Source organism: Emydura macquarii, unplaced genomic scaffold (assembly GCF_026122565.2).
Source record: "Emydura macquarii macquarii isolate MOO-44397 ecotype Brisbane River unplaced genomic scaffold, CSIRO-AGI_Emac_v2 contig_705, whole genome shotgun sequence".
NCBI lineage: Eukaryota > Metazoa > Chordata > Testudines > Chelidae > Emydura > Emydura macquarii.
Window position 1 is genome coordinate 17,240,243 of NW_027130842.1, and position 144,179 is coordinate 17,384,421.

A 144,179-nucleotide genomic window follows, 5' to 3' on the forward strand; every position below is an offset into this window, starting at 1 on the left:
CAATGAGATCTTTGCTATTGACTTTAATGGAAGTAGGAGTGGTTCTTAAGAGCTTGAGGTCACCACAAAGATGAATTGTTTTGCATAAAGAGAAAACAGAGAGGGGAACTTTTCATGAGAAATGATGCTCTTTCTAAAGTCATTCTCTGAAGTCTCTAAGGAAGAAGTTACAGAGAAAGAAACTCAGGTGAAGTAAGTTGTGAGGACCAGTGGTTATTCACTCTGAATTGTGATGGAAATGAAGTATAAGGGCCCAGTTCTGTAAATCCTTACTCAGACAAACCCAACAGGACTACTCACAGGTGTAAGGATTACTGATGTGATCCAAGGGGTGCAGGTTCCAGCTCTCCAATAGCAGAGAAACTGTTAAATATGTGCAACATGGCATTTTAACCAGGGGGTATTACTGATTACTGGTGCATTGCTAACACATTTCCCACAGAAGAAAAATTAGTAGTGACTAGTGAGTCTCACCTTCATTTGGGACCTACTGAGAGTCCAATAACCCAAGGTTAAATATATTTACCTCTAGGTAAATATAAACAAACCATACAGCTAATAAAGTCAGACTGCTAGGGCCAGATTGAGCTATAGAGCTCAGACTTGAGGAAGGGACAGTGTGTAGCTGTGCCACTGCAGAAGGAAATGTGGTGACACAGCTCCTCCCATTCTTCCCTTTGTGCCTGAGGAGAAGTAAGTTACAACACATATTTACAGGATGCAGCTCGCTTTCCTCTGCACCCCTGAGCAATGCACTAGGTGGAGAACTTTGGCTCTTCCCATTCCCCACCTACTTCCTTGGGGAAGCAGAGCATCTGAAGCACAGGGCTTACACAGTACACCAGGCTCAGGTCCAAGAGCCAGGAGAATGGAGGAGGCTTTGCTCCCTCTGCTCTCCTCAACAGTTGTGTCGTAAGACAGAGACGCAGGTTAGCCCTTAGTGATCTGGAAGAGAAAGTGGACACAGAGCTGGTGATGGCTGAGGATGCCAGCTATTTTGGTGATTTAAAACCTGTAGAAGACACAGAAACCTCACATTGATTTGAGCATAGATACAGTCTAACACGATGTAGATAACATAATACTCATTGGCAACAACAGAAGCCTCTTCTTGTATACATGCTGATGAGCTCTGAATTTTCAGTATCCCCAAGGAAAAAGTCTTAGGAGTCATTATGGAATAGTCCCTGAAGAATACTCTTCAGCATGCAGCAGAAGTTATAGCAAATAGTAATCCGATTCACAGGTAGCCTAAAAAGATAGAAAATAATACAGATCCTGATTCTGAAAAGACTTATGCACTACCCAGCTGTTGGTACCACCAGTGAATGTCATGGGACTACTCCCAGAGTGTAAAATTGAGTATGGGTAAGTCTTTACAGAATCGGGGCCATGGAGAGGATTATAATGACATTAACCTGGACAGTGTTCTGCCTTCATCAAGATAACTGTACTATTGTCATTACTTCATCTGAAAGGTGATCTGTAAAAACGATTAAGGAAACAAGGCATTCTAAAAATTATTCTAAAATGAATAAAATTTGGTAGAGTCTGTTTCTTAAATGTTCCTTTTGTTGTTGATGGTGGTGGTGGCAACCAGTCACATCATCTAGAGAGGGGACAAATCACAGATTGGTGGGGGAGGCAGGAATTCTCTGGAGGGTTCAGAGGAACTGGAGACTTTCATCAGCCAGTGATGTTCTGTTCATTCCCTGGGAAGCACCTGGCATTGGCCACTGTTGGAAGACAGGCTATTGGGCTAGGTAGTCCATTGGTCTGATCCGATATGGCTGTTCTTATGTTATGACTGGTGTGGGAAGCTCCAGAGGGTGATAGAGAGTGGAGTCTCTCAAGTCTCAGCGATGTGAATGGAGCTAAAGAGTGTGTATTGACTCTGAATGTATTGAATTAACGATAATGCAAACCGCGGAAGAATAGGGAGGAGGGAAAAATAAATTGCTTGGTGGGGAAGTGACTGACCATTTAAGCCAACACCCAGAGGACATTGTTTTGGGTGAAGAGATTTCTCTGCCTTCCCTCTTTGCAAATAAACCAATGAGTGGGGGGAGGAGGAAAAATCAAAGCAGGTTGCAGGCTCCTTCCCTCCCCCACCGCCCCTGCTTGCAATCTCACTGCGAGCCAGTAGGAGGAGACAGAGGGACAGAGAGAAGGCGCTGGGGACGCGGAGCAGCTGCAGCAGCTGTTCGACATGAAGGGAAGTGGGGAGGCTCGAAGGCACGGGCAGACCAGTGCCATTAGGCGGGGAGGGGAGCTGTGGTGCAGTCGGCGCTCCTCGCACACAGGCGTGTTACGGCACCTCTGCAGCTCCAGGAGACACCCTCCCCCCCCTGCCTCGCACGCTCCCAGCTGCGAGTGAGGGGCGCAGCCGGGACTGATCCCTGCACACCCCGGCTCCATGGCTGCTGCTACCGCCGCCGCCCGGGCTCCGCTGCGGCTGCCCTGGGCAGTTCTTTTGCTCCTCGCTGCGCTGCTCCACTCCGGCTCCCCGGCGGCCCCAGGTACGGTCTCCTTCCCGGGCCACCTTGTTCAAGCTCTCCCTGGCCGAGGGGTCATTGCCGGGCACGTCTCCCCCTGGGGAGGGCGAAGAGGGGGCGCGGGGCTGCCCGGTGCACAGGGCGGTTCAAGAAGCGGGTGGATGTCAGCGGTGGGGTTAGCAAAGCCCAGGCTGGCCCAGGGTGAGAGATCAGGCTGTCCCCACTGACCTGGATGAAGCAGGTGCCAGACGGAGACCCACTCGGCAAAACCCCTCATTCCCGACAGCCACTTTGAATTACTCCAAATCGTGGGGAGAGGGGGCAGCCCGGCAGCTCAGTGATGAGCCGTGAAAACTGGGAGAAGGTACTACTCCCACACAGGTATGTCAGAGGTGTCACCTCTTCATCCTCCTCCCCCCCCCCCATACTAGGAGGAATCCATCCTGCTTTCCGCGGTCAAAATTTGAGGTCGCCTCTAAACTTTTGATTGCCTCCCCCTCAGACATTCTCACCCTCCAGAGCCTGTGTGGTTTAGGTATGTCTTCAGTTTGCTGGAGTGCAAGTCGTGGCAGTATGTGTCGGTACTAGTTGTTTCCAGCTAAGTGGAGGCATTTTTCCAGGCAGTCTTGCCCAGGGGCACATATTTGACGACCATATTTAGTGTGTTTGTTGTGCCCTGGTTATAATTCAAATGACAAGATATTAGGAAAAAAATAAGAAAGTCCTACTTACTTGTGGATTTTTTGTTTTGTTTTCTCTTTGTATTCACTGCAAGATCAAGTACTTGGTTGTGGTTTAAAAAAATGCATCTTGGAATGAGCAGAGTGTGTCCCAGGCTAACTTTTAAAAAATGCCTTAAATCATGTGTATAACATTATAAATGTGGAAAGAATATGAACCTCTCTAATGTATTTCAACCTCCTGTTGCAACCAGAAGCAACTTTGATCTGGTTTTCTTGATGCTGTGAAAGAACATTTGTTTCAACTGCAGAAGCTCAGTGTTCTTATGATTAAAACACCTGTAGTTTTTTTTTGTTATTTTCTCCCTTCCACTGTCCTCTTTATGTTTTTCTGGCATCAGGTTTGCTTGCTGTGGCTGAATGAGCTCTATCACATTTCCCAGGACTCCCCACCCCTCTTCCCAGTCGCCTAATACACCATAAATCACTCCAGATATGTGGAATGTTTTAGCTGGATAGTTCTTTGGAGCCTTAAACCATGGCTTATCTCCACCACATTAACACAGAATTTACAATTGAAACGATGGCCAGATCAGAGACGGCCAAGCTAGCACAAATATATTTGGGAAAATAAATCAAAATTAGCTGAAAAATGTTTTATCTCCATGTCCCATGGAAGCTGTCATGGGATTGATGATATGTTCAATCTGCTCTTTGGAAAACATTTGCTGTCTCCAGTAGCAGAACTCTTCATTAGGTACTGAAGGTAACTTCAGTGATGGAGCTGCATTCAGCTGGTGGCAAAGACAATCAAGGCAATTAAGTGCTCCAGCTGACAGGCCAGTCATGAACAAAATTAATACAGTGTGTTAGATCTCTTTTCCTCCTGTTGCACTTAATGTCTGTGCCTTGTAGTTATCGGATGCTAACTTATCCATCATGCTTTGCAGTGATTTAAGGGTATACTTATCCGTTCCAAAGGGAGTTGACTTTCAGCCATCTGCATCCCCTTCTTGAATATAGGGGCCTGATTTTTCTCTCACTTTCACCAATGCAAAGAGATGAAAGCTCAACTGAAGTCAAGGGCCCAGATGGTCTGGTCTGGCTGAGCTGTGCTCATGGTAGGACTGGGAAGGCAAAGGTGTCTTTGTGCTATGTTCGCAGTTCCTCAGTCCAGGGAGAACTGGAAGTGGGTTTAGCCCCAAGCCCACTTTACAGCAGTTTCAGAGCTCCTCTGAGTTGCATGCAGCTGCCTATGGTACTAATAGACTGTTCTGAGCCTGAGATCACTGGGGGGAAGCAATGCTTGTGCTATGCTCCATTTCCTCTGGCCTACAGGGACCTTTTCTCCAGCCTGCATGTCATCTCTATGCCACCCAGAAATTCCCCCTATTCAGGGGAAATCCTCAATAGGTCAGCAGTTCTTTGGCACCTCCAGGACAGGGCCTGGAGTCTGACCCAATAGATGAATATTGCTCTAATTCTGGGGTGAGTAAAAAACCAGGCACCTGCAGCCTGCTCTCTACTCAGAGAGGTGTCTTTGCCTGAATAAGGACTGCTAAATTGAGCTTCTGTTTGGTAAATCAGAATTATTTTCATTTGGTTGTGATCCTCTTTCCGAAATGTTGTTCAGGATGAAAGCTCTGTGATTCTCATGAACACTGCTGGTGGAAACCATCGTGCTTTTCTCTTTCTTAAACATCAGGATCCACTTACTTCCTGCACTTCAGCTTGTCCCCATTGCCATGAAGCTGTCATTACTTTGTTCCCCATTTGCACCTGTGTCTGCTAACGTGATCAGTTTTAAATTAGACAGGTCATGGCCACTGCACAGACCATGACATCATTTAATATTTGTTTCACATGTGACTTCTTGTAAGGGGACATCTGACACTTAAATCTGTTTCCTAGAGAGCAGTAGCATGTTACGTGGGTTGGTTATTAATTTCTCCCCTATGAACAACTTAGATATTTGATTGGACTTCTTCATATCAGGAAGCTCAGTCCTGCACTCCTCTCACCAGTGTTGCAAGAGGGAATTAACTGCTGTTCTTTTTCTCTGACAGCCGTTAGAGGGCACTAACAACATCATGGCACATCTTGTCAACCTTCACATTGTACAGTTAGCTATAGTAGCTACTGTGCTTTCTCTTCCCATGGGGAACCTACAGAGTTTTTTACAACAGTGGAAAGCATTAGCAATGATGAGGAGCTGCTAGACAGGGCATTTAGTGCTTTCCAGTGTGATTTAAATGTTATTAATTTTGGACAATGTTTCCTTTCTTTATTCACAAGGTGATCTTTTTTAGGACACAAAAGCTTAAAAAACAAACAAACAAAAAAAAAGAACACTAGTCCTTTTTGAAGAGAGGTATTAACTCTGGAGGTGTGAGGAATTAAAATACTGAATATACCAATACAATTTTGAAGATGGGTTCATTTATTTTTTTCTGCTTATTTAGAGCCCCCAGCTTGTTGTTTGCCTTTTGTCACCCAAACTTTGGTTATATCCTAGACACCTCTGCAGTTACTGATGGGCATTTTGACATCACTTGCACAGGGTAAGAGATGATAGACTGGTCCTCCAGAGAAGTGAGATCTAGATGCTAAGCCCCTAACTTATGAAGAATCCAATTTAATTCTCTTATACTAAATTAATTTAGAAAACTGTCATAATAAACATGTATTTGCTGCACAGTAGTTAAATGTTCAGTGACACTGGCTCAAAACCCATTCTCTATCCAGTACTGACAACCCCAAGTGTCCAAAAATCATGAGTCAGGTCCCCAGAATTACATAATTGACTTAGAAATAATGAGATTTTAAAAATGTTGGGTTCTTTTGATTTACCTTCTGATTTACGAGCCTTAAGTTTCATTTTTTCAAGCTGTTCTCTGCAACCAGGTAGTCTAAGGATTTACTTTTTTAAAAATAATTGAAAACTGGGATTTTCCTGCAATCGCTTGACTCCCGGAGCTGAGGCTTTAAGAAAAACATCAAATATGGAAAGATTTGCAATGGAATCACAGGATTGGAAACCTGTAGATCAGACTAATTCCACCTACAATATGTTATGTTTTGTATTTCACTTCTCATTTCTTTTACCCCAGTTCAGCAAGTTACTTAAGCATCTGAGTTGTCCCACTGAAGTCAATGGACTACTCAGTTTCTTAAAAGTAGCCATGTGATCAAATATCTTGTTGAACTGGGGCCTGAATGGCTAGAAAGTCCGCATGCAGTCACAATCTCTGATTGTAGGAGAGAACTCGATATTGCTGTTCATCATACACTTGAAGTCATGAAACTCTGTTTGGGACACCATAGTTGATTGCTGTGGGAATAATAATGATGTCAGATATAGAGAGGATTAGGACTTTAAGTGAAGATTAAGTAGCAGAAACCGAAACTCTTCATAAATAAAAAATGTGGCTAATATGTTCAAATTTAGGGGCCTAAATTAGGCCCCCGAATTCATATTTAGGCACCTAACTAAAAGTGGCCTGATTTTCAGAAGTGTAGCCAAATGAATCAAGGTGAGCTACATGTTCACATCACCCTTGAAAATTAGGCCACTTTTATTTATGTGGCTCAACATGGATTTAGATGCCTAAATTTGAAAATGTTGGTTTATATTTTAATGCAAATAGCTCAGATCCTAAATATCTTTGAGGAGTTAGACCAATATCCCAAAGTAACAATGAACTGCTGGGAAAAAACCTCAAAATGAAAATATATGGCAGATAAGAATTATTATATAAACAAACTGCTTTTCTTTAAAAAAAGGTTATTTAATTATTACAGAGCCAAGAATATACTTAAACCATGTTGTAAGGAAATAAGTCTAAACTTCTCCCCACACTGATCAGCGGGGAAAAAACGCCCAGAGGAAATTCCATATAAAACCAAGTATATGTTATTAGAATGTAATTTGGAGAAGTCTATATTTTAAATCACTCCTTTTCATCTTGAAACTTGATCATCAAAGCCCAGCTCTTTATAAAACAAGGTATATTACCCTTTGAGGACTGTGGAGCTTGTTCATATTTTATTGTTCCAGTACAGCTGTTCTACCATTATTCAGTCTTCGAGTCTCTTGGTCATCCCACAATAATTGTTGTTCCTATAGTCCAACAGTCCTTTTTGGATGTTGTGTTCTTCTGGAATTAAATAGATTGTTTTTCAAAGATTTCTTGGCGGGGTCAGTGGTTCTTAACATATATGTCTGCTGTTGCAAGGAAAGGAAGCCAAGCCTGCAAACATTAATTGAGTGTAATGGTCCTGAGCGGAGTCCTGTTGACTTCAATGAGATTACTCATGGTAATAGGCACTACACTCAGTTGTAAATTTTTACAGGCTCAGGGCCATAGATTTTAAACTTAAATAATTCTGATAATCAACACCCATAAAACCAAAGCTGAGTAGGCATTTCTAGTTTACATATAAATAAGAGCAAGAGAGAGAGAGAGACACACACACACACACAAGGTAGATGACGTCATATTTTTTTATTGGACCAACTTCTGTTGGCGAACAAGACAAACTTTTGAACTTACACAGGGGTCTTCATGTCTGGGAAAGGTACAAATAAAAAAGAGGAGCACATGCCCTATCCCAAATGTTAAAAATTTACCTAACGCCAGGGTTTAAAGCCTGAAGCCACTATAGAAATACAATGATCACTAAGCATGTTATATCGATATGCATGGGATATCTTGGGGTTGACAGGGAAAGGCAGAGAACCCTTTCCTTTGTTACGGGAAGTTCTCTCCTTGAGGCACAGAAAGCCTGATCTGTCATTGCCATATGGCCCCTTTTATGCAAGCTAGGCTGTCAGGCGTAAGGGTGTCCCTAGAGGAATAGCAACAGTATAGGAGTCCATGTCAGTCAGCTTTGTGCTGTCCCCAAAAGAGCCCCTGGTGCAGGGGTATTTCTGAGGGAAGAAGGAGTCGGACTGAGCCAAAGAAAGGAGGTATATGTCGGGGACGGAGCTTGGCAGACCTGTACCCTAGTGATTCTGCACTCTTGCTCATACAGGTCACTGAAGCAGTAGCCCACTTCACTTCAGGGTTTTCTTAGCTTGCACTAGGGTCCATGCCAACCCTCAGCAATCTCTGAGGAGGGGAAGCACAAGCTATTTCCCCTCTGTCCCAGAGGGGAAAGAGAAAAGGATAGGGGATGGGGGAGTGGGATGGGGCAGGGGACAGTGGGGAGAGGAAGGAGATAAGGGATGGCGCAGGGGAGAGAGAAGGGGACGACTGAGAGTGCAGCCACCTGGGGGAGAGCTGCCTCCTTGCTTCTGGGTGTCCAGAGAAATGGGGGGAGGGGCATGTGCCACCCTACTAACCATAGATGTGTCACTTTGGGGGGGTTGAGCCTCCTCGAGGCTGCAGTACGTCCTCAGTTACTGCAGCAGGCAGAGCCCGCCTGCCCATCTCCCACTGGCCATGTTTAGACCCGGACCTCACAGCCAGAGCAGGAGGCTACCCTGTAAGTCCTGTATCTTGGCGGAAAGCTGGTGCGGGATGGAAATTTGTCCTGTGGGCAGCTTCCCAGTTAGGGTCCCCTATAGTTTCGTGGGTGGGATCACCCCTGCTGCTGACTGTCTGGGAACAGGCACTGAGGGACATGTGCCCAACTGGGCAGCCACAGCAGGCAGGGTGGCATATATATTGTGTAGATGCAATCTACATAACACACAGAGAGCTACATATGTAGCCCACAATAGGTTGAGAACCATTGCTTTAAACTCACAAGGCCAAATCCTAAAGTTCTTACTCAGGCACGACTGTCATTGATGTCAATGACAGACTTATCTGACTGAGGACTTCAGAATTTGGCCTATACAATTATCCAAGAGGCCTTTACTTTACTGTCCCAAGGTGTCCAGGCCTGTCCACCAGAGAATAAAGGTTTACTCCATGTTGTACATGTTGCCTACCAGTCAACTTCATCCACAATAACTCAGTGCTTTGAAGAACAGGTCGGCTAGTGCATTTTGCAACTACAAGTATCACAAGATGGGAGTTTAAATAATAACAGATTTAAAAAAATCCACCACAACTGGTATTAATTGACTCCCTTCTTCTTTGTCATGTTGACCAAGGCCTGAATTGGCATATAAACTAAAATAATACCTTGTACATCTAGATGTGGTTCCTACATCTCGCCCCTCGAAAGGGTTGAGGTACATTAGTAAGGCAGTGGGGGGAGGAGCTTGTAGTTTCAGATACCTTTACAGTACCTGTTGTGTGGGGAAATCGAGAACCTCATATGCCATGGCTGTTGATATGGTACAGCTCATGAGCACTGTAAAAATCACTCCTTCCCACCCCTATTCCCCCAAGATAGCATTAGTTACACTGAGACAAAAGTCCATCCCATTTCCCTTTTTCAGCAGATCAGTGACATGTGGAGAGGATCCCTGCCCTGACTGTTTTCTGAAATTACCCCAAGCTGACCAGTATAAACCAGCTGGCTGTTTTCAGTGGGCACATTGCAAAAGGAACTATTCAGTCTCTTAAAACTGCAACAACCTAACGGGCAAATGAATGCAGCAAATCGTAAATCCATTTGTAGCAATTCTGCTCTGTTGCATCACAGTGTGCAGAAAGTGGCCATGTGGACTAAGGCCAGGTTCTGATGCCATCACTCATGCTAAATAGTATCTTGTTTCACAAGTAGCTCCATTAGAATAAATAATGGTATCAGAATCTGACCCTATCTGACCAATTTGCACTGAATGCTTACTTAGTAAAAAGTAGAGGGGGGAAACAATCTCATAGCTGGGACCCTACTTCTGTATGATGTCATGGTATCAGAAGGTACCCTTCCAGGGGAGGGAACCCCAGTTACTAGGAAGAGAAAGGTGGTAATAATGGGGAATTCACATTTTAGAAATATAAGTAGTTGGGTTTGTGATGACCGGGAGAATCGCATGGTCAACTGCCAGCCAGATGTGAAGGTTGTGAATCTCACGAGGCATCTAGACAGACTTATATGCCATCCGGGGGAGGAGTCGGTGGTCAAGGTAAATGTAGGTACCAATGACATAGGGAAAGGGAGTAGAGAGGTCCCAGAGACCAAATTTAGGCTGCTAAGTAAGAAATTAAAGCTCAGGACCTCCATGGTAACATTCAGCCCCCTAATCTGAAGCAAATACTCACCACCAACCATACACCCTACAAGAAGGCCAATCCAGGAACCTATCCCTGCAACAAACCCCGTTGCCAGCTCTGCCCAAACATTGATTCTAGTGACACCATCACTGGTCCTAACCACATCAGCCACACCATAAGGGGCTCATTCACCTGCATATCTACTGATGTAATATATGCCATCATGTGCCAGCAATGCCCCTCTGCCATGTACGTTGGCCAAACTGGACTGTCACTACGCAAAAGAATAAATGGACACAAATCAGACAAAAAATAATAACATCCATAAACAAGTCGGAGAACACTTCAGTCTCCCAGGACTCTCTGTCACTGACTTGAAAGTTGCTATACTACTACAAAAAAACTTAAAAAACAGACTTCAGAGACAAACTGCTGAGCTTGAAATCATCTGCAAACTTGACACAATCAAACTCGGTCTGAATCGGGACTTGGTTCTTTCATTACAAGAAGTAATTGCCACTGATCACACATTCTCACCTCCTAATCAGTGGTTGTGAATAGGCCTCAACTACTCTTACTTAATGGATTTTGCTTTAATCCACCTTCCCCATTGTTGTTACTTCCCTTGGATATGTATATATATGCCTCCTATGTGATTTCTATTCCTTACACAGTTCCATGCTCTGAATTTCCCTACACCTCCAACTGCCAGAAGCACTGTATGACGGGATGGATCACTTGAAATCACCTTATTCTCTTCATTCCCTCTGGAATTGGCCACTGTCAGAAGACAGGATATCGGGCTAGATAAACCACTGGTTTTACTCAGTATGGGTGTTCTGTGTTCCCTTGCATCATGTCTGGAAGCCATGACAACTTCAGTTGCATATCTGTGGGATTTTTACTGGTGAATTCTTTGCGGACAGCACATAAGAGTAGACACTGAGAAGCTGTGGGAATCAAAAGCAGAGAACTCTCAGGACTAGCAGGAGACACTGTCTTTCACGATCAGTGTTGAACTCTCTTTGCTGTAACCCTTCCCGTTCAGTTTTTGATCCCCTTCTCCTCATAATTTCATCATCTGTTTGACATCTCTTCTCTCTAAAGTTAATGCACGAATAAAGCAAGTGCTAATGTCTGTGACAGCAATAACCCCATGGGTTGGCTTCATTTGACTGAGACTTTAACATAGTTTTAAGTGTGCTTTATTTTATTTAATGTACATATTTGACTGGTATCAAAAGTCCTCTTGTGGTTAGGGCTCTGGACTAGGACTCAGGAGATCTGCTTCAATCCCTGGCTCTGGAGTGATATTGGGCAAACTACTTAATCTCTCTGTATTTCAGCTCCCCTATTTTTAAAATGGAACGAGTAACATTTCCCTCCCCATTGGAGGGTTGTGAGGATTAATGCAGTGATGTATGTGAGGCAGTTGGTACAATGACAAGCACCTTAGAAAAGCCTATAATGAATGTACTGAGCTACTTACTGTGGGCCTGGGACTCTTTCCATTTGGCTTCTATGGATTTTGGATGAGACCCTGCTTTTGAGGAGGTCAACCAGAGTAGTGTTTTAAGAACTCATTTCTCTGTTGCAAAATGAATGTGAGGAATGTTCAAAGATTCCCACAAGAACTATGCAATTATTATATGTTGTTTTAAAACTTGATGCATTAAACTTTTAAATAGCTTGCATATTGTATCATAAACAGTAGGCTATTGTCTAATTCTGCTTTAGATTTGGCATTTTAATATTCTGATCCTTTACCCTGTTATATGAAATTCCTCCACTTTCTTTTGATAAAATGTCCCTAAAAGGCAATTGGGCGAAAGAGTGGAAAACAAATCTTAGTTCCCTTTATGGAACTGGATGTTGTATTAGTTCCAAAATAGTAAGTGATAGAATTGGGCTTTAAAGGGATGCTCCCAAGTCATTTAGGGTCACACTGTTTACTTTGGGCGAGATCCACAAAGGGAACTTAGATGCAGCATTGCAACACCTGACTTTAGACATCCTGCTGCTGATTGGAATCGACAGCCCTGAGTTAGGTGCCCAGCCTCCCTATACAGTGCATGGGGAGAGCTGATCGCCTAAGAATGGGGATCCACAGACACCAGCGTGCTGGAGCAGGGAGCTGCCCAAGCTAGCCAGTAGGAAATGCTAAGCTGAGTGGTGTTGCCTGAGCCCAGCACTCAGAGGGGGTAAGGCACCTCCTTCCACTCTGGATCCACAGCTGTGAAGCCTCTCCTGGAGTTAGGTGCCTAAGCCAAGTAAGCCCTTTTTCAAGAAAAATAGCGGTGGTTGTGCCCCCTTTGTGCCCTGTATCCCAGTGGTTAGAGCCCTCACTCAGTACAGAGGTTCAAATCCCCACTCTGGCTGATACGGAGTAAGGTCTCCTACTTCCCATCTGAGTGCCCTAACCACTGGGTTATGGGTTATGGTGGAGTCAGTCTTTTTCTTCTGTTGAAGCTGTTCTACTTTGTATTAAATACTTAATATTCATTAGAGCAGGGACTCCCTGATACCTTGGGAGTGCCCTACCCACTAGGTTATAGAGGGACACTTCCCCCTACAGCAGTTGTGTTTTGTGCAGCGTCTGTTCTGATAGGCAGCGTCTGAAAATGCTTGCTGGATTGGGGTAGGTGAGAGAATGCCTAGTTTGTGAATCCTATCAGGGCTCAGTCAAGAGCAACTTGGCAGTGTGAGGACTTAAGTGTTGGTGCAAATGCCTGCCAGCAGAAACATAGGCAGCATGGGGACTTCACAGGTGAAAACTTCAGTGCCTAGGGAATTTAAGCATCTACAATGTTAGGCAGCAGCTGAGTGGGGTTTTGAGGATCTACACTTTAGACTTAGGCACCTAAAGTGGCAGTAAGCCATCTAGATCCCCTTGTATTTTTTAACAAGTGGGTTTTACATAAACTAATCGTTTTAATTTCTACTTTTTCTTTTTTTCCAAATATAATTAAGTTCACTAAGCAGAGTTTGTCATAACCCACAGTTTTCTCATACTTGAAACTTTCCAAAACAAAGTTATGTGCTTGAAAGATCACTTCTGTGATGCTAAGTAGCATCTGATAAGGCTTTTATAAGCAGATAATAAAGGCCTTCTCTCTTTGAGACATCATAATACACCTTTGTCCCTGCTTGACCCAAAGCTGTCAGCTTACTTTCATTGGAGAAGAATGGTCTTGGAGTCTATGTACTAAACTGCAACTCAGGAAACAGGAGTTCAAATCCTTACTCTTCCATAGACTACATGTATAGCTTGGGGAAAATCACTAAGGTCATGATTCGGTAAACACAGAAATCAGTGGGGACTACTCATGGTAGTAAAGTTAAGCGTATGCCTGAACAGATCAAGCCTGCAAAATTCTGTGCCTTAGTTTTGGTGTCTGTCATATAGGAATAGTAAAATTTCCCTATCACGCAGAGGCGTTGTGAGGATAAATTAATGGTAGAGAGTAGTTCAAAATGCTATGGTGATAGAGCTCAGAAGTACATAGATAAATCTGGAGGGTGTCAATATATAAAGTAGTAACTCACCCCTCCCATTTTCCATTTACTCCAATCAGGCGTGAATTTCAAAGCCTAATTCAGACCATTTAAGTGTAAACATCATTAAGCTCAAGTCATTTGTTTACTATTTATTTAACTTATTTATTTTATTATCTATATAATTAATTATTTATTTTTATTTTATTTATTACATAGCCCAAAGGTGCATCTACCAGTTTAGAGCCCCATTATGCTGGGTGCTGTAGATGAATATAAAAAACCCACACACCCCTTTTTTTAGGACACTAAATGAAAAACACTAAATTAATATAGCTAAAATAACAAAACGCTAGGAAATGTAAAATGTATGGTTCAAACAGCAATATTAATATGGCTGCATTGCATATATATTGGATTTTTATATTCTGTTTTTTCTGATTAAATATGTAGCTTAATGTATTGCTGCTTATGTTTTAAAATGTTCAGCATAAAATATATAGGATATGCTGTTGTCAGAACCTTAACTTTTTCATTTCCGATATTTTGTGATTTTTTTTAAACTATGCAACCTTATTGCTGAATTAACTGAGACCTTGATTCTGCAAAGACTTAAGCATGTGCTTATTTTGAAGTCAGTGGGACCACTCACAATGCATAAAGAATGTAAGTCTTTGCAGGATTGGGGCCATAGGTTTGTTGGTTTTACATTTAGGCTACGTTTACACTGACGGCGGCAAAATCGCCGCCACCAGATCGATCTTTCAGGATTGATTGAGCGGTCAGTGAGACCCGCTCAATCGATCAGGAAGTCGACTGAATACGTCCACCCCCTCAAGTAGCATAGCGCTGAGTTGACGGGAACGCTGTTCCTGTCGGCTCAGCGCAGTTTGAACAGCGCGCAGAAGGGAAGTTGAGCAGTCGATGTCAGTTACACAAACTACTCTGCTTAGTTTGCGTAACTCTCATCGACTGCCGCCGAACCGCGCAGTCAGTGTGAACCAGCCCTTAGTTTGATACATTCAAGTACTTTTGAAACCACAGTAATTCACCTCTACTGCCACTAGATGTCTCAAATAATACATCGTTCTATCCCTCTAGAACTTCTGACATACCAGCTGCTCTAACAGGAGTAACTTACCCAAATATCAAACATCAAAGAAGCAGCATAGCCCAACAAGTGCTACTCACAGAGTTTGAAGTGACTCGCTAGATATAATAGCACTCCCGGACCACAACGGCTGTTGAAGCAAATAAAAGGAGCACACACATCACAAAAGTAAAATGATCACAGATTGTCTAGGTATACTTATTTCTGCCCCAGGGGAGGGGATGGATTTGATGACATCGTGAGGCCTCTTCCAGTCCTACACTTCTATGATTTCTTTGAACTGAGCATTTTACTTGTGTTTTGAAACACATTTCATGAGCAGGTCTGGGAACACATAATCGATGGGAATCTAATACAAACTCTAATATGAACAGAAATGGATTTCAGATCACTTATTATAAAAAGTTCAGTGAAAAGGGATTGTTTAGCTATTTAAACATTTCCCTGCAGAACTGGAAAACTCTAAACATGCCAGCATGGAACCAGAAAGAGCATGAATGGTTGGGGGGGCGGGGGATCAGGTTTTTAACGTTTTCATTTCTAGTAATCGAACCATTTCCAAAGTCTAAACTAATTAGTAGTTCACCTAAAAGAATTCTTTTAACATGATGGGCTCCAAGTTCCTCATGCGAGTGGATGGAAGCAAAATCTGTGTCTGTGTGTGAGAGGAATGGAAGGGGGAATAGCTGCCTATATCCTTGCCATTCCCAACTCAGTCATGGTAGGAGATCCAGATCGATAGGAGGCAGAGCAAGGGTGGGACTGTGTGCAGGAAGAGAAACTGAGCAAATGAAACAAATCCAAGAGTCAGCAGTAAACTGCTTGGGTTCACCTCCATGCCATGGATTCCTCTGCCCCGAGGGAGGTTCTCTTGAAGGAGTCATACTGCCCAGTGGCCAGAGAGAGCAGAGGGGAAGAGCAGGCAGCAATACAGAAGCAAGAACCTTTACATGGATGCCCCTTACCTCTGGTAGGTCTGCATGGATCTTACAGAATCCTTGTTTTCAGAGGGTGGAACCCATGGCTTCTTCCACAACTCCAGGGAAACTCTGTAAGATAAAACTTATGTATGTGGAAACTCAGAGAAAAGCTGTCTCAGAGGAGAATGGGGCTCTCTGTTTTTATCCTGCAATGTCCATTTAAGCTTTAACACATCAAAAAATAGCTGAATTATTTTTGACTAAAGAAAAGTATGACTAATTTTTGTATCTTGATAGCTTTAGAAAAGCGATCTCAGTTTTGAGAGATGTCATAGGACTTCCTGAAACATTATCATTCTTTGCAATAGAATGACGTCAGATTAATTTGGGGCCTTCTTGTCCCCTTCTGTGGAAAATGCCATGGAAACCGGGAAGACCCTAGATTTGAGCTTGCAATGTGCTGTGGTGCTGAAAGGACCAATGCATCTTTGGGGCTAGCTCTTCTCCATCCTGGGGTTTTCACCCCTGATGTATTTATTGAAAGCAATCCTATCCCCTCTCAGCCTTCATTTTGCTAAGCTAAACAAGACAAACTCCTTTAGTGTCCTCTTGGAATATAGTCTCTCTCTGGATTTTAACTGGTGACCTAAAGGTCTGTTTAAATTGTAAGTTCTTTGTGTCAGGAACTCTCTCTTATTGTGTTTATACAATGGCTAGCACAATGCTGTCCCCAGTCTTAATTGGGGCCTATAGGAGCTATTGTAATACAGATAATCATATAAATCCATATATCCCATTACTAGTCCCCTGAGCCATTCATCCCCCAGAAAGAGAGCTTTAGTTTTCATTTTTTGTTTTGAGGTTGGCTTTTTCATTTTGCAATTCCTGGCATTCTATCTTGTGTTCTCTTTGTGCCTGTGTCTGATCCAACCCTGGTCAGAATGCTTAGTCAGCAATTCTACAGCTCCTTTATACTTGGTAAATTAAACCAAAATGCATTTTCCTTTCTGTACGCCAGAACAATTGTGAATCCTCAGCTGGATAATGAACTGAGATTTCCTTTCTGTTTGGTGGCAGAACAAGAACAGTTATTAATTGTAAGATTTACTGGGACTTGTCTCCCTTCGCAATTTTTTTTCTTTCCTCGCCCCTTTTCATTTGAAGTCATCTATCCCAATATCACTCTTAGCTTGTTTCATCTTCTGTATATTGTAAGCTTCTTAGAACTTCTAGAACTACTTTTATTTATCCATAAAGATCCATAAATTTGTGGTGTTCTATAAGAAAACAATAATTTGTATCATCATCATAATAGCAAAGAATATAGATATAAATAGGATATAAAATAATAAGAAAAAAATAATAATTTGTGAGCCCTTAAAGCAAATATTAAGTCTATATTCTGCCACACTTATCATGCTGATTAGCATCTTACTTTAGGAGCGTGTTCATTGAAACTAATGGGTCTACTTACAGAGTAAGGAACTAAATTGCATGAATAAGGGTGGCAGAATCTGGCTCTGAATAACCATGTTTTCTCTTATCCAGTTAACTGCACACAGCTGTTTGGTAAATCCTCAAATGAATTAAGCTTCTTTATTATTGACCTGACCTGAATAATTTAGAGGTTTTCCTTACCTTTTCTACATGATGAGGGTTGCTGATATCAGTTACTAAGTGAAACGCTTCTCTGTTCAGAGAGGGCCCGATTCTCCGTTGCTGTGCACCTTGTGTAGCAAAGGGAGTGCAAAACGCTGCCGTTGTGAATTGGTACCCATTTTGCACCAATGTATGTGACCGGGGGATATGCAGTCATTTACACTGATGTAGGGCAATAAATGCAGGGCAGTAGAAAATCAGGCTGAGTGAACAGTCATTTCAACATGCACCAAGCTGTATGTACAAATAACTGCAAGCTAAATGCCAGTGTTTTTTAACTGCACAGTGAGCACAAATGAATGTGAATGCTGCAGCCTGTGGGGCACAGAGGTGCTATCTAAACTATGGCTGAATGGTTGCTAGTAATAACTGTGTTAAACAAAGTTCTAGCCCTTTTCCCCTCCATAGAAGTTGGTGGCATTGAAAGATGGTAGGCAAAAAAGATGTGAAGGGATTCATGGAACACAGTTAGAACAGCAAGTAAAAGTGACAGAGTATCTGATCTGAGACTGCATGCTCTTCAGAGCAGGGGCCGTGTCTTCCTTTGTGTTTGGGAAGTGCCTAGCACATCAGGGCACTAACACAAACCCAATAATTAAATGTATACAAAAAAATCCCACTAACAGACCATGTCTAGTTTGCCTCCCTGATCCGTGTGGACAGTGATTGGTTTTCTGAGGACCATGGTAGGCAAATCATGCGGTAGATTACTTCATTAGATACAGTGGTCATACTAGAAAGTCATTATTTGCCATCATTTAGCATAGAGGGGTACTGCAGCACATTCCTGTTCATAAAATAGAAAAGAACTGATTATCATTGGCAAATGTTAACCTATTAATGGTTAGTGTCAGAGTCTGAGTAAGACCAGTACCAGTGACCAGGACATGAGAGGTCTGGCCTGGTGGTTATCATGGTGTTCAGGAACCAAAGGCCAATGGGCAGATCCAGAGTCGTCAGGAGCTGGGTGTTAGAGCTGAAAGTCAGAGCCGGACTCAGACAGGAAATGCCCCTGAGGCACTGCAAAATCAGGCTTCTCAGGGTGGACACTATGTAAGGTCTTCACAAGTTCTGGAGCATGGTGTTTTCAGTGAGTTCCCAGGAACATTCCTCAGAGCTTGAATTATTAGCACACAGTGTATTAGTCTATGCTTTCAGCTATAGAGGTCCATGCATCAATTCCCCAGTATATCAGCCCAAATGATGGCTTTGCATTACTGGTCTTTGGATCAGTTCCTCAGTGTGTTAGCCCATTTGATGGCTTAGCATTAGTGCTAATACAGGTCTTTAGGTTACAGTAATCTTGGATGTTACTTGTACAAATAATAGGCAAAAATGTACAGAAGGAGGTGTGATTTTTTTTTTAAGTTGACAGTGATGTTTTATATCACATTACAAATTAGTTTATCAAATTCCGGGCAGGTTGGATAGCCTATAGATATGTTGATGTAGAAATCTATTATTTCACCCTGACTCGCATCTAGATAAAGTGGCATTTTTAGACAATAAAGACTTGGGTAGCTATTCAAAGTGTAACTTCCGACAGATGAGCTTATGCAAAGTCGTGATTCAGATAGCTGCAGAGGCATGCAAGGATGCACATGCGGTATGTCCACTTCACTTTTAATGAAGAAATGGCTTTGAAACTAGCTGCAGAGCTTTTCTTTTTTATGGGTGGGAAAATTATTTCTGATCATTGTCCATTACTGATCTACTTTGGGATCTGACCACGTTTAAAGTTATTGGGACCAGTGATAATAGTGTTTGGAATACCTCCTTGAGTTTGGTTTCATAGAATGTCTTAGTTCTGTTATTAACTTTTTGGAACCTTAAAACTGTGCGTACATGGCTTCCCTTCCTATAGAACTAATATATAGAGACATGTTACAACAGACAACATAAAATAAAACAGTTTAAAAGAAGGATGGTTTTATAACAGGATTTGAATTATGAACAGTAACAGCATTACAGATATAAAGGAAAATAACATTCAATGCTTTCCATTTGCATTTTGTCTTTGTTATTTTAAGATGTAATTAAGACACTCCAGTGAATAAACTTCATCTTTGACAGGTGCTGATAAGAGAAGGGAAATGAATATTGAACTGACATATCCAATATTTTTGTTCTTAGCAAGCTTGGATTTTTGGGACATCACAATCTTTTCTGATCTATGAGAGGTCCTCAGTATGGAAGGAAAACAGGGATATTTGATTTTCTTTCTTGAGTTCATAATAAAGCTTGAATTCATGCTTTCTGACTTTCTGGGTCTGAGAAGTTTTTGGCAGTTTCTATGGAAAGTTAAACGTGCACATCAAGTAGAGATGAAATGGAAAGACATAAACATATGAATCTTTGTTGGATTAAAAAAATCTTTGCTACATTACAGGGTAAAGTAGTCACGTTAGCATATTTTTGTACACCAAAACTCCAGATCTAAACATTTGAAAGTTCAGGGACATTAACTTTGTAAGTATTCGTAGCTGTATATTTAGCTGAAGAAAAACTAGATCAGAACGTCCCTAATAGTGAGGATATTTGGATCCAGACCTATGCTTAGCTTCAAAAGTTTCTCACATTCTTTCAGCTGTTACTTTTATAACGACCATTCTCTTAACCTGTTACTAGTGTGCTTTCTAACTCATTAGCTTACTAACTAGCTTGAATTATTTGCTAACTAGTTAGCAAGATAGAACTGATGTAAACCATTCAGAGGAATTTGGTGGTTGCTGAAGTCCTACAGCTGAGTTCTTTATTAGAGCCCTGACACTTCTTAGTTACTCTCCTGACCCAATGCACAACACCAGCATCCAGAGGAATGAACTCGTTTTAACCTGTGAAACTCTGCTGCAAGAAATCAAGAGGCCAAGAGTTTGGCAAGATTTGAAAAAGGCCTAGCCGTATATATGGCCATTAAAAACATCCATAGGTACATGAAGTAGCATAAAAATAGGTATATAAATCTTCATGCTTTAGGGCATAACCTAACCACTAATTGACAAGGGTTAGAAAGAAACTTGGTACAAGTAGAGAGCTGTGCTGAGTACCCTGAACTTCCAGAAACTTACTCAGCGTGTCCCATCAGATTAATTATATATAAAGTTTTGAACATACAGAGCCTCATTCTCTAGGGTTGCACAGTTTTATTCTCTTAATGCTTCACTGATTTTAATAGTTACAACAGTGTGAAACCAATGTGATGGAGCAGATAATTAGGCCCATACACTACAATCCAGAAGTTCAGCATAACGATGGTGCTTCTGTTTAGTTAGGCTTATAAAGAACGCTGCAGTCTTAATAGCTTTTATTATTATTATTATTATTTTATTAATTTTATGTCTTACCATAATGTCTAGAAGCCCTAGTCATGGCCCTGGAGCTCATTGCGCTAGGCGCTGTACAAACAGAACAAAAAGTCAGTCCCTTCTCCAAAAAGCTTACAATCTAAGTAAAAGAAAAGAGACAATAAATGGATACAGACAAAACACTGGGAGGAAGGTCATAGGCTGCTGTCCATATACACTGTGGTCTAAATTCTTCCCTGACTTATGGCCCACACACAGATCACTGCTAACGAAGAAGCTAGCTTGGGCAACCATCGCTGGCAGCATGACTCCCGTACAAGCTGTGTTGTCAAAATGTGGGGGGGAAGGGAGGGTGGTGGAGTAGTCAGATGACAATCTGGAAGCACGTTTCCTATATTTTGAATTAGATTGCCAACGGATAATCCTGCAAGATCTGTGCTGAGGGAGGGGGGATCCATGGATTTAGCGGGCTACACCCCCAGCCTTTTTTTGTGGTGAGCAGGGGTTAAAGTTAGGTTAAACTCGGCCCCTGTGACTGAAGAATGCAAAGGTAACTCGGCAAACTGGCAGTAGCGAAGGCTCTGCTACCAGGGGTGAGGATAATTTGTATGGGGGAAAATAGGGGCCTTAATTTTCAACCGTCCCAGATTTTTAGAAAAAGGGGTAGGTGGATGGGTGTGTGAGAGAGAGATTATAAAGGAACTTCTCCCTTTGTGATGGGATCACAAAGGACAACATATTCAAAATGAGGTCAAACTGTACATTTTCCTTATTTCATATTTTAAGAGTGAGGGCATGAGTTTTCAACAGAAAGGAACAGTAATAGCAGAAGGTGTCATGTTCCTGGCCTTGAAATCATATTTTTTGTCATGCTGCATCTTATCGTGTGCATTTACACCTACAGTACCTAGCCTTCTTTCCCACAGAAATACGTTGGTATGCTTTAGCACAAATATACTAGCTGTCAGCATGTGCTTTTGTATATTTTACTAGGGGTTAAAAAGCCTCATGTGGCATGTTTTCTACTGCAGTGTTTTTATGTATTCTTTCACTTCTCATTATATTGGACAAAATTGCCATTTGTGGTTCTCATGCATAGTACTTTTGTCACCATTTCTTCCACAGCAAGGAGAATGAGAGGTGTAGGGCTACTAACAGCTATCCCTGGATCCTACACAATCTTATAAATGTTAGGAGGCTCAGCACTGTGCTTGGGGCTGTACGGAGCAAAGAGGAAGAGAGAACTCAGCCTTCCAGGCGCTTACAATGTAAGGGCTCAATCCTGCTCCTTTTAAATCAATGGATGTTTGCCCATTGATTTCAATGGGAGGTGGATCAAGCCCTAAGTAGACAAACATTATAATTATATACAAGAGGGCCCAATTCTTGGGTCCACTTCATGTATGACAGAGAAAACTTCAATGGATCCTGCCCCATCAGCAGCCCTTCTGATTCTAGGGAGAATCTGCTCTCCTTGCACCTTGGCAATACCTGGCTGCCATTATCAGCTGGATAGAAGTTGCACTAATTTACCCCTGGGGTAGATTGTCCCCAGCCAGGCCCAGGAGAAGGGGAATGCAAAGGTGGCTTAAAACCACCAGTGCCACTTTCTTCCCATTACAAGTCTTTCACTGGGCACGGGTCAGACAGACATGAGAATCAGGCCCAATGTAGTTACAGTACATCCTTCGTGTTGAACCAGGTGCACGTCCAGCATTTGAACAGCAAATGGGGTATTTACATGCCACAAATGGCAGCATCATGAAGCCGCAGCATCTCTGTGCTTGCACTAAAGTGATCGACTTGCTCATTAGGGAGTTTCTTTTCGCTGATGACTGTGCATACCATTGAAGACATGCAGCATCTAACAGACTGCTTTTTCTAGATCAGCAAAGCAATGTGAACTGTCTATCAGCCTCAAGAAAACTGGACTGCTTTACCAGCCTGCTCCAGAAAAATGTATTCTGTCCCTGAAATTGCAATTGATAACATACTACTTAACACAATAGAAAAAATTTACTATCTTGGCAGCACTTGGTCTAATAATGCCATGGTTGATGATGAAATCACACAGCGTATTTCTAAAGCCTATGGTTAATTTTGCCTATGGCTAATTTTGTCGCTGCCCGTGGAATGAGAGAGGCATTCAACTTCATACCAAGGTTAGAGGCTATCATGCAATTGTTGTTAAGCACTCTTCCTCTATGGCTGTGAAACACTACAGCAGGCATTTGAAGCAACTAGAGCAGTGGCTCTCAACCTTTCCAGACTACTGTACCCCTTTCAGGAGTCTGATTTGTCTTGCGTATCCCCTAAGTTTCACTTCACTTAAAAACTACTTGCTTACAAAACCAGACATAAAAATACAAAAGTGGCACAGCACACTATTATTGAAAAGTTGCTTACTTTTTCATTTTTATCATATACCTATAAAATAAATCAATTGAAATATAAGTATTGTATTTACATTTCAGGGTATAGTACATAGAGTGGTATAAACAAATCCTTGTCTGTATGAAATTTTAGTTTGTACTGATTTCTCTAGTGCTTTTTATGTAACCTGTTGTCAAACTAGGCAAATATTTAGATGAGTTGATGTACCCCCTGGAAGACCTCTGTGTACCACCAAGGGTACACTTAGCCTTGGTTGAGAACCACTGTACTAGAGCATTTTCACATGTGCTCTCTGTATCTCATCTGTAACATCAAGTGGTTGGACTGGATACCAAACATCCAAGTCCTGGACAGGTGCTGCATGACTAGCATTGTATCCCTAATCATACGTGCGCAGCTTCATTGGACTGGTCATCTTGTATGGATGGATGATACGTAACTCCCCAAAGCCATATTTTATGGACAGTTGAAAATGGAAGCACATACACTGCGACAAAAGCGATATAAGGACACTCTCACAGTTCACCTAAAACTGGCCAAGTTGAACACCTGGGAACACCTGGGAAGCTGCTACTGCTGATAGATCAGGATGGCAGCAGATGGCAGCAGACTGTTGGTCTGTGGTTAAAGCCATCAGGAATAGCAAAACAGAAAAAGCCAAAGAGAGGAGTGTGTGAAGAAAGCAGGCTGTGGTAAAAACATACGGCTACGTCTGTCCAATGTGCACATGCATCTGCAGATTCCTTATTGACTCACATTCACACAAGAGGATGCACTGAAACAAACTGACTCTCATATTTTGACTATGACAGGAGACTTAAGCATTCTTCTTAGTGTTGAATCAGGTGTACTACCAGCCCTTAAACCAGTATAACACCTAAACTTGTTTTTTGGGATTGATTGTATTTTGATACTGATAGTTAATATTACGCCCATGAAAACTCTGTGGGCCAAATTGTCCACTGTCTATCCCCCTGTGCAATCTGATTGAATTGAATGGGTTATTGGTTGGTCAGCCAGCAGTCTGTAAGTCAGCTGTTTAGTTTGTTCAAGCCAACAATTTTGTTCACTATCTTTTTTTTTTTTTTTTAATAAATGTTTAGGGAATTTTTGTATGGGCACTTAAACTTTAATGAGCAAGGCTGCTACATTTATAAATTACTTTCTTGTTTGTCTTCTGGTGAGCAATAAGGTGCAGGCAAAGAAAATAGATGAGAAATCAGAAATTGCAGTACTCCTTTAGGACTGTTGATAGTATTAGCTTGACTTCATTCATTTGAATAGGTCACTTTGAGATTATAATCTAAAAAGTCTGTCCAAGCTTTTCTTCCTGGGTGGGGATAGGTTAATGTTCTATCACCTTCAAATGTGAAAAAACGTCAGGGTATCATCTGCCACACAAATCGTCTACAACTACAATGTTGAGATGTTGCAACTACATCTCTCCCACTTAAGTTTTCAATAATTTACCCTCAATTTATTATTGACTGTAAGCTTCTTCTCTTCACCTTCAGCACACTCCATAACTCCTCTTTTGTTCTCATCCCATCCTAACTCTTCTCCCTCTGCTCTACCCAAACATCATTTATTTTATCTGAGCACATTCCCTTCATTATATTGTATTCTAATATTACTGCACAAGCCTAGAACAGCATCTACTAAACATATACAAAGCCCCCTCACTTTTCTTCAGAAATACTCTTAAAAAAACACTTGTTCTTTGGCATATTCCAACTACAATTGACCATTTCACCATTAAAATGTAATTGTTTTTCTGTATTGTTCTGCTTGTGTTCTTAGAAATAATGGTTTTGGGGCAAGGAACCTGTTACTTGTTCAGCTCAGGGCCCCGAGGACATACAGTCAGCTGTTGAGGAGACAGGGTAGGAAGTAGTCCAGATTGCTATGCAAGATAGGGTCAGTGTGTTTGTGGTTGGATCCCCACTGACCCAGTGGCGGAGCACCCTGCCACTGACCGGTCTTTGGCTGGGACCCAGTGGAGTGGGTAGGGCCCAGGTCTCTCTACCCCAACTGCTGCCCACCTGAGGTGGCTGCCCAACCCCCTAGCCATTGGGCCACACAGCCCTGTGGGAAAGATCAGCCACATGGACGCTGGCAACTGGGCTGCACAGCCTTGAGGGAAAGGGCAGCCATATTGACTCTGGCCATTAGGCCATACGATCCTGAAAGAGAAAGAACAGCCATATTGACTTTGTCCACTAAGCTGCACCCTTGAGGCTTAGGAGGTTGGGAAACACCGCTGCAGGGCTATAGTGATCCCTACCCATCCCAAATGGGAGACGGGCATGCTTGCCCCATGACAGGTACCTAACTCTCTTATGCTCTTTTGAAAATCCCAACCTACGGGATTAATTTTATAAAAGGCCCTTGGGAGGAAGGACACTATAGAAGTGCAAAGATTTTCTTTTGTCTCTTTGGAGGAAAGATATGGAGGGAAACGACCTAACAGACAGGGAGGGATCCAGAAAGGAGACTTTGAGAGAAGGCTAAGTAGGTGTCAAAGGGTCTCAGACAAAGAACAAGAGCGCTCTGGGGACCAGATGAGCTGAGAACAGACAGTGAGAGGTCTCTGGGGCAGAAGTGTCAGAGTCCTTTAAGGTGGCATGGGAAAAAATAAGAGACAGAATCCTAGGGCGATGGCAGCAGAAATGAGAGAATTGCCCTGAAGCAAAACAGCCAAAGCAATAGAACATTAATTAGAGAGCCAGTTGTATGGGATCCATCTAGGCAGGGGAAGGCTTGGATGAGGGCTTTCATATAGATTACAAAATATAGTTGCAATACCATTCTTTTAAGTAGTTAGCTTTTAAAAATTATTTTCAAACTTTAGTCTTACAAAATTTTTCCAATTCATTGTTTAGACATTAGGTTTGGGAGTGAAGAATAATTAAAGTGTGCATATCGCACACACTACATTTTTTCACTACCTTTTACTACGTTTTTTTCTAGCTAAAGTATATTTCTGTGTGGAAATGTTCTAAAGGACTTGCCTAAGTTTTTGTAGTATATGCTCATCTTTCTCTCCCTTGGAAAACAGTCGACAGACTATGGATTGTATCTGAGATCATGTTTCATCTGTGGTTTAACTGTTGGTAAATCAAATGACCTACTGAAATTCATGGAGACTAGAAACAGTTGCTTGATGTAACCCATGTGTTTCAGAGCTGCGGTATTGGTACTTTTCGCTGGTTACAATAGAATGAGCCATCCAGTGTACAGAGCTTAAAGCCCACCAGGGAAATTTAGCTGGAATTAAAGGGTGTTTTTTTGTATGCTAATTGGACTTGAAGGGGCAATGCTGGTTATTAAGCCTGACTGTCTTCTTATCTCACACCAGAACGTATGTGGGTTTGAAAGTAAACCATTTGTACTGTGCAGATGGTTGTGTCATGTAGTTAGGCAGACTACTGTAGAGAGCAGTTCCAGAGCCCACTGAAGAAAATGGCAGGCCTTCCAATGGGCCTTGGATCAGGCTCTGAATCAAAAGATTGAAAATATATGTTGTGATGGACATTTTGAATGCTTTCGAGATAAAGCGAATGCAGAAGATACCCCGTCTCTCAATGGGTGATCATAAATGTATTGAAAATACATACTTGAGCAATTCTGTAATATACAGCGAAAAAGCATTTTGAGTATTTATGCTGCATATTCTGTAAGTCCAGGACACTTAGCAGACTGCTTTTCAGAAGATAAAAAAGCGTACACAAGTGTAACAATGGAAGATGAGAAGCCAAGCTTCCTTTTCTCTAATTATAAAGGTGCATTTTCCTAATTTAGGAGGTGAATGGATTAAGGCTGATGGCTTTGCCATTATAGATCCAGGACCATTTAATGGAACCATTACAGGTATTTTTCTCACCTGGTTCATGTATCCAACAAAGCACAAGCTGCCAAGTACTTTGTGCTTCCATCACACGTGTTCCCTGACAATGATTTCATTTATATACCATAGTCAAACTAACCCCCTGTGCAACATATATATTTTTGTCATTTGATCTGTGTCTTTTGCAGCTGCTGTGCTTTATAGAAAACTGTGATGCTCACAGTTATGGTGCATGCTAATCAGTCACTTTTACTGTGTGCTTCATAATAGACTTGTCTTCGTCTACATCTTTGTTATTACCCTGGTGGTGGTGCTGATGTATTATACTCAAATATTGTGTCCAGATGGCTTTACTGATGTAATTAAAGCCTACTATTTTCTTGTAGCTACAGATAAGACACACAAATACAGTCCACAAAGCAATAGCTTTAAAAGGCAAGCATGATCTAATGAAGACTACTAGAATAGTAGGCTGTGTAACATAATGTACAAAACAAACGTCTTCCATCTCTGCTACATATTTGATTCCATATGAGCGTGCTTAGTTGTTTTAATGTCGGCATCTGCTGCAATGCTCATGTCAGCCAGCAGTGTAATTTTGTTGATGATGAGAAAAATGCTTGGTGGTTTCTTTTTTTTCTGTATTGTCTTGTCGTGCCCTCAGACTGCTTCCCACCACATCTGTGCACATGCGATTGCCCAGTCGCTGCACTCCACTGGGTCTTTGAAAGAACATTTGTGCTCAAGCAGTGACATCTTAGGAGATCCTTCATATTTTGAGGCTCTTTGCTGAAGTTACAAGTATTAGGGCCATTGATGTAGCCCCACTTGATCATCACATCTCTAGACCAGCCAACTGCAGTGCAGAGTGCATGACTGGTCTGCACCCAATGATAAGTGCTCAGTTGGTGGGAACTGAAGCAGGACCTTTTTCAAAACACCACACTATGTAGCTATTTTTCATCTGAGGCTCTCAAACTACTGCAGAAGCATTAATAAATTAGTAAAACCTCACGATTTCTCTGAGATAGGTAAGTATTATTGTACACATTTTACAAATGGGTAATAATAGCATGTCTCCCAGCATTCTAAGTGGTTAAAGTGGAACAGAGTGCCATTCAGGTTTGGCCTAGCTGCCCCTCCATATATGGAGACAGAGCAGTGGATTGGCCAAATTTAATTGGCATTGTGACCTAGCACACAGGGTCTCAATGCCACTCAGGTTTGGCTCATCTGCTTCTCCGTAGATTGAGATGGAGGGGCAGCTGGGCCAAACCTGAGTGGTGCTGTGAATCATGCACCAGTTTGCAGCACCACGCAATTTGGGGGCCTTCTCAAACAGGGGCCCAGGCCAAACTGCCCTTGACCCCCAAAACCCCATGTCCTGGTTGAAGGCAGACATTCCCATAAAACCTGGAACTGTTGGGAGGTACATAACAGATATAATAATGTTAAGGACCAAATCCTCTTCCCTCTTCTGCAGATCCCCATGGCCTAAAATGCAACAGAATACATGAATGATTTGCCCCAAATCCCACCTAGATCAGGTGCTTAGGTATTACAGTGACAAATCGTGGCAGGTCCAGAATGAGAACACGGCAGCCATGACTTGTAGGCCCCTCTCTGTAAACTACACATGCTCCCTCCCATTCATGTACTTGTTTATACCTTCAAATAAACTCAGTGTGTGGTCTATAAAGTTTGAGGACATCCAGATAAACACACTCACTGTGTTTATTTAAAAATGCAGTCAAGCATCAGGACCAATGGTTGTGACAGAGAATACATCAGTACTGTCAGGTACCAGTGCATTTCCCGGAGGCACCAATTTGTTTCTGGGCTTGTTAGATCACTCATCCAAATCACTTTGTTGTTGCATAGGGCCTGATTCTGCCTCCCTGACTCACACCAAGTAGTACCTTACTCCTTAAGTAGCTCCACTGATTTCATTTGAATGTTCATGAATAAAGGTAATTTTAAAAAAATGTGTTCCTTTTGGATAGTTCCTCTCTCGCTCTTTCATATAAATATAAAAAAATTAAGGTGAAGTATAAAGTGTTATATGGGATTATAAAACTCTAAGGTGAAGTAAGGTTGTAGGAACATATCTTTTTTTCAATGTGTACTATTTTTCAAGAATGGTAGAGTTTAAAACAAACAATAGAAATGGAGGAAATTCAGGGTTAAACTTGCACTGAGTTAGCCAACACAGCTTTAAATCTGCCCCAGAAAAGCAGTGGTGACTATATCATGTTTTCAGATTGCGTTACAAAGAAAAGTCTAATGCTGTTTTTACAGTTCATCCTAAAGAAATCTGTGTTCAGTTGGCTGATTGGCTAAGTGAGCAACGTCCTTTAAGAAAGTGATGGGGAAATTACTAACTTGATTTATGAACTCACTGTCCAACTCCTTTTCAGGAACATCTGGACTGGGAGACTTCTAGGAATTGTTTCTATTGGTAAATACTAATGTAACAAAATTGTCTACATTTGTAATTTAGAATGTCTGAAGAGGAGGAAAGTAATCCATTTCTACTCCTGTTTTGACGCATGATTTAGCTATGTTTCTTATGGATTTAATAACTTAAGACACTTTAGGACAATATGCTATTTTAGTAATTTACTAACTTAACTGATCCTGAAAAGAGGGAGCATTTCCTATTAAACGTCTAATTCTTGAGAAAGGAGGAGAACACAGGCCTGCTTTGAATTTGAATGCGGCTTTCTCTATGTGCAGAGTGACACAATGAGTAAAGCTGGTATTTTAGAAATGTGCGTGGAAACGCAATCTGAGAGGGAATGTATTTTGAAGTGAATGTTACAGCTACTCTTCAGGGAGACCTAATCCTCCTGTAGCATTATAACCACTTTACTTGCACTGATGGGGGCGTGGGGTGAAGATCGTCTCCACTGCTGCTCCCCAGGCTCCATGCCAGAGTCCTGTAGAGTGAAGTGGCATTCACACCCCACAAGGCTTATACTGCTCTTCAGTCCCCTGACTGCCTCCATCCTCTGTCCCCTGTGACACCTGTGTGGCTCACTGTGTGAGGGGTTGGGGAGGCAAATGCCATCACCTGTGAGCTTTAGGAAGCTCATCAGGGTTTCTAGCCCCCCCTCCTCCCCCCCCCACACTCAGCCTTAGAAGGCTTGTATGGCCTTGATATGAGCCCTAGGAGGTTCCTGTCCCTTTTATAAGCCTTAGGAGGTTCTAGGGGGAGTTTTGGAATCCACCTCATAAGCCATTGGAGGGGGATGGTCAACAGTCTGCCAGACCCCATCGTCTGAGCCTGAGGAGGTTCATCCGCTTTAGTAAGGCCCTCAGCCCCAAATAAGCCCAAACTGGCTCACTGTCCTCAGCGTAAGTGTATTTTATAATGATTGCTCCGTGCTCACCTTGCCATCACCTTGACAATGGCGATGAAAGGAAATATTAGCCCCCACTCCCAGCGTTTGTAGAGTGTGACAGTACAAAGCACCTGAGTGAGAGCTCACCTTTGGCAGACGAGGCTTCAGGCCCAATTCCTGCAAGCTGGTCCATGAGGAGTTGGACCCTGGCACCCATTGCAGGATGAGGTCTGTTGTTACCATGCACCGACAGAGCTCTTGTCATGTTTTTCTGAGAATGTGCGTGGCAGTAGTTTAGCCACAGGAGAAACCCAAATGGATTTTAAAAAAACCCCAAAATTAATGGATCAAGGCAACAAATACAAAATGGGAGAGCAACCTAGATAAGGAAGGCTCAAGCCAAAGCCCATTGAAATCAGTGGGAGTCTTTCATTGACTTCAGTGGGCTTTGGATCAGGACTTTAGGGAGGTTGTGGAATGTTATTAATCTATCAGTAATTCACTCTAAATTGTGTCTAAGTAATAACGCATGCACTGGCCATATGTCTTCCTTGAGTTTGAAAATGTCCCTGTGCTCCTGTACTTAGCACTCACTGGGCTCTTCAAAGGGAGTTTTGCACCATTTTTTAACATGTCTGTAAATGCTGTCAATTTAAAAAATGTATTCTGCACGCCAGGTAACCTCCTCTAAAGATTTATAATGAATGGTTTCATTATATCATGTTGGCTACTGGTACAATGCCCAAAATTCTTGGCCCCAGCCCGGTGAATTATGGCACACTTTCCATTGTGTTATGTAGACTCCTAAAGAATTATATTCCATACTTTCGCTAGACAAATAGAAGTGCAGGAAAACTACTTCCTTTGATATACTTCCACACAACAGACCAAGGGTTTATAGGGAACTTGCCTCAACGTTCTTAACCGATTGGCCAGGTCACAAGAGATGGACTGATACAGAATCCATATAAGTCTATCAGAAAACTTCCATCAGCTTTAGGTGCAAGATCTGGCCCGGAGTCCATATAAGCAAATCTTAGAACATTGCTCTTTGAAGAGCAAGGAGATGCTCCCTTCCTATTTGGTTTAGGGACAGATCTTGCTCTTATTGAAGTCAAATTGAATTTTGCCATTGATTTAAGTGAGAGCTGGAATAAACCCTTCATTCTTATGGCCAGATTCTGATACTCTTACTCGTGCTCAGTGGTGTCATATACCATGAGCAGTCCCACTGATTATTTGAGAAGTAAGCTAATACTTAACTTAAGTAGGCAGCAGGATCTTGCCCTTAATTGTGGGTGTAAATAGCACATCTTAGTTGCGGTACTTATCTCCTTTATATCAGTCAATGGCACAAAACTTGCGTGAGTGAGAGAAGAATCCGGTCCAGTGGAGGCTTATTCAAGGGATAGTATTGTCAGCAGGGCAATCATAGAAATAAACTACCAGAGTTAGGCACACTCTCTCTATGCAGGTATATGTGTCCGGTGCTGCTGCTGCTGCTGCTGCAGCAGAACATTGAAGATAAAAATAAGCAGGGGCAAGGAGAAATCTCAGAGGCCACATCACCATTGTTTGAACTGGCGCACCTTTGGCAGGAAATAGCTGTGCTCCTGTAAACATGGCCCTGATCCAGCTCTCACTGAAGTCAATGGAAATGCTTCCATTGACTCAATGGGATTTGGATCATGCAGGCCCTAAACTGCAGCTTTTTTTCCATTCCATAACTATTTCACCAAGGTGACATGATGGATTAAGCTTTGGTCTGAAAACAGCTTTTCTTAGTATTTTATTTCCCATATGCTGATGTGGCACCAGGCTCATTACAAAGGCTAAGGATGGCAGAGCAGGTATGCTCAAGGAGAGCTGTGATCCAGTCTGATCCGTTCCCATGGATTGGTGGGTAGTTAAGGCACTTCTTTTTTCTTTCTTTTTCTTGGAACAGCGGTAGCCTCCACCCCCTTTTCTCTTGAATAGCAAATTGATGTCAGACAAATTATTGGAAAGTTTTTATGTGCTTGATTTGGCTGGTTTACTTTCTCCTCTTTCAAATATACTCTGCTTCCTAATCTGTATATTTCACAGTGAATTAAATTTTAAAATGGCATATCAGTATTATACCAGTACTTAAAACAGATGTATGAAATGAATTGACTCTTCAGAACTGTACTGAACCAAGTGAAAAATAATTAACGCTGCAAGGCACATGCTCATGATGAGATACCAGACCGTATTTTTTTTATTAACAATGGTTAGGAACTCACTTAATAGAAAAGACTGGGATATTTTCCCCCACCATTACTGGAGACAGTCAGAGAGAGCTGCTGTCTGAACACAGGAGTCAGGAATCGGGCTCCATGTGTTCTAATCCCCTCATGGTAGTTGCAATTGGCTAGAATGCCCTTGTTGTCATTAGTGGGGAATGTCAGTGAGCAGGTTGCAGAACTTTTTGGTGGGATTCTCCTCAATTCTGGATTTTGCTCCTTCTTGCAGGCTGCCAATGCATGAATTTGGCAGCTTTTGAATTGCAGTGCAAGCTGCACCTGTCCTGTCTAGCTATTAAGCCAGAGGGGAATTAAGTGTGGTTATGGAACAGAGAGGGGCTTGTTAAACCAACAGGGGATTTACTGTTGGAGAGTACTGAGTGAATCAAGCAGTTTGGTATTTATGGCTATTTTATTTAGTCTTTCATATTAGTTATTTTAACTTTTGCACGAGTGCCCTGATCCCATGTGATGGGTATATCATCAATCAATCAACAGATCTTATTTGATAACTGACACTTTCTCTTTCCGTGAAATAAACATCCATATCTGTATAATATAGACTACAATTTATTTGTTTTATTTTACAAGCATAATAGTATTTCAGTTGTCAACAGACATTTACAGTCCTTTTTGATGAGTGTTTTCAATCAGTTTGTTATTGCTACTAAATGACAGCAATTGATCTCTACTGTTTTTTACATTGCACTTATCACATGGCAGTGTACTTAGCAGCACTGATTTAAAACATGTGTAGAAAGAGAGTATTCTGAGAGCTCTATCTGTTTTATGAGGATTACATTCACTTATAGGAATATTTGCCACAAACCTCTTGTTAACTACCTGAAATCTTTGCAGCAGAATCTCCAGTTTTCCAGCTCCCAACTAATTTCACATGGAGGGAAAACAGAGAAACTTTCTTGCTGACTAAGAAAGGAAAAAGCAAACTCTGAATAGCAGTTGTCTCCTGTTGTGGTGTTAAATTAACAACTCCTGATATTTTTGTGGTATCTGACTATGACGGCTTGTTTAAATTAATAATATGTTTTAACTTGTAGGGTGTTTTGTTCCCTACAGCTAGGTTACTCCAGGTCAATCCTTTTTGCTGTGTCTGATCTTTTTATTTTACTAGAAAACTGATGAGCTTCTCTGAAGAATTGGTGGGATTTGGCAAATATGGCATGCCTCCTTGTGTGGCCATTGGAAGATGTTTTAGGCTGCCTTAGACTTTGTGCTCTGGAGGAAGCTCGTTATATAAAGCTTTCTCCCACAGTCCTAATGCAGACAAACTCTGGAGAAATCAACAGGCATTTTGACTGGGAACAGACAAGACCAGGGTCTAAGTCAGGCCTGAATTCTTGGGGCCAAGATACCCTACAAGTTTGTGTATATGTAGATTATGTGGGGTTTCCTTCTAAAAGAGCGCGTGAGGGGAAATAGTCTGTAATGTTACTCTTGACCTAAATTTATTAAATACCTATATTTTGTTATGGGCAGCTTCTTAGAAGATATCCGATGTCTGGATGCATGCAGCTGCACTGCCACATCAGTAGTGCCCAACTGCACGTCCAGAAAATTCTGGAATAGAGGGCAAAAATTTTAGCTGTAGTCAAAAGGCATAAAGGAAAGAAAAAAAGAGGGGGAGAGAGACTCAATCCCCAGCTCTACCAAGCAGCTGTCCCCATTAGTCCCATACTTCTGAAAAAAATTATTGGGCAGGAGTGTGGGTTCATTGTTATGACTCCTTCTGATTAAAGACCTTATCCAGAGCTCACTGAAGTCAATTTGAGTCTTTCCATTGCTTCACTGAAGGTCTGATCCAAAACCCAATGGGAGCCCGGCAGCTGAAACCCCATGCTCCTCTAAAATGTAAGGTTACTTTAATAAATACCTACATATCTTTGGAAGAGCAGTGAACATAGAAAAATTGTAAATGCAATAAAAACTGTGGGTCCTGCAGTTTTCACAATGCTCTGAAATGTTTTCTTTGGCTGTTCCAGGGTCATAGGGGAAGTCATCTGGGAGAGGGAGACACTGACAGCAGGAAGCATTGGTAACCACTCCATTGAAGGGCCCCTCAGAGGTCAGCAGCGCCCATGACAGTGCCCACTTTTGGGTTAATTTCAGGCCAGCCAGGTTGGTGGAATGCATAGATTCAGCACATGCATTCAGCTCCCAGTGAAAACCTTACCTGTGACTTAAAGTTCCTGCCCTTCCTTAGGGCGAATCCAATCTCAAGAAGGGAGGTGGTGTTCACATTTCCTTTGCAACACCTTTGCTGAATCTGGCACCTAGTGTGTATTTCAACCAACATTCAGTTGTCCTTTATTAGTTTTTCTTATTAATCTGCTCTCAGGAGCAGGGTAGACGTTTGCAAGCCCCAATTCATGATGGATGATCCTCAAAATAAGAACATAAGAATGGCCATACTGGGTCAGACCAATAGTCCATCTAGCCTAGTATCCTGTCTTCTGACAGTGGCCAATGCCAGATGCTTCAGAGGGAATTAATAGAAAAGCTAATCAACAAGTGATCCATCCTGTCAGCCATTCCCAGCCTCTGGCAAACAGGAATCCCTGCCTATCCTGGCTAATAGCCATTGATGGACCTATCCTCCATGAACTTATCTAGTTCTTTTTTGAACTCCATTATAGTCTTGGGCTTCACAACATCCTCTGGCAAGGAGTTCCACAGGTTGACTGTGCAGGTTGTGTGTGAAGAAATACTTCCTTTTGTTCGTTTTAAATCGGCTGCCTATTAATTTAATTTGGTGACCCCTGGTTTTTGTGTTATGAGAAGGAGTAAATAACACTTCCTTGTTTACTTTCTGCATACCAGTCATGATTTTATAGACCTATCGTACCCCCCCTTGGTCATCTCTTTTCCAAGCTGAAAAATGACAGTTTTATTAATCTCTCCTCATATGGAAGCTTTTCCATACCACTGATCATTTTAGTTGCCCTGTTCTATTCATTTTCCAATTCCAATATACCTTTTTTTAGATGGGGCAACCAGATCTGTATGCAGTATTCAAGACGTGGGTGTACCATGGATTTATAAAGAGGCAATATGATATTTTCTGTCTTATTATCTATCCCTTTCCTAATGGTTCCCAACACTCTGCTAGCTGTTTTGATTGTCGCTGCACATTGAGTGGATGTTTTCAGGTAACTATCCACAATGACTCCAAGATCTCTTTCTTGAGTGGTATCAACTAACTTAGAACCTATCATTGTATATGTATAGTTGGGATTATGTTTTCCAATGTGCATTACATTGCATTTATCAACATTGAATTTCATCTGCCATTTTATTGCCCAGTCACCCAGTTTTGTGAGATCCCTCTGTAATTCTTTGCAGTCTGCTTTGGTTTTAACTATCTTGAATAGTTTTGTATTATTTGCAAATTTTGCCACCTCACTGTTTACTTCTTTTGCCAGATCATTTATGAATACGTTGAACAGTACTGATCCCAGTACAGACCCCTGGGAGACACCACTAATCTCTCCATTCTGAAAACTGACCTTTTATTCCTACCCTATGTTGCCTATCTTTTAACCAGTTACTGATCGAAGAGAGGACCTTCCCTCTTATCCCATGACATCTTACTTTGCTTAAGAGCCTTTGGTGAGGAACCTTGTCAAAGGCTCTCTGAAAATCTAAGTACACTATATCCAGTGGATCACCCTTGTCCAGATGCTTGTTGACCCACTCAAAGAATTCTAGTAGCTTGGTGAGATATGATTTCCCTTTACAAAAACCATGTTTACTCTTCCCCAATAAACGTATTCATCTATGTGTCTGATAATTCTTTATTATAATTTCAACCAATTTGCCAAATACTGTCAGGATCGCCTCTAGAGCCTCTTTTAAAAATTGGCGTCACATTACCTATCCTCCAGTCATCTATTACAGAAGCTGATTTAAATCCTTCAGAACTTTTGGGTGAATACCCTCTGGTCCTGGTGACTTATTACTGTTTAATTTATCAATTTGTTCCAAAACCTCCTCTAATGCCACCTCAATCAGTTCCTCAGATATGTCAGCTAATAAGAATGGCTCAGGTTTGGGAATCTTCCTCACATCCTCAGTCATGAAGACCAATGCAAAGAATTAATTTTGTTTCTCCGCAATAGCTTTATCTTCCTTGTGTGCTCCTTTAGCATCTCGATCATCCAGTGGTCCAGACTCCCTGCTTTTGATGTACTTATATATATATATTTTTTGCTGTTACTTTTTGAGTCTTTGACTAGCTGTTCTTCAAATTCTTTTTTGGCCTTCCTAATTATATTTTTACATTTTACTTGCCAGAGTTAATGCTCCTTTCTATTGTCCTCAATAGGATTTAACTTCCAATTTTTAAAGGATGCCTTTTTGCCTCTAATTGCTTCTTTTACTTTGTTGTTTAGCCACGGTGGCACTTAGGGCTTAACCAAGAATTGCCTCTCCTCCAGTGGGTTCCAGGACTAGCTGCTTCAAGAAGCAGCCATTTAAGGTGTCAAGAAACTTTATCTCTACATCCCGTCCTGAGGTGACGTACCCAGTCAGTATGGGGATAGATGAAATTCCCCATTGTTGTTGTTTTTTATTTTTATAGCTTCTCTAATCAACCTGGGCATTTCACAGTCACTATCACCATCCTGGTCAGTTGGTTGGCAGTATATCCCTACTGTTATATTCTTATTATTCAAGCATGGAATTACCATCTGTAGAAATTCTATGGCACAGTTTGGTTCATTTAAGATTTCATTTGACTCTCTGCTTTCTTTCACACACAGTGCCACTCTCCCACCCGTATGACCTATTCTGTCCTTCTGATACATTTTGTTACCCTGATATTACTGTGTCCTGTTGATTATCCTCATTCTATCAAGTTTCTGTGATGCCTGTTGTATCAATATCCTCATTAAATACGAGGCACTTAAGTTCACCCATCTTAGTATTTGGAATTCTAGCATTTGTATATAAGCGCTTAAAAATTGTCACTTTTTAGCTGTCTCCTATTATGTGATGTAACGGAATGCGACTTTCATTTGACTGTTTCTCATCAGATCCTACCGATATTTTGTCCTCTTCCATCCTCCCCTAAGAGATGTCTCTGTCCCAACCACATGCTCCTCTACACCTGTCGGCTTTCTCCCAGCCCTTAGTTTAAAAACCGCACTATGACATTTTTATGTGCCAGCAATCTTGTTCCATTTTGGTTTAGGTGGAGCCCATCCTTCCTGAGTAGGCTCCCCCTTTCCCAAAAGGTTCCCTGGTTCCTAATAACTCTAAACCCCTCCTCTGTACACCATCATCTCATTCATGCACTGAGACCCTGCAGTTCTGCCTGTCTAACTGGCGCTGCATGTGGAACTGGAAGCATTTCAGAGAATGCTACCATGGAGGTCCTGGACTTCAGTCTCTTGCCTAGCAGTCTAACTTTGACCTCCAGACCTTTCTCCTGTCCTTCCCTATGTCATACGTATGTCTGTCTAGATGTCTTGAGAGATACGCAACCTTCACATCTGGCAGGCAAGTTACCACATGGTTCTCCCAGTCATCACAAACCCAGCTATCTTTCTTTCTAATGACTGAGTCCCCCTTTACTATTACCTGTCTTTTCCTAATAAGCGGAGTTCCCTCCCCTGGAGAGTTATCCTCAGTGTAAGAGGATACTACCACATGATCTGGAAGGGGAGTCCCAACTATGGGATCATTTCGCTGCACTCCAGTTTGATGTTCTCCTTCCCTGAGACTTTCATTCTCCTCAGTAGTACTGAGGCTGTCATACCGGGGATGGGACCATTCTACTGTGTCCCAGAAAGTCTCATCTATGTACCTCTCTGTCTCCCTTAGCGTTCAGCAACTCTGGTCTCCAAAGCCCGTATGTAGTCTCTGACGGCCAAGAGCTCCTTGCATTGAATGCACACATACGCCACCCACTCCTAGGGCAGGTAATCATACATGTTGCATTAAGTGCAATAAACTGGATAGCCTCCACTCTATTGCTGGACTTCTGACTGCATTCTCTTTTTGCTCTTGCAGCTCTTTCTTTTATTGTTTGTTTTTTATTGGGGGGGGGGAAGGACTTATTGTCTTTAGTTTACATAATGTTAATGAAGTGTATCTACCCCCCACTTTCCCACTCAACTCCCTTGCAAAACTCCCGTTAGCTGCCTCTGATTGATGGGTGCTAAAGGACTTGGGGATCAAAGCCTCATTGAGAAGCTCTCAGCCTGCTTAGCAGGCTGCTAGGATCAGCACATGGTCCCCCAAACAAACATGACCTATTTCAGTCAAGCATCAAGCACACTTCAGACAACAAATTCACCCAAAGGTCATGTAGTCACTCCTCCTTCACCCGGAGAACTCCCTGGCAGAACTCTTCTGTTAGCTGCAGGGGATCTGTTTGGTTGGGTGTCCAAAACTTATTCTAACTTTGTTTTGTCTTTTCCCATCCTTCATTTCCTGCTCTGCTCCTGTTCTCTTTGCTTCTTCCCAACTTCACCACTTTCTCCTTATTCGTAAAATAGGGCAGACAGGCAGTAATGCCTGGAGCTAGAATGAGGGCTATCTTTTAAAACCTGCACAGTCCTATTTTTAAAATCTCTATAAATGCCCTTAATTTAACATGAGAGCAGATACACTTCTTTTTGCCTAAAGCTACATTTGTTTTAAATAGGATACTTTCCATATGGCTGGCTTGGTTTCTCTTGTGCCCTTTGTCCGCTGGAACTCTTTATAGTAATTCCAGCTGGAAAGCTATGCCACTGACTGGTGAAGAAAAAAACTCTCAGTTGCAGATTCCCTTCCTGCCACACTCAGCCAACAAGCTTCTCAAAGGTTCAATTGCATTATTTAGCCAATGTGAGCTCTTAGTTGATTCAGTGAAGAAAAGCCTGAGCAATAACATACATTTATTACAAAAGAAGGGGGAAGAGGGAGATTCAGGGCTTGAGTTTGCTAGATTTATAGTTCTGTATGAAAGGCCTGTGAATTAGCACTGGATAGTGTGCATGCTATCTGTAAATAATTGACCTTTGAAAATGGGTTATATGGTGAAAAAGTGACAGCTCAAAGGAACAAAAAAAAAGTGGTTGCTTGAGCAGGTAGCCTTTTAATGAAGGTGATCGAGAATGTTATTTGAAAAGTGGAAGGAAATCCGATAAATACTTATTTAATATAAAAATTGTTATATTTTTATAAAACACTTAGGACCAGATCCACTGCTATGCGCTGACTGATTTGCATTGTTCCAGCTACTCAAAGCCACTGTAAACCTGGTTTAATTTGCTGGTTAATCTGGATTTATGGCTGCTTTGTGTTGAAAGTCTGCAAAGAAGGCAGAATATAGAGGCGAATCTGGCCACATAAATAAAAATACTTAAAAACTTTATAAAATAATTGAACTAAAAATACTTAATGAAAACAGACTTAAAATGTAATCTGTACGTATATAGCTGAACCATTGAGCTGTCTGTCAGTTTTGCAATATTTAGGTCCAATCAAAAGGTGTTTCAGAATAAAAAGTAAAAGCAATACACAGAACTCTGCAAAGTGTACCATGGCTTGTGCCCAAGCTGTGTCTGATGCAACATGTGCTTTACGAGCACTGAAATCCAAAGCTTTTCAGATGATCTGCTAGGAGAGCTCTGTGAACAGTTCTGCGCAGTCTTTGTTGCACTGGAAAAGGAGTCCCTTACTAGTGGTGATTTAACATTGTGAAATGATTGAGATACCTTGGGGTGCTTGCTTTGGGAAGATGGTTGCTTAATAAAGATTGTCACAGTACTTACATTTTCAGAACTATTGGCATTACCTAATCATGCCTTACCAATAATAGCTGAGTTTTGGATATGTGAATAACTCCTCTGAGGCCCTGATTCAGGGAAGCATTTAAGCATTTGCTTAACTTTAAGCAATACTTAAATCCTATTGGTTCCAATGTGACTTGAACACATGCCTAACTTTAAGCATGTACTTAAATGCAGCCCTGAATAGGGATATTTTCTTGAACTGGTGACAAAATTAACATTCTCAGCCCCTCCAACAGGGGATATTTGGATCTAGAGCAACTAATTCTTTTCACTGTTGTATCAACCCCGAGCTCAGTCGAGTTGCACAGGTATAACTGAGGCCTGGTACACATTGGGGACTTAGTTAGATTTAAATTTCCTTAATTTGAATTAATTACTCACATGTCTACACTGGCACCACTGTTAATTCAAATTAAAGTGCTGTAAAATCGAATTAATAAGACCACCTCTGCAAGTGGTGTAGCACCTAATTTGAATTTATTAGTTCAAATTAGTGTCTGTGTGAACGTAATGGAGCTTAAATCAAATTAATTGCCCTCCAGAATGTATCCCATTATGCCCCGTTTTCACCGCTTTGGCCAGTCACGCTGTGCTGCTCTGTGGTCACACTAGCAGGCAAAGTCCCTTCCCCATAAACCCTGGGAAGATTTGAATTTCCTGTGTTTTCTGCCAGCATGGAGAGAGGTTTGCCACTGTTCTCAGCATAGCTACTGCAAAGCCCAAATGCGTTCCAGCATGGACTCAACCAGAGGTCTTAGACCTCATCGGGCTGTGGGGCGAGGAGTCAGTTCTGGCTCAGCTCAGAGCCAGCAAAAGGAATCTGAACATTTATGAGATGATATCCCAGGGCACGCTGGAGAAGGGACACGAGGGACGCTCAGCAGTGCAGAGTCAAGATCAAGGAGCTGCGCCAGACATATCAGAAAGCCAGGGAAGCTAACAGCTACTTCACAGTCCATGAACAATGAGCAGGAGTCTGTGGACGAGGAGGAGGAGGAACCTGTGGAAAGCAGGGAGCATGAGAGCAAGGTGTCCGTTCTCCCAGAAACTCAGGACTTATTCTTGACCCCAGAGCAGTCCACCAGCACACAGGACAGCACTAATGATCCCAGGGAAGGCACATCTGGTGAGTTTTCTTGTCCTTGTACATTGGGTGTGTGTGTGGGGCGGGGAGGAGTGGAAACGAAGGGGATCTCAGGCGTTTGTGATTGTACTGGGTGGTTACCCAGGGATCAGGTTTTTTATGTGATGAGAAAAGCTACTTTTATCATCAGTTGATATCACATTGAAAACTTAATGTATGTAATGGGCTATCCCTTGAAAACTTTTTCAGTGGATGGCTGACTTTTTCTTCAATCCACGTTAGGATTATTCTCTGCACTCAAGGTAGCCAGTACCATAGCTTCATGTGTTTTAAGCATAGCCTTCCCCAACCCCACCACGCGGTCCGCAGTTCCTCTCTGTAAGGGTTTGGAATGAAAGCAGAGATCCCCCTCCCCCCCTACTCAGTCCCTGTCTGTGTGGGTTTGGGATGCAAGCAGAGATATCCACCCCCCCCCAATGCCCCCTTTCCCCCCACTGTTCCTCTCTGTGTGGGTTTGGGATACAGGCAGATTACCCCCACCCCCCAAGCCGTCCGCTGTCCCTCTCTGTAAGGCGTTTAAATACAAGCACAGGGAGAAAGTCACTTGATACATTTTATCAAGGCATAATTATTGAAATGTATACATATGTATCTTCTTCCTCAATAAACAAGCTGTGACTACATTTAACAAGCCATCATTGTTGAAATTGATACATATGTTTCTTCTTCCTCAATATAGGAACGGTGGCTACAGTTTATCAAGGCATCATTATCTGAAAATGTTACATATGTACGTTGTTCTTTACTGTGCTAGCTGTGGCTATCTTGTTGTTTTTCTTTCGTTCTGTAGACTCCTCGCCAGTGGCCCAACCATTAAGCAGTGCTGCGGACAGATTCTCAGATTAGGAAAAGGGAAAAAACTAAACAGAGATGTCATGTTTTCGGAGCTCATGGACGTCTCGGCAGCCGCAGAACATGGGCCAAATGCAGGAACATGATCGCAGCACCACGCAGGAGATGTTGAGACTACTGCAGGACCAGGCAGACTGGTGCTGGCTTATTGTGGACAGAGTCCTAATGCCGCCCTCCTCCTCCCATTCCTCAAACAGGTCTCGGAGGAGAATGGCCAGGATGCAGCACCTGCTCTCCTCCACCCCGGTGGAGAGGAGCAGAAAGCTGCAGTGGCCACGCTGACAGCTGGCCAGCAAGCTAACACCCTACCCCTGAAGACAGTGAAGGAACCCTCCCTCCCCCCTTCACCCAAGATGTGACTGTTCAAAAATAAATTTTTGCATCTTTCCAAAATGTTTCTTTATTAAATAAAATCATGTTCATGAGGGATTTGTCGGGCACAGATCTGGAAGGGCGGTGGGGGGTCTGGATATCCTCAAAGGAAAACAACATACAGGAACTGAAATCAGGCTTGCATAAAAGGCAAGCAACATACAGGGGGGTGGGGGGATAATCAAAGGCAAACAACATACAGGAACAGAAATCAGTCCTGCATCTCATTGCGGAACCTGGTTTTCAAAGCTTCCCTAATGCAAAGCACTCTGTGGTTAGCTCTCAGCGTATTGCTGGCAGGTGGCTGCTCATAATTGGCGGCCAGTCTTTCTGCCTCCACAGCCCAACCCTGGGGGAACCTTTCCCCCTTAGCTTCACACATATTATGAAGAACACAGCAAGCAGATATCACGGAAGGGAGGTACTTCTCACTCATGTCCAGCCTAGTGAGGAGACTCCTCCATCTACTCTTTAAATGCCCAAAAACACATTCTATAACCATTCTGCAACTGCTTAACCTGTTGTTAAAACACTCCTTGTCACTGTCAAGGTGTCTGGTGTACGGCTTCATTAGCCAAGGGAGCAATGGGTAAACAGGATCCCCCAGGATCACTATGGGCATTTCCACACCCCTGATCTGAATTTTTTGGTCAGGGAAGAAAGTTCCTGCCTGCAGCTTAGAGAACAGCCCCAAGTTACAAAATATACGAGTGTCATGCATCTTCCCAGACCATCCCACATAGATGTTTGTGAAACGACCCATGTGATCCACAAGCCCCTGCAGGCCCATTGAAAAAATACCCCTTGTGGTTTATGTACTCAGGCGCTAGGTGTGCAGGCGCTAAGATGGGGATGTATGTCCCATCAATCCCTCCCCTCCTCCCCCCCCCCCACGCAGTTTGGGAAGCCCATCATGGCAAACCCCTCCACTATGTCCTGCACCTTTCCCAAAGTCACTAGCCTTTGTAGCAGAAGTCTATTTATGGCACTGCATACTTGGTACATGGCTATGCCCACTGTGGATTTACCGACTCCAAATTGATTCCCAACAGAGCGGTAACAGTCGGGGGTTGCCAGCTTCCAGAGAGTGATGGCGACTCTCTTCTCCATTGTCATAGCTTGTCTCAAGAGAGTGTTCACGCACTTCAGGGACGGTGCAAGCTCCTATCACAGTTCTAGGAAAGTTGCCTTTCGCATCCTAAAATTTTGCAGCCACTGATCATCATCCTACAGCTGCATAATGATGTGTTCCCACCAGTCTGCTTTTTTCCCTGCACTAGAACCTGCGTTCCATGAACTGCAGGTGATACGTTGCAGCCTGTAACAATCGGTAATTGTTCTGTTGGATGTCTCCTAGCAGGGTCAGCCTCGGTGGCATAGATGTAGTATCTGCATCGCCTTGCTCTATTTCTCAAGTACTCCAGGATAAGTCGTGATGTATTTGTCATGCTCACAATTATAGTGCAGAGTATACCTTGCTCCATGTCTCTGCAGCAATGGCGATCGCAGGGAGTAAAAAAATGGCGTGAAAATCCTTTTCCTGTTTGTTTTGGGGGGGAAGGGGAGGAAGCAGCGCTGCATCCTGGGATGATGATTCTCGTCCCAATAGCCTCCATGGCTAGTTGCACTGTGGGATAGCTACCCACATTGCACTGCTTTCTAATTTGAATTCAGGCTGGCCAGTGTGAACGCAAGAGACCAGTGCAAACAGCGTAATGTGTAAGTCTGCTGCGATTTCTTTAAATCGGCTGCTGAAAGTCGAATTAAGCTAATTCGAATTAGCGCTGCAATGTAGACATAGCCTGAAAGGAGAATTGTGCCTATGGCCTAGAGTGACAGCAAAATTAAGGAGAGAACTTGCTTTATCAGCAGGATCTATTTTCACCTTCCTCTGTAGCATGGGGCACAGGTCACTTGCTGTTGGATTCTCTGTACCTTGAAGTCTTTAAACCCTGATTTGAGGACTCGAGTAACTCAGTCGTAGGTTAGGGGTCTATTACAGGAGTGGGTGGGTGAGGTTCTGTGTCCTGCATTGTGCAGGAGGTCAGACTAGATGATCATATTGGTCCCTTCTGACCTTAAAGTCTCTGAGTCATACTGTCTAGTTTTCATTGATCGATATTTTTCAAATTCAGTTTTTGCATTACAGTAGCATCGAGGGGTCTCAATCAGCATCCAAATTAGAACTAGGCCCCATGGTGCTGGTGCAATCACCTCAGCTAAACTTTTACACTTTTTTTTCTTCTCCCTTTTTTTAAACTGTGCAGTTTTCTAGGTGGGAGCAAAAGGCTCAAAGCCACAGGAGCAGTATGAGCCAAAGACCAGAGTAGATAATCTAACTATTTTCTGAAACTTTGTGTGGACAATGGCACTTTCTTTAGAGCAAGGTGGTCTCTCAGAAGAAATGTGCTACCTAATGAGTGTGTCGACTCCCTGAATGGTGCTTGCAGAGTTTCAAGTGAAGGGGAATGGGAGGGAACACCGCTCCAGCTCCTCTCTCTGGTTTGGGTAAGCAGCCTCTCTCTGGCTGGTGCAGTGGGAGAAACAGTAGAGCAGCGGTTTTTAAACTTTTTGAGCCGAGCCCCCCTTTTGAGTAACAATTTTTGGCTGCGCCCTCACCTCGCAGATATTTACCAATGGCACAGCCAAGGCTTCCTCAGCAGCTACTTCTACCTTGCAGGCAGGCTGCACCGCTAGGGCAGGGCCAATATCTGCCCCTCTGCCCCCTCCCCCCTCTCAGGTTTTCGGGGGGGGAGGGGGAAGGTGCGTGTGATGGTCTCTGCGGGTGGAGCCAACGCTGGGTGCGGAGGCTGCCGGGAGCGGAAATCGGCATGGCCACAGCAGATGTCGACACTGATGCGCAGGCAAGGTGGCCCGCTGAGGTGAGTCACAGTGGAGATGGTGCTCCCGCCCTGTGGAGACTGGCCTGGGCCCCACCATGCGGGGCTGGCACGAACCATCTGGTGTTGCTGCTAGCCCCACCCCTGAATGTTCCTCCATGCACCCCCTAGAAGGGTGTGCCCCACAGTTTGAAAACCTCTGCAGTAGGGGGAGCTGTCTACTTTAACCGTTGAATACTTGTTCGCATGATGCCGTGTATGTTTAAAATGGAAACTGGCAGAAAAAAGAAGGCAGTGCCATTGGAATGAGTGTATTAGTTGCTCAAGCAATACTTGTATTGATACAATTTCTTAAGAGGGGAGTTGCCTACTTATTAGTGAATGTAAAATACAAATGACTTTTATAAAGTACCAGTGGCGGTGTTGTCTGCACGAGTGATCATATCAAGAAAGTTTGTAATTTTGAACTCTAGAAGTCTAGAGTTCAGGCACATGCAAGAAAGCATGGTTAAGACGCTGTAGGTGACCAGAACTACTAGTGATGTGTACTGGGGAGCATTAACTGCTTTCAGTGTACATAGTATAAAATACAGCACAGAAATATTCTGACATTTATTACTTGCCAGAAAATAACGTACTTATGTGCCTAAAGCTGTAGGGGAGGGAAGGGGGGGAGCGAAGGGAAGAGATGAAACAAGAGATTTGTAAGACATCCAAGACTTCTGGCAAGAATCCTCACAGTATGATATGTTTTCACTTTGGATGTCTTACACCATTTTCTCTGAAGTGCCTGGGAAAAAATGTATTGAGTGTTGTACGCCACTCTTGGAAAACATGTTTTTATTGGGGTTGGATTTATAACAAAATTAAAAAGAGCTATAAACAGATTTTGATGTTGTTTTATGGCTAAATGTGCAGACAGACAACTACTACTAACATATGACAAATGTGTAATAGTAACTGTGGTGGTTTTGTGTATTTGCTTGATTTGTTTTTTGAAGAGAAGGAAGTGCCAAACAAACCTTTGAGAGTGCGTATCCGATCTTCAGACAAATTATCTGCCCGGTGGAAGCTACCCCAGTCCTCAGGCTTCAGGAGTCCACGTAGATCTCAAGGCTACCCCTGGGGTTATGGGGAAAGCAGCCGAAAGATGACTTATGTTCCTCTGCAAAAACATGAGCAAGGCCTTGAGGCTAAGAAACTAGGTGAGCTAAATTTCCATGCTATGGGTCTAGCTTCAGCCAGTGAGCCTGGTTTCTGTTTCTTTTGTTTCATATATAATACGGCATTGTGATGTTCTTCTGTTCAGACATACCTTATAGTGATAGACTCAAGAGGTCAATCTATTTAGCTTAACAAAGGGAAGGTTAACGGATGATTTGATCACAGTCTAGATGTACCTACCTGGTGATAATGGGCTCTTCAATCTATCAGTCAAAGGTATAATGAGATCCAGTGGCTGGAAGTTGAAACTACACAAATTCAGACTGGAAATGTGTATATTTTTAACAGTGAGGGTAAGTGACTATTGGAACAACTTACCAAGGGCAGTGGTGGTATCTCTGTCACTGGCCATTTTTAAATCAAGATTGAATGTTCTTTTTTTTTTTTTTTTTTTTTTTTTTAATGATCTGCTGTAGTTCAAAAGGAATTATTTTTGTGAAGTTTTATGGTTGATGTTCTGCAGGAGGTCAGGCTAGGTGATCACAGTGGCCCATTCTGGCCTGAGAATCCAGGAATCTGGAGAAAAGAGGATCGACCTGTCTACTTGTTTTTCACTGTTGCTCAAGGCCATACGTTAATAGTTTAAATTAAAATGGCAAACATGCTTACGCACACTGTTATAGCCTGTCATCTCACATCGTGCACGTATAAGCAGAAGGTAAAAGATGATGGCCAGGACAAAGAGCAGCAGAACCCAACCCTGCATTAAAGAGAGCACTGTATGCATGTGGCCACCAAGTTGTTCCTGCCTAACACCGCAAGTAAGGGCAAAGAAGGGAATGCATAGTTTTGTGTCTCCTTTGAATTCTGGGGGTCAAACTTACAGTCATGCTTTCTCATTCTTTGCTCACCCCTCTGTGCTCATCAGAGGCACAGAGTGGGCACTCAATGGGGATGAGATGGATTTCCACCCATCGCAGGTGACCATGCTAAGTGCTTAATGTTGCTGTGCCCACATGTGGCCTCCGCTTGTGCCAGCCCTGGAGCACAACCACCCTTGTGCTCCCTGCTGCACTTTGCACTTGGACCTGAGGGATCCAGACGGTTTGAATCAGTGGAGCAGGAGGAGGCTGTTAATCTCAGAGCTATTGTGTTTTATATAAAAGCCAATGAATTATTAAGAAATGCTTATTGACTTTCAACGCAGGGCAAGCGAGCCACATCCTAGCACAGAACTTTTTTAAGCCTCAGGGGATGTGTTTTAGGTCGTGCTTCAGCAAGGTTCTTAAGAATGTGTCTTGTGAGTAACCACACCGAAGTCAGGCTTAAAGTTAGGCGTGGGCTCACGTACCTTGCTGCATCGGGACATTAGTTAGCAGGTGATATTGATCATGGCATTACTATACTGAGCCAATGAGGGAGCAGAGCAGGGCTGGCTGCATGCAAGTGTCCTGAGTCATCCTGCTGGCACAAGCTGTATAGTTCTGAGGGGAGGAGGAGGTACACACTGCACCAAACTTTCCTCCTTACTTCACCAGAAGACTCCAAGATGCTAACACTAAACTAAACTGGCTCTGTATGAGCAGAACTAGTTACAGGGCTGTCTGACTCTAGCTAGCATTCTAGCCATGTGCACGCACACTGACTCCCTGATGCTTCCTCCAAACTCTTCCCTCCTACAACTTGCGCTCCCTCCCTCCAAGTTCCGTGCACGTTGCTTTCAGCACCCTGCCAGATATGTTAGTCACTCCCGCAGCCGCACGCTGGCTTGGAGCTCTGCGGAGCTGCTGCTGGGATGAGGTGTATGCGTGGGAGAAGCTCCCTGTGCTCTCTATCCCCATCACACACCGATATAACTTAGAGTACATATCATCCTACACTGTTCAGGAGCCTAATCCAATACCCATTCAAGTCATTGGGATTCTTTTCATTAACTCAGTGAGCATTGGATCAGGCAGTAAATAATGGTGAAAAATACTATGCAGTGTTTTAAACTGCAGCATTTGGTCTTTCACTGCCTTTATTCTACAATTCAGCTGTGTGTGTGTGTGTGTGTGTGTGTGTGTGTGTGTGTGTGTGTGTGTGTGTGTGTGTGTGTGTGTGTGTGTGTGTGTGTGTGTGTGTGTGTGTGTGTGTGTGTGTGTGTGTGTGTGTGTGTGAGAGAGAGCAAATATTTAGAATTTTTTCAGGAGAAAGTAAGAAAACAAAACCTTCAGATTATGGGATTTATAGATCGTGTACCTGCCTCTAAAATGCCATGCATAGCTATGGTACCTATGTACATGAAAACTTCTAGTGGTAAATGCCAACAATTTCCAAGTTTCTTTTTAAGGAAACTGATTTTTTTCCCTCCTGTAGAGATAGAATTTTCCTAAATAAAAAAATGTAATGACTTCTGCTTGACGATATTGAAACTTTGTTTACCATTGCTGTGGAAAAGATTATAGAAAAGTCTGTGCTTTTTCTCATGTGTAGCATCTGAATCGGTTTATATGGTTTCACTGCAGTCAAGGAATTCCCAAGGGCAGAGTCAACCAGTCTATAGGGCAGCTTTAACCAAGAGAAAGATCTCAGGTATGTTGTTTTCATATTTGCAGTCAAGTCATGAAGCAATGTGTATGAAAAGTGAAATATATGCTGCTTTGTGACAATAGATTGGGACGAGCCATCTCTTACTACGTTTGTACAGTACCTCGCACACTGGGGGTACTTGCTGTGACTGATGTCTCTGGTTGCTCCTGTAATTCAAATCGGTAGAATAGATTTGTGTGTAAAGGACTCAATCCTGCTCTCACTGCAGTCAGTGGCAAAGCTGCTACTGATTATAACAGCAACAGGAGCTGGCCATTGAGACTCAATGCCTACATTTTCAGGCTTGAATGTAAATATCTGTGTTGGTTTCCTGATTTTCAGAGGGGCTAGGCATCCACAGCAAATTTTTGCTCCCCCCTCCCTGGAAATGAGAGAGTGCACATCTGTGTACTGTCGCTGAAGTTAGAAGTCACACGAGTTCATATTAAGCCCTCAACATGGCTCAACATTTTTCTCACCACATCATATTACAGTTAGAACATGCTGGGGGGTTGAAGAACATTTTAGATGTGTTAACTGGGTAATTAAATTAACCATTCCTGAGCTGGGTGCTATATTGTATTAGTATCATGGCTCAGAGCTCTCCTCAGAGAGTCACATCATCAATCAGTCCTGCTAATTTTTTCCCTACAGGTATTTCCATTTTCAAATCACACCTTGTAGAAAAATTACATGGTTTTCATTTGTCCTTCTGTGTCTTGTTTTCAAGATGGTGCTTCCATTAAACAGAGATGGCTGAAAATCCACTTTCTAAGGGAAAGAAAACGTCTTACTTCTTTTGAATAGTGGTGGTTAGGCTCGGAAAAGCTTTGTTGTCCTGGGTGACCAAAAATCTGCTTTTGACAAGTGAAATATAATTACTTATTGCCCACCAGCCAAGCTGCTCTTTTATGCTCAATGTAACACACCAGCTTAGAGTTTCATCCAAAGCCCGTTGAAAGGCAATGGAAGTTTCTCCATGGACTTCAATGTGTTTTGAATCAGGCCCGTAGTGAATGTTCCTCCCTAGGGGCTAGCCTCAGCCACTGTAATACCTTTCTACTTACTCACAGCTCAAGGAGTTTGCCCTCTGCGCAGAAGCAGGCACTTGTACTTTTGGTGTTGAAGGGCCTGGGTCCGGTCCCCATGGACAAGTGGCGTTTGTGTATAGACGTGGCTGTGGTTTCTTACTGACTGACTGGTCCATCATGCTGAGACTGAAGAGTGGTTCTCTGTTTCAGTTTTGTTGTAAATGAAACTGAACAACACAAGAAAACCAGATGTATCCTACGCTGAACTTAAGGGAGGGTGCGCAATGCAAATGAGGGAGGGCCCTGTCCCTGACATGTAGTGCGAAGTACAGCTGCTACTCAATGACATTTACATGAAAACTGAGGCTGATGGCCATTTTTCAGTTCTAACCTCTGGGTGGCTGGTGTTATAAGGGCAGGTCTGAACAAATTGGCCTTCCTGTCCATTAGGGAGGAAAATGTTGGTCAGTTTAATTTAAAAAACAAACTCACGCATTTTGGCTACAAAGATCTACAGAGCGAGGGAGTGTGGTCTAGTGGATAGATCACTGGGCAAGGAGACCTGAGTTCTGTTCCTACTCTGCTACTGCCCTGCTGGGTGACATTGGGCAAATTATTTCGCTTCTATGTGCCTCTGTTTCCCCATCTGTGTAATGGTGGGTGACGATACTGCCCTCCTTTGTAAAACACTTTTTGAGATCTACTAATGAAAAGTGCTATATAAAATCTAGATACTATTATGTTGGAATAATCATATTTTCATTTTGGACAATCAAATTTGAGATCTAACTTTTCCTTGGACAAGATATTTAAAAAAGAAACAAAACAAAACAAAAAAAAAAAAATCACCCCTAACCTGGAAGCAATGAAATGCATCGAGAAAGTATACTATAAAATATGAAGGGGAGGATCTAGTTTTACAGCATTAACTTTTGTATACACACTGATATTAATTAAGGATTAAATCCTGGTCCCAGCTCCCAGCCCAGGTCACTGGGATGCATAGCAGGGATTTCTGTGGGACCTGGGCTGCAGAGGAATGCCATTCCTTCACTCCTTGACTGAAGTGGCAGTAGAGCTGCTCTGTGGTAAATACTTCAACCTCAGGACTGCACTAAGCCCTGTAGCTGGATCATTCTCCCTTTGCAGAATGACTGTGTGTCTACATAGTCAAACATTTACTGGCCCCAGCCCTCCTCAGACCTGAACAATTTCCAAATTTTACGCTTCTGCAGCGCTGAGGGGGCATGGGCCTTGTTCTTCATTTGTTCTGTGCCATTGGGATGTATAGAGAATGATTGTTGTTGTAATAACAATAAGCATAGTGTATCCTGGTCACCAGGTGGTGAGCAGAGCTGATCAGAAATACTTTGATGGAACAGTTTTCTTTTGGAAAATGCAGTTTCACCTAAATCAGAACGTTTTGAGGTCTTACATTGATTTAGCTGAAATTTTATACCCCTCTCTCCTCCCACCTCCCCCCAAAAGTTCCAAGAATGTTAAAATATCTTATTTTGACATTTTTTGCATGAAACATTTTGATTTATCATTTTGAAGTGACTTTTTTTTTCAATTATATTATATATTTAAAAATAAAAAAGTTGAAATTTTGAAAAAAGTTTCATTTTTGTTGAAACCAAACCTTTTTGATTGATCCAAAACAATTTTTGTTTAATTTTTCCTCACAGAACATTTCTAAATTTTCAGGTTTCCCTACAATTCACAATGAAATCAAATTTCAAAATCTTTCATGAAATGGGATTTCTGTTCTCTGCACAGTCCTAGTGGTGGGTTTTCTGGGGGCAAGGAATGTGAGTATTTTAATAATTTGTCTGCCATAAATAACTGGTTAGAATTGGCTAAACGCTTATAGAATTCTGAACAACAGAACAGCACCTTATTCTCGTACAAAGACCTGTAGCAGAGAGGATCATATTGCTGTGGGGTTCTGTCCTGTGTCATCATCTGAGATAGTCATATATCAGTACAATATATTACGTAATGTCATTGTGGCAATTATTATTGTGTTGAGATTTCCAAAGTTCTCATTGCTCACTCACTCTGTTACTTTGTCATTTCAGAGGAGGATGAACTAGAGGAGGCAAAAGACATTAGTGTTCGCGTTATGTCCTCTCAGTCTGTGCTTGTTGCGTGGACAGATCCCATATATGAAAAACAGAAGAAAGTTGTCGCAGCTAGGTACTTACTTTGTGGCGGTGTTTTCCAGATGTATACTAAAGATTTCATTGTTTACAGCTCTGTTTTATATTTGAATAATAAAGTGTAGTTACAGGCATAGCTTGACTCAAGGCAAAATTGGAACATAGGAATTGCCATATTGGATCAGGGGTCTATCTACACCAAAATCCTGTCTCTGACAGTGGTCAGCACCAGATGCTTCAGAGGATGGAGTGAGAACACTGAAGTAGGTAGATGTAGGTAAAATTGTTCCCATATCAACAAGGCCCAAACATAATTTTTGGGCCCAGTACAAACGTTTAACATGGGCCCCCTCCCACACACATACCCATGGAGGTTGCAGCCTGGGGCGGGTCCACCAGGGTCTCTGGGCCCTGGTAAAGTGTACCCTTCTCCCCCCGCCCATGTGGGTGCCCTGCATATCAGGGCTCATACTGTTTGCTAATAGTTAGAGATTGGCTTAAACTCTGAAGGATGGAGTTCAATATCCCTTCCAAAATTTTGGTAGCATTAGCTATTATAACTTGGGGGTATTCTTGTTATCTATACAGGATCTCACTGCACTCTCTTTCCCCTCTACCTTAAATGTAATGGGCAGCTTTAATTTGCCCCACAATGTGTGATGAACTGGAGTTTTTAGTTTATAGGGAAAGCTCCCCCTGGACTGATAATATCTGACAGGGAGATACAATGCATCAAACTAGAAGGATCGTACGCTTCTGTTGGTCAATTTTCAATCCAAGATTTATAGGAGTTTCTTCTCTTAATCAAAGTAGTTGATAGAAAGACAAAATCCCATATCTGAAAACATCTTAAATTTTGGGACAGTTCAGCTCCAAATTTGGGGGCTTAGGCCCTGTTTCAGGATGTAGGAACACTGAAGAAAGATATTCAGCAAGAATATCATGACTGATTGAGTCAAATTTCACAGACAAATCATAAACTCTACCTGAAACCACCAGTCCCTGGCCCTTTCTGGCTGGAGCTCAGCCCTCACTTTCTCCCTCCCTCCCTCTCTCAACCAGCCACCCCCTGCAGTTTCCTGCCACCTTTAAATTGGAGCACCTGATTTCTCTCAGGTGAGGCACATTCTGTAATCAGGGTTGGCTTAGCCCCAGGCTCTCCAGCCCAAGGGCAAGCCACTCTGTTACAAGAAGGGAGCCATACAGATGAAGACAGGTGCCTTTTTAATGTGATTGGACTCAACTAAAGAAAAATAAAAATGTGTGTTTAAAACATGCTAAGGACTGTTTTTATTATCACTCTTATTTGTATCTCAGTAGCTTCTAGCGACCCAGATCAGGATCAAGCACCATTCTGTGCTGTCCATGTGTATCATGAAAAGAAGGCTCCTGTCTCCAAAGGCTTGCTATCTAAGTATATAAGGAGACTAGACAATGGGATATATTAACTTCAGGGTGCATGGTCTGTAGCGATGTAAAGGTCACTTGAATGAGGATTGTGGTGGTGGATGGAGGAACCACAGCCAAAAGATCCTGGGTAAGGAGAGTGCAACCTTGAGAGATGCTGATTTACTCATCCCAAAGGCAATCTCCTTTGGTAGGGCTCCCAATAACCCCAACCTCCAAAGTAAGGCTCTCCTTTCTATAAGAACCCCCTGCTGCAGGGCAGCAGGGCAAACACTACCAGCTCTCCCCTAGAATGAGTTCCTTTCAGGGTGCAACCGGCTTCCATGTCATTCACCTTAACATTAGGGGGAACCTAGATGCTGCAGTGATTGGTACAGTGATACTAAGTTTGTGCTGCCATCTATGCTCCAGAATTCTGCCAGCACAGCTGTATTGGTCAGGTGCGTGAAAAGATGTGATCCCTGACTGACATAGCTGTGCTTGCAGAAATCTGTAGTGTAAATGCAGTTATACCAACAAAACTGCAATTTTATTGGTATAGCTTGTTTCATTCTGGGGTGGTGGAATAAGTTATACTGGTAAAAGAGTAGTTTTGCCAGTGTAAGCTGCATCCACTCTAGGAGCACTTTGCCAGTGTAATATACTGGTAACCCTGTCCTGATAAAGTGCTCATCATGTAGACATAGTCTACAATAGATTGTTTAGCTCATGATGCTCACTCTTCCCCCATTACTAGAATTTTTTTTTTTAGCCAAGCACATTAGTAGGAAAAAACTTGAACTGTGTTTGATTCTAATGACTTTCATTGATTGGGTATGACATTTTGGCTCTCACATTTCCATTCCCAGGCAATATTCTGTCCGTTATCGAGAAAAAGGGGAGTCAGCAAGGTGGGATTACAAACAAGTGTCTAACAGACGGGTGTTAGTGGATAAGCTGATACCAGACACCATGTATGAATTTGCAGTGCGAATTTCAGAGGGAGAAAGGGAAGGCAAATGGAGTGCTTCTGTTTACCAACGAACCCCAGAAGCTGGTATGTATCAAAATTATCTTCCACCTGACATACCTTTTGAAAATTAGATCTGCTGCAGCTGCAGATGGATCAATACTTCATCAATGCTTTTCATATCATGTCTTTGAAATAGTTGCTTAGAAGGTGTTGGAATGCAAACACGGGGCAAAAAGTATATGCCATTGTGTATAACCATTACTTCTTACCTTTAATTTCTATTCTTGTGTATGTCTGAATATTTCACAGCTCCTGCCAGTGCACCTGAAAATTTAGATGTTTGGCTAGTAAAAGGCAAAACAACTTCTGTTACTGCATCTTGGGACCCTCTTGCAGAGAGTGAAGGAAAAGTAAAAGGTACGTCATTACTGCCAGTTAACAGACCGAGAGAGAAATTAAAGACAAACTGACCTGCAGAAATCACATGATAGTGATAAAGTTAAACAGACACTGCTGCTGTATGTAATGTACAACTGTAGGGGGCTAAGGTTCTTCAAGAGGGACTTCCACTCTGTGGCAAGCTCAGTTAAAAGAAACTTCTGTGCAAGTTGTAGCCGACCATACCAGTAATCTTCTCTTATTAACAATTCTTGCATGTGCAGGAGAGTTTTCTCCTTTCCAGCTCAGCTTCAGCTTTTGCCATGCGCTGCATGAAGCCATCATGCTTTGCCTGGGATGTCACAAAGCTGTTGCCATCAAAATGATTGTGATATCACAAATACAATCATATGATTTCACTCCCGTATCAAGCAGGGGGGAGATGAGTTGTCGATGGAGGTAGTACAATGCCATTTTGATGATTTAAAAAAGGAGCATGGATAGGATAATCATCAGAATAGTGGAATTAGGTTTCATGATTTTTTAAAGTTTTCCAAAGTGCGAAAGTTCCCCTTAAAGAATCAAGCATAAAATATTGACATTTGGAAATTTCAAACATAAGCAACAGTTACCAAAGTAGGTCTGTGTCAGTCAGTGGTAATTTATTTGGATACGATTTGAACAACCTTCCAGCATTCTTCCCCTTTTCCCCAAAAAACTCCATTTGCAGGTAATTAGGCTACTTGCACTCACCCATGACTGAAGGAACCACCAGCTTTTCTCTCCATCCCTTTGGAACATTATACAACTGCTTTATCAGAACCGTGGAGTCACCAAGCCAATGGCATAGGGGAAAAGAGACAGCATATATCATATCAGCACAAAAGACCTGCATTGTGTACACTCCAGTGGTGAAATCCTGGCTCTATTAAAATGAACAGGAGTTTTGCCATGCACTTCAGTGAAGCCAAAGTATCACCCTACTGCTTCAAACAAACAAACAAAAAAAACCCTGGGCAGTGATGCATGGATGTGATATGAAATTTTAAAAGCGTGCACTGAGTTTTGAGGAATCGGCACGTTTGTTGAAGTTTTCAAAAATGGCCAGTGATTTGGGTTGACTCTAGTTTTTGAATGCCCAACTTGAGACCCCTTTTAAAGGGGCTTGATTTTCAGAGGCTGAGCTCTTAACTCTTGAAAACAAGGTCCCTTTAAGGTGCCGCAAGTTGGGGATTCAAATATTGAGCCACCTCAAATCACTTTGGAAAACGAAGACCAAAATATTTTCTTTTGAGATGGTGTTCCATAGGAGAGGGCTCCTTTTTTTTTTTTTTTAAATAAACATGATTAAATTATACATATACAGTGGAAATTAAATCATGGATTAGGTCTCTCATGATCATTGTTTACTCCAAATGTTGGCTTTATTTCACACATATTGTAAGCTTATTTTGTTCGTTTTCCAGTCTGATCACATTTCATATCTCAATAATTGAGGAAGTTACCCTCTAGTAGCCAGTGCCAGAAATAACAATAGTTGTAGAACTTTCATGATCAGTACCACTGTTATTCCTGTATATCATGTGTTTCTTATCTCCAATATGGATATTCTTTACTACCAGGAAGGAAGAATACTTCCCATGCCTGCTAATGATTTACAGTCTTTGCACTGATCCGTAAAACTAATTCATGTATGAGAATATAAACGATGCATTTTTAATCTTTGTTTTTATGAATTGTTCCAGGTCTTAGTCATTGCATTTCTTAATGCAACTAACATAGATTAATTGTTAGAGAAAAAGGCATCTTGCATGTTACTACAGGAAAAATGCTACTCTGTGAATCAAGGTCTTATGAGAGTGTAATGGGGAAAACTACAGGTTATATGTTCCCCTTCATGCATACATTATTCCTGTTAGGGTAAAATTCACCCAGGTGCAGATGGCCAATGCTAGGTCTCAGCACCACTTCAGTCTTCTTTTGAGAGGTGCTTTTTTCAGAGGGACTTAAATAGTACCTAGGCCTTGTGCTGGTCCCCTGCACAGGGTGAACTTCTCCCATTACAATTAATGAGTGTTGTGTGTCAATGAGGGGGAAATATATGTTTAATTGTGTTGGACAGAGCACATGTAGGTTAAGGTATCTTTTTTAGATAAGATCTCAAGTTATCAAGCTGAGAATTTAATATACTATCTAGTTGCTCTGTATGGACAAACTATTCTAATTAAGGCCCTTTCCAGAAAAGCATTTAAGCAGGAGCTTAACTTTAAACATGTGTGTAGTCTCACTCACTGCAATGGGAGTACTCCTGTGCTTCAAATTAAGCTGCTGCTTAAATGTTGTGTTAGCAGGGAGTCTAAGGTCCCAGTATTTCCAAGGATCTAGTGATTGGACCTCTGCATCTGGTGGAGTTCCACAAAAGCTAATTGGTAGTGGTAGTGGGGATGCTTCTACAGAATTGGGGCCTTAAAGTATAAAGTGATTATAACTGTGTCAGGACTCTAGAGCAAGTAAAGGATAAAACAATAAACAGCACTAATAAAAGTATTTCACCTGCTTTTAATATTGCATGTCTTAAAGGTTAGTTGGGTACATACAAATGTTTGACACAAAATAGTGTATAATTTCTGCGAGAATAAAAAGCTTTGAACCTCCTGATTAACTATCAGCATATTTACACTCAGTACTACTACTATTTTATTAACATAAATAACTCTGTAACAGTAATACTGAACAGTTATTGGTTGCATCAGACTTTATTGCCAGTAGCTATAAGGCAATTAAAAACCAGTTGGAATGCTAGTGTTTCATTATAGTCAACACGTTTTCTAACTGTTGTTAGATACAATCTGTCAAATTCGTGTTAGAATAAATGCCGAGTGTAGAACTTTTTGAATCTTTGCAAACAAAAAACGTGATAGCAGTGGCCAGACCACCTAATATTTGACTTTGCAACCATTATTTTTTCCATTTGGGATGCATAGCTCCCATCAAAATTATTGTTTGGTATAATGAGCAACAATGGGAATTGTTGCTTAAATATTCTTTAGAAGGATTTATCTCTTGTGTTCTGTATGCTTAATCAGCTAATTTTCTCTATATATAGATATATATTCTAGTCTAATATGTTGAATGAATGTTTATTCAGCTTATTGTATATCATGTCTTTATACTCCAACTGTTGACTTGACGTGCATTGCTAATGTATTAATTTTAGTAATGCACGTTCTAATTCATCCTACCCATACAGTCTGTCCACTGGAAACAGGACTGTTTTCAGTTTCCTCCTTCCAACCGTCTGCCAAATCATTTCAGAATACATTCTTTCATACGCCCCGGCTCTCAAACCATTCGGAGCAAAGTCCATCACCTATCGTGGAGATACTACTTCTGCCATAATAGATGGTCTGCAGCCCGGGGAACGCTATATTTTCAAAATTCGTGCAGCAAACAGGAGGGGACAAGGTCCTCAGTCTAAAGCCTTCAGTGTCGTTATGCCAACAGGTAAGTATCGTGTGCCTATGATTCAGTCTATTCATTCTTGTCACTGACTTGTTTGTGCAACTTTTTTATTGCAGTCATTGGCTTTTTATTCCACTAAACTGTAGAATTCCAGTTTAATAGCACTGTTTCATTTAAAAGATTCTTTAATAGCCAGCTTGTTATAAGCTTTGAAACTTAGATCTGTCATGGCAATACTGATCCAATAGATGCTTGTAATTAATCAGTCATCACCTTTATAGCACATACAGTATAAAGGGAAAGAGAATATTTTAAGTAAACATGTCTCTCTGGCTATTTCATGACCTACTGCATGAATATATTCCTTTTGCTTTACAAAGCTCAACAAAATCTATACTGTATTTTGTTTGCATGTACTCTTCCTGACAATATTCGCAGCGTATAAAAACTAAATTTTAAATGTTAATGCACAAAGTTCTGCAGTCCTTATTCAGGCAAAACTCCAAAATATTTGCTTTTTACTATAAGTACATTGTTATATAGACAAACACAAGATCCGATGACTATTTTTAATGTAGCACTAAAGGCCAGATCCTCAGCTGGTATACATCAGCATAGCTGCATTGAAAACTGAAGCTAGACAAATTCAGACTGAAAATAACGTTTACATTTTTAACGGTGAGCGTAATTAACTACTAGAACAATTTACCCTGGGTCATGGTGGATTCTTCATCACTGACAATTTCTAAATCAGAATTGGATGTTTTTCTAAAAGGTATTCTCTAGGAATTATTTTGGGAGAAGTTCTAGGACCTGTGCTATACAGGAAGTCAGGCTAGATCACAATGGTTCTTTGTGGCTTTAGACTCTATGAATCTATTAATCTGTGAAATCAATAAAGCTATGCTGAAGATCTAGCTCCAATTATTTGTCTAGTACTGCCTACTCTCAACTGATTGTTTTCTTATTGTAAGTTTTCCCCAATTGATAATGTAGTGATATTTCTATTTCCCAGTAGATTAACTGTTACAGAATTAATTATTATTCAGCGTTCCAAAGAATGATCTGGATCTTGCTGACTGATTCATTTTTCTAGGCAGTTTTTATACTGTTTTTACAGATATCGTTGTGAATTTAAAAAAATTTTTTTTTTCTCTTTTGCAGCAAGTAGGGATGATTCAGATGTTCATCAACAAACAAAAATTCAAGATACTATGGAGTCTAAAAAGCCTGGTGATGCTGTGCCTTCATCCCCACCTCGAACCACTTCCGTTTTGTCTAAAAAAATCCAACCATCAGCTTCTTCTAAGCATACTGCTGTTCATTCATCTAGTTCCCCCAGTGGTGGAGATACAAAAAATCCTCTTCCTGAGTTTAAGAATAAACTCTTGACTGGTAGTGGGGTGTTAAATAAATCACAGCTATCTTCTAAAAAGACATCGGAGCAAGAATCAGATCCCCAGTCCACTGAAGTCACAGATGATCATGATTCCTCCAATGAAACTCCAAAACCACTGCCTAAAACCCAAGATCAGAGAAAAAACATTAGGCCCCACTCTGCTAGCAGGCCATTTCACTCTGTCCTTTCTTCGGGTAGAACACCAGTTAGAACACGCACTCTAGTAAGGACAAGACAAACAAGCACAGACAAACATGGCTCATCATCACCTTCCTTAATCCAACGCTCCTCATCCTCTTCCTTTGCATCTTCTCCCATTCCTAAATACACAGATAATGAAACAAAGCGTCAAAGACAAGACAACTCCAATATTCCTTCTTCCCCTAAAATCCCTTTAGATAATCTGCCTGCTGATAATGTACCTCATGATCTTGCAGGAAGTGTGGAGGAAAAGCAAATAATTCTAGATTCTGTGCCATTAAAAAGACAAGGGTCCAGTCAAGTATCTTCTAAAACTCCAGAGCACACTCACCTGGCTTTACCATTGAATCGGCAGTCCGCTGTGTCTCACAAGGAGGTCCAGAGCCATCAGAGTAAGCCACACACCTCTTTAGTGCCAATTAAATTACCTACATCATCAACAGTTACAAACTCTCAAAGTCATTCACGCTATCCCTCCTCTAAATTAGTTCACTCTGGTACCCGTGATAGTTATGACCATTATGATAGCAAAGAGGTAGAAGGTAGAAATGAAAGGTCAAGTTACAGGTCTTCCCATGATGGAGATTCACTTCCATCACTGCAAACAAAACTTCCCTCAGGTTCCAATCCTCAAATTTTGAAGGATCCAAAATTAACCATGGCAGCTGTATCATCAAAGTCTGCTGTTTCTGCTTCTGCTAGTCATACTTTAACTCACTCACGTGTCCCACCTTCTGCTAAACATAGGTCTGATGGAAGGGATGTTGATGATGATAATTATAGTGAGGACACAGAAACAGAAGGGGAAAAGAAAAGACAAGACTCTTCCTCTTCAAGGTTTAATTCTAGGTCATCTTTAGGACAGACTGCATCTGAACGTTTTAATTTGCTCAAGCACAAAGCATTTCATACAACCAATAAATTTCTAAACAGGGTCAGTAATAATCAAGAACCTAAGATACAACCCTCTAAATCCCCTTATTCTGCTGTCTCCTCAAAGGTTCGTCCTCAGAGTAATGCACACCTAACTTCAACTAGTGCCCGTAGGTCAAGTTTCAATATTGATAGAGATGCTAGAGAATTGGAGGGTGAAGATGAGAAACCATTACCTTCAACTATTGCACATGACCACTCACCTTCCTCTTCTAGACAGTCATCTTCAACAGCAGTCTATACCAGAAGAAGAAGTCCTTCGGTAGAGTCTAGTACTCGCCGCAGAGAGCCACTCAAAGAAAAATCACAGCTCTCTGGTTCAGAAGATGAACTTAGCACAGAAATAGAGGAAACTCCCACAAAATCAGGTTCTTTGCTTACAGTCCGTCAATCTTCTTCATTGCCTTCAATATCTGGGAGATCTCCCTCATCTACTAGAACTAACCACCACCCTAGTCCTAGTGTTTCTCACCAGGTAACAAATGGTCAGGATGCAAGGTCAAGAGCCTTATCAGGCTCATCATCTTCCACTGGGTCTTCATCAGTGGCTACGGCAGAAAAGTATTCTCTTGGACAGTCTTCTGCTTCCAAACAACAGCCCGATGATCAGGATGGTAAGGAGGTGAAGGAAACCACTAAATCAAAACAAAGTATGCCTTTGTCTAAAAAAACATTAAATGGGGGCTCTCGTTTCTCATCCCAGAAAGCTCTCCATTCAGAACCAAGCCCTTCTCAAAAGGGACATGCTGGTCAGTCTCAACTTCAATTATCCTTGTTAAATTCTAGAGACTGGCTTCCTTCTCAGATTTCCCCTCAAAGTAACAAAAAATTACAGGAGGATGAGGATGTGGCTGAGGAGCAGGAGGCAGATGACAGAATACATGCCCATTCTGCATTCCCTAAAGATGTCTCTTCTAGGAGAATATCTACCTCTTTATCTCAGGGAAATTCTAGCTCATCTCTTTCACAACACCAGCAGTCAGGTTCTCAAATTAGTAAAGTTGATGAAAAACACAAAAGTAGGCATGACTCTCTAACTCCTTCCAGAGGATCAAGTTCATTTTTGCCAGCAGGCAGGCATATTGGATCCAAGGTAGCCATTTCAAAACCTGCTCACTCAGGCTCTAGCTCCATCAGTGACACAGCAAAGGACAATAGGGATACTTCTTTATTGTCAAAGTCATCCTCCACTTCTTTGAGACAAACTCATCCTTCGGTACCTAATTACCATTCAGGTTCCAGAGTCCCTACTAGAACAGCATCCAAAAGTGAGAAAAAATATGGCCCATTCCAGTCAACACCATCAAAAGTGGAACCTTCTCTAAAAGCTCCTTTCTCCTCTTTATCTAAATCTCACCAGTCAGTTTCAAAGGAAGATGATGATGATGCTACTAATAATGAGCATGATCAGGGAGAAGTGGAGGAGAAACCCACATTATCTTCATCTGCAAGATGGTCATCTTCCTCCAATTCTAGAGACAGTAAAAATATGAATGGCAATGGTGCCAGGGATAAAAGGAAACCAGCGGGTTCTCATCTAATACACAGAGTAAACTCTGCAGAAGAAAAAGATGAGGAGGAAGAGCCTCCCACTTTAAAACAATCTCTTCCTGCCTCTCAAGGCAGGTTGTCTTCTTCTGTAGTCTCAAGAGTTTCTCAGTCCCCTAACAAACCACATATATCTTCTAAGCCAAGGTTGGCCTGGCCACGCTCGTCTGCATCCATATCTGTGCCTTCTCAGATGTATCCCACACACTCTACTCCTCCAACCCTTCCTTCATCTTCGTCCCCTCTCTTCCCCCGTCAACGACTACAAAACTCAAGGCTACGAAACCTTTCCCAACGGCAATTTGTCAGACCTCCGTATAGACAAGGTAATATGTTTACTTTGATGATTTTATTAATTTTACTGTCTTGAATGTTTATCCCCATCAGCTGTTAGATGAAAGCTGCATTGTTTCATCAGGATACAAGTTGAAGTATGTAATTCAATTTATTGTTCATATTTTGGTAGTACCCAGACAGCCTCATTGTGGTCCTCATTGTGCTAAATACTGTACAGACACAGAGGGTGATATGGTGAGAGATCACAGTCCAAAGACTTGATCCTACAATCTGACCTGACCCGTATGCCTCTGTGGTCTCCTATGAAATCAGTGAGGCTCAGGGATTTGCCCAGGGAGATCAGATTACAGAGTCCGGGACTATGTATGGAAACTGGGCAACACTAATTATAGACTAATAGCTTAACTAAGTATGTGTTGAAAGATGATGTGTATGTAGGATATCTCTCTCTCTCATAGATTGCTCTTCAGCAGAAATAATCTTATGTCTATTCCTTGTGTGGGTTACTGACAGGATTTTCCAGGTTTTAACTAAAACCTGCTATTCTGGTCTCTGTTGCTTATCTCCTGCGGTCTTACCTTGCCTGTTTCCCTACAATAAGATGTTTTCTCATGCTGATCCAGAATGTTCTGCTTTCTTTAACTAATTTTTAGAAACAATTTTTGCTGCTTCACTTTAAAGGGAATAGAGTTGATAGGCCATTCAGGATTGTATCCCTGTTTGTTGTTGTTCACTTATCAGCAATTAAACTTGTAAAGCTTGTTTTCTTGAAGGGTGTCTGCTGGTTATTGCCTGCTGAGTGACCAATAATAAGCCAGCAGTTTCATTGCAATACTATTTTGTAACCTACTGCATATAATATTTGAGACCCCAAACTCAATAAGCCATAGTTAGGAATACCTGCTATCGCTCCAGTATATAGGCACTCAAAAGTAGTATTGAACCACATCTGTTCTATTTCTCCATTGCGTTAAGTAGCCTTTTGTACCAGAGGGGAGTGAGACTGAACAGCTCATGATGGTCCCAGTCCATCAACGGGAACCATGCAAAGTAGACTTTTGCTCCTGCCAAGCCCCGTTGACTTTAGTGGGGCTCCACTTGGGTGCAGGAGTCCCTTTGTTTGTATAGTTCTCATTGCAGATTGGATCTTAAATTACACTGGTGTTACACAGTATAGGCATATTTTTTTTGCATGAGAGATTAAGTTTAGGGTCTGGTTTTCAGAGGTGGTGAGTACCTACCACTCCAGTAGACTGAAGTGGTACTTATGGGTGCTCAACACCTCTACAAATTAGTCCCTTGGGTTTTTTGGATCTGCCAGTTACAACCATCTGTGTGGAGCTGGGATACCCCCTCGTCAGCAGGAAGAGAACACACAAGTTGACAGCAAAGGGAGTGCATGATGAGTGAGCATCCTATGTATTTGGTGGGGGCAAGATTCTAAAATCACTCTCCATTCCGAGGTTGAGTGCGTGTAGATGAGGCCATTGCTGTTCTAGCTCTGAGCCGAATTAAATGATACGACGCTGTATGAGATGAAGTTTGTTCTTTCTGTCTAGTGTTTTCTTCTAGAGGTGAGGAGAAATGTTAGTCATTTCCGTCCCCTCCCCTTTTGGGTTCTTTGTAAAAAATTTGTAGGGGGTTGGATTAAAAATTAAAAAAAAATTAAAAAAAAGATTCCACATGGTGATGGATTTTAAAAAAAATACTTATAAAGTTCAAGAAATTTTTAGTGACTAAAGCTGTGTTTGGAAATTCTGCATCTGTTTTTTTTAAAATCCCATAGGGATCAGAGCAAACAGGCCAGACATGTCAGAAAAAAAAACAAATGCTTATACTCTTCAGAACAAATCATTGTGGAGTGCTGCTTTTCAGCTGCGAAGAGATGAAAGTATTGCAGTAGTGCATCCCAAAAGAAATTGAAATGTCTGCTTTTTAAAATAACTGGTCAGATTCTGCTCTCATTTACAGTCTTGTACATCAAAAGTCACTCTCCATGGTAAATCAGGAGACACTCCACTGATGTAAATGAAAGGTAAACCAGGCCCAGACCTTTTGTATGTTGTTTTTAGTTCTTTCCACTTAAACTTGCATAGAAACTTAGGCCTTGTCTACACTAGAGAGTGTTGTCGATGCAAGTTACAGCGATGATCAAAAAGCGTTATAATTACAACGCTTGTGCCTGTCCACACAGCACTTGTGTCGCCGAAGCACATCCACAGTTGGTGCTCTAGCATTGACAGTGAGAGCAGTGCAGTGTGGGCAGCTATCCCACTGTGCAACTTGCCACCTTGTGCCGCTAGGAGTTGTGGGAAGGTGGAGAGGGTCGCAGTGTATCATGGGTGCGGGCTCAATGTCCCATGATGCAATCGGAATTCATGGAATGATGGGACAGAAATCACTGCATTTCGCAGCATTTTTCATTGGCTCCTGTTTCCTGTGCGCCCACCATCTCTATCTGAAAGGATGGATCCTGCACTGCTCTCTGCTGTTGCTGCCAGTGTTCTGAACACATCACAACTGCTTATGCGGTATATCATGAGCTCCCAGTCGAACCAGGAATCCAAAGTGCCTGACTTGCTGTGTGCTATGCAAACAAACAACGCCAGATTATTTTTTGCATCCATGGAGTATCTGCACCTGGTGCACCACCACATTTGGGTGTGAGAAACAAGCACCGAGTGGTGGGTTTCTATCGTTATGCAGGTCTGGGGGGAGGAGCAGCATCAGCTCAAAAAAATCAACAGAGTTCCCCTCTCCTGCATCCTGCAGGCCAGGGCAGGAGAGCAGGGACTGGGTTGAACCCTGCAGGGTCAAGAAGAGGTCCTGGCTCCCTAGTTCCCAGCTCTGCATCGTCCTCCAACTTGTCCTCCTCATCCATGACCTCTTTCTCGGGGTTGAGTCCGGTGTCCATTGTCTCTGGGGACCATGGAGGTATACACAGGGCTCTTGGTGGTGGAGGTGGGGTTGAAGCAAAGAATGGCTTCCATCTCCTTATAAAGCGGCAGGACTTTGGTTCGCACCAGAGTGATGGTTTGACTCCCTAGCCTTTTGGTAACCCTTGCTGCAACTCCTTGATTTTCGCATGGCACTGCAGCGTGTCCCATTCATAGCCCTTCTCCGCCATGCCATGAGAAAGTTGACTGGGGTTTCAAAATTCCTATGGCTGGAGTGGAGCTGGGACTGCACAGCCTCCTCTCCACAAATGCTGATCAGATGTAGGAGCTCCGGTGTGCTCCCAGCAGGAGAAGGTTTGGTGCATGGAACAGCCATGGTCAGCTGGGAAGATGCAATGTGAATTCTCCATGCTGACCAAGCAGGAAGTGGAATTTCAAAAATTTCTGGGAATTTAAAGGTGTCGGGACAGATGGCTGCAGGGCAGCAGAGCTCAAACTGATGGCCAGAGTAGTCAGGATGGGCATTGTGGGACACCTCCTGGAGACCATCTACTGTGACATAACCAAGTGTAGTGTCTTCATTGACGCTTTGTTGCTAAAAGTTTGATGCAAAAAGCTCTATGCTTCTCATTGAGGTGGTTTTATATTGTTGCCAGATCAGGGGAGATGAGTTGGCTGGAGAGTGGGGTGGGGGGATTGTAGTGTATACACCACCACTGGTTTGGTGCAAAAAGCTGACTTTGGTCGACAAAACTCTATAGTGTAGACCAGGCCTAAGGATTTGATCCAGGCTCCTTGAGCCAATAGCTGGCCTCCCATTAACTTCAAGGGGAGCAAGACTGAGTCTACTATGTAGATTTAAAACTAACCCCTGATTTTCTAGTCTGAACCAACTGAAAGCTAAAATTCCAGAATCCAGAACGAAAATACATTTGTAATGTGAAACCCGCTGAGCTGACATATTGCAGTCTATATGGTCCTTTCTCTATCAGGGCCTTCATAATAGGTCAAATTCTGCTCTTGTTTGCAGGCTTAGGGCTGCCATTTATTTCAGAGACATTTTCCCCATTATAGCACTTGCTTTTGGCAGGAATGCTTCAGCTATCAGTCCACTAGCAGGTTAGCAATTGCAAGTGCTGATGGCAAGGCCTTCTCAGGAGTTCTAGAATTTGCTTTCACCAGAAAATCATCAGGAGCCAAGCTAGACCTCTGTTCTAGTATGATGCAAGGTGAGATCCCCTAATGATCGATGCTGGAATCCTTCAGCAGCTAGTTTCATGGCTAGTAATTCCTTTGTTCTGGTCTTTTCAGATAAATTGGTTTGGGTGCTATAGGTTCACTCAAGATATTCACTCTCTAATTTGGAGGCTATGTAATTTCTTGATCCACTGTAAACTATGGAAAAGGCATGCAGATACTATGGTGATAGGTGCCTTATAAATGTCTGTAATAGTTATGATGGTTTGGATTTCAGCTTTAATTGTGAATTTCCTGGTTTTAATAGGTTCTGGGCCTGGTTACTGGTATGCCATGGCTGCTTTGCTGCATTTCAGACACACAAAGCAACCATAGATCCAGTTTAAGCATCCAGTTAGGCCAGGTTTACATCTTCTTTGCATCAACAGAGCAATGCATAGTAGCCAGAGTGAATCTAACCCTTTATATTTAATTTATTGTAAACACAGCTTTATGTACAGGACATACAGCTTCATGTGTAAATAATTAAGCACAGTTTGTAATGACCATTTTATTTGTTCATGTTATAAAGTGTGGTTTGGGTGTGTGCACACACTTGTTAAGAATACTGAATATAATTGTGTTATCTGTTTCAGGTAGTAACGGTAGGCCCAATCTTACAACAAAAACAAATATAAATGGGAAAATACTACCTGGTAATAATGGAAAACCAAGTGGACAGAGAATAATCAATGGTCCTCAAGGAACAAAGTGGGTAGGGTGACCTTCTTTGCAAATTCAAGATGCTTTGACTTCTTAAAATATAATAAAATAAAAAGAAGAAAAAAAGAGGAATGGTACTCTTCACCAAAAAAGGAAATAAAATGAGATCAGACCAATGGTCCATTCTGGCCTTAAAAGTCTATGACTCTCTGAAAAAATATTATTTATTTATTGTTGTGTGATTTAAATTGCTGATTTAAGGCTTAATTGCATTTTCAAAAGCACCTAAGGAATTTAGAGCATAAACCCCATTAACTTCAATTAAGTGCTTTTGGTTAAGTCAATGGCAGTTGTGCTCCTAAGTCGCTTAATGCTTTGGGGAGATTGACCAGCACAATTATTCTGGAATAACCATTCCACAATAGCTACATTATAGCCAGAATAAGAGTATCCACAGAGGCAGTTATTCCAGAATAGCTGTTATAGTGCTCTAAGTTCAGACTCTAGCTTACTGTGAAATAGCTTCCCTATGTAGACAAACCTTTAGGACCAGATTTTTAAAGGGAGTTAGGCACATAAAGATACTGAAAGGGATCTTGTAGGTTTTTCAAAAGCACGTAGGTGTCTAATTTCCATTGATTTTTTCAAAAGGGACTTTTGAAAATTCCACTAGGCATCTATTTCAATGTAAGACCATAAGAGCTGCCATACTGGGTCAGACCATGGTCTATCTTGCTCTATATCCTGTCTCTGACAGTGGCCTGAATTGGAGTGTACAGAACACAGCAATTATGGACTGATCCATTCCAGTCTTCCATTCCCAGCTTCTGGTAGTAGTAGGTTTAGGAACACCCTGAGCATGGGATTGCATCCCTGACCATCTTGGTCCATGGATGGACATATCCTCCATGAATTTATCCAGTTCTTTTTTGAACCCAGTTATTATAGTTTTGGTCTTCACACCATCCCATGAAAATAAGTTACACAAGTTAGTTGTGCATTGTGGAAAAAGAATTTGTTTGTATTAAATCTACTGCCTATTAATTTAATCAGGTGACCCCCGGTTTTTGTATTGTATGAAAGGGTAAATAACACTTCTCTAGTCACTTTTTCCACACCATTCATGATTTTATAGACCTCTGTCATATTCCCCCTTTCCTCACCACATCCCCAGTCGTCTCTTTTCTAAGCTGACCAGCCCTTATCTTTTTAGTCTCTCCTCATATGGAAACTGTTCCATACCTTGATCATCTTTGTTGCTCTACTTTGAACCTTTTCCAGTTCGACTATATCCTTTCTGAGATGGGGTAGCTAGAACTGGACACAGTTTTGAAGATATGGACAGACCATGGATGTATATACAATAGAACCTCAGAGTTATGAACACCTCAGAAATGGAGGTTGTTTGTAACTCTGAAACGTTTGTAACTCTGAACAAAATGTATGGTTATTCTTTCAAAGGTTTACAACTGAACATTGACTTAACACAGCTTTGAAACTTCACTATGCAGGAGAAAAATGCTGCTTTTAACCATCTTAATTTAAATGAAGTGAGCACAGAAACATTTTCCTTGTGAATTTTTTTTTCCAACTTCCCTTTATTTTTTTCGTAGTTTACGTTTAACACAGCATTGTTCTGTATTTGCTTTTTTTGTTTGTTTGGTTCTGCTGCTGACTTCCGGTTACAAATGAAGTGTGTGGTTGACCGGTCAGTTCTGAGGTTCTACTGTAGTGGCATTATGATATTTTCTGTCTTGCTTTCTAACCCTTTCTTAATAGTTTACAACATGCTGTTGGCCATATTTAGGTGCCTAAATACCTTGTAAAATCTTCCATTCAGTGCTTTTGAAAATCCCACCTACTGTGTTGATAACCAGCCTATGTATGGAAGGAATTTTTGTTTCTGAAACCGCCCCCCCCACATTGATTCGTGCCTAACTCCTCAAATAGTCTCATTGAAATCAATGAGGATACTCACAGAGAAAGGTACCAAGCAACCTGAATAACAGCATGAGAATAAATACATTTCATATGGCATTTTAATCTTAGTGTATATTAGAGGAACATATCAAAATGCCTGTTGTGGAAGACGTTTTCAAGATAGTGTGAAAAACATGCACATGGGCATTTCAACTATTTTAAAACTATTTTGAATTGACACTTACCTTCCATAATGTTAGCTTGTTGACATGTGAACCCTTTGGTTTCCTTTTCTAAATGTATGAAATCATTTTTAGAAACAATTAAAATTAAAGGGTGAGTAAAATTTTCAAAAGTGCCTTAGGCCCAGGTTTTTAAAAGTCACTAAGCATTGCTGTGCTCAGCTTTTCAATGACTGATAGGTTTAGAAGCCTAACTCTTACTTTCAAAAGTGCATAGGCATTTAGCAGCCTAAAACCCATTCATTGTCAATGGGATTTTGGCTTTGAGGAGCCTAAAGACCCTTTTGAAAATGAGATTTAGGCTCCTAAATTATTTAGGCATTGAAACACTGAATGAAGCAATGCCTCAAGACCTTTAAAAGCCTGGGCCTGAATCATTAGAAGCCTAAATACCATTTTCCAAAAGAGCTTAAGTACCTTAGGTGTCCTATGGATTTTGGCTCCTAATGAGGGGATTTTCAAAGGCACGGTTAGTAGTTAGGGACTGAACTGCCATTTGTTCCTTTGATGATCTTCCCCTCAGTGATTCAGGCACTTCTGAAAATTTTACTCAAAACTTCTATTTTCCCCTGATATGACTAATATTGTATAATTTAATTTCACATTCTTTCCTGTTAGGTGAGTTTCAGTATGTCTATCACTGCTTTTAGATTGTAGATCTCGACCGAGGGCTAGTGTTAAATGTTGAAGGACGATATCTCCAAGACTCCCAAGGAAACCCCCTCCGAGTGAAACTAGGAGGAGATGGACGCACTATTGTTGGTAAGGACAGACTTTCTTCCAAAGGAAAAAATAAATAGTTTTCATATATGATGTAAAATTCTGGCAAATATGGCAGAAGTGGCATATTGATTTTATTTAGGGTTGGATTGTGGTCCGGCTTAATATGACTGTACAAGGGAATAGGGGAATATCTCTTCACTACAGGAGTGTGAAGGGGAACGTACTGCACGACCACATTATTGCTCCCTGTGTTGCAGCTGGAGCACAGAGGAGGTCGTGGACCCAATAGTGTCTTCCTCCCCCAAGTAGGTGGGCAGGGAGAGCTGGACTCTCAATTTGATCAGAGCTGAGCCAGTATGAGAGTAACCTGAACCCAAAAAAGAGCTTCATTGAGTTACTTCCTATAATTAGGAACAAGAGGTTCCTCCAGGGGTAGGTCAGCTACACACCACCCCTTCCTTATACAGGGCATTGAACAAAGGTTCAATGGAGCCCTTAAAATGTACATGATAGTCATGCCCAGAGACTTCGATGAGGATTGGGGCCCTGTTTTAATAGATGCTGTACAAACACAAAGGTAGGCACAGTCCTTGCCCTGCAGAGCTTACAATTATATCTCCTTCAATCTATAAACAGCTAAAGGTATGAAATATATTGTACAAATAGTGTTGACGTACTCCTCTGTTCAGCCAGAGTGGCCTCACATACAGCTGTTCCTGCTGGGAACAGGATAATTTTGCATGGGTGTTTTTGTATAGGAGCAATTGCTTTATTGTGGGCTGCCACTCACGAGTGTACAGCAAATCAAGGTTGCTTTCCCTGTGGCCACATCCCCTTTTATGTCTTTGTAACTGCATCTATACATGTGCAACAGAATGGTAGTCTGTAACATCCTGGAGCAGGCAGAATTGGATACAAAATGAATGGAAACTGGGCCTGAGGCAGAGAATCAAAAACCCATGACTTGGTACTTGACAACCCATCCCTTCTGCTTCCCTGGTTGGTTGCCATCCACAGCAGCAGAGGATTTAGCCCTCTGTCTTCATGTTGCCAGACAAAATCTGGCCCATTAAATGCATCAATTTGTGATCTAGCCACAAAACTAACTCAGGGATAGACATTTGAAATGACTCCTGACTCTTCTCCTCAAGTGGATATTCAAAGTCAATGTTTGCCATGTCTGTTAAATGTTCAACCTACTTTATGATAGGTCATTTGCTAAAGGGACACTTAGTCTTCCTGTTACTGAGATTTACTGAGGGAAGAAAAATCCCAGATTTCTGCCAGTAATAATTTGTGGATTCTTAAAAATACATCAGTCATAACAGCATCTCTTTTGAACAGAGTTGAGACTAAACAAAGGAACATAGTTGTTTGCAATATTGGATCAGACCCAAGGTCCATCTAGTCCAGTATCCTGTCTCTTACAGCAGCCAGTACCAGACACTTCAGTGGCAGGTTTCAGTAGGCAGATGTGGAGATGTGGGACAATTTGCCCTATCCCCAGTTAGCTTTCATCCTGATCACTGATAGTTAGAGATCACCTTAAGCCCTGAAGCACAATGTTTAATATCCCTTCCAACATTTGTGTTCCCATTAACTATGACAACCTTGGATATTCTTGTTATCCATATAAATGCCCAACCCCTTTTTGCATCTTATTAAGATTTTTGGCCTCAACAACATCATGTAGCAATGAGTTCCACAGTTCAAACCCCTCAAATACACCCCCTATGGCTGTATTGGCTCTTTTTAAAACAAAAAACCTGTTCACTAGGACATCCACTATTTTTAAGCATGTTTCCTTATATATTAAGGTTTCAACTTGTCAATTTGTGTACTTTTAAAAAATATCGTTTTAACTTTTGCTCAGAACTAGAAGCTCCTGAAAAATGTAGTTCTCTTCAGTAGAGCTGGACAAACTTTTTGCAGTGAACAAAAAGTTCATTCAGGGAGTTGAACCCTTATTTTTGTTTGGGAACTATACATGAATAGATTTTGCTTTTTGAAATGTATTTATTATTCCTAATTGATTGATAAAGATTTTTTGCAAATATATTCCATCCTAAGAGTTGCTTTATCTGTCTTTGACTCTTGGTTGTTTAGTATTTGATATTTGCAATGAATGATTGGTCTTTTAAGTCACATGGTATTATGATGGTTCTGAGGACTTTCTACATGAAGGGTGAGCCTTCCACTACAATTAGCTAACCATATTTTCATAGGGAAAACAGGAGGGTGAGTAGAAAATAAACATGCCATGAGGTGAGACATACCTCATGTATGGAAGTACCCAGATCTTTGAAGGGGGTATCCACAGCATCTGTACCAACACGTATTTACAGAAAGACAAGGCATACTTCTTACATGGAGTCCAGTCCTTTGAGATACTGAATGCTTCTGGAGGTGCTGAGCAGCCTCCAATGACTATGAAGTAATTGGAAGTTGAGGGTACCTGGCATCAGTAGGAGGCATTTAACACCTCACAGAATCAGGCCTATTTGCACTTAGGCCCAGATTCTCAAAGGTATTTAGGACCTAACTCCCACTGAAATCAACCTTTGAGGATCTGTCCCTTAAAAACTAATCCTGCATTCCTATGCAGTCGAAATCTTCATTGAAGTCAATTTCAGTTGTGTCTACATGAGAGAGGACTGTGTGAAAGAACCAATACAAAGTATGGAGTATGTGGCTATTTTGCTATATATGTACATAGATATAAATAACTCTTTCCCCTCAATTTATCCACAGCATACTTTGTGGCTTTCTCTTTAAAACTAATAGGAAATGCTAAAAATTAACTGTGGGATGTTCATGAAATCACTGGTGATTACATATGTATCCATCTAAAGAAGCTCTTGGACTCATCTGCAGTACATACAGATGAAACAGTTACAGACAACACCTGCTATCCATAACTTAAGACAGATCTTTTCCCTAAGAGAGTATCCTTTTTAAAATCTTATATCTGGTGTATAACATTAGGGATCCGATCAAATTAGGGATCCTTTTACAATTGTCCATGTATTTTTTCACCTACCTTTGTGAGAATAAAAGTAGGTATAATCTTTGCACATGAGTGAAACTGATATATGAAACCCCTTCTATGTGCTGTTACATGCTGCGGAATCATAGTAATTGAAAGGGCTGCATGCTCAGCGTTTCAACCAGGCAGGGTTCACCTATTTTAAGTCAGGTTTTATTATAGCTCTCTTCACTAGTTCTGATACACCCTTAGGTTTCAGCTCTTCAGAGCCTGGATAGGAGCTGCCCAACTTCAAAAGAAATGCTAACTGAACGGCTAATAAAAATGGATGACACTGCAGTTTGCATGAGGTCCTCCTGAATCACTTCTCTATTTCCCTAGATGTGGACTTTTGGATTCTTATATGGAAATCTGCTCATGCTAAATGCCATGATTAAAAACATAGACAATCAGCAATTAGATATGTTTGTTTTGTTCTTCTCTCTTAGATGCTGGGGGTGCTCCAGTAGTGAGTCCTGATGGATTACCCTTGTTTGGACATGGGCGATTTAGTAAGCCTCTAGCAAGTGCACAAGATAAACCAATAGTAAGCCTTGGAGGGAAACCACTGATTGGTCTTGAAATGATTAAAAAGACTACAACTCCTTCAACAACTATGACTACAATTCCCACAACAACCACAACTATAGCTACCACAACAACAACCACCACCACCACCACTCCTGAACCAACAACTACTGAGCCTCTGACAGAGAAACCACTACCGACGTGTCCCCCAGGCACTGATGCTCAATATGACGAGGAGGGCAAGTTGGTAATAGGGCTTGATGGCCTGCCCGAATGCAACGCGGAAGGTAACAGTAATATAAGCACAAACAGTATGTGTGATGTTTCCTGTGGGTAGCCAGGGCTGTGAGACACTTCTCTGCCACCTGCCCATAGTGTGACAAAGCCTTGTCTGTGCCTGCCATGAGTCAGCTCCTCAACTTCTCTGGGGCAACACAAGCAACTCCCCACTAGGCCTCACAGGCCCAGCTGTGTCTCTGCAGCTTAGCAACAAGCACAAGCCACAAGCCCTCCAAGCATCTCTGTGGAGTGTCCAGCCCTTGGCCCGCTGGACACTGTGTTCACAGATTTGCTGCTTCCAAAGAAACAGTATCCCAGCTTACCTATTCCACCCCAGATCACCAGTCAGCTTAACACTCAGCACTTAAATATGTTTATAGTGAAATCAAGTATACATTTATTTGACATAGCACAGAGGTTTACATTTTAGCAAGTAGAATTACTGGAAAGAAATGGTTGCATGTTATGATTTTATTTTATATGTATTTTACAGCCTAGACTTAATTAACAAGATACTTTCCTGTCTTGTAGAGTATTGTAGAGTATTTACAGCCACACTTGGCTTTGACTCGCCTTTCATGAGAGAAGCACGCTGTTAGCTGGCATCCTCTGTAAAGGATGATGTGTTTCCTGCACCCCAGGATATACCAGAAAAGTTCTTTATTTGCTATTCATAAACAGAAACCCCCCCAACACACACACTGTTTGTTTCATCTTGTAGACTTCCTCTCTTGTAGATTTTGCTATCTTTTATTTAGCCCATGGCTAAATATGCAAATAGGGGTACATTGCGAGGCATACAATACACTGTATGCATATGACCAGACAGGAAGACGGTCGGTTATCTCCTGCCTGAAAGGAACATTTCCAAGATATATCACCTCCTGGTTACCTGTTTTAACACGAAGACCTTAAGAACATAATTTTCAGTATAGATGCATAACTCCTTAAATATTATCCACCTATACATTTTGCAATGACTATGATGATCAGTGGGCTACTGTCTTTTGGTATAGTTCTCACACATCAGCCTTCAATGAACTATTATGCATATATCTGACCCAGGGGATCCCTGTAAAATCCTATGTAACCCTTGTGTCCTCTGCCAGTTGGCACTCCTTTGATCCCTTGCCTGAGTCACAGTATGTGTGGCAGTGCAGCACAATTACAAAAATGTAAAGTGAAAACTTTGTTTTTTTTTAAAAGAGATCTTTTGAGCTTGCCAGTTACAGTTGATTGTGGAAGAGAGAACTCGAGATTTTTGCCATCTGACAATGTCAAGAGGAATGTTTCAGTATTTCACTGCAATCTGAAACAATACATGCTTTAAAAAGAATCTCCAAGACTCGTCACATCACAAACCATTATTGTGAATCTCATAAAAACAAATGTTTGTTATCAACTAGCTATTTGGGGCCTGATCCCATTGCTTCATTGGGCTTGGATCATGGCCTTGATTTAGTTTCATTTAGCTGTCCCTTTTCCAGAGGGCCATGCGGCACTGTATAAATTAATGTAACACTGAACAGTCATTCTTTTGGCCAACATCTTAAGCTTTGGCTTCTGAACAAACAGCTGCATCTGTAGAGGCTGAAACAGCAATGCTATGAGCTTTAAAGTGCTGTCCTCATCAGAAAAGGGACTGTGAAAACAACATTGCAGGGCTGTAATTTTATTCTCTCACAATCATTTCCATATCACATATACTCAGTTTATAAACGAATTATTCTAATGGCCAATCCGGCAAACTCAGGCCCTAATTCATCAAAGTGCTTAAACCCATGACTAACTTTAAGCATGTGAGTACTTTGATTTTCAGTAGAACTCCTTACGTGCTGAAAGTTAGGCACATGTGACATTTCTCTGTTGGATTGGTTGGGATCCCAACCAATCCCAATTTAGGATACAAAAGTCAGGCTGGGTTCTTTCTGGTTCTAGCCTCCTCATGAGCAGCTCTAAATAATATTCTGTGTTTCTGATCTGATTCATCTTTCACTCAAGTAAATGTCAAAAATGCCAATGACCTCAGTAGAAGTATCACTGAGTCCCTAGAACTTTGTTGACAATTTTGCTGATGATGCATGGAGCAGAACATAAACCACCTTGCTTTTCCATAGCTGTATTGCCTGTGCAGTGTCCTACTAGTAGGAATAAAAACTTGTTTTTCTCAGTAAAGTAGGCAGATGTGCTTGAAAGGCATACTGGGGTCAGAACTTTTATATAGTCCCTGTTCCTACTATAACCTCACTTTAATCCAGATGAACCTGTTATCCAGGTTTCCCTAGACTAATTGCCCAATGACATGCACAACCACTTCACTTGCAACTGTTCTGTAGATGACCCCTCTTTAGTTGATTATAAATAATTTGCATATATTCCCTCTTTAGTTAGTCTAACCCTTCATTCACATCTGCCAGTGCTATGGTAGAAAGATGGAGATACTAGCGATGAAAAGTTGTACTGTACCAACAAAGACTGGCATTGCTTACAGTCTCCACGCTTCACATTACTTTTGTACATCTGTCAGTTACCGTCACCTATCCATGAGAAGCAAGTGCTTTATGGAGTCAAGACTATAAAATCTGTGGGTGAGATTTCCAGCTGGTGTAAATGAGTGTAACTCCATTGACTTCTGTCTCTGTGTCAAAGTTCTGAGTGGAGTCTGGGCCCATCTCTGATAATAATGCCTAGCTCTTATATAGACTTTACAGCTATAGATTTTAAAGTGCTTTGCAAAGGAGATCAGTATCCTATGACAATTTTACAGATTGGGAAACCGAGGTACAGAGAGTTGAAATGATTTGGTCAAGGTCATCCAGCAGGTCAGGGGCAGAGCCAGGAATAGAACCCAGGTCTTCTGAGTCCCAGTCTAGAGCTCTGTCCATTAGGAAACACTGCCTCTCATAGCTGTTCTTGCTCACTCTCTTTTGTCATTTTTGAATACAGCGAACGAATATGGATTGTAAACAGAGATAGAAATCATCTTACTGTTTATAGCTGTGTTGCCTCTGCAGTGTTCTAATCATGGTAAAAACTTGTTTTCATCAGTAAAGTAGGAAGATATAACTGGAAGACACACAAGGAGCAGAAATAGATTGTTGAACAAGAAATGTCACTCCTTGGAGCTGGGGAAAGATCAACCTGGCTCTAAATGCTTAAAGTAGAAGGTCATGCAGAACTTTTTTCCCACATTAAATATAAAACAGATACCTAGCTTGTCATTGTATCTCTGTTGCAGCAATACAAGCTAAAGACACTGCCAAATTTAGATCTGAAGTAAACAAGAACAAATTCACCTAAGTCAATTTTGTTGAGCTTGCATACAGCAGGTCTAAATTCAACTCACTCGTCATTTGAATACAGCTACTTTATATTTAAAAAAGTGGACCAGAAAGCGCCTACAGAATTGTCCTACAGCTCCCCCAATCATAGAAGTCTGTAACTGGATTTAGAAACAGGCAATGTAAATGATATCTGGGGAGCCACAATATCAGTTTAGACAGCACAGAAGAGATGGAAAGAAGAGAAACCGGCAGCTGAGGATGAGCTGAGAAATGGACACAAACCTCTCACAAAAACAGCCATGGGCAGAAGATTGGAGTTTCCTCCATCAGCTGTACTGGGTGAGTAATCTCTTTGAGAGATTTTCTTGCTTTGTATAGGCAGAATTGTTATTATTTATATTAGTATTTATTAATTTTGTGTAACTATTTTTGATTATGTATACATGTGTATGTAAAGAGAGAGACAGAGGAATATTAAATATAATCTCTTACACAGTAACATAAGTAGGGCTTTGCTGTGGGTGCCCTTAAATCTTGTCCCTGACTGCATTTATTGTCAGAGCACCTATGTGATGTGCAGCAATCCCTATATTTAGCATGGGGAATTATTGCAGCTATTACTGTCCCACCTGTTCAGGCTTGAGCGTGAGAGAGTTTTGAATTTCAATTGAATTTAGGCATCTAACTTCCTTAGACTGCTTTGGAAATCCCAGCCTTAGCTATGAAATGCGTCTTTAAGAGCACCATGGCAGTGTGGTGAGGATACCTCTGTGAAAAACCTGCAGACACATGCACTTTTGACTGCCTCACCTGCCTTCTACCTACCAGTCCATCTTTCTACCACCCATTCTAACATCCCAAACTGTTGAGCAGCTTCTAAAAAAACACTGGCTGTTTATTTTAAACCAAGACTGAACAAAAAAAGTCTCCTTCTTTCTCCTTATTACACTGACCTATTGATGGGGCCTAAAACATGTGTGTGATATACAAAGTACATGAGTGTCATGTCGTATTTATTATTGGCACTCATTTGGGATGACCAGAATAACTCTTCTGTGGCTTTACCACTAGTGAGTAATGTTGCCTGACCAAATTCATGCTGATAAAACCACTATACTTCACCCATAGCGTCAAGAATTCCCTCCTTATCTTTCTTTTCTGTTAGCCATTTTTAGAAAAGAACTTTTGCGTGGCCATTTTTTCCTTTTCTGTTGTTGCTAGTGTTTCTTCATGGTGTCATTGAAACGCTTTGTTTTACAGTACTGGTAACTATTTTTTACTATAATTATTTTTTACAGCTGTTCCTTATAAGGGACTGAGGTGGGGACAGATATTATCGCTATTGTTTTTAGTATTATTACTGCCAACTCTCTCTTTGGCACTGCTTTCATGATCTTTTTGTTCCCTTTTTGTGATCCAGTTTACTTTCTTTAAGATTTTTCGTGGGCGTATCTCACTTTCATTATGGCAGCAAGTGGTTTTGGTAGAGACCCAAGTTAAGAAAAATCAAGTGAAAGCCATTGACGCTTTTCTTGGTATACTAGTCTTTTTCCTAGAGTTCAGAGTTTAATATGGAAATCCTTTATATCTTCCCTTTGTCTTTTTTCCTTATTCTCCACCTCTGGCAATTCAAGATGAGTCATATTTCTTAGGCAGCCTGGGTGATTTATAGTATTTATCTATGTTTATACAATTCCCAATATCATAGCAGCTGAGCACCTTACAATCTTTTAATATACTTACCTCATAACAACCCTGTGAGGTAGGAATTATCCCTGTTTTACAGATGGGGAACTGAGTCACAGAGAGGCAAAGTAACTTGCCCAAGGTCAAACAGGAGGTCTGTGGCACAGCAGTGCCTTGGGTCTTCCAAGTGGTAGGTTAGTGCTCTAACTACTGGAGAATCCTTCCTCTATAGTATGAAGCTGTGATATAAGGACCTGTTGAAAGACAACAGGGCAGCTTTTTTGAGTCCATTTTAACATACCATTGATTGCATCTTGAAGACACACAAAAATATCTTCATGAAAATATCTAAGGGCCGGATTCCAATTCCCTTCATATTAGGCAGCTTCTTATTCCACAAGCAGACACATTAACTTCAGTGGGAGTGTTCCTAGAGTAAGGCTGCCCTGAATTTCATCAAAGCTTTTAAAATCTGGCCCTAAAAATATTTCAGTGTTATTTTTAGCAAAGGCATTGGCTGATTTTTCTCAAGTATAAAGAACTTTTAAAATATTGACATTTCTTTCTTTTCCAGTGTCCAGTTTGACAGAAGCTCTGGCCCAAGTTTTGTTTTTTTGCGAAAGAGGCATTATATCATCCATGGACCAAACCAAATCTATAGAGGGCCTTATTATGTGTTGCAGAAAAACCATCTGTCCCTCTCTAAAAGTCTAGCATGTCGAGAACTTCTCTGCTGATGCATCAAATTGGAGGAATGAAAGGACAGGACACTTCCTGGATCCTGCAACGTACGCATGACATGGGTTGAGAAATATTAATCCCCACTTAAGAGTTATGAAGATTTCTGTGGGGAATAAATGTTTGCTTCTCTCTCCATAAAATTCCTCAAACCGCAGCTTGGCTGCCTAGTCCAATGTTTGACACATGCAGTAAAACAGCCTGCCCTGTCTGGGTGACCATCCTTTAGATGAAAGCTCCTCCATGGTGCCTATTAAACAACTGCTATATTACCGTTGAAGGAGGATAACCAGTTGCTACTGACAGTGCTACCAGCATGCCCTAAACCTTTGGTGCTGCTCTGTCCTGAATATTTCCAAAGCGAGTTTTTGCACTGTCTCTCTCCTCTTTCTGGGTCTTTAGTAGAACAGTTATTTTTCCAAAGCCTGATATTTTGTCACCATCAGTACTTGGCTTCCGAACAGACTTGGGCTTTAAGTGCCAAAAATGTCACCACATGTTATATTAATTCTTTGGCAAAGTCTGTTAAATATTTGGCAGAATACTTGCTCATCCCAGCACAATTTATCGTCAACATTTCACTAGATTCAGCAGCATTTAACAGTCATACAAGTTTGGCAACCCAAGCATAAATTTGTCAGTGAAACTGCCCAGATGACTCAACTCTGGATGTGCCCATACCCGGAGAAAAGATGGTAATTTTTTTTACATGTTGGCTAACTTGTGGTGAATGTGGTAAAATTCTAGTGAAGACAAGGAAGTGTGTAGTTCTCACGTGTATTACTTCAACCTGCTAACTACTGGGGAGCCTAGGGTGCTACATTCAAAGTCGGAGGAGCTGACTGAGGAGCTACAGTCAACGTAAACATGAAAACACATAAAACAGAAGCTTGTGTGGGGGGAGATTTTTTTGTTTGTTTTGCAACAACTACACCATTTCCATGCCACACCCAGTGCTGAGGAAATACATCTCTGTAAACCAGAGAACTTCAATGAACACAAAAGAAAATACAATTTCTCTGTATTGGACTATTATCTTGAAAACAGGTATTTCAGGTGGGAAGCATGAAGGAGTGAAATCTGCCCATTAACACTTTGAAAGCTGCCTGTATATCTGATACTCAGTAATTTAGCTGGCAGTATTAAAACAGAGCGCATACATTACAACTAGCGATCAATACCAACGGACTACTTTATGAAGAGTCACTGGCTTCCTCAAAAGATGCACTGTATCACATGCTAGCCTGGCAGATGTCAAGTAGACATTCACTGCTTTGTATGATCTTCTTCTGACTGTCAGCTGCAGAAGTTTACCATGAGAATGTGTCAGACTTTTGCTTTGTTAAAGTCTGAGGAGAATGAGCCAATTTCCTGTCTTTTTAAAATTTGTTTTGGCACTAAAATTACTGCTGTATTATACAAGCTAGGTTTTTTTTTTGTGTGTGTGTGAATGTAATAACAAGAAATAGAAAATGAAGGTTTATATGTTCATTCTTAGTTCTCAAATAAAAATAAATGAAACGTGCTAATATGATTCAGATTTTATTTTTAATTCTTTAACACTGGAAATTGAAATTTTGGAAAACGTGTTAATGCCTTAATATAACTAAAATTTCCTGTCTTATCAAGTGCTACAGTAAGAGGTTATCTGTCTTTGTTCTTCACAGAACAATATTAATGTATGAAATGTGTCTAGTAGTTGGATGAATGAATATAATTTAAACTGTTGTGTGCAACTAGATTACATTCAGGATAGTGTGTGTGTGTTTGTGCCTCTGTGCCTGTGTGTTTGTGTGTACACACACACACACAAAATCTTTAATATAGATGCCTGTAGTATAATGTATATAAAATCAGCCTTGCATTATTCTACTTGGAGTGAGGCCTTTTTATTTTGGTTTTAGGGTTTTTTTGGAAAAGCAAATAACTTTCTTTTTTTCATTATCACCAAGCATCCTGGTAAAGAATGGTCAAATAGATTTTGTGCCTCAGCTGTTAAAAATGTTATGGAAAATGTAGCTGAGATCTGTAACTATTTATGGTAATCATTGTGGCCATTATAATTGGTGACCCTGCCTATTAGAATCCAGATAGTTGGAGATTAGGTCCTAAAACCTGCAGAGCAGAAGTGAGAGAAAAATACTTCAGAAGATGGATGCAAGCCCCTCAAAATTCAGATAGGTATCTAAACCTTCTGAGGTCTTCCTCCTGCTCTTATTCATTTACTGTCCTTCCTCCCAACCACATCTTCTTCCCAAAGCCCAGCTCTTCATTTTTATGGCTTCTAACATGGCCTACCTTTAATGGAATCATTCAGAATACTCCTATTTTCTCAGTATTGTTCTGAATGGCTAGTCTAAATCTTGTGCACTCTGTAGCTTTCTTGAGCCGCAAGCACTGCAAAATGCATTTTTCTGACTGCAAGGAAATCCCCAGACTCACAAGATAGCAACTGATCCAAGAGAGAACACAGGACCTGAAGAAATGCTGATGTGACTTTTATAGGGGAGGTTGGAAGTCTATTATACACAAGGATAATCCTCCAAATTGTCTTGCATTCAAAACATTTTCAGTGGAAGTTCACTGTCGTTCTTATTTTATTTGAACTGATTCGCTCATTCTTGCTTAAAAGTCTTAGGTTCTTGCCATGAAACCAACAAAAGGGTCAAATCCTGATCTGGCCATTACAGGGATGCTAAGAAAGGCATCCTTCTCTCCAAGAAGCCTGTGGGTCAGAATTCCTGGAGGATGCACTACTGGGTATTTTGTACGGCAGCTCTGCAAGAAGGAGCATCATACCTCCGGCTTGCTTGTGCTGCCAACCATTCATCTACTCTAGATATTCATCATGCACCCATTATCATGGGATCTGGAAGCACTGCTGCTTTCCTCTAATTTCTATACCGATTAAATAGCTTTCAACTTTTATTTTAAAATTTGTTCAGAGAGTAATTGTGGGGGGCAAAAATCATTTAATCATGCTATCTTTTCTTTCTCCTTCAACAGATGCATTCTCAGGGCTGGATATGGATGTGACAGCAACTCCAGAGGCATATGTGATATATGATGAAGGTACTGGTTGATTAGGAAAGTCCTTTGCAAGTGCTGTGTGTTATTTTTTCCCCTCCTTACACTGTAAAGAATGAATCATGTTGGACGGGAACTTAGTCTGGCTATCACCATGATCATGAGCTGGAGCCATGCTCCTTGGTTTCCAAGCAGCCCCATGGTGTTTGTGAAGAGCAGAGGCTTCCCAGGCAATTACATTCTCACTATATATACTAAGGCTCTTTACAACACTTTGGCTGCGTAATGGAATTTAAAGTTGAAGTCAATCACAGCCAGAGCAGTGGGAAGGAAACTCAGGCCCAGTATTCTCAAATCATGGAAAAGTTTTCAGCAAATGCAACAGTGGGTGTGTCTATACTGCAATCAAAGGTGTGACTGCATCACATGTGAACATCCCCAACCTTGCTGTGATCTAGCTAGCTCCGATAGCAATAGCAGTGAAGCTGCGGCAGGATGACTAGTAGCACCGCCTGTACGGCCCTGCCTGGAAACCTGGGTATGTACTCAAGTGGCTAACTTCTGCTGCCTCGGCTTCTCTGCTATTGTTATTTAAGCCAGCTAGATCAATGGTGGTTCACGTATGTCTGTGCCTGCTGCACTCACACCTTTGACTGCAGTGTGAACATACAGAGTGTTTGAACGAATGTGATCTCCAAAGTAGAGTGTTACATATGGTCTGGTTCAGAGCTGATTCTGAGTTACCCGTTAATGTGCTTGAATGGATTACATCAATGTACATCAGTGGGGGACCAGGGGTAGTGGAGCTCCATGCCACCCTGCCCCTTTTGCCACTGCCTCACCGCCCACACAGTTTCCCCTTACACCAGTGATGGAGCTGGCACAGCAGGCGGCAATGCTGCCTCCTCCAGCTTTATACTAATGGAGATTCCCCTTTGACTTTGTGCCACATAATATTGCATGTAAGCAGCACAATGTCAATGAAACAGACTGGAGAATCAGGCCCAGAAAGAGCTTGAAGTGCTGTTATAAAAATTGTTACTTTTATCTGCCTGATCACAACTCAACTCATGATGGAAAAAAGGCATTTTTTTCAAAGTGACACTTCTAAATGACGCTGCTTCAATCCTCCCCTTATTTTCCCTGTTACGGAATCCAGTCCTAACCAAAAATCAGCAAAGTTATTGAATTAATCTAAAATAGAAAATAAAGCTACCCTGCATGCATTAGGAACTTGCAGTACTGCTAGAGATCTCTGGCTCTCTACAGCATTGCAAATATGTTCTGCATTCTTCCTTTTTATACCTCCTGTGCTATATTTAGAATATAAAATGTGCACACAGTGAATGAGATCAAACACCTTGAAAGATTAATCTGCAGAACTCCCAAGGAAGTCAGACTAAGATATGTAGAAAGAGGAAAAAATGAGGCAGGGGGAAAGATTTTTGTAGAGCTAACCTAGTGCACCATTCATGGCATTTTGAAGTAATAAATCTAAAACTTCAGCTGAAGAGGAAATATCAACTGCCACCACCATTTAATTATCATTATGCTCAAGAAACTTCCTAGTCTAGATTACTAGAAATGCCAATGACTTTCTGCCATCACTGACTTCTGCTGCTCTGCCCTTTATAATTCTCATGCTTTTGCTTCTCCTCCCCATGCATTAACCTAGCTAAGTACAGACCTTCGTTAAACCCAAAGCTTTTTAGCAGTAACTTTGCTGCAGTATTTATGGCCGCAAGCTAATAAAATTTTACTTGGTGAATGCAATCCAAGGATTTTAAACCAAACCAGAAAAACATTGAAGAGAAAAGGAAAAAGAATTTGGGAAAAAGGAGAGTGCAACGTTTGAGAGAATATTTACTAGGAACCAAGCACTAATGTCTTTGGTGAATTGACCAAGACCTAAGATAAAATTCCCCCTGGGGCAAAAAGCCAGCATGAGGCCTAGCCCACCACTTCAATCCCATGTAATTAGAGTTTAAGTGGGACTTTCATGGTAAGGCCTTTTACTGGCCCTCTGCACAGGGGTGACTTTCACCCACAGAGCACAGAGACTTCATTAATTAAAACAGATCACATTCAAAGCAAAACCTGAGCCCGCAGACCATCTCAGGATGTGTATGATGAGAGCAAATGCTCATTTTCCTTTTGTTCTGCAGTGTCAGAATTTCAACTCGGTGTCCCTTAATTAAAACCCAGCTTCAATAGGTGGCAGCGTCACACTTTTTCATTGCCCAGGAGAAACTGATCGATTCATTTGACCAGACCTTCCATTGTGTTAGGGCCGTTTCATTTAATTCCGGTGGTGCAAGCTGCACTAAAGCGCCCATCTTAGCCACAGAAGGATCTCCCCTGTGGACGGAGGCTCTTCAAATGGTGGAAAGCTCCTGTAGTGACTTTCGTGCCACCTTTTCCCTGCAGTTGGTGTAGGGCGAATGGCACAGGGCCAGGATTCTTTTGCTGTCAGTGTCCACTGGGGACCATTGGCAGTCCAAGCCTTTGGGTAGCTCTAACTTTCACCAGGTTACCAGACCGGTGGGAAGTTGCCCCAAGATTGTAAGGGGGTGGTACAAAGGTGGCTTAAAGCCCCCTCTCCTTTCGTCCCCTGCAGTTGAGGATCTTGCCTCAGTTTCCTATTAACTTTAATTTTTTAGTTTTTGATATCTCCCTACTGCTCTTTTGCCAATGTATTATTTACCCCCAAACTGGTGCATATGTTTATTGTATCTGATGTGTGTGCATATCCCCTGTACCATGTCCCAATCTGTGTAATATCATTTTTTTGGAGATTCCATTAGTCAATGAGAAATTTGCTGTTAACTTTAATGGGAGCCAAATTGGGTTCTCTGGATGATTTAAAATATTTATTGTCAATATATACATATTTTTTAAAATGCATATTAATTGCTTGAGAGAACAGACTCACTTCTTCCCTCTTAGTTCCTTCCAAAAAAACTTAGATCCCTTCTTGCTCCATTATTTTTATAGTTAGTAAAGTAAATTGAAAAAATTGGAGGCTTTCCTCACCCTTATTTTAGTGCAAAGACTCTTTGTTATATTTAGTTTGTTCTAAGCCCTGGGAAGAAGAGGAATACATTCTATCCTCTGACTTAAAAATCTATAAGAAATGTGTGTTGTCAGGTGTGCTGGTGAATGTTGCTTTTGTTTTCTCATCATAGTTTGTAATGAGGGAAACTACAAGTTCCCTTTCTAGTTTAAGCCAGTTTAAGATGGAACAAGTTAATATTGTCAACTCTTCTTTGTCTTCTGAAGACTATGAGTTTTTTGAGAGCACTGTTCCGCCAACCACCACCACCATGATCACTACTACTACTACCACAGAAGCAGTGCCTGACAGAGACTATCCAGAGATCAGTGTCGCCGGCTCTGACCCTGTGTCAGAATTTGACTTAGTTGGGAAGAAACGATTTACTGGTAAGTTCAGTGCTTGTTTTTTTATATTTTTGCTGCATTAGGTCACTAGCTCATGTTTGAGCTGTATCAATCACCTGGTGAGGAGACTGTGCACAAATCTGACTAACAAACCACAACTCTTCTTGACGCTGTACAGTGTTTGAGAGATTACCACAAGATAAACACAAATAGCAGCACTTGGAGCTATATCTTGATCTCAGGCCATATCTATGCACACATTTATAGTAGTTTAATTAAACCAGTTTAGCTAAACCAGATTGAAAAAAATCCACACTCCTAAGCGAGATAGTTAAGTCGAACTAAGCCTTGGTGTAGACATTGGTAGGTCAACAGATGAATTCTTCTGTCGACCTAGCTTCACCTCTTGGGGAGGAGAATTAAGTACAGTGATAGGAGAACCCCTCCTGTCACTGTAGTGATTGTCCACAGTGAAGAGCTGCAGCAGTGCAGCTGTGCTGTTGTAGTGGTTTAAGTGTACATGTAGCCTAAGGGTGTCTACTCTGGGATTTGCTCCAGTTATGCTAAATCAGTTTAAATTTATACCTTTAGTAAAACTTGTGCAGGACTTCTTAAAGACAAGCCCTCAGACGGGAAATCAGAGCACAGTTCTTTTCTTTTACTCGAGCAGAATCCCACTGATACCAATGGCATTTTACTCCTATGTATCCCAGAGGATAATTTGTCCCTCTGGGATATTTCATTCTGAATGAATGATATGGGAGAGTAGATAAATGGAACAAAGTCTTAAATTGGAACCCTTTTGATAACTAAGAGTGCTAATACATTTTACATGTTCATAAACCTCTTGCTTTGTTTTGTAATTGTAGAAAGGAACAATAAGAGATGGAGCTGAGCTGAAAAGTTTGGGTCTGCATGCCTGGGCCAGATCTCAGCTATGCAAATCAGCAGAGCTTCATTGACTTCACTGTAGCTACTGTTATTTATACTAGCTGAGGATGAGCTCCTGAGACCTTGTCAAAGTCGTGGCGGTACATTGCAGGACATTTTGAGAGCTAGAGAGCACTGCATTCCAGAAATCCTGCCTTGATATAGTGGATCCTAGGGGACTGTTAAAAGCTGGCAGAACTTGCACGAAGGGTCAGTTCAGTCATCGGGAGCCACCTTTGATTCATGCCATCCCCCTAGCATACCCACAAGCTACGTGGAGGTCTGCTCTGGAGCAGCTGAGGATAGAGCCATTGTTTACCTTTGTTTTGGGAGCAAAATACTTTCCACATAAACCAAAACTTTTTCAACTGAGTCTTCAACTCCTCCCTGTCAAAACCTGACAGGATGTTACCATTCTTTCAGTGATAATGCATCTCATTCTGTTTAGATTAGAAAGGCTTGTGATGGCTACAATTAAATAGATTACAAGCTCTCAGCAGACTCCCTGTGACGCGTGAAATCTAATAAAATAAACTAAGAATATTTTTTGTGAACACTTCAAGGCAGCAGGGGGAAAAAAGGAAAATATCCTTCTCCCAGTGAATTGTGTTATTGTAACTGAATAAACATTTCCAAAGGTGAGCATCAGAACTAAAACTGTTTCTTTAAACATTAAAATGACTGTGGACGTTCTGCCTCTGGCTCCATGTCCCCTCACATTCAGGTGTGACATCACAGGTAAGCCCTACCTTAGTTTCCCCTCACCTGGATATAGACAAGTCCGAAACAGACCACCTGTGCATTAAAGAGTACCTATAAAAAAAAAAAAAGTAGCATAAGCAAGACTTGGTTCAGGTGCCCCCAAGAAATCTGCAGTTTCAGGGTGAGTTCAACTGGTTTCTTTCCCCCTAGCCCCGGGGCATGCTAGACCACACCCCTCCTCTGGATCCAGGGCTTCTAAGCAGCCTCTGCTCCCTTCCCTTGGAGAGCAGCCTCCGATTCATTCTTTCAGGATAGCTGTTCTCTTCACCTTGAGAACAGTCTCTGGTTCCTTCTCTCAGCTTACTCCAGTATCCTTCACCTAAGGAACCATCTCTCTCTCTGGAGCCCTCCCTGTTCCTTCTCCTGGGCTACACTTGTCCCTTCCCTGGGAAGGCTTTCTCTCCCCTCAGAGGCACCTTTCTCCTGGGTGTATTCTCCATGACTCTCTGAGCTCAGGCAGCCCTGTGATAAGGTTGCAAGTACTCTTCTACTGATTGACCATTAAACAGCCACTTGGGGCAATGGCTATTCCCAGGTGAGTTTTCAGAGGTTGTCCTGGGCAGGCTAGGTCCCAATTCCCCTTAAAGGTCCAATTGCCCCATGACAATGACCTTTAATGTAATAAAATGACCATTTAGACATTTATTGAATTAAGTACAGTTCTTGTCACTGTAAAGCATCACTGTAAAAGTTACTAGTTACTAAACTGATACCTGTAAATGTCCATAGTTCAGAGAAGTTGGGTATTAGAGGTTGATTTTCATATTAGCACCCAGTTCTCCATATTAAATAACCATCCTGGGAGAGAAGCATGCTACATTGGTTTCAGTGATACTAAATATCAGTACTTTGTTTCCATGGTCTTTAGCACCTCTCCCTAATGGACCTCACTATTATATAGAGACATGTAACTGTTTGCGCTAGTACTAAGGGGTCCAGTTTCCAAAGCATGGGCTCTGCCATGAGCTAAAAGAACCAAGACTCTGTTACTTAAACCACATTCACTAGAAAAACAAGAACCTTAATTTTGCGTTCTGCGTTCCTTTGGCAAAATTTTAGTGCTGCTTTCAGGACAAGAATCTGGTTGCGAGTATGCAGGAGGAGGAGGAGGATAAAGGGAAGCCATCCATGCAGGAGACAACTAGAACAGGGCTGGCTGCACTTCCAGGGCCAGCTCCTCAGTTGGTGTAAGTTGGTGCATTCCCACTGAAGTCAATGGGGCTAGGCTGATTTATACCAGTTGAGGATCTGGCTCTCCAAATGCAAGGGGGAGGAAGGGGCAGCTTTAGCAGGGGTTCAAGGGTTTAGTTGCAGCCACAGAAATCATGAAACTGAGGGTACAAAAATATGCTGCAAGGAGAAGGGGGAGGAACCACGTCCATGAGAAACTACGCAGCCCCATAGCCTGGAACTGGCATCATAGTGATGCTGCTCCTGGCCACATCGCTGCATGATGATGTCAGAGTTGCACACTGCTACGGAAGCCCAAAAGGCAAAATCTGCCAGAGGGAACAGGAGTGGGTAAATACCCCTGTGTGTCCCGGGCTCCAAACAGCAAGGATATGGGGGCAGGGCGCTAGGCTCATGGCAGGGTCTTTCCATGCTCTGAGCAGCCAGGTCCAGATGCTGATCCACAGTCTCCCAGGTGGGGGTCTCTCTCGCCGCTGTGAGTGCACACAATGAATCAGAAGGCCATATATGCCACTGGGGTGGAAGGGTCTATCTAGGGCAGGCAAGAGGAACTCCAAACCCAAAGTGGGCAGGTTAGGACATAGGAAGGGCTCTGCCTCTACCCCTTGGGCCTTCCCTACCAGGCACCCACACACTTTGCAGGACTTTGGCTCCCAAAGACAGGTGCTAAGCCTTAGTTTTAGAGCAACAATGTTGGGTTAATTAAGCGCTTCCCTCCTGCACCTTTGTAACACAGACTGAAATGCACCAGACACGGTTATTCCCATCTACTGAAATGGTAACACAAGTCTCACTGAATATTTGTCATGCTTATGGTTTCCATGGTGCTATATTTATATGATGTATAATAGCGCTCCAAGAAGTTTCCAGACAGTTTATGGATTTGAAAGCGTCAGTGAAATGGTAGGAAAACATACAAAATGTACAAGTTGGAAGTTCAGGAAATGAATGTCTAATTTTTTATTTTAAAAAATAAAATATAGCCATTTTTGCAAGTGCCCCTGTTTCGACAGGCTGTAAGGAATATAAAAAGAAAATTAATGTTGTACTTTTCTCTACAGGAAATTGTCTTTAGTTGTAGTAATCTGCCTGTCTGTACAGACTGTTGAATAAATGCTGCTTATTGCTCTCTTCCAGCTCCTTATGTGACTTATCTCAATAAAGATCCTGCTGCCCCATGCTCCTTGACAGAGGCATTGGAGCACTTCCAAGTGGAAAGCCTGGATGAAATCATACCCTATAATATAAAAGAGGGAGAGCTGCGTCCCCAGTCAGTCCCCCACAATATCACAGTGGTGGCAGTGGAAGGCTGCCACTCCTTTGTCATTGTGGACTGGGACAAACCTAGACAAGGAGACGTGGTAACAGGTACAGTAACAGAACTTTCCAATGTTGGCTGTCACACTTGGGATTTTGTTGTCCTGTTTGGGTTCGGGGAATCTATGCAGAAGCCAAATGAGAAGGGTTTTTTACCTTAAACTGAGCTAATTATTAGGGATAACTTTTCATAAATGTTACTTCTCCGTTACCATACAGCTCCTTCAAAAGGAAGTATTGATTGCTTTCTAGTCAGTGAGAAAGAGCTTCTATGTCATCTGTCAACACTGTATCAGTGCCACTGATAAGCATATATTAGTCCTGGTCTTTTAAAGAGCTTCACCTTGCCTCTGTTTTTGTGCCTATGGTTTTGAAGTGCAAATACTTATAGGCTTATTTCGTAGCACTTAGCCATCTAACACTCTGATTGACAGAAGCATGCAGGAAATAAGATGGCTTAAGATCTAGAAAATTTCCCTTGCAGTTATTTGCATCAGCAATATGGGAAGCCACATTTCAAAATCAGTCTCTTTATTTTCTAGCACAGCTTTCTTCTAAATCTCTGAAATCAATGTTCACTCTCTCAAGAAAATTAAATGGGTGATGGGGGAATGGAGAATGGAAAATTAGGGAAAATACAGAGCAGTTTCTGTTGTGGTTTGCAGATACAGAATGCCACCATAGCAGTATTAATGATACTGGCCAGAATTAAACTGTTTCTGTATATCAAGAAATATTGTGGAGCTTAGTAGCTTAGTGAAAAGAGAAATTTAAGCTTTTTATATAAATAAAAACAGTAAAAATGAAATGGAGCTGGTTAACTCCTGTGGAACACATAACCCAAACTATGTTGAATTTATTGAAGTTAAATTTTGTTCAAATGCCAATCTGGCATGCTGTGGTTGGCAGTTAAACAAATATATTAAACTAGATCTTTTCCACTGTCTTGAGAGCATATTATAGCAAAAAAAAAATATGTAAAATAAAATACAAATCTCAAACCTTGCTAAAAATATTAGTTAGATATGTAAACAAAAGTATTTGGAGATGATGCAAAACCAAACTTGACAGCAGGTCAGATGATTTGGAGTCAGAAACTGTGTCGTTGTGTTGGTGTTTTTTACATGGTTGCTGCTGTTGCTAAATCTTGACCAACTCTCTTGTTGGCAGCCTCTCCACAGAGGGGCCAAGAAGTGAATGGTCTTAGAAATGACACTACACTACACTAGTCTTACATCACTGATACACAGCAGAGGTGGGAGGCAGGGAAGCTTGCACTGCCACTGCCTGCACTATGCCTGTTCACTGGATAAATAAAGGATTTCATTCTTCAGTGTTACCTGAACACTGTTCACTTAAAAAAATCACCCAGAATATAATTAATGATGTTCATTTCAGAGCAATATGTCACATAAGTTATGTTTGACCATGTCTGATGCATCTTTTTGCCTTTCCCGTGTTTCATGCTGCACTTGCATCTTGGCACCTTTTTCTGATATGAACTATGATCTTCCTTTTCACTCTTCTCACAGCCATGCTTCATATTGTTCATCATTTTTGTAATATAGCTTGTCATAATTTCTTGGTCTAGCACTCTAAGGTTGTTAAAGGCACACTTCAGAGGACCTTTAAAAATCAGGCTTATGCTCCCTGCCCCCTCTTTCTGATGAATAAAGAGGACTTGATAGGTTTCTCTGGCTTACCCAGGAATTTTTGCTGCATATTTTTTAACCAAACTCTTTCGTTTGGGATAGAATGAAAAATGTATTTTTCTTTATGCCTAAGGAAATTTACTCAAAGTGGGGGGGGAGAGAAGAAATTCCAGATGTTCAAAATCTTTGTGCATGTATCCAAAGTACTAGTTGTATTTCTAAATTTGTTATCAAATTAACAAGACCACATAGCCTCTCACTTTTCCTTTTATTTCTGCTTCAGCTGGGAACTGACCGATCTAGTTTAGTAGAGGATTGATTCTCCCCCTCTCCTCCCACTGGATCAAAATTTAGAGAACCCACAGGTGTGCTGGCTTGCAGCCAGAGAGAAAATAATGTAACACAGATGCAGCACAGAATGTAAAGAGGGCTCAAGGTTGATTAATGTAGCCTGAGTCAGCGGAAAGAGAGAGTGGATCTGTCACTTTTAAAGTGAAAAGGTCACTGTCAGAAATGGATGTGCTAAGCGCTTCTTAGACCATCTGCAAGTGTTGCTAGCCTGGAACTTGAGTGAGAGATTGACTGGTACCTATGAACAGCAGATCGACTTTAATGGAAGTTGCTTCCCAGTAGGTACAGCACGATATGTACATATAGCATACTCTCATTTATCTGACCCCTTTCTTGTCCCCCATGTATTTCATGGGATTCAGATAATGTGGAGTTAGCATGATAGAGCAGAGACCACCCAGCCAGGACCGCAAGGAGATGGAGGAGGATGGTATCACTAGCTGAATATTAGTCAGTTTGTGTCACAATTAAAGTGTTATTTAAACATAATGGTCCAGTTCATCCCTGGTATAACTCCACTGACTTCAATGTAGTTACACCAAGGATGAACGTGGCCTAGTGCAGGCTCAGTCTGAAAAGAAACCACCAATTGCCTTGGAAAAGTCAATAATTTAAAATAACACTTTTAAAGAATGCAGATACCCTTTATTTCCTCAGCCCTTTAATGTAAGTTTTGTATTAAGCAACACCGTGGAAAGCCCTGATGTCTTTGACAGGTTTTAAAGCGTCAACAAGCAAAGTAGCTAAGCCTGGGGGTATCACTGATTGAAATGTAGAGCTCTCATTGGCTGATCTGCTCTTATCGCTATCATTTGCAGGTTACTTGGTTTACAGTGCATCTTATGATGACTTTATAAGGAACAAGTGGTCAACCAGGACCGCAGGGGCTACTCATTTACCTATTGAGAACCTGAAGCCAAATACAAGGTAACAATTTGGTCTATTCTTTTTTAATACTGTTGTTAATCTAAAACAATTTTCACTAGTTGTTAGTCATTTTGGTGGTTAGTAGAATTGTGCAAATCTGTCAGCAAATCTAGACCAAACAGAATTATAAAATCAAATTTTACAATTCATGCGTCTGCTTATAAGTACATGTATATAACATGTCCATCATGTTGTCCTGGGTGGATGAGCAATACATATTAACTATATTAATATGTTGATCTATATCAGCATAAAAAGACTTGCCCCAAAAATGAATCTGCAAACTATATACATAATCCAAGCAACCTGTTCAGGAAAAAAGAATAATGAAAGACAGGAGCATTGCTTGCATCATGCTACACATTGGCTCTGTCGACAAATGGGAGAAATTAATTACAAAGTCAAGGGCACGTACGCAAGTTTCAGAACATGCATGTAACATATGGCAGGGTGTGTGTGAATGTATATTGCCTTATTCACTCCTGGCTGTAGTTCAAGGCTTGCAGTAATCTATAAAGTTCTATGAGAAGGATTTTCAAAAACGCCTAAGGGTGCTAGGTGCCCAACTTCCATTGAAATTCATTGGGAGCTGAACATCCAACTCTTTTAGGCATTTTTGAAAATCTCACCCTACATGATTGGGACTTCATTACCTGAGAGACCACCTCTTTGTCTGGGGTGCTTGAGCTAGTAGGCACTAGTTTTAACCATCTGGGGGCTTGTGGCAAGTTGTTCAACTCTAGAATTCACTTTCCCTGTCTGTTCACAGTACAAGGCCCATATGTTTTCTCTAAGGCATGGCTTTCAGTGAGATGATATGAGGCAGCCGTAGCTGCACCAGAGTGAAGGCTGTGTTACAGAGTTCAGTTTAACAAACTTTAAACCTGTATTTTGTAAAGATCTCATTGAAATGGCAAAATCCAAAACATAGACTATAAACATGGTGTTATGCCAGGCATTGCTGCCTGTTGGTTCTGGATACCAGATAAGGAATAAAAACACGCCCACACTGGTTAGGTACACTTATCTTTAATCACGTCTTATGCTCCAAACAACAGAGGGAGACCCTAGGGCTCTGCGAAGCGGCTGCAGGGGAATGTCCAAGACTCCCGGTGAGTTCATGGCGGAGTCCCTGGCATTGCTCTCATTTCAAGCTCTTATACAGCATAACATATTTACTCTAGGGCATAGCGGGGATTGGCTTATTTACAGCAGGTGGCTTGGCTAACAGTCTCACTTTCCCTGGCACAGAACCAGACCCACTATCTCAAACGCATCACAACATCTTCTGCAGCCTACACTACACATGGACTATTTGAACATTTCATGGTGGTTTGAAGAAAAATGAATTGATACAGAGAAAATAATAAGTGTTCAGAATAACCTACTTTGGTGACTTTTCAGTGACTTGTCTCACTTTACTTTGTACCCCTTTTGTAAGAAATCTGAAGCACCCTGGGAGTTGTCCTTTGGCCACATTGTTGCTCCTTGTGTGCTGATTTCTAGAATATCCGTTAGGCCTGGTCTACACTTAAAAATTTGGTTGGCCTAGGTACATCACTCAGTGCTGTGAAAAATGTCATGCCCTGAGTGCCATGGTCAGATCAACCACAGCCTGGTGTAGATGCAGTTAGGTTGACAGAAGAATTATTCCGTTGACCTTCCTACCTACCACCTCTCACGGGTGGATCTACTACTTCCAATGGAAACTCCCCTCCCCATCCCCCCGCAACATTCTGTTGATTTAGAAAGTGCCTACAGTGCTACAGCAGCATAGCTGCAGCACTGTACTGTGCCACTGTAGTGCTTGTAGTGTAGACATAGCCTTGTAAATCAGTAGTGTTGGTCTCTAATGCATTTTATAACATTGTAGCCATAATGGAAAATGTGTTCCAAGGCAATTCCACTGAATTTGGTGACAAATCTGTAATGGCACAAATATCATCATTCTTTTTGGGGCTGGGCAGGCAACAGATGGGGAGAGAAGGAGACAGAATGACTCTCTCATCAAATGCCCTTGTAGCCCAAGGAAAAGTTTTCTGAGCTGTGAAAGAGGAGGCCAGACATTTAATTCTCACCTCTTCTAACTGCTGTTTTAATTCACTCCCCTTATTAATGACTAAGACCATAAATCCCAACCAAGGAGACCATTAATGAAGAGCTGTTGAACATTCTCTATCCCCACCAATTAACTTATTTAAAATATCAGACTTAGTTAAGAGTTTATGCAAGGTCACTGGAGAGCTCTAACCCAACAGCTCCAGATTTTATTGACTGAATCACACTGCCTTTCAGAGTGACAGAAGCAGTTTTGATTGTCTTATTTTTAACCACTCTTAACCACACTCCTCTCCCAGTACTAGGAATAGACTGCAGGATGTCTGACCACCAATATTCTACTGCTGATTAGGAAATAGTGTGTAACCCACTTGGGAAAGTGTGTGTCAAGTCCTACTCCAGGGACTGCTCTACAAAAGGGCTAACATTTATTCCTCTAGCTCAAGTAGGAATCTAAATTAGTAATCTAAAGGTCATAGGGTTCACACCCTGCTTGTAATTAGGGATGTAAATATCATTTAAAAAAGAACCTGTTTAAATTATTAAAATCATATTGTTTAATCATTAACAAGTTCATAATCTACTCCACGTATATATTATCTTTGTCAAGTTTTGTCAAGTTACATTATCAAGTTATATTTTTTATAATTTTGTCAAGTTATATTATCTTTGTCAACAACAAAAACAGACAGCTGCCCCCACCCACCTTACCCCCTCTTGGGAATTCCCCACCATACCCTGCCCCCACCCCTCAGCTTCTGGGTAGCGCCCCCAGCCTGGCTCCACAGGGGACCCCCGTTTTGGACCTGTGGTCCCTGGTGTTCCGCATTGGGGCACTCCACAGCACCTGCACCAGGGCCTTGGCTTCCATGGGCAGCGGCAGCAGCAGCAGCAGCGCGGCCGCCTCTGCCATGGTCTGATGCCGTCACCATGGAGAGCGAGAGCTTGTGCCGCCACGCTCCGCCCGATGGGTCCAGGTGTAGGGCAGTGGCTGTTAGAGCAGGAACCTGTGTGCTCCCGGCCTGACTCTTCCCCCCCAATCTGTTTTAAACTGCTAATTGCAATATATTAATGGTACCACTAATACTTATCGGCTAACCGTTTAATATTTTACATCCCTACTTGTAATCTATTTTGGGGGCATGGTATTGTTATATGTGATTCATGCAGTAAGAAGTCCTCTTTAAAACAGATTTTATACTATGATCATCTATAAATTGAACCACCAAAATATATACATTTCAGTTCCTTGTCACCCACTAGTCAATGTGCATTGTGTATGCCCTGCTGTGCCTCATCCATAGGGAATGTAAATGTGTGACAGCTCTCTAGTTGAGCGCCTGGCACTTTAGCGCAAGCAGGAAAGAGTGATGCTTTTAGTTCTTGAGGACAATAGTTCAATCCCTGGTGTTGGTTAAGATGTTTATACATGTAGGTGCCTTAGTTTGTGATGATTGTAAGTTAAGAGGAACACTTCATATTGGTGCAGCTGCTCCTGGATGGATCCAGTTGCCAGAAGTCCTGGAAAAGTGTCCTGGCAAGTCATTGATGACGCACTCCTTCATGGAGGTTCCCTCCAGCCGCCCACTTACGTCGTCACTGTTTAGCATGGAGTGCTGCTCTTGGTGTACTTACTGTCAGTAATTTGCAAACAAAGCTGAACTGTTACAGACAATATGAATGTCACAGCCTCCCACACTCTTCAGAAGGGTCAGCGAAGTCAGGAGCAGCTTCAGCAGTGTAGTTTTTCAGTCTGATTCCCAGGACAGTGCAGCTCCCTGGGGAGCTATCCACTGACGTACCCCAAACCTGTATTACAAAACTAGGAAATTAGCAAACAAAAACTTCATTTAGCAGCAGTGAAGATTGCAGAAGCACACACCATCCACTCAAAACTTTGAAAGAATATAAGTAAGACATTAATGGGAAAGACTTGTGCATTCCTTTCCACCTTTCTATTGTCTGCAACGCTGTCGATGACCCACACCGTAAGGATTTTACTTCCATCTCCCAACAGACGCCAAAAAGCAATATGTACCCCAGCTTCATAAACCTGAGCTCTAATGCAAAACGTTAGCAGTGATTTCAGCAGTTATAAGACAGCATAACTTCTCAAATGCACGGCATGTGTGACAGCCAGATGTGCTGATCTGTTGATATAATAGATACAGAGATGACCCGTGCCTGCTGATAGTGGGGCGTGGGGGAGGGCAGAGTGAGGGCAGATGCCTTCAGCAATGTTTGTCAACATGCTCAGTACAAGCCGAGCAGCAAATCTGGGGGGACACGACACGTGACTCCGCATGTCTCCCCCCCATGTGTTGCTTCTGCATAGATATAAAAGTCTATGAGGTGACTGTTAAGGTTTTAGAGGGAGGTGAGGCACATGTTATGTCGGTGGCTTTCACAGCTGTCTGCTAGACAGAAGTGGGATGTTGGGGCTAAGGAATCCTGGGCTCTATTCCAAGGCTCTGGTGGACGTGTGCTCTAGGTTAGTGTTTCTCAACCTTTTTGATACCAGGGACTGGCTTCCTATACGGTGTCAGGAAGATCTCAGGGACCAGTGCCGGTCCATGGGCCGGGTATTGAGAAACACTGCTTAGTGGTTACAGACCTTTCTGCCCCTGCCAGCCCAGACCCCTAGTTCCTCAAACCTGTTCTTTTCCCAGTCCCCACCACTATTTGCCCTCAGCTCCCAGTCTCCATTCTCCCCATCTTCAGCTCCATGTTCCAGCCCCTCCCAGTTCTTTGTCCCAGTCCCCCTCTTCCATCCGACTTGGCTCCACATCCCAGACGTAGTCCTCCAACTTCCTCTGGCTCCTCATTTCAGTATGCCTTACCCTGGCCCTTTGTCCCAGTCTCCCCACTCTCCAAGCCTAACTCCTCACCCTTCCACATTCCAGTCAAGCTGCTTCCTCCTCCTTCTCCTCCTTCTGCACACTTCATGGACACCAACAGGGTGATCCCTGAAAGCACAGGAGTGACTGTTTTCCTGCTGTCAGTTCCAATGCCCAGCAACACAGTGGCTCCTGGCTGCCAAAGGCAGCCATTGCAAGCAGAGTTCTGCTGAGCTCCCAGAGCGCTGAGCTGGAGCATGCTCTGTGCAGACGGAATCTTCAGTGAAGTTAGCTGCCAAATTCGAACACGTCTTTATTGAGCAAGTGTGAATGGAGATGTTCAGAAGCTCGTCACGTGGCCAAATTCGGACAGTTTTTCACAAGAATAGTAAAAGTCACACCCTAGACACCAGGGCAAATGCCCTGCCAAATTTCAAGTGCCTGTTCCAGTGCATGGAGGCTGTAGAGGTTCTCAATTAAACAGAGTTATGAATTTTTAACCTGAGGAAAACTGTGCATATTACCATGACCCTCTTCTGAGACATGGCCTCCATTATGCACTTTGCAGAGGAACTTTGTTTTAACAGAAGCATCTTAGCGCCTGTGGATGTGGCAAGGGGGATCTTTTCCATTAAAAAAAAAAAAGGCTGCAGCAGCCAATATCATTTACATACTCCAAATTCACAGACTAAATTGTGTCTGTGGTAGCCTGTGGGCAGGAGAGGATATTCCATGTTGTTACAATCAGGTGGCATAGGGTTATTCCTAGGTCACCCACTCATGTCAAGTGTCCTTAAACCTACAGCCAAATATGGCTAATCTGAAATTTTATAGGCCTCAGCCTGTAGGCCTTGCATTCCAGCCATGCATCACTTGTATATCTCATACACACTCATCGCTCCTAAATACTTGTCAGGCTTATACTTCTATAATTCTACAACTTAAATCTGTTTAGCATACATTGATTATATATCAAATAGCATATGAGTTGACCATAACACTAAAAAAAAAAAAAGATAAATGGACGATAAAATGAACTAATTGGCTACTTTGGATAGAAGTTCCTGTGGGTACGCCAAGTAGTATTGTAGGTTATTATTTTAAATTGACCCTGTTCTGAGATGAGATTTTCAAAGGATGAAATATTTTTTCTTTCTAACACTAAAAATGAATTTCGTGTGGTACTACATTTGCTGGTATCCCTATGTTTTTGATGTCATTAAATGACAACTCCTTGCAGTTTTGGGCACCCAGAGTGTAACCAAAGCATAATCAAGTAAATGAACAGTATATAACTTTATTGGTGATGGGGCATGATTGGGTTAAATTGGATTAGGTTTCTTGGGAAATTCCTCAGCAGTCAAGCAAAGTCAAGAAATGTCTGGACATATGCCTGGACACCACCAAAGGACTGGGAGTTTATTTTTTATTTGTAGTTTCTGAGCTTTATTTGTAGACTTGACAATTAGGACTCCCTTACTGAAGTGTATTAATACGGTAATAAAAGGAAGCTTTAATTCATGTTTTGCCCCACCCGGATTCCCAGCCACACACAAAAATCTTAAATGCTGCTTTCAGCTTGAGCTAACTGGCCCCTCAGGGGATGTGGGTTGAGCCTGAGTACTTTTGATGCTGGAGCTAGTAATGCAGTGGGTATGCAGCAGCTGAATTACAATGACTCATCAACTGCTAATCCAATCACTCTATGTAACTCCAGAAAGTAGAGAAACTCTTGAAGTCTCCAATGTGGATGCAGTATGCTGGTGTGAGGATAACTGAGAAAATGTCAACCATTGTTAAACTTAGACTTTCCCTTCTTGCTTATAAGGACAGAAACATGCTTCATACCATAAGCATGACTAATAGAAGGGAGAACTGGCATCTGATATGCTTTAAATTATCATGGAGGGCTGATGTGAGGCTGAAGAATGGCTTTTTAATCAAGTCATGATTTCTTTCCTTCTCAGCTCCATTCATCGTCCTGTCTGTTTTTAAAAATGTTTATATCCACTCATGCTTGGGGAATGCTTCAAAAACCATGTAATCAGAGATCACATGGGTGATGTACGATAATACAGAGTATTGGTATGCTTGCACTTCCTCCGCCCTCATGAGTTTGCTATTTCTTTGAAGCTTTTGGAGTAGGGATTAGATGAGATTCTCTTTCCTTAGAAATCTAGTCCAGAAGATCCCTTGAAAGCTGTTGTCAGCAGTCATAGGTTATAATCCAAGGATGGAACTTGACTGCAGCAGGAATCTGGCCCCCCTTTTCCATTTCTGTCTGTAAATAGAACCATTTCCCTTGTTAATCAAGAGTAAAACAAGTGCGTTAATTTTGTGTAAGTTCACCACACCCTCCTGTCCTCCACTCAACACACCCCAAAGGAAATCAACATGGTCCAGCTGCATGACCTCTTTTATTATAATGTCACTACATTTTGACCATCTGCACTTTGCTGTGCCATGATATGCATCTGCTCTTCAAAGGCTTTTATATACATTAGGGCATAAATGGAATTCCTCTCAGCAGCCAATCAGGCCAGAAGAGTTAGCTAAACAGTTATGAAATGAAACAGTTCTGAGTTGGAGGGGCAGTGGGTCTGGCTTTGGGTCTGGTAAAGGAGAAACTCCTTCACTTTTTTTAAAGCATTAAGTCTCTTGTCTGCTCCTTGTAAAGGTAGGCCTTAATGTAAACCTACCTAACTGTAGCAAACTGTTCACTATGGTCAGATTGAAAGAATACGAGATCCACTTCTTCAGCAGGGGGCTGGCAGCGGAGGGAGAGATGTAAAACAAGTCAGTTGTCTTTGGTATGTATCCCCAAAAATCTTGTTAACCCTCCCTAAAATCCTTTGGATGATGCAGTGTGTGATAAACACAGAAACTGATTACTTTCAAGGAGAGGGTTAACAATCCATCCCCAAAGGCCAGCTGTCTTTGTTAACGTGTTCAGCCCACACTGGATACTTTCACCATTGTTGTGACCCTCCTAGCCCCTGTAAGGGTGTGACCATGGTGCCTTGCAAGGGGACACATTGAGAATGGTCAGTCAGGGCCAATTGTAAAGAATAGGGCAGACAACCCCCAAAAGTGGTGATTTATTCTATAATTAGATTTACCAAGCCAGTAACAAACCAGTTTCAAGAAGTCAAAATACAGTTAGTTTCCATTAAGTAATCCAGCCTTTGGCTCCCACCCGGACAGGCAAGTCTAAATAGTGAGGATTACTTAAAATCTTATTCACCATACATAAAATTCTCCCAATCCCAGCAGATCAGACACTTTACCCACCAGGTCAATGAATATTTCAGATCTTACCCAATTCTTATGAACTAACCTAAGATTTATTAATAAAGAAAAGAGAGAGCGTTATTGTGGTTAAAAGATAATTATACATACAAATATGAATAAAGTTCTTAGGTCAGTTTGATAGTAGAGATGGCGAGGCTGGCAATTTGTAAAAGTCCTTTTAGAATTTGTTCCATAGGTCTTAGTCCAATATGCAGCCCTGGTAAAGAGTTTGTTCAAATTCTTTCATGAGAATCTTCAGGGTGGATCAAAGTCAATCTGGAGACCTCAGCTTGCTATTTAAGACTTTCCCTTAAAAAGTCTAAGCAGATCTGAGATAAAACAGGATCAGGCCTGACCTTCTTTATAACTGAAGCAAGTTGTGTGCTGACAGGTAATTCCCCCATGTGGGTTTTGATGAAAGTGAGCCAACAGTTTAATCTCTTTTCAGTTGGTCCTTCCTCAGACAATTTATGAAGCCATTCAAGCAGTTCACAGGTAGTTTTACAATGTGGAGTCACACATTTTAAAGAGAAATGAAGACAATAATATTGTTACACCACAAGTCCCTTCTAAATGTTAATATTCCTTTTTGATCTCTGAATTGATAAAATACAGTAATGAAACATTACAGGCAGGAATAGAAGTTTAACATCTACAAACTAATTAGATCCAATTCATAAAATCATAGAAGATTAGGATTGGAAGGGACCTAAGGAGGCCATCTAGTTAACCCTTTGCTCAAAAAGGACCAACTCCAACTAAATCATCCCAGCCAGGGTTTTGCCCAGCTGGGCCTTAAAAACCTCTAAGGATGGAGATTCTACCACCTGCCTAGGTAACCCATTCCAGTGCTTCACCACCCTCCTAGTGAGAAAGAGATTTTCTTAATATCCAACCTACACCTCCCCCACTGCAATTTGAGACCGTTGCTCCTTGTTCTGTCATCTGCCACCATTGAGAACAGCCTAGCTCCATCCTCCCTGGAACCCCCTTTCAGGTAGTTAAAGGCTGCTATCAAATCCCCCCATCACTCTTCTCTTCTGCAGACTAAACAAGCCTAGTTCCCTCAGCCTCTCCTCATAAGTCATGTGCCACAGCCCCCTAATCATTTTCATTGCCCTCCACTGGATTCTCTCCAATTTGGCCTCATCCTGTCTGTAGTGGGGGGCCCAAAACTGGACACAATACTCCAAACGTGGCCTCACCAGTGCCGAATAGAGGGGAATAATCACTTCCCTCGATCTGCTGGCAATGCTCCTCCTTATGAAGCCCAATATGCTGTTAGCCTTCTTGGCAACAAGTGCATATTTTGACTCATATCCAACTTCTTGTTGACTGTTGATTTTAAAGAACAAGTTTAGAGGTGAAGTGTCTCTCAGGGAAGAGGATGGGAGAGAAGGGCACCGAAGGTGAGTATGGGTTTGTCAAGGACTAGAAGAGGATCTGGTCAGCTGGGGAACTGGAAAGCTGAGTAGGATGGGGCGGACCGGGAGCCTAGGATTTAACAAGGTTGTGGGGGAAGAGAGGATCAATAGAGACTGACAATTTCCGCTGAAGATAATTGATTCATAGGTTCCTATGGATTTTCTACCATGCTGATTTCTCTTGGTACCGCTACCACCACTTTGGAATGTAGGGGTAAAATTCTGTTTTCATAATGAGTTAGCCTTTCTTCCTTTGCATTTGGCCTCGGCCAGCAGTGTGAGCATGTGACGCAGAGCTCTTGTAAGATTTCATAAGATAAGGGGCATTTGGCCTGGTGCTTGGATGGGAGATTACTCAGGGAAATAATCCAGGGGTTTGGTGTCATTCTTCCCTCTGAGCAAGCACTGACCCAGTTGGTCATAGATGGCTTTAGTAGGCATTGTGCTTCTGGAGATGCTTGCTTTTGGATAACATGCAAAAATCAAGATCCAAACACTTGTGGTTATTAAAAATGCTGGGTATTTTTGTTGTTGTTGTTGTTGTTGTTGCAAGAGTGGAATCAAGCAAGCAGCAAGGAAAGAAAAAGCTTGACATGAGCATTTCTGATAATCCTGAATTTTTGCATAGTAACTGACTTTAATTGCCTCTTGCTTTCTGCAATATTGTTTCCATAGGGCAGACATTCAGTTTCATTTCAGCAACAGAAACTTAGTATCTGCAAACATCAGGTCTTATAGTCCTGGCAGGAGCATCCCTGTGATTAGTGTCCTGCATAAGTGCCTGTCTGTATTGCCAACATCTGAGTGGAGGATGTGAGTTCTCCACTTCCACTGAATAGATCATGGGACCCAGCCAAAATCTGATGGATCCACATGCCTCAGCAATGACTCTGACCCATAAAGTGCCCCCAGATTTGTGGCAGTGCGGGGTCACTGGCTTGCACTGGAGCTGCACTGTTCCCAAGGGTGGGGACTCCCTGGGGGAAAAAAGCAGCCCGAAAGTGGAGTTGGTCAAACAACAGAAAGTGTGTTTCATGAAAATTTTTGAAACATTTTAGTGTTTTCAAAAATTTTCATGAAAATTTCTTATTAATTTTAAAAAAATGTCTCTTTTTAACTCCTTCTCCCCTTGCCAATGGCAGGATGGATAAAAAGAAAAAAGGGAGAGAAAGTGGGGAGAAAACAAAGAACCATGAAACTGAAAAACAAAAAGGACTGTTGTTTCTTTGGGATTTTTTTTTTCTTTTCCCCTCAACCAAAACATTGTAAAATTTGTTAATGAAATGAAAAAATGCTTAAGCATGTGCTCAATTTTAAGCATCTGAGTAATCCGGTCTCTCTCCAGCAAAGACTTGAGTTTTACTGGGACTTCTCACTTAAAGTGAAGCACCTGCTAAAGTACTTTGCTGAATCAGGGCCTTCATAATGAACTAATAACTCAACATATGTAACTTTTCTCATATTGTTCAAACACTGTTAGTCTAGAAATGGTACCATTTCTAAAGAAACTTAAAAGTTCAGATTTTGATCTCAGATATGCTAGTTTAAATGTAGAGTTAATGCCATTGACCTCATTGGAGTTAGTCTGGATTTATATTGTTGTAATTGAGATCGGAACGTACTTTGTGACGTACTTATTCCATTCCTGTTGGCAAGCACTCCCTTAAAACACACTGTTTGATTTAAACTGGGTATAATTATCCACATTAGTTGAATAAAAATAAATAATCCAGGCTATGTCAGTACACTGTTATGAAAATGTATGTAACAAAGCGCCAGATGCTCAACTGGTATAAATTGATATAGCTCCATTAAACTCACAGGTGCCCAATGGAGCTACACTAGTTTACACTCGCTGCAGTTGTGGCCCTATCTTTGTAGTCTTTATAGCTGAATTGTTACTATGAAATTAATACTTTTTTAATGCTTGCTGTATTCCTTTTTTATTTTAGGTATTATTTTAAAGTCCAAGCAAAGAATCCCCATGGTTATGGGCCTATTAGCTCTTCGGTATCATTTGTCACAGAATCTGGTATGTGTTGTTTATTTCTTTATTTAAAGTTGGGATCTTAATACCAGGTATGATAGGACTAGGGTCAAAGACATGATGATGGTGATGTTGAACTTTCTACTTAAAGGTTTTCAGGTAAATCATTTGTTTTCAAGAAAATCAAGAAAAAATATTTACTCTTTAATGTTACTGAAATGATGGGTAGTTTTAATGAAATTGATGTTAAATTTAGGGGGAATGGGAAGTTAAATTTAAAATAGAAAAGATCAATAGTATTCAGGGGTGTGGCGGCAATAGGAAGTTTAATACATCTTTGATAGATTGTCTGGATACTTAATAAACTAGCTTTCTAATTGTGAACAGCTGAACGGTTGGCAGTACTAGTTTCTGGGGGTGGGGTTTAGGAAACAGTTGTTCCACCAGCCAGGCAAATTTCAGTTTCTCTTTTTTTTTGTTTGATGAAGTCTGCTCCTATTTCTTAGTGCCAATAGAATGTTGGAGGATAATACACTCTATGAAAATAGAATACTAAATGGGCTATTTTTATCCACTTTTATTTCTTCTAGTGAACTGCAGGCTAGTCATACTGTTAACAAAGGGCCAAATTCTGCAACGTTTACTTAAGCAAAATGTCCATTGGCTTCAAGGGTAACCAATTCTGGCCCTACAACAACACTGGTATACGTTGCTTCTGTGTGTGTCCATTTAACCTGATCCTACAGTCTCTGTCTCAGAACCCCTATTAAAATCAATGGAAGGTCTGTTTGTGGAAATAAAACAAACTAAAACTGCAAAATAAAGTAAATGGTCTTCTGAAATGAATTCAGATATTTAAAGGAATATTGCATGGTCAACTATAAATTAAACAGAACTTTTAGCAGTGACTTTAATGGGACAATAAAGAGTTGCACAGCTTTTCATAAGTGCTTAATTAGTGCTTTGCAGAATTGGGCACATATTTTTATTTACAATGTTGACCTCCCATTTGCAACATGGCCAAGATGGCTTTCCAACTGAAGCAAATGCCAAAAAACATTTAACATCCAGTGCTTGCTATGGCAGTTTTTGCCACTGAAAAGACCAGGAGAGACAAAAGTTACTGTCTCAGAATGCTTTTTAAAAGGATTTGAAGTTTTCAGTGGTGAAAATTCAAAAGAATGTTTCAAAGAGCTAATTGTCATCTTGGGATCACACAGTTTAGTGATAGTGTTAGTTCTTACTGAGGAGGAAGGTAACCCACTGTTCTATTTCACGAAATAATGAAAGTTCCCTGGAATTTTGCCAGACTGGATAACCATGTCCCTTGGTTTCAAGCATCTTGCACTGAAGAAAGGCCAGTTCAAGAGACAATATATGAATGCTCAGAGCGTTCACGCAGGAGGTGGAAGACCCAGGATCCAGCCTCCTGCTCCCATGATTCTTTAATTACCCAGAGTGGAACCGTTTCAACAGGAGAGACTGAGAGAGCCCCACTGAGACTATCCCATAGCCTAATGGTTAATCATCATCTGAGAGGTGGCAGATCCCTTCTCCCCCTCAGGCAGAGGAGGGCTTTGAACCAGGGGTCTCCCATATACCACTTGAGTACCCTAATCACTGGGCTAAAAGTTATGAGGGAGGTCTTCTCCTTCTCTGGCTTTTTTGTCTGAGTTCACCTACAGGACCCAGTCTAGTAAGCGTGCTCAGGTTGGGCCCTGCAGGCAAGTTAGACAGCTGAATGCTATCTTCCCCTAATTCATGCATCACTCTGCATCTTAGGTGAGAGAGAGGCATCCAGATGCTTAGAGAGAGGCAGCATTGCACATGCCCAAAGGCAGAAATGTAGATGCCTAGAAACCTTTAATGCAAAAACTTGGGCATCTTAGGGGGTTAACTGCCTACAGGGTTGGGATAGTGAGAGCATGTGCTTCGCAGTGGTGCCAAAACCAGTATTTAGGCACCTAAATCAGGGAGTTAGGCAAAATGACCTGACTAGATAGATGGCTGATGCTGACTGGTCTATGAGGTAGAATATTGAGAAGAAAAATAGAATATACCTTTAAAAGATTGCATAATTAAACTGGTTTCTGATTGGCTGAAGTAAAGAAGAAATCTGTTTTTGAAAGCTAGCAGAAAGGAGCGTTTTTTTTTAACATAATTTTAACAGAAAAACTGTTGCAGTTTAAACATCCATCAGAATAAATGGTATAATCCAAGTGGAGGTGCCAGTAAATGTGAAAAACATTGGTATAACATAAACACCATTTGCTTTGAAAATAGACAGAAAGCCATATCTTCAGCATTCTTGAAACAGCTAGAGACAATTATGTTGTGCAACTGACATTTCTTTCTTGCATGACAGCTAGTACACTTAAACATTAGGAGACACTAATCTTCGATAGAAAACACTAAAGTATTTGGGTTGTTTTTTTTTGTTTCATTCTTACAGATAATCCGCTGCTTATTGTCAGACCACCTGGTAAGTCTCACTGCTGATATTGTCTTGATATTGTCTATAAAATCTGTGAAACAAATATGGGAATTGTAAAAATTAGGTACTATGACACACTACTTATTATTCAGAGTTTGAGGCGGGAGTTTGATATAATTTACTGTGTTAATCCACAACTCCTGATTCATCTCAAAGATCTGTTTTCCAGTCTTATCAGGCATTTGAAGCCAATTACCTTTTAAAGGAAGTGTTGTAAATGAAGTATATTATGTTATGCTAAAATCAAGCATAGAACCTGTTTTATACCTGATACACCGTTTAATGGGAGACTATATCCTTCACTTTCATGAGGCTAAATTGAATTATTTAATCATTCCTTTCCATCTCTAACTACTATGTTGAGTGGAGGCTTGCTGGATAGAGGTGGGTTATTCCAGGGTCTTGGTGAAGGTGCAAGTAATGGTCTCCCAAGACAGACACCAGACACTAGTCCATGGGGGTCTGTGTGGGAACAGCCTATTGGCACTGAGACCAAGTTTGGAGGACATAGGACCCATCAGCTTCTGAGAAGGAAGTCTGAACTGGGATCTGTAATTAGACTTTTCCATACTTGAGAGGGTTAATAAAAAAGGCCACCTCTACATGAACAGCAAGTGAGTTCATTCATGGGTTTACATGTAAATAATAAAGTTAGAGTTTACGAACCAAATCTGGAGTGGAGCTATGGTGACTGGATTTTCCTATAATGTCCTTTGAAAAACACCTATCATGTTTATCAGTGATTACCCCACTTTTGGGGACAGGATCCTGGCAATAAGGTAGCAGAGTGAAGGATAACACAATATAAAATTTCCAAGTGCAAAGCGGCAAAGTGCAAAACTGGATTGTTTTCTGTGAAAGATGTAGCAAGTGGACATGTTTTTTGGAAAGAGAATATGTGGTAAGAACTTGGGATAGAATTGTGTCTTGAATGATAATTCTACAAAAGCAGTCTGGCATTTTAATATGAAGATATTTGGAAGTGTCAAATAATTTTCCAAAGACATTCTGATTATATTCTGGAAACCACATGGCCTACTTCAGTGCAGCTGTTGCAAAGATTCTCTTGAGCATTGTTGATGGTGGCCAGGAAGCTCATGAATAAAAATATTCACATTAACCACATTCTATTCATGATATTTTGTTTTTGAAATGGACATTTTGCTGCTTTATTTGTACTGAGAAATTTATGGCCTCAATCCAGCAAACTCCTATGCATTTGAGTAATTTTGCATATCTAAGTAGTTTCATTAAGGTCAATTCAGTTGAATTCATGTCCATTTCAGTTGTGTTCAATGGGTTACTCACCTATGTAAAAGTTACTCGCATACAGATGTTTGCAAGATTGGGTCCTATGTTTGTGCTTTCTAAAAGGGAGAAAGACACTATTAATAGAAAAGATGAACTGAAGTTTTTAAAAACATAGTTTTCGTTCTTAACTGTTGTCAATAACACAATAAAAAACCAAAGAGGACTCTGGGAAATAGCATGAAAGAAAACTAACAATTTTCACATTGTAAGCATGTATCTATTTTATCTTGCATACATATTGCTACAAAGGCATTCTAGAAGGAAGGTGGATTTCAATTAATTAATATAAAAGGAAACTTTGAGACTAATCAGTTTTTTGTAATATTGATCCCTGTGCAATGTAATTATTATGTGGTAGCTTATAACCACTGCAACATTGTAAAGAAGAAACCAGTTAATTTGAGATTGAGCAAAAGATTTTTTTTATTTTTATTTTTTTGCTGGTGTCAAATCTGTTTTGATTTAACTTGAGCTTTTGTGGTGAAAGTCAAAGTTTCCACCAAGAATGCACAGAGAGAGAGAAATAAACTCTCTAGGTTTCATATCTCATCTTTTTAACACAACAGCAACAGCTTTTACTTTACATTGAAGCCTGTTGCCCATTGCAGATTTTCCCCCTCAAAACATCTATCCTTTAGTGATGACATTCACTTTTTTTTGTAATATTAAACCACAAGATACTGCATTCAGATAGCATAAGGATCTCACTTACTCTCATATAGGCTCCATTTCAGCAAGGTACTTAAGCTTATGCCCATGTTAAGCTTATGTTTAGAAGTCATCCCATTGACAACATTTAGACTGTTCATTGCTTAAAATTAGATATGTGCTTAAGCATCTTGCTGAATTAGGGACAAAATCGAGGTAAATAAGAACTAAGGCTGATATTCCAGGCCAAACTGCACTCAGTCACTTCCATACAACCCCACTGACTTCATTGGGGCTGCTGAATGCAACTGAGGGTACATCCACTGCACCTAAGTATTGCAGCAGTATATAGGCTCACCCATGGTTTGAAGATGCCCACTCCCCCCACCCAATTGTCGATGCACTAAAATGAATTTGGTAGGCGATGGTTACCATTCAACATACATTTTGTGCTTCAATTTTATCTTTTCACATTTATGATGCGAAATAAAACACGTACCCAGAGAGAGAGAGACAGCGAGTGAGAGAGAGCACGTCTGTAAGTCTGTGATAGCTGACATGATAAATTAATGGTCCCTTTTGTGATACACCTTATCACATAACAATCCTTGCAGAGAGGATGGATTTGATGATTGAATAGGAGTTGTCCATCTCTAATATGATCTGCATGGGAAATCAATGTTTAAAAATGGGGTCCTCAATCTAGCAGAGAAAGTTATAACATGACCTGTGGCTGGAAGGTGTAGCTAGACACATTGAAACAGAAAACAAGGTGTACGTTCTTAACAGTGAGGGGAATTTACCAAAAATCATGGTAGATTCTCCATCAATAGCAATTTTAAAATCAGAATTGGATGTTTTTCTAGAAGATATGCTCAAGGAATTATTTTGAGGAAGTTCTATGACCTGTTTTATACAGGAGGTCAGACTAGATGATCGCAATGATCCCTTCTGGCCTAGGAATCTATGATCCACAAAAATATGCTATATGTAAGCATATTTTACACCATTTTAGCAATACATTCATGACAAATATCCAGAAGGGACTTGACTAAGACATCAATTTTATTTCATTTGTGACTTAAATATGATTTTTGAATTCAGGTGTTTCAGAGTAAAAGGGTAGTTTATTAACCTGCTGCAGAACCTGTTGTACTTCTTGTATAAGGACATTCATCTTGATAAAATGCTGAAATATAAGACTAACCCTCTAAGCTTCTCCTTTCATTTTATTTTGTTTTTTCAAGGTGGTGAGCCCATCTGGATTCCTTTCTCTTTTAAATATGATCCCACCTACTCAGACTGCAGTGGAAAGCAATATGTGAAACGCACTTGGTACCGAAAATTTGTGGGAGTGGTTCTTTGCAACTCTTTGAGGTACAAGATTTACCTCAGTGATGACCTGAAAGGTATGATTTGGGATTATTTTTACAGTGCTGTCACCCCTCCACTCACTGTATCCATCACTTATTGACCTTGCCAAAGGAGTACATGGCTAAACTGATGGAACAATTTAGACACACACATGGCAGCATTTAACTCTTAAGAGTAGGAACCTAATGCCCTCTGCATGGTGAAAGCAAAGTTCTACTCTCTGATCCACAATACAGTGTTCTTGGAAATGTTCTGTACTCATTCCTCATGCAGAACTTCTGAAGTCATAAAGGGAAGTCCACACATGGATTAATTGCAGAATATACAATAGAGAACCACAGAATGGATAAAAGAGGAGAACGGGTCAGATACATGGTAGTGCAGCAATTGTTTGAGCAAATCCTGAAGCTGGTTGGTGTTCAGGAGGAGCTGTCGCACAACTATACCATAAGAGTCTGTCTTACTGAGAGGGAGTGTTGAGTAAGGTTACCCTTAGGCTTCTCAAAGTGGTTTAATGAGGGTTTTTTTTAGCAAAAATATTTGTATTGTTTCAAGAACATATATAAACAAGTATTCATGAGGTCTGGTGGTCTCATGCCCATCTCTGCGGGTCCCCCAGGCAGTCCCAAACTGCAGCCACCACCTGACGGCTTGCTGGTATCAGCAGGAAGTGTAGGCTGATGGACCTTACCTAGCTCACCAAAGACACTGCCTACAAAGCTCCTGACTTGGAGGAGACATCTAGCCTCTCCGATTGGCTCAGGCTTACTATTTAAGCCAGAAGAAGGAACAGGAAGTTGTCTGAACAGGAAGTTGTCTGACCCTGCCTTGTTCCAGATCCCTGCTTCTCTACCTCACCTCTGGCTACTGGCACCAGCTCTGACCTTTGACTTGTCTCCGGACTCCTATTCTGATCACTATACGTGACTGCCCTCATTCAGGTCCATGATAATAATACGCAAACAACCAGAACAAAAAGCTCCTATGTATGAGACCTGTCTTCACAATTTCTGGCTTAAATTTGAGAGTGCTGTTAGCCTAACAATACTAGTATCTGGGGCTATTTTTACTTTCTCCTTACACATTAAAATAACTGGTCGTGTTTAAACTCCCTCCTCTATAATCTGTGCTGAAATTCTGATAAATCACTTATTCCAGGGACTTGTGGCATAGGGAACATTCCTCCTGAAACCACAAAGTTTTCTCTCTCTGTCTCTTAATTCCTATTGGAAAATGTAGCATTCTTCACCTCTTATATTTTTATTTACTGGTGTATTGGTGCTCATCACTGTAGTATCTGACTTTCTCCCATCTATGTTTTCCTGGAATTGGGAAAGCATCATTGGCTGAGATCAGGCTATTTGAAACAACAATATGTAGTTGTTCTAATCTTGTATGTCACCTTTCAGATATATTCTATGGCATTGGAGATAGCTGGGGGAGAGGTGAGGACCACTGCCAGTTTGTGGATTCACACATGGATGGAAGAACAGGGCCTCAGTCATATGTAGAAGCCTTGCCCACCATTCAAGGTAAAAAAAAAAAGTAAAGCTGAAATGAAGCTGTATGCATGCCGAAGAATTGCACTTCACCCAGTGTATAGAATTAAGAGGTTTTCTGTCTCCCTGTCTACAGTTATATCACTTCTGTTAGGAGCCAGACTGACACAGCAGATTGTGAAACTGTATTGTGTGATGTCCTGGTCTAATAATTCACAAACCACAAGAGCTTGTGAAAGTTCACACAGAGAGGATGAGTTTGCAAATGACTTATTGGAATAAAACAGAAAATAGAAAAAACCCTAAGGGTATGTCTGCACTGCCCAAAACCCCCAAAACAAACCTGCAGCAGTGAGTCTCAGAGCCTGGGTCTACAGACTATGGCTTAGACTACAGTGATAAAAATAGCCATGTAGACGTTCCTGCTTAGGCTGAAGCTCCACTTCTGAAACCCGCCCCCTCTCTAGGTTTCAGAGCCTGAGATCCAACCTGAGTAGGAAAATCTACATAGCTGTTTTTAGCACTGTGGTGCGAACCCCAGTCTGTAGACCTGAGCTCTGAGAATCCCTGCCATGGGTGCATGTTGGTTTTGTTTTTTTGCAGTGTAGATGTTGCATTTAGCGGCTGCTGGGAGCATTGTTTGTTCTCCGATTGGATGAGCCACTCCCATGTGATTTCATGTGACCAATTACAACTACACAAACACAGCTTCAACTCTGAATATCAAAATACTGATAGCGAACAGTTTGTCATCAATTCCTAGAACGTAAAATACACACACACGTATAGTAATTTAGAGTCAGATTGCGAATCTTTTACTCACTGGTTGCAGTCCCTCACAGTAGGCCTATTCCTGTGAGTAGCTGCTCACTAAAACAAATAAGGAGTTCACAATCTGGTCCTCAGAATGAGCACAATACTGGAAATTGTATTCTGCTCATGAGCATTTCATGAGGAGAAAAAGTGGCTAAATCTTTGAGTAAATTACTTACTGTTCAGCATTATTGGTTTTCATATTAAGCTGTTTGTTGTTTTTTAAGGGTTGGGTTCCCATGAAGAAACTGAAATATTCACTTACATGTAGATGTCATACGATAATACTGCACTTCTCTATTTAAAATAAGGATGGTTGATCCATCTGTACGTTACCAGCTCTACGAAGCCGAGATGTAGAGCGCACAAATTATACAACGGGCACAGTAATCAACATTTCAGATGTTCCACTCATAAAGTATGCAGAAAGAATGTTGAGAGTCTTTTAATGTTTTAAGCAGTCACATTCTTTATAGAGATGGGGGAAAGGAGCTATTAGGGTTTTTTTTTAAAGTGCGGTTTAACTCTATATTTGCTGCATGTAATTTTGCCTCCTTGTCTTATGATATTTGTGCATGCTGTCTTGATATCTTTGATACCATAATGCCTTATATTGTTGTTTGCAGTTTTATTGTAGCTGTCTTGATCCCAGGACACACGAGACACAAGGTGGGTGAGGTAATATCTTCCACTAGACCAACATCTGTTGGTGGGAGGTTCAAGCTTTCAAGCTACACAGAGTTTTGAAGACTTGGAGAAGAGCTCCGTGTAGCTCGAAAACTTGAATCTCCCACCAACAGAAGTTAGTCCAATAAAAGATATTATCTCTCCTATTTCATCTCTCTTACATTTTATGGTATTTTTACCCCAAAATGCTTCATGAACTTAAATTGCAAATGTTTATATAGAGGCATAACTTCACCTGCTGTTGAAATTCAGCCACCTTTTGGAGTGAAATGCAGAAGGCCTTTAGCAGCAGACTGCATAGTTACACAATAGTTAGAGATTTAGAACAGTAAATCCAACTGAAACTGTAGGGGAAATATGTGTGGGTAGAACGCAGTTATTCAAGATTGAAGAAGGCTAGGGTATCAGGGTTAACAAACCTGCTTCTCATTAAGTGCCATGGGATTAACAAGTATCTCCTAAGTCTTAGTTTTTGTTGTGGTAACTACTGTATATGCTATACCATACACTATATATTCTGTACTTCAAGGAAGTCATTTGTCAAATTACTTTGCCTTTGGCTTGAAACTCTGCCATTTTTCCACCAACAGGGTATTATCGCCAGTATCGCCAGGAACCTGTGTCATTTGGGCGCATTGGTTACACAACACCTTACTACTATGTGGGCTGGTATGAGTGTGGCGTGCCAATTCCAGGGAAATGGTAACCAGGTAGCAGTCTGCCTGCAGATCGTATGGAGAGCACACCAACCATGCCTTTCAAATGTCTTGTACTGGAAGACTGTGACCAGTTGTTTAGGAAAAGAACAAAACATGAAAGAAACCAGCTAAGAGCAGCTGCTCAAGAGACCCCAACCAAACCAAAGACTGTGCACATTTTGTCAACTGAAATCTGTGGTGCTACTTGATCACTCTGCTTGGGAGCATGGACAGGATTTGAGTTTGGTATCCTACTTTCCTTCTCTGGGTTTTACAAGGCATGGAGTTGTGATTGCAATGGATGCAATCGGTACTCAGTGAAACAAAAAACTTTACTGGCCACAAAAACTTGGAAGTTGCGTATATCCCGCAGGAATGACCTAAGCATGCTGTGCTTGCTTAATGGAATGCTAAACACTTTTTGTTGTTGTTAGTGGAATGCTCTGTCACTTACCACTGGTGGAGTTCCATGCTTCCAAGTTTTACTATACAGTCATGCCAAGTTACTAGACATTCACCAAAGGCAATATATTCTACTTAAAACTTCTCTTGGGGGTTCACCCGTTGCTGGACTAAACACCAGGTCACAATGTAAATTCACTTTTATATATATATATATAAAATACAGTACTCTGTCCAAAGTACTACATAGAGAAGCTGAGATTTTCTTGTTCACTAGATAAATATGGTTGGGATTTTTATGTAAAAGGTGCTGTTAATTAATAGATCTTCCTATTTTTATTCCATGAAACATATTATTATGTACAATATATTAACCATGGAAAGAAATCTGTTGTTCTTATTAGTGAGCAAAGGTCTGTGACAGGCTTCCTAACAAACCAAAGGATTGGATATTTAATGGGGGTAAATCTCTGTACCCATACTAAAATTGTGGTATAGCCAGCGTAGGTGCCATATCCGGCAGAGTGTCAACATTTAAGTTAAACTTTCTGTCCAGTACTATTTAAAAGGTTTAGTTCAGGTTTTGTTTGATTCATTTTCATCATCTTTGTGTATTATTTATTCCTTGTGAGGTTATTAAGTCTCACTGTGCAGAGGCACAGGTGAGGTAACACAGGACTTTGCAGACAAGTTTTAACTTATTTTCTAAAAAGACACCTCTAGGATGCTTGAGCAGCTCAATACTCCTCTAACTTCGGTCCATCATGTGAATGAAGTGTGAAAGTTGTTCTATTTCTCTAAAGTACATCAGAAGGGGAGACTACACAGCATGTCTTCCATCAAAGGTCATGAAGCAAAAGCTTGTGTGTCTGGGAGGTGCGCTCCTGATTTTTAGTCAGGAATACAAACCTTATTTGGGAAGCTGGCAGTAACATAGGATTTCAGTATACATCAGAAGCAATTTCTCGTGACATATTACTCTTTCTGTACAATGTAGCGTTAAGTTTCCTCTGATCCCAAGGGATTTAGCCATTATGTCCATACCGTTTCGTGGTTACCTCTAATAAGCCTTTATTCACATCAAAAAAGACGCCAGCATTCTGACGGCCTGGGAAAATAGCAATGTACCTGGGGGACAAATCCAACCTCTTGTTCATCTATCACTCGCATTCTAGTTTACATACTGTAGAGGATTCATATCTTATAAGTCGCTTTTGTAGTTATTGTAAATGTATGGGGAGAAAAGTAACTAAAATGATTCTTAAGAGCTTTTTATTTTTCACAATGGTGCTGGGATTGAACATTGAATTGTTTTCACATTTTCTTTTTGTTGCTTCAATGCAGTGCCAAGTATATGATCTTTAAATATAGCTTCTTTCCCTAATAAAAGTATGATATGTTGTTCCATTTTTTTTAATTGCATCCCTTTTGGTTGTCTGCGCCAGGTAGTATGACATGCAGGATCAAGCTGCATGATGCCCCAAACACACACTTGGAAGAGCAGAAGGTGCCAGTTTGTATGAAGGCAGGAAGTGTATGTGAGTGCAAATCTGACAAGGATTTCACACAGGGTTATGATTATTTCCTTAGGGGATGTTCCATAATGAAATAGAATTTCTCTTTTATTACATCTATATGATGTATATCCACATCATGGGCCAGACCTGAAGCAGTGTAAATGGGCATAGCACTACTGAATTCAAAGGAACTATGTCCAGTTTCACTAGATGAGAATCTGTCCCCCTGTTAATAGAAGGGTAGTCCCCTACCCCGTAACCAATGGGTGCTATAGTCTGCACATTCATAGACTGCAGCACTTGTGAAATGTGACTTCATATAATTCAAATGCATGGGGCAGGTTATTTACCCCAATCTACTCCCTTCAGTCCTCTGCTGGAGATACACCTGGAGTGGGAGAACCCCAAGTGAATGCAGAACCAGCTCCATCATTGCCTCTCTGCAGCCCCCAGCTTAATGGACAGTGAGAGCTGTATTGCAAGTATGAGGAGAAAGACTGGACAGAGTGCACTGCATTCTAGCAATTCCCAGTTAATGAATGGTCCTCTAGAGCAGTGTTTCTCAATTAAATTTGGACATGGAACCCTTTTGAACTCCATAAATAATTGCGGAACCCCCCAAACTCTTAACAGTCTTCAAATGTTGAAATAAGCAAAGGTCAGCATTTCTCACTTAAATTACACTTACACTGGATACCCTCCGCCGGAAAATCCGAGACATCTTCCCTGTTTCGGCGGCGCGGAGAACAGCTGCTCTCGGCGGCGCGGAAAACAGTGTTCCCGCAGAACACCAATTGAGAAACACTGCTCTAGAGCACCAAAGCTCTCTAGGGCAAATTAGAGCAGCTTTTAGGATCCTCTAACCTGGAGCAGAAAGTAGAGGAGCATAACTGGTCATCTACCATTTCTCCTGCTCTGCTGCACTCAGCAGAAATTGGACCATAGCAGAAAATTCACCCCATAAAATGCAGTAGCATGTTGTCTGTTCTGTACTATTTTATATAGAGGTCTTATACCACCCTCATCACTGTAATAGGAGTGCCTTCAACTAGCACATTAAGCAATGTGAATCATATCTATTGTGTGGTTAGTTCTTTCTCTCATCCTCTCCCCAGGGGTTTGTGTGTGCAGTTTAGTCTTTGGTTTTGTTTTGGTAGGGTTTGGGTTTGTTTTTTTTAAATGTATCTGTTGCTCTGTGTTTGTTAAAGATGGGAAGTCAAAAAGAGCACCTGCATGTGGAACAGAAGATGGTGACTTTGTGAGGGTTCTTAGGTCCTTGGAGAGTTTGTTCCACCAAGCTGTTGCCTTCATCTGGGCATCCCATACACACAGCCTTTTCTTAGCTGCTCACATTTGAAGGAGGTAATCCTTTGAATGTAGGGTAGTTTGTAATCTTTCTCTTAATCCTTCCACTCTTAAATAATGAGATCTGCCATTCATAAAGTTACTGTGACAATTATTAGCAATTTTATTCTGGTGCCCATCATTGCAGTGTTGGAGCTCCTTCCATGTCAAATACAATGAAGTGGACTCCGGTGGACTTCATTGAGTCTCTGGCTCATCACCCTTCAAGTTTTGAAAGCCCTGCTTGGGGTAGGGTCTTTTTATTTTTGTGGAGAGCAATTGATCCTGTGCATGTTGTTCTCATTATAGTGAAAAAGCTATATCAAACAGAAAGGTTTTGCAATGTTTCCTAAAGGTAGGTAGAGTCTGGACTTGCCTGATCTCCTTTGGAAGATCATCCAAAGCTGGTATCCTTTAACTAAGAATGCTTTGTCCCTGGCTTTCATGTCCTTCAGCCTGGGCTCTGTGGGCTGGATTGTCCCAGTGGAACATAAATGCTTTGGTAGCTTGTAGATGTAGATGCAATCTCTAATGGAGCTGGTACCTTGCCCATTAATTACTTTGAAGATAGCACCAAGGCCTTAAACTGGCAGCATAAGCAGACTAGAAACTTCTGGATTCAAATACCCAAATCATGGAGAAGGTGGGTAGCCCTCATTCTGTCCCAGCTGAAACCCATACATCATCTTCAGGTACAGTGAATTACAGTAATCCAGTCTGTATATGAAAAGTGTATAGATTACTATGGCCAGTCCCTGGTCTTCTGATAGTGGCTAGTGCCAGATGCTTGAGAGGGAATGAACAGAAAAGAGTAATTATTGAGTGATCCATCCCCTGTTGTCCAGTCTCAGCTTCTGGCAGTCAGAGATTTAAGGGCACCCAGAGCATATGGCTGTGTCACTGACCATCTTGGCTAATAGCTATTGATGGACCTATCCTCCATGAACTTTATCTAATTCTTTTTTAATCCAGTTGTACTTTTGGCATCCACAACATCCCCTGGCAAGGAGTTTCACAGGTTGACTGTGCCTTGTTGAAAAAAAGTACATCCCTTTCTTTGTTTTAACCCTGATGCCTATTAATTTAATTGGGTGAATTAATTTAATTGGTTCTTGTGTTATGTGAAGGGGTAAATAACATTTTCTCCACACCATTCATGATTTTATACACTTCTATCATATCCCCCCCATCAGTTGTCTCTTTTTCTAAGATGAACACTCTCAATCTTTTTAATTTCTCCATACCCTAATCATTTTTGTTGCCCTTCTCTGTATTTTTTCCAATTCTAATATATCTAACTACTTACAGTATTCAAATTGTGGGCATACTAAGGAGTTATAGTGGCATTATGATATTTTCTGTTTTTTTATCTATCCCTTTGCTAATGGTTCCTAACATTGTTAGCTTTTTTAAACTGCCTCTGCACATTGAGCAGGTGTTTTCAGAGAACTATCCACAGTGACTCCAAGATCTCTTTCTTGAGTGGTAACAGCTAATTTAGACCCCATCATTTCTTATGTATAGTTGGGATTGTTTTTTAAATGTACATTACTTTGCACTTAACATTTGAATTTCATCTGCCATTTTCTTGCCCAGTCACCTATTTTAGTGAGATCACTTTATAATTCTTCACAGTCAGCTTTGGAATTAACTATCTAGAGTAATTTTGTATCAACTGCGAAATTTGCTATTTCACGCTTCACCCCGTTTTCCAGCTCATTTATGAATATGTTGAACAGCACAGATCCCAGTACAGACCCGCAGGACCCCACTATTAAGGACGGCCATACTGGGTCAGACCAATGGTCCATCTAGCCTAGTATCCTGTCTTCCAACAGTGGCCAATGCCAAGTCCTTCAGAGGGAATAAATAGAACTGGTAACCATCAAGTGATCCATTCCATCGGCCTTCCCAGCCTCTGGCATTTACTTCTCTCTGTTGTGAAAACTGACCATTTATTCCTACTCTTTGTTTCCTATCTTTTAACCAGTTACTGATCCAAGAGAGGACCTTCCACTTATCCCATGACAGCTTACTTTGCTTAAGAGCCTTTGGTGAGTCATCTTACCAAAGGCTTTATGAAAGTCCAAGTACACTATATCTACCGGATCACCTTGTCCACATGCTTGTTGACTCCCACAGATCATTCTCATAGATTGGTGAGGCATCGTTTCCCTTTTCCAAAGCTGTGTTGTCTCTTCCCCAACATACCATATTCATCTTTTGTCTGATATGTCTGTTCCAAGCTCAGTGAAGTTAACAGAACCTTGAGGCTTTGAACCACTTTAACTAACAGAGGTTGTATGCATTCAGTGGAGGTGGGGAAATGTGTCTCAGCTAGTCCTTTAAAGCATTTCCTCCTACTGACCAACATCACTGGGTCTTGTCTGGGTTGAGGTTAAACCCAGATGGTCTTCATCCAACATGTTCCTACTTCTAAACTCAAATTCAGGTCTTGGGCAGCTGTACCCTAAGATGCATTTGCTACTGAATCAGACACTTGGATACACAGTGTAATTAAACTGCCCTTCCCTGCAAGGTCTATTTTTATAATATTGAGGAAATGCCAAACAGACTCAAAACTCCTTCTAAATCCACAGGTATTTTTAGAAGACAGTGCTCTGTGTTAACGTGCAAAAAGTGAGGATAATCCTCCACCTAAAATGAACGAACAGACACACACACAAAATCAGGACAGAGAGTTTCCATGCAACAGTAAAATCTCTGGGAAAGGTCTAAGAAACCTCTAATCTATCTATGGTACTGTTATCCCCCCGGCCCCACACACATTTTACCATAGCATCTGAACATCTCACAAACTCTAATGTATTTTTTCTTCCCTGAGAGGTAGGGAAATCCCAGTTTTACAGATGGGGAATGAGGCAAAGACTTCAGGTTTGTCTACATAAACACTTAATTTGTGGTAAGATGGGGTGTAATCTACCGTACACTAAGTGTCTCTGTGAATCCTGCTGTTCTGCACTAGAAGTTCCCGAGTGTACTGTAATCTGCTCCCATTTCAAAGTAATGTTGATCAAAGCAACTACGGAACTGTAAGTGTGCAGCAGCAGGGTCCATACAGACACTTGGTTCCTGGCAGGCTAATGTGAGGTAAATGTACACCCCCTTTTACCAGAAACTCAGAGTTTATGTAGGCAAGCCTGTGCCTCAGTTCTCCATCTGTACAACTGGGAGCTTTGAAATAGAAGCAGATTAAATCACATTAGGGAACTTCTAGTGTAGGACAGCAGGGTCCACACAGACAGTGCAGGGTAGATTTTCACCCTAGCTGGCCACAGGCTAAATGTTTGTGTAAACAAGCCCTAAATCACCTGTCCAGACTCCTATACGAGGTCTGTGGTAGACTTGAAACCAAGTCTACCATGTCCCAGATTAGTGTCCTAACTTCTTGGAGCATTCTCCTCTCTCTGCTGCCATTCTCACCGAGTTTTCCTTACATTGTTTCACTGCGGAGGCAGGATGCGCCCCCCGCAATGGAAAGATCTTCTGCATCTTCTCTCCAAGCTCTCCGTTCCAGCTCTGAGTTCTCAGCAGATCCCCTTCCATTGGTGCTGCCCCCTTCCCAAACCATCCCTGTGTCACAGCATAAAATGGAACAAGAATAGCTATGAAGCATGACAGAGTGTGTAATGGAAATATCACTCAGACAAAGCAAAAATACCAGCGAGTTGCCACTGGTGATTTATTTGTAGGAGGAATCCAAGGAAATCCTCATCATTTTGCACCTCTCCCACTTTCACAGCTATCTGTTTCCTGGGTTGAAATGTTCCATAACTCCCTAGGCAGGAAATACATCCTCCCTGCCCCTATATGCTTTTTATAGTCTCATTTAAATACACCATAACTTGCTGTTTAGCTCAGGCTGCATCTGTGAGACCTTGGTGTGGCTTCCCTGAGCTCTGCTAGTTTCACAAATAAAGTGCTGAGTGCCACAGTCCCTTGGAGTGGCCTGGGTAGGATGGCAGTCAACAATTCTTATGGCTAATGCCAATCACTCTTTCCTCTCTTGAGTCAGCCATTCTTCTCTTCCGATTCTCCAGCCTCAGTGGGATTAGGGTGAACTGTACTTCTCCTCTTCCTTCTCATTTCAGGAAAGAGCATCCTGCCTGGGAACAGAGGTCACGTGCCTCGAGACAGTAGGAAGCAGTGCCAGCTCTTAACAGCAGAGCTGCCATTTGGCCTGATCAGCACATTTTCATTTAAAAACATTTATGAAACTCCTGGCAGAAGATGGGATATGCTGACAGCTCTCAACTCTTTGACCCTGCTTGATTTGATGTTTCTAACACAGCCCTACCCTTGGCATTCTGCAGATCTTGGTCTCTAGACAAGCTGTGATTAGGTGTGAGATAACAGTATTCCGTACAGTTAAGGTTTTGGAGAAAGCTTTCCTGGATTTAAAAAACAACCTAGGGTCCTTTACATTGGAGGCCCCTTACAGCAATCGCCAAATCTGCTTTCTATTGCTGATTGCTAGGTCTGTTGTATCAGGGGCTTTGTTATATTTTAGCTCTGATTTAAAGAAATGTCACTGACCTTGACTCAGGTTGATCATTTTTGATCTTGCATGTCACTGGGGTTACATATATTTACAACATATTTGAGGAAATGGTTGACATGCTGCAGGGGGAATGCAGCATCTTGTTAAAGGCTGTTTCTGGTGGGGTGCCTGTCACAGAGATAAAACACCTCTGTGCCTTGAGCTGTGGTGTGCTAATTGGGCCCAAACTAGTCAGTTCATGAAATACTTTGTGCATGTAGAGGGCCTGATTCTCCACTTCCTTGCACTTTGTGCAATTTACACCTATACAAAGTGAATGTAGAATACTACCACACTAGGATGGCAGGACTGTATGACACACTTGGCACCCACTTAACATACCCGGTGCAAAGCAGCAGGGAATCAGGCTTGCAGTTTTTAAATCCTAGGGAACATTGCGCCTTTAATACATCATTTTGAAATTTAGATCCTGACTGTAAGGGTGTCTCTCCACTGCACAGCTAATCTGTGTCCTTACTGTTCCTGCACTCTCACCTATGTTTGTGTGTGGGAGATGTCCCATGGCTCTTTGTACTGGGACACTCTAGCATTCTTTCCATGCCAATTGCAGGAGAACTTGACTATCATTTGGGGGGAATTGTGGGAAGGACATTGGAGAACTGACAGTCCTCCTGTGCCCTCACTGGAAAGAGGGCAGGTTCCAGCCCAAGTTAAAACAGTTCAGGCTCAAACCCATATTACTCCTCCCCACTCCTTCCATGAGGTCAGCGGGCCTGGATCTGAAGCACCTTCAAGTCCAAGAAAAGGTTTTTGAGTGTGGGCGGCACGGGGAACTGGGTTAAAACCTAGCTGAGAGCCCAGGAGAACCCTGTAGCGAAGACATCCTGAGAGAATGCTGGTCTGTAACTGCAGGCATGGCCAGAATGTCAATTACGGGAGCATAACCTTTTAAGACCAGGCATTGCTGGGAGCTGTGATATCCAGACAGGTGCATATGATGGACCTGGGTCAGCTGGCTATGGATAATGGGGACTGCTTGCTGGAGATGATATAAAGGAATGCCCCTGGTTCATTCTCTGGAAGATGGGAGTTGAAGTTAGATATTGTGGAATGTGCTGCCTTGGGGACCTGTCAGGAAGCCTAGGAAAAGCCTCCCCCCTTCTGGCTGGTTAAATCAGGGAAAGCCTCTGGATACTATTGTCCAGTGTTTTCCCCGTTGATTTGCTTGATTGTTTATGGATAATAAAACAAGCCTTGAGGAAAATGTTACATTATTAATAAGTGATGTGGAAGGCAGAGAGAGTTGTAGGAAAGATTTCTTATTAAGCATGTGCACAGGCCAGTGTTACATGCCCAAAGGTATTTGTGTGGGAGTTGCCTGGCCCAGTATTTGAGCCCTGGATGTCCACCAAACTTGGTCTCTCCTGAAACCTGACCCTCTTTCTCCAGTTCCACTCAAAACCAGCAAATCCTTTAAAAGGACTAGTGCTTGCCGTTTTATTTCCCTTTCCTGGCTTGTGAAACTATCCACCAGCTTACACTGACCCTACAGCTAAAAACTCCCACTGATATAAGAAGTTGTCTCCTGTGTCACCCTCTCCCTGGGTCTTCATTTTTTGCAAGCATGCTGCTCCAAGGAATTTTTCTCTCCTGGCTCAGATCCACAAAAGTGAGTCACTAGGAGTTTTGTGTGCACCAAGATTATAGAATCTGTCCCTAGCACCAATGTAGGTGCCTACTAAAGCTGTGCAAGAGCTGTATGCTACGCTGAGAAACACAAAGTCCATATGTGGATGCAGAGCCAGTTGCCCAAAACTACTCATCTAAAACGCACAAGGGACAGTGGCTTCAATAGCAATGACAAAAGACTGTGTTGCAGCTCTGTCACCTGCTGGAATTGAGGGGAGAGGAGGAATTAAATCCCTTCCTCCCAAACCCTGCTTAATTCTCTGCACAAAGCGCTAGACTACTTAGACTTTGTACTGAATGCTGGTGTCCTGTGCTCCAGGCCGGAACTGTAACAACTAGACCATCCTCCTTCTCCCAGGACATAACTGCGCTATGTATTGTACTAACATACCGATGGTCCCTATGCTAAAAAGCTTCCCATCTGAGTCACTATAGGGACCACTGCACATAACCAAAATGTTATTTATTTTGTAAAGCAATTGGCAAGTTTTTTAAGCACAACCACTGCACAATGATGAATAGCAACATTCTGAGCCGTTTGTAGAAAACCATTCATTGGCACTCAGATATACAGCACCTTTGGAGCTGTCCACTGGATCTTCTCTATGCTGCACTCAATTTCTGAATCCAGGCCTATCATTAAAAAAGAGCCGTTTACAATTTTTCCAATGAAATTTGGTGCAATGTGGTGCACAGATAAAAGAGCAAACATTTTTGAGGGCATGGGGGTGGATGAGAGGAGAGGGAAGCAAAGGTGGATAGGGGCCTAGTCTCCTCCCCAAATTTCTGATCTTTGCCTCTTGCTGTGAATGTTGTCTGCGGATGCTTCCCAAATGTGGACTGTGCAAATTCTCTACGAGTAGTTTCTCAATTCTGGATCATGCATTAACACTGAAGATGCCCTCAGGTTTTTATAGATTTAGCCTCTAGGTGGCAGAACATTCTACTTGGCCAAATCTTGTAGACAGTGAGAGATGTGTTACGATAGTGCAGTGAATGTATTCAGTACTGCAGATGCATGCCTAGAAGTGTTTGCTTTTAATGTGAGCAGCTTCATTGTTTATCAGTGAATCTGTTCTGACTACTTACGAATAATCTCTGATAAATATATTGATTCCCAGCACAATATAGAACTCAAATTTGCTGGTGCATATGACATAGGAGAGTAATGAGTAAAATAGACCAGTGTTTCTCAACCTTTTAAGTAGCAAGTACCCCCTAACTTCTGAAAATTTTAATAGGTACCCCAACACAATATTCCACGGGATTTTATATTTACAGACTAATGTGAGCCATATGTTGGAAGAAGGGCTGAGTATATAAGGCCGTGATATGACAGATGTCAGATCTAGTGTGGGTAGGGTTACCAGCTTTACACCAGGGCTGTGCAACTCAAGTATGTACCTGGGCTAGAGGTGATGTTGGCCAAAGCTAGGTGGCTTTGAGCAGCATGCCAATGCTGGGGAATATAAAGCGCTGCCCCAATTTTATGCCATAGATTTGAGAGGAGGCAGGGGTGAGAAAGAGACAGGGAAGGAGAGTGAGAGAGAGACAGGAAAAGAGGGTAAGTGATAAATCTGGGGCTGTCATAGTTGTCAATTTCACTGTTCAGCTAGAGTAGTGAAATTCACAAGTTTACTGGGTTTTGAGCCAAGGAGGGGAGCTGCCACCTGGGCAAGTTGCAGGTGGCTGCTGCCTGGCTGCCATCCCGGGAGGTGGGCGACTGCCACTCAATCTGAGCTGGGGCAGAGGAGGCTTCCGCACCAGCTGGGACCCAGGGATGTGAGCAGGGGGCTGCTGCCTGTTTTCAAGCTGGGGCGCTGGAGGCTGTTCCTTGGCTCGGAGCTGGGGCGCGGGTGGCTGTCACTCAGCTCATGAGACTCAGGAGGCTGCCACTGGGCTCCCACCTGGAAGCTGGGTCCTGGCGGGAAGTGGGGGGCTGCTGCCCACCTCCCTCAGAAGCTAGTGGCTGCCACCTGCCTCCCAGCTGGGACCTGTGATTAGGTGGGAAGCAGGGGGCTGCCACCCACCTTCCCCAGAAGCTGGGGGCTGCCGCCCGCCTCCCCCAAGAGCCAGCAGCTGCCGCTCACTTCGCAGCTGGGACCGGGTGGGAAGCAGGCTGCTGCCGCCCAGCTTCCCCAGAAATCAGCAGCTGCCACCCGCTTCCGCTTCACTCAGTTTTCCCCTGGGTACCCCCTGCCAATGTCTCGTGTACCCTCAGGGGTACGCATACCACAGGTTGAGAAACTATGAAATAGACAAATGAGAAATTGCAAATATAAGACTAAAATCCTGCAGTCCTTTCTCAGGCAAAAATTTTCTTCTTCTTGAAGTCATTGTGAATTTTACCTGGGTAAGCACTAAGGACTGCAAGACTCACCCAATAATGAAGCTGGATTTACATCATTCATGGTGAGAGCTGTAATTTCATCCATTAAGTAACAATCTCATTGATAATGGTGTTTGGGTGTGTCTAACTGATTCCCACATTTCCTCCTCTTTAAGTTCTTGGTCCATTTTAGAACTGCAATCTTTTCGTTTCTAATAACGATAGAGATCTTGTTTATCCAACCTGTTAACGAAATCTGAGAGAGCTTTTTCTGATTACTCATAAGTAATTTAAAGGCAGAGTTATTAAACCACACCCACAAATTTTTTTTCCTTTGAGCTTCTCCCATCTGTAAGCTGAAATTCTTTTTTGAGGCTCAGTGAAAGAACATTTCCTGAATGTATATTCCTATTTGACTCCAAAACTGTTTCAGTGGGACATTCAAACAAATTTTGGGTGAGGGTTCCCCTTTTCAGCATCAAAGCAAAATAATCCATTAGACACAGTCAGTTCATTTCATACGTACTTTGCCTTGCCTGGGTGTTATGCTGATGAGTAAAAAGAGAAAGAAGATTAAGAAAGATGAACACAAGAATTCTGAGACAGTATGATTCCCCCAGATCCCTTTCTGCAGTACTCCTTTCTAGGCGGTCATTTCACATTTTATGTGTGCAATTGATTGTTCCTTCCAAAGTGGAGTACTTTGCATTTGTCTTTATTGAATTTCCTCCTATTTACTTTAGACCATTTCTCCAGTTTGTCCAGATCATTTTGAATTTTAATCCTATCCTCCAAAGCACTTGCAACCCTTCCCAGCTTGGTATCATCCACAAACTTTATAAGTGTACTCCCTATGCTATTATCTAAATCACTGATGAAGATATTGAACAGAACCAGACCCATAACTGAACCTTGCAGGACCCCACTCAGTACCCCTTCCAGCTGGAGTGTGAACCCCTGATAATTACTCCCTGGGAAGTGCTTTCCAACCAATTATGCACCCACCTTATGGTAGCTCCATTTAGATTGTATTTCCCTATTTTCTTTATGAGAAGGTCATGCAAGAAAGGATCAAAAGCCTTACTAAAGTCAAGATATACCACATCTACCACTTCCCCTCTATTCACAAGGCTTGTTACCCTATCAAAGAAAGCTATTTGGTTGGTTTGACACAATTTGTTCTTGACAAATCCATGCTGACTGTTACTTATCACCTTATCATCTTTTAGGTGTTTGCAAATTGATTGCTTAATTATTTGTTCCATTATCTTTCCAGGTACTGAAGATAACATCACAGGTCTGTAATTCCCCAGGTTGTCCTTATTCCCCTTTTTATAGATTTGGAACTATATATTCCCTCTGGACCTCTCCCATCTTCCATGACTTTTTGAAGATAATTGCTAATGGCTCAGATATCTCCACAGTCAGGTCTTTGAATATTCTAGGATGTATTTCATCCGGCCCCGGTGACTTAAAGCCATGTAACTTGTCTAAGTAATTTTTAACTTGTTCTTTCCCTATTTTAGCCTCATAGACTACCTCATTTTCACTGATGTTCACTATGTTAGATGTCCAATCACTTCTAACCTTTTTAGTGAAAACCAACACAGAAAAGTCATTTAGCATGTCTGCCATTTCCATATGTTCTGTTATTATCCCTGCCCTCTGCCCCCCCATTGAGTAATGGGCCTGTCCTGTCCTTGGTCTTCCTTTTGCTTCTAATGTATTTGTAAAATGTTTTCTTGATACCCTTTATGTCTCTAGCTAGTTTAATCTTGTTTTGTGCCTTGGCCTTTCTAATTTTATCCCTATATACTTGTGTTATTTTTTATATTCATTCTTTCTAATTTGACCTAGTTTCCATTTTTTGTAGGACTCTCTTTTGAGTTTCAGGTCATTGAAAGTCTCCTGGTTAAACCAGGGTGGTCTCTTGCCATACTTCCTATCTTTCCTACTCAGTTGGATAGTTTGCTCTTGTGCCCTAAATAATGTCTCTTTGAATAACTGCCCACTCTCTTGAGCTGTTTTTCCCCTTAGACTTGCTTCCCATGGGATCTTATCTATCAACTTGCTGAGTTTGCTAAAGTCTGCCTTCTTGAAATCCATTGTCTTTACTGTGCTGTTTTCCCTCCTATCATTCTTTAGAATCATGAACTCTACCAGTTCATGATCAGTTTCACCTAAGCTGCCTTCCAAATTCTCAACCAGTTCCTTCCTACTTGTCAAAATCATATCTATAACAGCCTGTCCCCTAGTAGCTTTCTCCACCTTCTGAAATAAAAAATGGTCTCTCATACATTCCAAGAACTTGTTGGATAATCTTTGCCCCGCTGTATTATTTTCCCAGCAGATGTCTGAGAAGTTGAAGTCCCCCATCATCACCAAGTCCTGTGCTTTGGATGATTTTGTTAGTTGTTTAAAGAGAGCCTCATCCACCTCTTCTTCCTGGTTAGGTGGTCTGTAGTAGACCCCTACCATGACATCACCCTTGTTTTTTAACCTCTTTTATCCTTACCCAGAGACTTTCAACAAGTCTGTCTCATATTTCCATCCCAACTTCAGTCCAAGTGCATACATTTTTAATATATAAGCAACGCAACGCCTCCTCCCTTTTTCCCTGCCTGTCCTTCCTGAGCAAGCTGTACCCTTCCATACCAATATTCTAGTCATGTGCATTATCCCATCATCTGTGATGCCAACTATGTCATAGATGTGTTTATTAACTAGCATTTCAAGTTATTCCTGCTTATTCACCGTACTTCTCGTATTAATATACAGACAATTAAGATATCGATTTGATTTCCCCCATATGTTCTCTCTTCTCTCTCCCTTATCCCTCCTATAGTAGTCCATGCTCTGCCCAGATTCTAACCCTTTTCCCAGGTCTCCATGTTTTTGACTTACTCATGTCACCTGCTCCCATTGAACCTAGTTTAAAGCCCTCTTCACTAGGTTAACCAGTCTGTATCCAAATAGTCTCTGCTCTTTCCTCGCTAGGTGGACCCTATCTCAGCTTAGCCATCCTTTTTCCCAGAACAGCATCCTGTGGTCAAGGCAACTGAAGCCCTCTTGGTGACACCATCCCCACAGCCAGGCATTCACCTCCAGGATGCACCTGTTTCTGTCTAAGACCTTATCCTTGACCGGAAAGATCAAAGAGAACACCCTTCACCGCCAATTCTTTCACCCTTACTCCCAGAGCCCTGTAATCACCTCTGATCTGCTCAGGGTTATACCTCACAGTATCATTAGTGCCCATATGCAGAGTAGCATGGGGTAGTAGTCAGAGGGCTGGATGATCCTCAACAATCCTTCTGTAATGTCTCAGACATGAGCCCCTGGCAGGCAGCATACCTCCTGGGATGCCATGTCAGGCTGATAAATGGGTGCCTCTGTCCCCTTCAGAAGAGTCACCAACCACCATTACCCTACTTTTCCTCCTGGGAGTGGTGGCTGTGATCCTCCCAGCCTTGGGGGTACATGACTTCTCCTCCTCCACCTTGGGGGGAGATTACACATCGCTTGTTGCCAGGGCAGCATAACGATTCTTCATCACTATGGTGGGTGGGTTGGAAGTAGAGGTGGGGCACTGCCTGCTGCCGGAATTAATCAGCAGCCAGCGTTGTCCCTGTGACAGAGCCATATCCTCCTCTCCCGGTGGCATGAGAGTAGTCTTCCCTAGCTAGGTAGTTTTCTCAGCCTTGGATGTCTCCATAGGAATACTCTCAATGAATTCTTCATGGGTATGGATGCGCCTTAGCCTACACTTCCTCCTGTAGCTCTCCCACCTACTGCCTGAGAGAGTCCAGCAGCAGACACCTTTCACACTGGACAGACCCCCCAAACCTGGCTTTCTGAGTGTGGAGGATGCAGGCCACATTCTCTGCAAATCCACACCAGGATCGGAGTAGGCACTGTCAGGTTCTCTGTTTAGATATAGGTGCAGGTGGAGGAGACAGGAGCAGCATTGGCACTGGCATTGTGGCCCTTCCTAACCATCATGATTATATTATAACTCCCTCATACAAACTCCCCTGTTTGTGACCCCATGTTCCTTAGCTCCTGTTGGTCACTTAGCCTCTGTTTTTTAAGGCCTTCTCTGCTAGGTCAGCCCTTACCCCCTCCTTAATCACACAGGGGGAGGCTGATCAAGGATGATCCAGGGAACAAAGGTTCAAACAGTCTCCAAACACACAATTCCAACTGACTCTGTAACTTTAAATAACCTGATAGAGAAAGAAAACCACAAAGAGCCAAACAAAATCACTCATCCCAAGATTAATACTCGCACTTTGTTCATTCAGCAGGGAGATCTTCTTCTTCCCCTCTCAAACTCTCCCGTTTAAGGTCCTTTGGTTACTTAGCCTCAAGCTTTTAAGGCCTTTTCTCATAGATCAGCCCTATCCCCTCATTAATCACACAGGGGGAGGGTGATCACAAGGCTGATTAAGGATGATCTATACTGTGTTTATCACAGACCGTGGATTATAAGTGTATGCTCTGGAAATATCCTGTTGCATGGGCATCTTGCACAAGACTGTGGTGGTATCTCAGGAGATAATGCTGTCATGGCTGTTCTGGATTTATGTTTGCTGGAAGACCTCTCAGGTGTACAGAATATTTCTGAAGACATTACAAAAAAGCTGGATCAGCTTATAAATGACAACAACAGAAAAAATTTCTGTGTAAACCATGGTAAAATATGCTACCAGCCACCAATAAGAGAATGAGTTACTACACATACAGTTGCTGCTTTTGAGAAATCAATCCACAAATTTTAAGAACTTGGAAAATTTGAAAATATTTGGAAATCTTTCACTCACCCATGTGACTCAGCAAACTCAAGATGTTATTCGATATCCCTTATAGATAATCCTGAACTGCTTGGAAATTTGGGTTCTGTTCTGATAAGCAACCAAATGTGCCGTGTTTCTCCAACACTGCTTCAATTTATCCACACTATTGAGCTGTCCCCCACTCCCCCATCTCACCTCACCTCTGTCCTTCTGAGGAACTTTCCTCATCCTGAAAAACGAGGGATGGGCACAAATGCTCAAATAAGCACAAGAATGGGCACAAGACTGTCTGGCCTAGGGTCCTTGTTGGACTAGCACTGGCAGGGAAGTTCAGAACCAGATCTCAACTTTCCCTAAGTTGAAGGATGTTTCAATCTGCCCAGTGTCTAAGCAGAGTCCTTTTTTTCTACTATTATGATCCAATGTTTTGTTGTATCTTTGAACACATTCTGTAAATCTGAGGGGTCATCCAGCAAACATAAAGCCAGAGTGGCCATGACAGCATCACCACCAGAGATATTGCCTCTGTCTTGTGCAAAATGTTTTCCTGAAATGCCCATATGAAGTTTTGACTGGAGTCTGTCTCTGATGAAAAGAACATCTTTTAAAAATCTTTTTTGATCATGATTTGAAAATGATTGCAGTGTAAATTAATCCTGGCTCTTCATCTAGGTCACCTGCTCACAGACAATCCCAGGGTGCTGGGGATTTTATGGGTGAGCAAGATTGTCATTTCCCTTGGCTACTGTACTTGTTAGCTCCATTATTGTGAATGTGAATCCTCTGTGTTGTAAATGGGATATTTTTAATGGCAATGACTGTACGTCAGGCATTGATATTGTGTTGTCCAAACGAAAAACAAAAGGTAAAATGGTGCACAGGTTTTCCCCAAGTTTCTCACTCATCCCGCTATGATTGTAAAACATATCTGCTGGGCTCAGATACACCTTAGCTGTCCTGACGTATGAAATGCTGCAGTCTGCAACTGTACTGGCATTTCCTTCAAAGACAATACACGAGAACAAGCAATACTTCGGTCTCCTTGGATCCCATACTGACATAAAATTCTAGGAACAAAGGATTTTGTTTTCCTACCCATAATTAGACCCAACAGAGGAGAAAGGAGTACAGAAAAGCTTCTATCAAAAAGCAATTGGCAAATATTTCCAAGAAGCTAACCCTGCTTTAGTAGTGTAGGGCGCTCTCTAATAGCCTTGTTGCAATTCAAAGAGATGGCATGACTCCAACTGATATCAGTAGTGTCCAAGAATGGGTGGCATAGGACTGGCCCCTCTGGAGATTTCTCCACCCCAAAGGAATCCCCCAGGTAGGCTGCCAGGACATTTTCCTTGATAGTCATCTTGGATTTTTTTTTTTTTTTAATTTAATCCTAGCGCTCCATTTCCCGTTATAGTCCTTGTGTCTGAAAAGCTTCTGGGAAAGCCACATGTCTGCAATACTCAGATGACAAGAGAATACTGTTTTATAAACTTTGAGATGGGCCTCATCCAAACGCCTGAACCTGGAACCCCTCAAACTTTAGAATGTTCTACATCCGCATCTGCTAGCTGCTTACATCAACTAGGAAACAGCCCAGAGCCTGAGACTCCAGACTCGTTTTGTGACTCTCCCATCGCATGATCACAATAGGAAACATTGAACTTTGGATCCCTTTGGAAAATGCCTGCAGAAATTAAATTTGTTAGTCTTTAAAGTGCTACAGGACTCTCGTTGTTTTTGCTGTATACAGACTAACACAGCTACTCCTCTGGAACTTATCCCAGAAATGTCAATACTTTTCATGTACTCATGAAGGAGTACATTTCCTTCATTTAAAATATTTATAATTTCCTACTGTGATTCTATTGTTATAACATTCAGCATGCTTTTATTCACAGCACAGCTGCTTAATGGTCTCTCTATATGTACAGTGCCTCCGTGTTTTCCGCTATTATGGGAAATATTTATTTTCCCCTTTTTTTTTCTTTTTTTTTTTTTTTTTTCAAATGTCAGATTAGGAAATGCTGCTTATCAAGATTTGCAATGTTTCTAATGGGAAATAAATTAATGCCCGAATGTGCAAATATTGTTGGACAGAATTCAAACCCATAATGAATTTAGATTCCCACACTTAGGTAGGAAATTTAGATCTTAATATCTGGTGTATCCATGTTGAAGTCAATGGAGATGCACCAAGAATGAATTTGGCTCCTTGAGTTTTTGAATATTATTAATTTAGCAAGTATTGTTCTTGTACAGTATATATTGGGTGACACTATTCCACATACAAGTACAATGGAAAGACATTTAAGGTCATATATTCTATGACAGCTAGTGTTCCCAAACTGTGTTCATAAAATATGCAGGAGCACTGTTGCATTGACAACCTCTACATTTATATGCAAAAATGGTTAACTGTGCACATAAGTGGCCATTTGTGCATGCAATTATCCTGTGTATAAATGCAAATGCAGGTTTTGCATGTAAGATTTCAATAGCCCATATTTAGGAACTCATTTTTTATAATCCAAGTTGTCTTAGTAGCGCAGCAATCAGTTGACTATAGAAGGGACATATACTGAGGGTCTTAAAAGAAAAAAAAGTGAGGTGAATATTCAAATATATGCTGAATGTCTCTCTTAGCCTCTGAAAGCTATTCAGTATAGTAGAAATAGCAACAGTTACCAACATTTGGTATTTTTTCTATGCAAATTGTCTTTAAAGATGGGCATTTATGGCTATAGAGATTTAGCCCAAACTAGTTAGGTCAATATGGAAATATGTCATAGAAATGTATTTTGTTAAAAAATGGTCATTTAAAAAAAAAAAAAAAGGCTTCACAGAGTTTGTTTTTCAAAAATTTCTTTTTTAAAAATTAAACCCCCCAAAAATAATTTTGGTTTACATTTTTCAGTTTCATTCTCTCCCTTTTCTTAGTGATGAAAGCGGAAAAAAGGGGAGAAATGAGGAAAAAAGGGAACATGAAAAATTGAATATTTATGGTAAAAACAAATTGTGACAATGTTCATAATCAGGTATTTTCTAAAACTTCAAAATCAAAATCTTTGGAAATGTTTGACTGTGTTCACCATTTATTTATTTATTTATGCATTCATTCATTCATGTTGCAACCAGCTACATTATTGGCTCAGACAGTCCATCCCCATGTTAGTGCAGAATGCTTCCCAACGCATATTGTCTAGAGTTTTGTCCAGTCTAGTTCTATGATAATGACAAGCCTCTTCCAAATAAAAAAGGGTGACAAAGAGAGAGAGAGAGATGAGTGATGCAGCTTCCACCAGTTCCCTTGGATGTCCATTCTACAGCCTAATGCATCTCACACTTAGTCAAGCTAACACCCTTTTGCTCACCATCATTCCATTTTTCTGGGTTACATCCCTTTGTGCTGATCTAAATAAGTCCACACCTTTTGAATACCTGTAGCTGTTTATCATAACCCACACTTTGTAGTTTGACCAAATTATACACTAGTATTGTTCTCTCTTTAAACAGTGCCATCCAAGGTTGTTCTGGGCCCCGTTCAAAGACTCAAATCCAGACCCCCTTTCCCTCTACTGCAACCTGCTCAGTCACCACTAAGTACATTACAAAAACACCTTCCTAGCCTTCTCTGAAGCAATCTCATTTCTTAGCTCATCCCAGTTACATACCTTACTTCTGAGTTCTCTACAGAAATAACTGCCACACCACTTAACCTTTCCTGCCCTATGGACGTTCTTAGGTAGATCTTGATTAATTTTAGCTTGCTGAAACTCCTTTCATTATCAGCCACAGTTACTGGAAGACAGCAAAAATATGCAGTGCTGTTTCTGTGTTAGGGAAATTCATATCTAAGACCGTTTGTGAATGTAGCTAAGAAGATCAATTGGGTGCCTTTGTTTCCCAGTCATCCTAAAAGATTCACTTGCAAAAACTGCTGAAGAACTCATTCTCTTTCTCAAAATCTGAGTTTAAATGTCAGGGTTACTGGTTGCTAAGTTTTGAGAGTGTCTCCTTAAGTCCTCGCTGCTGAGTTTTTTCAGTTTCTTAACTGTCAAAAAAGCAAACCTTGCTGTGACTCATCATACTTATGCATCCTATCATCCAATTGAGTTAATATGGTGTCTAAGCTAGGACTGAAAATCTTGCATTCAAAAACATTTTTGGGATCTGATGACCTTTTGCCATTCACAAGTTCACCTGGCATTACTTTCCTCTGAGATCATGTCTCTTTGAACCATGTGGATAGTCCTAATGTTTAAGCCTGTGAAGCAGCAGCTTCCTTACATGCAGGCAACCCAGAAGATCTTAATTCTGAGAAAGCATCTCAAAGACCACCATGTAAACTGCAAGCCATTTGAATTTCAAGCGCTGGACTCTGCAATTTTTTGCTCACAATGTTAATTTTTAATAAGCTAGTATACCATCTCTTGGTCAAAACAAGAAATGAAACTCCTAAACATTTGTTTGCAAGCTATCTGCTTCCAACTTAAGTTTGGCTGAAAGATTGTATGAAGCCTTGATCTTGTGTGATGTGTCAAGAACACCCTGAACCTGATTTCACTGTGGATGCATTGCTGCTATCCTTTCTGATCATCTTGTTGTGCTCTGGCATTTTAATGTAATGCTTTTTCAACACATCCCAATGACTAGTTGAAGCGGAAAATGGGGTATACAATTTTGAACAATCCCGAAATATAGAATGACTTGGGGAACAATCGTTGCAGCAGCTTCTCCAACAAGACTCGGTGATGGGGCAGCACATGGAATGAAAGAAGCAAACTGCTTTATCTGCTGAATTTGATATTGAATTTGCTGCAGCCATGTTAGCTCTGTTTTCATTTTCCCCTGCAGCCAGCCATATTTAAACCATCTTTTTTCAACTCCTCTAAAATAACCTCCATAATGCCCTCCCCTGTTTTGCTGAGGATATCAGTGAAAGCTACAAAGCTCTCCATAACTTTCATTCCATCTTTTGAAACCTCAGCATACCCTAACACCAGAGACATTTGTTCCAGTTGGGAGAGGCCTGGAGTGCAATCAAACATAATAGAGAAGTATCTAACTTTCCTAACCTTGTCAAAAATAGTCTGCTATACTTTTCTTGCGTTGCTATTGATAAATTCCTTTTGAATTTGGTTATATAAGCATAGCCTTTTTGTGCTCCTGCCTTCATAGCTTCCATATAATCTTCAAACACGCTATCATACCTCTCAAGCAATTCATGTAAACCCCAATTATCTAACTTGTCATCCGAACCTCTCAAAGCTAAACACCTCTCATCTACATACAGCAAAATAGCCAAGAGACAAAAGAAAATATTGTGCCTCAAACTTCTGAGTCTGATAGCAGGTTTGAATGCTTTTATCAATTGGGCAACCCTTTTCCAACCGTTCTGCAAATGGTCGCTACCCTGTGAGCGATTGCCTCCGCTTTGTTCCCGTGAGTATTCAGATGGGCATACTGGCTCCCTGAAGTGGAAAAAGTTCATGAACCTAGTTTTACAGTCTGCAAAGGAAGATGAGGAATTTGGCTGGAAAAGCAAACCAGTGGAACAGAATAAGGAGGCAAGAGTCAAACTCTACATCAACCAAGATTGCTGGCATAACTCCCCACTAGAAGCTTTGATAAAATTAACCCACAATTTTAATACTTACCTTCCTTTGTATTTGCTAGGCAAAAAGTCTTGTTCTAAATATCTAGTGGGACCATTTTCTACCCAAAAACTGGTGAACAGAATCCATTACTTGTGGCCAAGTAGCCGGAGCTGCCTTGTCAAAGTTAAAATTCTGCCCTGCACTTTCAATAGTCAAACCACTGTCAGCCTCCATGTCCATGACAGTTGCACTAGCAATCAAAGGGCAACCTTTTGTCCTGCAATCAGAGACTCTGGCACCCAACAAGCCTGACAAACCCAAATCAACATCCTCACCAGCTAAGGAGGGCTCAGAAGCAAAACTGTCCACGGATTGTTCCCTAGGAACATGGTAGAACATTTCCAAAAGTATGTGTAGACCATTCACACTTCTCTGATCATTATTTTCATGGGCCTGCTGCAGCTTGTGCTTTTGACTACCACTCTTGTGCTTGTAGATAATCATGGTTAACTGTAAGAATTCATCCACCAAGATCTTCATGAATGAATTACTAGGTTTGGAAAGACTGTTTTAGTGGGTGAAAGATCTAACTAATATCTCTGTGAAACTCTCAGAGAAATCAGGTGAAAGGTCATAATATCTCTGTGAAACTCGGCTATATCAGGTGAAACTAATGAACTGGAGCTCAGGAATGTAGCTAAGGTCAACTGAGGTCCCGTGAATTACAGAGAAGGCTAGTGTCTTGAGATAGAAGAAAAGAGTAAGAAGCTTTTTTTTTAAAAAAAAGTAACCCCACCCCTAAAAAAAAAAAAAAAAAAAAAAAAAAAAAAGGGCCCAGGCCCAGTTCTGCAGGAACCATTGGAACTCCCATTTGAAGGCCCTGCTTTTAAAATCTTGCTATAGTGACATTGCGCTATCTGACTGGACTGGACTGAGACTCAGTAGACATGGGCTGTATTACTGACTCTGCCACTGACAAGCTGGGTGACCTTGGGCAAGTCACTTCACCTCTTTGTGCTTCAGTTTCCCAATCTGTAAAATGGGGATAACGATACTGATATCTGTTATACCATGCTTTGCGATTTACTGATGAAAAGCACTGCATCATATCTAGGTCTTATTATTATGTATTTTCCAAATATAGCATATTGCTAAAGAAAAGCAGCTCAGGGGCTGGACAGTATATGTTCAAAATATCTGAAGGTTTCCAGAAGTTGTCCCACTTGCTCACACAAGATGTCTGCTGCTTTGCACCTCCTTTGTGTGGTAAAGAATATAACATGCTAGATGATGCCAATTGCTCTGTTTAAGGTGGGTCTGTGGGATCTAAGTCCATGATGTAACTGGGATCTGTTTTTGCCTCAGTATCTGCTCCAATCTCTTCTCCACAGCAGTATCTATCATGGGAGTGAGCAGAAATGGCTCAGAAGTCTGATAATGGGTTGCCTAGATCCCCTGGCACCGTGTTCACAAAGAGCCATGTTGTACTGCCCTGAGGCACGTTGGTGAGCATTTACTTACATGAGTAGCTCCCTGGACATGCAAACGGGTTGCACAGCCCAGGAAGAAGCACCTCTCAAGTGATGATCTGTCACGCCTGTATTTGATCTGATGGATTAGGTGTGAATGGGCATTTGATCACTCAGCCGGCTGTGGCTGACGGCCCTGCCACTCCAAAGTGACAGACCACATGGCATTTGCAGGAAGGCAGTGAAGAGTTCCGGGTCGTCACTTTGTTGCCATTAGTTTCTGCTGATAAGATTTTCCAAAGTGTCCACTAAGTTGGGGTGCCTCAGGTTTTGTGAGCCCATCATGAGACACCTTAATGCCTAATTTCTGAGAGGGGCAGAGCACTCACAAGTCCAAATGAATTCCCTGCTCATTACAAGGCCCGTAGTCCACGCGCAGCCTTGGGCTATGTTTTCTGCACACCCCATTCTGCTCACTGAATTTTACACTTCATATCCCTTAGCTGGTCCAAGGGAAGTGTTCCCCCGCATGTCCTTTTATGTGGTACGAGTACTCACAAGGCAAAATGTCAGGCCAGAGGGGCATTCCAGGAGAACTCTTGCAGCAGTGCCACTGCCAGCGAGAGGAAGACAAGCATAGGGTCTGGAGTGGGGAGAGGATGTGCCAGGGAAACACATGGGGATGCCAGAGGCAAATATGAAGGGTCAGATTCTTGGTTTCACAGCAACTTTTGTGCTGCTGGAGCAATGTAAATGGGTGGCAAACCTTCTAGATATCTTTCTCTTCCCCACCCCCAGGAAATATTCCAAACATAAATGAGATTTCCTCAGTGGTGCAGAAGGTATGGCAGAGATGATGAGAGCCAGAGAAAAGGCATCAGGGGATGTGGCCAAAACACGTTGCACTCCAATTATTTTCAGGATCAAAGCAACCCATAGGAGGTTGTAGCAGCTTGCAGAAAGCAACTCCAGAACAGCCTCGGGTGGACAGGCCCCAGGATTCTGGAGGCAGGAATTACCTTTTCCCTATCCTCTTCCTCTTTCCTGAGCCTACTGCAAGAAAGGAATATCACAGAATCTTGCCTGTGGTGTCTGGGAAGCTGGTTGGTATGTGTGTGGGAGTGGAAGGCAGAAGGGTTAATTGTTGGGGGGAAGGGGAAGGAACCACTCAGTGGGAGGTTTTACTTATTTTATGCAGCATGCCCCAGGCTGTGCACCTTTTATAGGTCTCCCAGGAAATAGCTAAACAGGCTGCAGTTCTCCAGGGCTAGATGGAAGACAAAACTATAGGAACTGGAGATGAGTAAAAATATTTCATCAGACTTATATTTACTCCTGGTGTAACTGGCACATTATTGAAACAAAATTGAAAAATTCCATGTCTCCAGAATTTCAAACTGTTTTATTTAAATTCCTGACCCCCCTTCAATTCCATCTGGGTTTGAGACCAGCACAATCTAGTGGCAGGGTTCCCTCAGGATATTAAAATTCCTACGCTTTGTTCAGTGTTTCAATGGTTTTTGATAATGTGCTTGTTTCAAATGGAATTAAGCACACACCTTTTAGTAACAGTCAGGGTAAGTGCCATTCATTTTCCTATATTTTAAAAAAGGGTTTTAAGAATATAAAATTAAAATAGATGGTAGGGCAAAGGAATGCAAGGCTTAAAAGATGCATAGACACAGATTATTAGCACTCCTAGATCTCTTGGGCAGAATTTGCTGGGGTCAAATTCTACTGTGTTTCTGCAGTGCAACCTCACACAGTTAGACTGTAACTTGAGTATGGAGAGGATTTTTCCAATAAAACCTTATCACCTGTGTCTGATGCAGTGATCCAGACTGCAGCTAGTTAGGGTGGGTTTACAGTTGCTTTGCACTGGCAGAGTGGCACAGAGCAGCTGGAGCATAACTGGTGAACTTAGTCCTGCTGTACTTTTTGAGAGGAATCGCATCCCTTTGCAGATTAGACCTCGTGAGCCTGATTCTGATCTCACAATACTGTAAATCAGGAATAGCTTTTTGGAAGCCAATTAATTATACTGATATGAAAGATCCTATTGTTTAGTAGGTGTGATAAAGTAACTGGTTTAGTATCTGAAGAAGAATCCGTCCATTATAAAACTGCACTGGTTAAAATTACCCAGGATGTACACCATGTACTTTTGAGTTTTACATGAGATGTGCTAGGTCTTAGAGTTTGAGAACCTTCATCTGCTGGACAGCTTATCTCAGAACTCGGCATTTGAAAGAAGGAATGATTTTAAAACTGTTTCTTTCCATTAAAAGGTGTTGAACTCTCAGGAGATGGGTATATTTTTAAATAGTGACATATTTCCTTTGAAGTGTTTATATAGTTCTCTTCAGTAGTAGTGTTAGACCAGAAGCCTACCATTGTACCCCTAGTGGTTTCTTGGTTGCTACGCATTGTAATGTTGAAACCTTCTTTAAAAACTAATTTCTAATACTGAATTATACTAACTTTTTAAAACATCTTTTTTGGATTAGAGAAAGACAAACGTTTTCTCTGCTCCATGAAGTTTGCCCAGCACAAAGCTCCCATTGCACTGCCCTCATCCTTGTGTCAAAAGACCTCATTGCTGCATCTAATTGGTAGAGAAGATATGTATACTGGGGGGGACGGGCACAGAAGAGGCTGCATCTGGAATAGCAGCAAAATAATATCAGCAGAATGGGTTGTGTATACACAAGTCTTAGAAGACTCATCTGAGCCCTTCATTTTCTGTAGGGAGAAATTCTCCAGAAGGGACCTAGTCTTCCATAAGAGATCGTATGACGGGCCGCCCAAATAGATGCACCTGGTTCCCTTCTGTGCACGTTAGCACGGTTACCAATGCTTGTGACAAGTGGTGTTTCTCTTAAAGCCTCAGCTCTTGGAGTCATGTCATTACATGAAAATTTCAGCTTTCATTTAAAACAAAACCAAAAACAAAAACCCTAGGAAGTTTCTAGCCTGCCTGGTTGCAGTGAAAAGCTTGAAAATGTGAACCCTCAAGGCTCAAAAAATAGAAGGCAATACAAACAATCCAGCATTATTTTTTTAGACGATTTTTTGACTCATGATTTTTGGCCAATTGGGGTGGGGGTTACCGCTCCTGTGTGAGCCAGAAGGGATCGCTGCACAGTGAAGCATTCCTTCTTATGAGTGACAGCGGCACCACACCCTCTAGGGAAAGAGTCTGAGACTGAGACTGAGCCTGAGTTCAGATTGCTCGCATAACAATGCAGTGCACCTATTGCTGCAAACCACAGAGCCAGCTGGTAAATTTACAAAGTGTTTCCACTGGTCAGAACACAATACAAACTGATGGGTTACAGCACAGGTCATACCCAGGGCATCCAGAAATGATTTATACAGCAAGAAGCAACAATCCAGGGACTGTGTAGGAAACTTTTGCATTTCTTTTTCTACATAGAATTGAAAGGTTTTAAAAGTTCTAGTGCTTGGCCTATCCTTTTGGTTAGCCCCCCATGTGATCCCCCATTGTGGCACAGAGACCCCTTGTTGTTTGGACTTCTGTTGTGTGCTGTTTCCAGCTTTGTGTCTTTAAGTGCCAGAAATCCTGGAAATGGTACACTACTGCGAACAGAATAGCAGCCTTCATGTTCTTGCAGAAATTGGAATGATAATCTGCATGGCAAAAATTGTCCCAAGGAAAGAGCTGGATCCTTGTCATTCGCTGAAAAATGTCAGTCTTAAACCTCTGGGTCTAACCACAATTTAAGATTCCCATCAAATCTCTGCCAGCTGTTAATCTCAACTGTAATTTTTTTAGTATATGTGCAATTCCATTCCTCTTTGTCATATTTCTATATTTTATTCCACTTACTCTTTGTATCTATGTCCCTTGCCATACCACCAGTACTGGGAGGTTAGCCCAATGTGCCTGATGGGATTATTAGAATTTTTTAAACTTATTAGAGGAGATACTTTGACTATTGCAACTAAGGAGAAAGTAGCCAGATTAGAGAATCATAATGAAGTGCTATTAGTGTTTTCCTTTGCTTCCAGTACTTAAACCCTGCCAAAATATCTAATTCACTCCACCAAGGAGTGTCAAAAATAGACCAGAATTGTTATATTAATCACATGGAGTCTAACAAATGAGTTTGTCAGGGTTAAAAAAATTGAATATTGTATTTGTAATATTAACAAGTACCGGACAATCTACAGGTCTCTTTTCATCTAGAACATCTCTGATTTTCTAATGCCTTTCAAAACAAAATGATCATTTGAAGTATATCATCATTAATGTTAACTAAGGATTCCTAGAAGTTTTATTATTTGTGTTGCAGTAGTGCCTAAGGCAGAAATGGAATAGATCCCCACTGTGCTTGGTGCTGTACAAAGATAGAACAAAACAACGGTCCCAGCCCTAAAAAGCTTACAGTCTAAAGTAATATGTTCATTGGTCCCTATTGGTATGTCTACATTGCAGAGTAAAGCCTAGGCTCAGACTCAGACTTAAGCCTAACCCCTCTTCCATCTACACACAAATTGCATTATTCCAGGTCTCAGACCCAGAGTCCTAGGACCCTACTGGGGTGGATGGTGCAAGCCCAAGTCAAGCCAGGACCTAAGCTCTGAGCCCTATTGCTTTGCAGTGTAAATGCAGCCCTGCTTGACTTGGGTTCTGGGCGTCCTCCAAAAGTGTCCCACAATCCCAGGGCCAACTTTGGCCTCTGTATCCCGAGAATTTCCAGTTGACTCAAGTGAAAGCAGACGCAACCCCCTGTGGCTCAGTGAATCATGTTAACCCTTCCATTGTCTTCTGACCACTGAGCTGCAAACACACCAGCAGAGAGCATTCTGAGTCTGAAGTCTAAACAGAAGAAACCTTTTGCAAAGCGCGCTGCTTCCTAGCTGTGGGAGCACAGCCAGACTCTGGTAAATCTCTGGTGTGAGGCCAGCAAAACTATTAACCTCAGTGAGAGTACCGGGAAGGACTATGCATACCAGCAAATAGCCAAGAAGCTGGCAGGTTTGCAAATTTACTGGACTGGTGACAGTGCAGAGAGTGGTTATGTGGCTCAAGAGAGTGTATCAGAAAACCAGGGACCAAAACTGCACTTTGGGCAACTTGCCGACATTGTAGTCATTTCATGAGGAATTTGACCGGGGCTGGGCACTGCACCCAGCACGGAGCAGGCTGTGGTGCCCAATGATTTGGTCATGTGGGATGGTGCCCTGCTGGCCCAGAATCTGTCATGGGGACTGATGGGAATCAGCAGCAGACACTGAGTGAGGACAATGAAGTCCCACTGTCGCTGAAATTGGTCCCAGACTAAGCTTTGGAGAAGGAGCAGCACCAGTTTCTGGTTCTATACTCTGTGGAGCCGGCATCAGATACAGAAGGGACACAAGCCACCTCTCAGCTCGGTAAGTTTCTGGATCCATTCTAAAGTTTGTTAATACAGCAATGGGAGGGATTTCTACTCTATGAACCAATGC

General features: G+C 41.7%; 1 protein-coding gene across 1 annotated transcript; it reads left to right on the forward strand.

Moving 5' to 3' along the window:
- Window positions 1–2,416: 2,416 nt before the first annotated feature.
- On the forward strand, window positions 2,417–116,845 carry FNDC1 (fibronectin type III domain containing 1). The gene is made up of 20 exons (XM_067542238.1): window positions 2,417–2,519; window positions 46,641–46,844; window positions 49,279–49,377; window positions 52,487–52,604; window positions 54,823–55,010; window positions 55,236–55,343; window positions 58,620–58,808; window positions 59,931–63,173; window positions 67,874–67,992; window positions 70,753–70,864; window positions 74,300–74,665; window positions 83,372–83,437; window positions 86,672–86,833; window positions 90,812–91,042; window positions 93,813–93,921; window positions 105,484–105,563; window positions 107,971–108,000; window positions 111,219–111,380; window positions 112,755–112,877; window positions 114,935–116,845. The coding sequence occupies exons 1-20, from the start codon at window positions 2,417–2,419 to the stop codon at window positions 115,048–115,050; spliced, it is 5,928 nt and encodes a 1,975-aa protein (XP_067398339.1). The 3' UTR covers window positions 115,051–116,845.
- Window positions 116,846–144,179: the final 27,334 nt, after the last annotated feature.

Excerpts from the sequence above, each read along its gene's own strand:
- FNDC1 (XM_067542238.1), top strand. The coding sequence starts at position 2,417 with ATGGCTGCTGCTACCGCCGCCGCCCGGGCTCCGCTGCGGCTGCCCTGG. Across the intron at positions 83,438-86,671 it reads ATATGTGATATATGATGAAG|ACTATGAGTTTTTTGAGAGC; the intron begins GTACTGGTTGAT and ends TGTCTTCTGAAG. Across the intron at positions 86,834-90,811 it reads TGGGAAGAAACGATTTACTG|CTCCTTATGTGACTTATCTC; the intron begins GTAAGTTCAGTG and ends GCTCTCTTCCAG.